The sequence below is a fragment of the Mytilus galloprovincialis genome, chromosome 1 (assembly GCF_965363235.1).
Source record: "Mytilus galloprovincialis chromosome 1, xbMytGall1.hap1.1, whole genome shotgun sequence".
NCBI classification, from domain to species: Eukaryota; Metazoa; Mollusca; class Bivalvia; order Mytilida; family Mytilidae; genus Mytilus; species Mytilus galloprovincialis.
In genome coordinates, this window is record NC_134838.1 from 81,792,132 (window position 1) to 81,914,027 (window position 121,896).

Consider the following 121,896-nt stretch of genomic DNA (forward strand, 5'->3'; position numbering starts at 1 on the left):
TCGAAAGGAATTATAGCGAAATCTGTTTTCTTTTATTGTGCCTGTGTGCATCATTCAAAATTAGAGAATGTAATTTTGAAGTATCAAGTCTCAATTCAAGATTAAAAATAGAATATAGAATTACGAGGGGAGGGAGGGGGTAGGACCTTTATCGGAACTCCAGGATCCGGGAATTCTATTTCCGAATTTCGGGTAGTCGGGATTTGATTTTTTTTTTAATTCGGGACCTCGCCGGATTTCGTGTTTTTAAGCCCGGGATTTCAGGATCTGGATCCCTCTTCCCCTCCTCCCTCTATTATGGTTAAAGAAAAGAGGTCAGGGAAGTTTTGTGATACTTGTAACTGCAATTTAATATTTAGTGGAATGAGCGGTGAAATGTGTTCAGACTATTACATTTCGATTTTTTTAAAAATTTAACCGAGTTTACTGCAAGGGGTGTTTAACGACCTCGATGATTATCCATGAGGATCTCGCACTCGGTCAGCTCTAGGTTTTCACCTAGTTCATTATCATACAAGAATTGAGAAGCCTGTGGTTTACTAGTCTTATAATATGAGATTTTGGACTTCATATAACTTACATTCAACGTTTTTTATCGAATATTTCAAGGCTTTTTGACTATCAATGTTGACCCCCCCCCCCCCCCTTTCCAATTGATTGGATAAAACATAAAATGAATGGATTGCCGCCCCTATTTCAAACTGAAGTCCTATGAACTGACTGGTATTCGAATTTGTTAAAAGAAATAATTGGTATCTCTATTGATTCAATACCGTAATGCCGAAAATTTGTTTCCGCGAATTCCGAACAGCTAGAAATATATTCCCGAGTTTCAATTTGAGTAACTCGAATAATTCAAGCCCTTTCCATGTCCGATTTTCTCCCACACGAGAAATGTAGCATTCGTACATCAGCTGAAAAATACGACTGAATTATTCGGGTTACAATTTGTGTAAATCCCGAATGCACATAAAAGTAAAGGTCCAGCCCGACTTTCAGAAATGGACTGTTGTAGATTTCAGATTGATTTCCAGAAATAAAAATCATACAAAAATGTTTCACCCAAATATTCGTCTTCAGACGTGTAAAGTTATACAACGGTTACTAGCCGGTCTGGATTGTGATAAAAAGAAGCGCATGCGATGCATAAAATATATAATGTCGTGGCTCAGGGATGTGTTGAATTATAGAGATGCTTATGCGGCACAAAGATAAGATTAATTTACCCAAATGTACTAAGAATAACCACACAACTTAAATTTACTTAAATATTGATTTGTTATCCTGTGCCAGACAGATGGCTGATATTCTGAGAAGAGACCTTGATGAAATGAAGTTTTATGAGAACAAAGATTTTGAAAACACGTCACAGTGTTTAGATTTTAACAAAAAATAAGGCACCGAGGTCGAAAATAGTTCTAGTTCATAATGAAGAAAATGTCAACCGTTTTCTAGCTTGGCGATCTCTGCACGCACCCGAATATAATAGACAAATACAATACAATAGTACATAAAACGTAACATAAAGAACTAAAGACCGAGCAACACGAACTCCAACAAAACGGTATATATTTCATACAAGTATAGGACTTTATTAACCAACTAAGTACATTATTGCCAAAAATGACTGGTCATTAAAAATAACATATTTTCTGTAATGGCCCTGTATTTTTCTGTAATGGCACTGTTTTTCTGTAATGGCCCTGTTTTTCTGTAATGGCCGTTTTTTCTGTAATGGCCCTGTTTTTCTGTAATGGCCCTGTATTAATGCCCGGTTTGTCTGTATAAACACAGTTAAGGTTTTTAATAAAGTTAATAAAATTAAGTTATAAAGAGTATAATACCTTTTTGTATTTTATTCAATTTAGTAACCAGCAACCAACATTAAAGAACCATATATAGGGATCACTGTTCCTCCTGTTTTTCAACACATAACTTCTGTCAATTTAATATCTTGAATATTTGGTATAGTAACACATACACTTTTATTCAGTTGGTTAATAAATGTATTAAGAAATGGGTGTTTTTATAATGGCTCTGTTATATGTCCTCGGTCAGTAATAATGGCCTCGGATGTCTGTAATGGTCCTCGGCGTTGCCTCGGGCCATTACAGACTTCCTCGACCATTATAACAGACCTTGGACATATAACAGGGCCATTATAAAAACACCCATTCATTAATACTATAATATGAAGCGTCGTAACTGTTGCGGCGACGTCAATAACGTTGTCGTTGTTTTTTGTTTTTTTTTACACTCAAGATTCAACTTTAACAGGGTATAGCTTGAAAAGTAGCACGGTTGCTAAGGACTTTCTTTGCACCAATCGATTCCTCAGACATTTTAGAATCGTCTCATAAATTTTAAAAAAAATTGATTGTCTAATATAATAGAAAATCTTGGAAATGTAACAATTCCTGCCGAATTTCACGATTTTCCCTATATATCCTTTGTAATTTTGGTGTATGATGCTGTTAACTTCAACAGCTCGTATCTCAAAAACGAAAACGGTTACCCCCTTTTTTTATTTTATTTTCCGATTTATTTTTACAAGAAGAATCTACATGTAAAATTTAAAAAACATCCATTGTGTAGTTTAATTACGTACACTTCGCCTTAAGTGCAAGAAAGACTTACTTTTAATTTCAGTATGAAAATAAAATGAAAAAGCCTGCTTTGTACAGCATGTACATCTTCACTAGACTCGGAATCTTAAATGAAATGCTAGTAATACTTCTTGTATATCAAACCTCGTTTCAAATTTAAATCGCATTGTTTACATGAAATCTTATCTCATATCTTAACACAGCTGGTTTCAACGTTTGACTCTAATTAAAGTAATTACCGTTTACGCAAATATGTAAGGTAAATATAAGCAGCTTGTAATTGCGTGAAATGAAGTATTCAAATGCTCATTAAAGTGGCTTGCGTCATGATAAATTTCGCAGCATGATAGGCTAACATATCTCTAAAGCAACTTTAAGATGTTAATGCTTATTCAACAGGTCAATTAATAAGCTATTGCGTATGTATATGAAAGGTGGCTATAGAAAGAACAGATGTATTCCGAATAATATCCGGTGTTCCGAAAGACTACGGACATCGTCCAATCATATATACTGCGTAAACCCTCAGGGGTTTACGCAATCATACGTGTTTCTGGTTTACGTTTCTGATGGCTATCTATGAACTTGAGAACCAATAAAGCTGTGCGACAGATGATTTCTAAAAATAGTGATTTTATATACAATTTACGGTTGTATATGCCAACAGTATTGCATTGATAATCAAAATCACAATTTAATGTCAGCAGTTGCACTTCTTTTCGGTAAATGGTTTACGTTTCTGATGGCTACCTTTGAACTTGAGAACGAATAAAGCTGTGTAACAGATGATTTCTAACAATCGTGATTTTATATACAATTTACGGTCAACGTAATTGCATTGATAATCAAAACCACAATTTAATGCAACAAATAACGTAGCAGTTTTTTTCGGTAATTGTCGAGCCCTTGAAGAAAATTTGTATTTGGTGAGAAAGTAATTGCATGGAATCATTTCTATCACATCTGAATAACTTCAAAAGATTTTTAAGTAAACAAATCACCAAAACATTATATTAAAATGACAACACTTTTTCTACTCATCGAGTAATTTTATGAGAGCTTTGTTGTTTTGTTATATGCTTTATTCAAATAATGCCTTCGACGGGATTTGCCTGTGACCCAGTTTGTTTTCAGCGTTTGTATTTGATTATCACTTTTGTTTACGGCCGTAGTTGTTTTGTTAATTTTTCATTTTCAAATTTAAAAAGGTACACAATGAAGTCCTAGATGTTTCTACGTTCTCGATGTCCAGCTATGAGACTCAATATGATGTATGATATACCCTTAATAAAAATAGATATCGGGACCTAAGATAACTTGATAAATATTCATATAAAAATAACAGTTGCTTAGCAGTATTAACACAACTTTGGTCTTACAAATACATGATACATGTAATCACTATAAAGTTACTTAGAAAAAGGTCTCAGTAGAGCTTTCTTACAAATTGACGAAAGGTACGTATGCTTGACGAATCATACGTAAGACTCGTTTTACACTGGTGGTAAGCGGATGGTCGTAACTAAAAGTTACGACCATCCGGGGATGGGAGACAACTCTAGGGATAAGTTTTTCTTTTCCGATTTTCGTGCAGTAAAAGGTTCATTTGAGTCAAACCGCTTGTCTCATACATACTATTCGGTGGTTCGGAGATATTGAAACCAAATTTGATGCATTAAAACATTCCAATTTTCGTAAAATAGTCATTCAAAAATTCGAGCATGATGGTCGTAACTACAAAAACAAAAATGTTGAGGATGGTCGTAACGAAAATTTGTGATGGTCGTAACTCTGTTTTAAATAAGACCGAATATGGCAAGTCAAGAGTTTTAAACGTGTCTTTTATTGTATGCATATATTATATGTTGTATTTCTGAAGATTTTTTAAAATTTTTACATACAACGTAAAATAAAGCAATTTCAATCCGTGTAACACTTATCAATGAAAATTAAAAAAAAAGTTTTCAAATATAAGTTTGGGGGAATTTTGATTAAAGTTTCAAATTGGTTTAAAATTCCAAATTTTTAAAATGTTTTGGACCGAACAAGGCAAGTCAAGAGTTTTAAACGTGTCTTTTATTATATGAATATATTATATATTTATATATTGGGAAGTTGTTTTCACCAATGATAAAATCTAAAGGGGGTGAAGAGAGGGGTACCTGTAAAGTGCGAAACGGAAGAACATTGGAACGAATCGAACGAAACAATACAAAATGAAATGACAGTCATATATACTGAAAATATAATGTATAAAACTAACCAGAGGCAAATAGTTGAATTAATGTATAAGCGATTAAATTCATTAACAATGTAAATTTCTAAAAAGTGGAGAATTCATTTTAAAACAAGAAACACAGCCTTGATTATGATAATTCTTAGTTAGAAATAAAAAGCACGAAATGTATCAAATCATTTTTAATTACAAAATAAATGATTTTAAGGAAAGGCATTTTTAGTAAAATGAACATCACATGAAATAACAGTATCCTGGTTTTTTTTTCTTCTTTAGATTTTGCATCTTTATTAAAGATAAACATTGTAAAAACTTTTTGAGGATGTACCTACTAGTTGATTTTTTTAAAATCTACAATTTAAGATTGATACATTAAGTCGAAAGAGCATTAGTAAGGAGTCAAAATAATCTAAAAGTTAATATTGATAGGTTATGAAGGTCGTTATCTAGACTAGACCATTCCCGCGAATTCGCAGGTCCGTACTGAGTTAAAGAACATACGCTTTATTTTTAGCCTGGATTTTTAGAAGTCATATTGTTGTTTGGTGAAATCAAGCTGATAATAAGGTGGACAGTTATGTCCATTACGAAGTCCATGAGTAGCGTGTAGCCATTCATACAATATAAACATATAACATACACATAATGTTCAATCTGCATACCGTGGGGTTTGTATGTGATAGTTGCCGCAGTACATTTAGTTCTACCTAAGTCTCGGACATATTATCCTGGTTACAAGCTTAAGCCTGGCTTCAAACTAGTATTTTATTTTACTCTTAAAGTCAGCGCGTGTAGAAGTGTAAAATATATATATCAACAATATTCCTACTTTCGAGATTAATACAATTTTCATTGCGACACAATGGATTCAGTTTTCATTCCGTACCAATACTTAGAACTAATATCAATGATATACCGCTATATATAATCGTTATGTAATCAATAAACAATAGACAGCACGTTAAAAAATCCTGAGTTGAGTTCAATATCGTAGCGGCTACGTAGCTGCTATCAATATCTATGTAGCAACTAGTCTATAGCTACACGTTCAATAGTCAAAATCTACATAGCACTATACGTAGCTGCTACGATATGGAACTCAACCCAGGACTCCAAAGTGTATTTGTGGATTTAATTTCCGCATGAACCACCAAAAGCCGAATATTTGAAGGCCTATAGTTTATAAGAACTGCAATAGCTGATTAAAAGTTAACGATGATTGTTCAGAATTGTACGTTTAATAATTTCATCTGCCGACATGATTGCAGAAAAAAAGTCGAAAATAAAAAAAAAATATGAGGGAACACACGTGCATTTGATAATTTTATGCCTTAAAGTACAGTAACAAAATATTTTAATACTCAACCCTAACATACTTTTTGGCTTAATGTGAGTTGATAAGTCTTCACTGTTGCTCCTAAATGATGAGCGTTTTGAATACATCAGAACTGTGTGTGTTTAATAATTCTCTAGCTCAATTTCTGCATACCATTATCATGGTAACAAATAATATTGTTTGTAACAAATCATATATGACATCTGAGTTTACTACTTTTACTTTTAAAATACATTAATAAAAGTTTGTCTAAATACTCGAGTTACGGTCATCTTTCAAAGTTACGACCATCATCAAAAATATTATAGTTGAATTTACGACCATCACACATTTAAAGTTACGACCATCATGCTCGAATTTTTGAATGACTATTTTACGAAAATTGGAATGTTTTAATGCATCAAATTTGGTTTCAATATCAACGCACTCACGATAAGTGTATATGAGACAAGCGGTTTGGCTCAAATGAACCTTTTACTGCACGAAAATATTAAAAGAAAAACTTATCCCTAGAGTTGTCTCCCATCTCCGGATGGTCGTAACTTTTAGTTACGACCATCCGCTTACCACCAGTGGTTTTAGGGATCCTTTATTTTGACACATTTATACAATAGTCGTGGAACTTCGGACAATAATCGTGCATGCTACGACACTTATTAAATTGGATTTTTCTTGAGATATATTTAGGATTTCGGGACGTACGATAGGTTAGAATATGATTATTGATACCACCAGGTCGGAGGAGGTAACACTACAAAGTATTCTAAATATAGAGTTGTCAGACGAAAAAAATGTCCCCTAGAAAACTAAAAACCGACCCCTCCCCCACTTTTAATATTACAATGTTGCACTGTTTAACCCAAGAAAATATCAAAGCAAATACAAATGTCTTCTTCCCTAACCGAAATACAAATACGTCCTTGATTCATAATTTGCAACGCTCAAAATAATAAAATGAAAAAAATAGGATGATCTTTATACTATTCCATATACTGGTGCTCATTTCATAACTTTTGAACCATCGCCTTAATGTGATATATGATACACCGGAGCAATGGAACGGTTATTTTAGCTTATAACTGCGTTTTGCCTAAGTCCTGAACATTCATGAAATATTAGCCACTGGACGATAAGTGACAACTTCGTGTCTATCTTCCAAACATGTGTACTGTTAAATCGTCATTATAAAATCCACAATATATATGGTGTAAAACTGTAGATTCATTTCTTGATATACAAAGTCTTTTTTTTTTTTTTTTAGATTTATTCAACATTACTTTTTAAAATAATTGTATCATCATTTTATAGCAAATCTCGATATTTGCTGAAAGTGTACTGTAACAAATAAAAATAAATGTGAATCTTGTCGTTAAATTTAGACTAACGATCTTCAATAATGTCATTGAATTGTTAATCGTGAAACTCGTGCTTAAAAAATTCCCGCGGAAATGTGTGTACTCGTGGTTTACGTAAATAACGTATCGGACGTAAGTGTATTTGACACTTTTTTTCTCTGTTAGATTATGTTATAATCGTGTATTATTTGCGATATTATTTTTTTTTTAAATAAACTTGATTTAGAAAAGAATGCTGTTTTACTGGATAAAACAAAGACTCTTTTAACTGTTTTTGTAAAAATGAAATACGTGCTCCCTTTACGTTCGTTCGTACCTTTCGTCAATTTGTAAGAAAGCTCTAGTATGACGAAGGCCCATTTAGGACCTCCCAAAAATATAATTTGAATTCGCCGAAATCACGGTACTGTATACTATAATGCTCATTGGAATTAAAAGTCGAAGAGCGATGATAAATGTAAAATCTTTTTATTTAAAAAAAAACAGGAGTAGAATGACAAAAGCCATGATTTGGACAATGACTTTCCAATATGTCCCGGGATGACAAGGGGTTACAAGTAGCAATAACCAATCATTGTATAGTATTAAGTGAGTTCATAAGGTAGAATATAAGGTGTTACAATTACATGTGAGACTAATTTTAGAGATCACGTACTGGTAAAGAGGGATCTATGAGATCCATTGGACTTTTAGATCCACATGGAGCCTGTTACACAAGAAATAGAATAAGCTATAAAAGGCCCCGAAATGACACATGTAAAACAATTCCATGACTGTTGAAATGGAAAATTTTGTTCATTTCGCGCAGAATTCAGTTTAGTATAAAGGTTCAGTTCATAGCACTACCCCCCCCCTTTCCACACACACACACACACACACACACACATACCCCTACCCCCCTTTCCCCAATTCCCTTCTTCAAAATTTCTGGACCCATCCCTGAATATAAACAAAAGGGGACACAAAACTGTCAGCGATCTTATAATGAATAAGGCTATTATAGGCTAGGGCACGGGGGAGGGGTGGGGCTCACTTCTGGTGTGCTGCTAGGATTTAAAAAAACAACATCTCCATTCATTAATTGCCGAAGATAAAAAAAATCTGATCCATGTTATGACTTATATATTTATTTTGGAAGTAACCCACTGCCACCCCGTGGTATATGGTATATTGGGATAGGGGCGGTTAATCTGTCCTTTTTTATCAGTGATTATGATGTTGATTGGATATATGCGCTGTTTGAGGCAAAAACATATGTCATATTAAATGTGGTATGTAGGACTTTCATTAGGAGCAATAAATTGAAAGGATTGCACTTTTGGTATATGGGATATTAGTAATACCCTCCCCCTATTCCCCAGCCCTAAACGCGCACACAACATTGAAACTTTGAAAGAAATTGAAATTCGATCTATATACCACAATAACTGACTAGACAGCTGCTTTATTTATCATATCTTTAACAGGTACATGTATATATGTCATATATCAAATGGTTATGCATATTCTGTAGTTGCCGCTATTTATTTTTATTTTGCGTTCAAATGTCATCGTTTAACGGGACATTGCCGTTTTTACACACAAAATACGGCCATATTTTTAATTCATTCAGATGAACCTTAACACCAGTAACTCTACTGTGCTGATAAAGGAAATTAATATAGTCTCACAGTAAGATCAAAGGAAAATTTCGTAAAAATGCGATAATCATTGATATGTTTCTTTCAATTGCTATGGCAACAATCCGTCATCTTTATCTTTAGTATGGCATTATGAAATACGATTTATAAGCAACCAACAACAAATGCCACTGGTTGAATAGTATCTCCTTACTTTTCAGAATAACCTGATATGACTGCCTGGTTGAATAGTATCTCCTTACTCTTCAGAATAACCTGATATGACTGCCTGGTTTTTTTTCCTGGTTGTCGTGTTGCTTATTGTGTTGTCTGTCTCTTTTTTTACTTTGATCATAGTGTTGTCTGTTTTTCTCTGATTTATTTACCTTGTGAGGAAAATGTCGACGAGACAGCAAAAAAAACACACACACAAATTTCAACAGACCAACAAACAGGGAACAACATAAGTCATCAACAATACACAGGTTTCTACGCAATTGTCAGGCTCTAAATTCACGGTTGTATCTATCTTATTTATCAAAAGACTTTATTAACACCAAATTGTCCACAATGACAAAAATCACAAAGTTAAAATATATGAAAAGAAATCCAATGACCAGGTTTCTGACTGAGATTTCCACGATTGTGTTACAACTCCTATGTCTTCTATCGGGTCCCCTCGATCAGCCACTGGACCAAATAAGATGTATTAAAAAACATCTTCGATTATATATAGTAATTAAATTCATTTTCTGATAAATCAGTTCTCTGATGCAAAACGTTGGTGCAATCCTTACAAGCAATGTCAATAGTAATTCGACAATAGGTCTGATGACTGGTATAAATAACTTGCAGGTGACTTCGTGATCATTTATATTAAAAGTTAATCATAAGATATAAGCGTTGGGTAGCTTTATCAATTATAAATTCACATGCGTTTCCAAACTGACGTTCTCATGGAAAATGAACCGTTCACTGACATTTGAGTTGCTCAACCTCATCTGATCCTGACACAAACATTTCTCTGATAGAGGTAAACTGAAATCGATACTACTACAGTTTTACTGTCACCGTCACGAAATGTTTGACAAATGTGAGGTGTACGCACCTCAAACGGATCACTTGGAAAATGTTGTCTGAGGTCCTTAGATATGAGAACACTTGAATACTCGTCTCATCTATAATTTACAAATTAATTGTGTCCAATTTATGAATGTGAAATTAGCTGGGCGGATGATACATGCATTTCAAGAGACATGCACGTCCGGGATGCACGTCCACTTTCGTAGATGCCGGTTTAGATCCTTTCGGAGTTCATACGATTCTCTCAAGTTTCCTTTAACGGTTACCTAGATTTGTATATTCCTTTTTTATGATATTTAAACATCGGTAAACTACTGTCTCTAATAAGATTATGTTGCAGCATACATTTTTTTTTTATTCAAAAACAGTGTTAAAAACTTCAGTTCTATTGAAATTTACTTTTTTACATAAATAAGGCCGTTAGTTTTCTCGTTTGAAATGTTTTACATTGTCTTATCGGGGCCTATTATAGCTGACTATGCGGTATGGACTTTGCTCATTGTTGAAGGCCGTACGGTGACCTATAGTTGTTAATGTCTGTGTCATTTTGGTCTTTTGTGGATAGTTGTCTCATTGGCAATCATACCACATCTTCTTTTTTATATTAATCGTTATAAATGATGAAATACGGCTATTCATGTATGTATTCGAAAAATTGTTTCAAAGAACATGAGACTTAACATTTTTGTTAGTTATCCCGTCTTCCTAGAAATGACAGAGTTAATCATTTATTTTTTTCAGCCAATGTGCGATCATAGTAAGGTTTGAAATAAATATATATACACCCGCCCCTTCTGGTCATATTACTCATAAAGGTGGTACATATCACTAAAGGGAGATCATAGCGATAGCTCTGTAAAAATCAGCAGTTGTCATGAACGTTAAATTTTAAGGAGAAATCAAGGAGATATGCCTTTGTTGACTGGTGATTCCTTATAATTGGGCACTACTCTATGCTAGTGATATGACTTTGTTAACTAATCATTCCCAATAATTGACCACTACCCTAGGCTAGTGATATGACTTTGTTAACTGGTGATCCCTGATAATTCGGCACTACCCTAGGCTAGTGATATGACTTTGTTAACTAATCATTCCAGATAATTGACCACTACCATAGGCTAGTGATATGACTTTGTTAACTGGTGATTCCTGATAATTTGGCGCTACCCTTGGCTAGTGGTATGACTGGTAACTCATGCTTATTCAGTTATTGACCACTACCGTAGGCTATTCATATGACTGATGGCTGATGACTCGTGCTTATTGACCACAAGCCTGTGCTATTGATATGACTGATGTCTGATGACTCATGCTTATTGACCACTACCCTAGGCTATTCATATGACTGATGAATCATGCTTATTGACCACCACCCTAGGCTATTCAAATGACTGATGTCTGATGACTCATCCTTATTGACCATTAGCCCGTGCTATTGATATGACTTTGAAGGCTTATATGACAACCTGAATCTGTGTACCTTCAATTGCAGCTGTCTAAAACCATTACGGATGTCTCCAGTTTCTTTTTTCTATGGATGAATATTATCAACCTATCCAGTTACTCAAAAGTGTTATAGTCAATTGCAAATAAATACACAACACATAATAAGTAACTGGAAAGGTACAGCAATTGCTGAAACAAGATATATAGAAAAATAAATACATGTACTCCTTCATCTTAGTTTTTTGTATTGACATGATTAAGTGGACTAGTGAAATTGATATATTTGACATAAGGTTGATTTTTTATTTTGAAATTGTCTGAATTCCCTTACTCCTAGTTTTTACTTAGAACTAAACAAAAAGTGATCAGCCTTCTTTGAACACAATATATCATTTGGTAAATTTACATTTTAAGAGCATATACAAATATATTTAAATTATTAATAAAGATACTTCCTTTATTCACCAATTTAGAAGGACAGAATAAACTTAAAGCCATAAAGGGGTATATATTGGACCAGGTAAATTTTAACTAACAGGCTTGTGGTGCATTCCCTGTTTAGTTTGCACACCTCTTAGCAGGTTTCTACTTCATTATGTCTTAGTTTTCAGGTAGACTGTTTAAACCTTAAATATTTTTTAATACTGATAAGTTTTGCAGTCACATTTGTAAGGCCACACTTAAAAGATATTTAAGGTAGAGTCAGTGGAAAGGTAGGTACAAATGTATTTTCTTTTTTCTCACAGCAAAGGGAAATTGGAGTGTCAGATGTATTTTCAGTCTTCATGTCTATCAGATTAAAAGAAAAGAAAATCACATCAGAACAATAAAAGTATTTGAGTAGGCAGCTATATATACATATGGATTCTTACATACAAAAAATACATGTAAAATAGATGTATATGTCTGGTTTACAACAGCCAGATGTCTGTACCAAAACATTTAACTGTGCACAAGATGAAACAAACACCCTAGCCCCCATCCCCTTTATTATATGTTTATAATTGGATCATTAGTAGCAGTAGCCTTTCTAGACATCATAATCATTAGTCTAATTAGTTACTGAGTTAGGCTAACTTGCAGTCTTCATGCTGATTGGCAGCCCAGGCTGGTAAAATTGCTCCTTGGGCCTGTAAAAATCATATCTACAGGCCAACAGAATCTAACTAAAAAATTTCAAAAACTGAGCTCCAGGCCTGTATATTTTGCAGTTCATCGTGAAGACTGGCTAAGGTTTAGTTCTAAATTAGTTTATTCTGAGATAAAGATACAATAGTATAAATTATGTGTCTCTAACACTGATTTAGGGGGCGAGCAGGATGCATTGGTCACCCCTCTAGTGGGGAAAATTTTGTGGTCTATAATGGGAATCAACCAAACATGACTGGAGCATAGGGACTGCACTATAGATCAGACAAGTTTTCAAGTTTTTTTTTCAAGTTTTTATTAAATCAGGAAAATCAATACAAGTATAATGATGTCTTCCCCCACATTAACATGATATTACATCACATAAATAAATATATATTATGTATGACAAAATATCAAATCAAGGTTAAATGAATAAAATTACAAAGATTCAAAGCATAATTGTATGTAATGGCATACATTTTTTGTATCATCAATATTTTGTGGGTTAAGTAAACTAATAATGGTTTTCATAACTTTATCAGGGCACAGATGTTGTGAATTAAAATTTAGTTTATTATAAGGAGGATCGAGGGTATAAAAATTTCAGAAAAAAATGAAACATTTGTTTTTCATTACAAATTTTATTTATTACCTTTTGTAGTTGTTATTTTATCATATGGTACAAAAAATATTAAAAACAATTAATTCGTGTTGGCCCCAGATGACTTTTAAAATGTAAACATCATTGAAAAACTTCCAAATTATCTCCCTTTGATGGAAAAATGCCATTTTTTGGCTTTAAAATTGAAATATCTCTTTTAACTCATCGGTAACCTATATTTTTTCGATATATGCTGTCCTTAAACTAAATTATTGTAAAATTTGAGCGATTTCTGTAATAAATTTCTTTTTTTATTTCGATATTACCTTTATTTCTCCTATTAGGTCAACAGAAAAAAAAAACACTTTTACAAAGATGTATGCTTCCTTCGAAGGCACATTGTGAGCGCAAATGAACGGTGACCCCATTTTTTTATTAGATAAAGTTCATTTATAGAAAAATATAGAGAAATCCTATATAAATGATTGGGGTCGCCCCGATATTCCGACACCCCGTTAGTCCGACACCCCATTGGTCCGACACCCTATTGGTCCGACACCCCACTAGTCCGACACCTCGTTAGTCCGACACTTTTAACATAGATTATGACATTATATATAACTATGCAAATGCTTGAAATACTGAAAGACATAATTGCAAACTGAATTCGTCGTACATTAAAAGATATATAAAATTTACACTCAAAAACATGTTAACAAATCTGTTCCTCGTGTCTGTTTCTTTTTGGGATGTACAAGTACCTGGCCACGTCCACTTGTATTTTTGTCCATTTGATGAGTTTTTTCATTTTCAACTGATTTGTATAGTTCGTTCTTATGTTGTACTGTTATACATTTGTACCACTGTCCCAGGTTAGGGGGAGGGTTGGGATTTCGCTAACATGTCTAATCGCGTCACATTATGTATGTATGTGCCTGTCAGGAGCCTGGAATGCAGTGGTTGTCGTTTGTTTGTGTGTTACCTATTGCTTTTATTCATTTTTTAAAGGATAAGGCCGTTAGTTTTCTCGTTTGAATTGTTTTACATTGTCATTTCGGGGCCTTTTTTAAATTAAAAGCTGACTATGCGGTATGAACTTTGCTCATTGTTGAAGACCGTACGATGACCTATAGTTGTAAATTTCTGTGTCATGTTGGTCTCTTGTGGAGATTTGTTTCATTTGCCTCATACCACATCTTCTTTTATATATATATAACTTTCATTTCAGGGATCGCAATTGACTTATAAATTCCTAAAAGGCGTTTCATATATCCACTTGTTGAAGCCTACCTGAAAATTAGCAAAATCATAAAATTTTTAATTGAGGAACGTCGATTTTGTTACAGTACTATCTTCTGATTTCTTAATTTTTACTTCAAATTATTATTTATGTTATCAACTACTCCTTAATTCTATTCAATGATAATCAAGCTGTTCATGTAATATGACTATCATATGCTAATAAATAGGTACAGTTTTAGCTCACCTAACTTGAAATGTCAAGTAAGCTTTTCTCATCACTTGGCGTGTGGCGTCCGTCGTCCGTCTTCGTCGTCGTCTGTTCACTTTAACAAAAATCTTCTTCTCTGAATCTTATGGCCAATTTTTAACCAAACGTGGCCACAATCATCACTAGGGTATCTAGTTTAAAACAGGTGTCCAATCGATGACCGCGCCTGCCAACCAACATGGCCGACATGGCTAAACATAGAACATAGGGATAAAATGCAGTTTTTGGTTTTTATCTATGAAACTAAAGCATTTAGAGCAAATATGACAGGTGTCAAAAATGTTTATTTATTTAGATTTATCTGCCCTGACATTTTCAGAAGAATCCGACAACCCGTTGTTAGGTTGCTGCTCCTGAGTTTGTAATTTTACGGACATTTTGCAGTTTTTTGTTATCATTATAGTATCTAATATTTAATACTATTAATTATGATTTTAACCTTATTTTACATGATTCTCTAAGCATCAGTAAATGCACGTGAGCGACACAGGCTCTTGAGAGCATCTAGTTGAATTATGTACAGTCATGAGATGACAGTATATATTGTCTGTGTATGTTATAAACTACTAGGTATAAACACAACTGGTGATAGTTTTTAAAAGGAAAATGCCTGTATAAGTACGTCCGTAATATTATGTTAATAAGGAGCATGCATACAATTCTTGTAATGCATTCGCGTGCATTATGACCAATAAGACGACCCATGTATCTAGGTACCTGCGAACGCTATTATGCGTTATATTATCATGACTATGATATATGCATGATTTTTACTGATATATATATATATTTCTGAAGAAGTTTGAACATTTTGACAAAGAAATGTTATATGCTCTTTGGTTGGGTGGTTGTCTCTTTGACATATTCCCCATTTCCATTCCCAATTTTATTAAAACAAATATGCTCTTGAAATTTCATTGGTTATATTAATATACCGTATAGCGGGTTATTTTCACGGGTGTAACAATTCACGATTTTCATTGAATAAGGTATACATGCGAAATATTTTGGAAGTTATTATTTTGGTGGATTCATAACTTTTATCATACCTTTGTCTTGTGTGTGATCTTTTATGCAATAATCATAAATAAAAGTTTCATACATATGGGGTGACATGTGAGAACCCTCCTTTTTATAAAAAAAAATCAATAACTCTGAAATAAAGTTTGAATCATCACCAAAAAGTATACAGATCTTTACATTAATATAACTAAGAATTGTATAAAGTTGTAAGCAAAAATCATAAATTGTTTTTGAGATACGGCGCGACATGTGACCCACCCCTTTTTTTTTTTTTTTTACAAAAAACTCAAAAATGAAATTTTAAATCATCACCAAAAAGTATACAGATCTTAAGATTGATATAACGAAGAATTTTGTAAAGTTTTTAGCAATAATCAAAAATCGTTTTTGATATACGGTGCGACATGTGAAAAAAAATAAACCCCTGTTTTAGTTACAAAGTGCCGTAACTCAAAAAGTTTTAATCTTATTTTCACCAAAAAATATACAGATCATTTGACCATCATAAGAAACAACTATAATAAGTTTCATGAAATTTGGATAAGTCGTTCTCAAGTTACGGTGCGACATGTTTACGCCGGACAGACGGACGGACACCGGACATTTGTATAACATAATACGTCCCGTCAAAATTTTGACGGGCGTATAATAACGATCTGCTGATGAGACTTTCTTTGTAGTGTTGTTTATATCTTTTCATATCACCTAGTTACATTTCAGTTTGTGAGTGCGAGTTTTTATTTTGAACAACTTTTATTTATTAGATATAGGAAGATGTGGTGTGAGTGCCAATGAGACAACTCTCCATCCAAATAACAATTTAAAAAAAGTAAACCATTATAGGTCAATGTACGGCCTTCAACACGGAGCCTTGGCTCACACCGAACAAGAAGCTATAAAGGGCCCCAAAATTATTAGACTAAGTGTAAAACCATTCAAACGGGAAAACCAACGGTCTAATCTATATAAAATTAAAAAAACGAGAAAAGAGAAATCCAATTGAGCATAGAAATGGGAAATGTGTCAAAGAGACAAACAACAATCAGACCAAAGAACAAACAACAGCCGAAGGCCACTTATTGGTCTTTGATGCAGCGAGAAACTCCCGCGCCCGGAGTCGTGTTTTAGTTGGCCCCTTAACAATACTGTATAGAGATTGTTTTACTTGAACATTTGTATTGTCCTATTTTCTTATATACTTATAGGTCGATTTTTTTGTTGCCATTGATATAGATACTCTAGGGGTACCCCTTGATCTAAGTCGCAAAATTCCTGAATTTGTGTTCACTTTTATTTCAAATACAATAGATCTATATGATAGGACAAACACTAAACAATCAAATAAATACGGAAAGAACTCACAGTTTTCGGTTTCGGTCAAACTAACCAATGAATGTATATCTTTAATCAACAATATTGAATCAATTCATTTACCAATAAATGAGTTGAAGTTGAAGATTGTTGTTTGCATCTCCCGCAATTGAGGGGTTAGGGGTAAGCAATTCCGTTCTGATAGCGGGTTAATTGATGTGGAAAGTGTGTGTTCACAGTTTCAGTATGCAAGTTATCTTATGTTGTTCCTGGTAAAGATAAATATTTACATAATAGTACTATCGATGTGTCCCTGATTGCTCTCTAAAAACTGGTCTAACACTAGATTCACAATTAGTAAGTTTGTATAAAGCGTTTGTATTTGATTATCCCTTTTGTTTACGACCGTAGTTGTTTTGTTCCTTGTCAAATTTTAAAAGGTACAAATTAAAATCATACGTGTTTCTGAGAGGAAACGTATTAGAAAACTACGTTTCTGATGGCTACCTATGAACTTGAGAACGAATAAAGCTGTGCGACAGATGATTTCTAAAAATCGTGATTTATATACAATTTAAGGTTCTATATATGCCAACAGTATTGCATTAATAATCAAAATCACAATTTAATGTCAACAAATAACGTAGCAGTTGCACTTCTTTTCGGTAATTGTCGAGACCTTGAAGAAAAGTTGTATTTCGTGCGAAAGTAATTGCATGGAATCATTTCTATCACATCTGAATACTTCAAAAGATTTTAAGTAAACAAATCGCCAAAACGTTACATTAAAAGACAACCTTTTTACTCCTCATCGTGTAATTTAACGATAGTTTTCTTGTTTTGTTTTCCTTTATTAATTATTGTCCTTCAACAGAATCGATCTGAGGCCCAATTTGTATAAAGCGTTTGTATTTGATTATCCCTTTTGTTTACGACCGTAGTTGTTTTGTTCCTTGTCAAATTTTAAAAGGTACAAATTAAAATCATACGTGTTTCTGAGAGGAAACGTATTAGAAAACTACGTTTCTGATGGCTACCTATGAACTTGAGAACGAATAAAGCTGTGCGACAGATGATTTCCAAAAATCGTCATTTTATATACAATTTACGGTTCTATATATGCCAACAGTATTGCGTTGATAATCAAAATCACAATTTAATGTCAACAAATAACGTAGCAGTTGCACTTCTTTTCGGTAATTGTCGAGACCTTGAAGAAAAGTTGTATTTCGTAAGAAAGTAAATGCATGGAATCATTTCTATCACATATGAATACTTCAAAAGATTTTTAAGTAAACAAATCGCCAAAACGTTACATTAAAAGGACAACCTTTTTACTCCTCATCGTGTAATTTTACGATAGTTTTCTTGTTTTGTTTTCCTTTATTAAATAATGCCTTCGACAGGATTTGACCCAGTTTGTTTTCAGCGTTTGTATTTTTGATTATCACTTTTGTTTACGGCCGTAGTTGTTTTGTTAATTTTTCATTTTCAAATTTAAAAAGTTACACAATGATGTCCTAGATGTTTCTACGTTCTCGATGTCCAGCTATGAGACTCACTGGCCGAGTTCACTTGAAACTCTCGAGTTAACTTTACTTACTCGGGTTTCAACAATACGATTTTACTTGAACCACTCGATCGAGTTAACTCCTCGTACCCTGGGTCCAACCCTCAGCGAGCCAGGGTTAAACTTGAGAAACCCTTTAATGACGTCAAACCAATGAGAATATCTTATTTTTTATGCTTGGTCAAGGCCTTACTCTAGAGTTGCTTAGAGTTGATCCGAATATCAACTCTAGTGCGTTCACGTGATAATCTATTAACTCTGAAGCCGATTGTAGAGTTTCAAGTGAACTCGGCCTATATCGGATGTATGATATTCGCTTAATAATAATAAAAATAGATATCGGGACCTTAGAGATATATGTATAGATTATAACATGGCCTTTTCCATATTGGCCCTGGTATCATCCCGAGACTCCCATATCGGCCTCGAGGCTTTAGCCGAGGGCCGATATGGGTCGAGGGATGATACCAGGGTCAATATGGAAAAGACATGTTATAATCTATTTATCACATATTTAAATTCTGCAGAATTGAGACAGAAAGTTCAGTTATTACAATTTAATGAAACATAACAGGTAAAATCTGAAATTTTGTATCACAAAAGTGTCGTTAAGGACGCAATGACGTGACGTCATTTGGAATCAGGGCACAATATCAATATGCTCTTTTTTGCCCCGGGCAATTTTGAGGTTATTGCATATGCAAAACCCAACGTATTCGTAACAAATATGTGATAAATATAAATATTCATATAAAAATAATAGTTGCTTAATTAGCAGTATTAACACAACTTTGGTCTTATAAATACATGATACATGTAATCACTATAAAGTTACTTAGAAAAAGGTCTCAGTAGCAGAGAATTTTAGGTTTTGGACGTACTTAAACGTAACACACCTTAACATTACAAAAAAAATTTCATTGTTCTCTCCCTTTGACCATTTAACTTGTAAATTAAACAAAAATCGTATATTTTGACGTACGTAATACACCTGAACTTGGTCGTTGTAAAATTGTGTTTGTCTCCCTTTCTCCATTTAGTTCAAATCTTTTTAAAATAGCGTATTCCACGACCGAGAGTTTACACTTGTCTTATATCTGAACATACGAAAAGGCAAATTTTGTTCCCAGGGGACACAGACATATTTTGAATGATATACAGTTATCATTTTTCCTATTTTCATACAAAAGAGGTTCTTCAAAGAGTATACGGGATAATGAGTTTTTGAATATATTTATTCTAAAAAGGATAAAATTGATAAAAAATTAAGGAACTTATACTAGTTCAGTAATTTAGGTAAATATATACACGAAGAGTGTAATGTTCTTCTAATATTTAAACATATTAAAATACCTGGATTATTTGGGGGTTATTTTATTTGATTGCCTTTAAAATGAATAAGAACTTTTGTAAATATATATATGTGAAAATATTAAACATTTTTTTTGTTTTCTTATTGATAGCTCAGCTTTTTTTTAAATGAATGATCTGTGTCGTGTGTTCCATGATCTATTAAGAAAAGCAGTTTGAGAATTTTTACCTAGAAAGTTCATAATGGCAAATTGAAAAAAAACCAAGATATCGCGGTGTGATGAATTTGCCATGCTTATAATCTCTTGAAGGATGCAGATTCAAGAGTGTTAATAGGGGTGTTACGAACGGACGGACCGACGGACAGGCAGAGGGGTTGACCGTTCCATTGTGTTATTATTACCTTTCGCAGCATCGCTTTTGGGGGGGGGGGGTATAATTACTCTGGAAAAAATGCTGTCGCTGGAAGAGAAAATGTTGGCATGTCGACCAAAAGAAATCCAGACTTTATCTGATTCATGATAATCCAGACTACAACAAACTTAAATATATATAGCAAAACCGTGGTTCTAAAGTGGTAGATTAGTAACATGGGCGGATCCAGATATTTCAAAAAGGGGGGTTCCAGAATGAAAGAAAAAAAACATTGTTGTCTTCTTTTCTGTAATATTCACGTAATTTTCGAATTTACCGAAAAAAGGTAGTATCCAATCACAGACCCCCATCCCTGGTACAGCAACTGAGTAAATTATTTGTAACTTTTTATCTGTATTACATTGTAAGTGTGCATGGTCTACAAGGAAACTACCGAGTATTACCAACGATACTTGAATTTCTGGGTATCAACTGAAATTGATGCGCATAATTTCATAAGTGATAAACCTGACATTTGACATTTTATTTCTTTTATTTTCTGAGTCATACTTTTTCTTTGAATTTATTATAGATAATATATCATTATTGTTCAGTATATCTCTTTTCCTCGTTGTATTTAAGTTACAATCATCAGTGCCGGATCTAGAAATTTTCATAAGTGGGGGCCCATTGACTGCCTAAGAGGGGGCCCTCTCCAGTCATACTTCAGTAATTCCCTATATAAGCTACCAAAGTTTTCCCAGAAAATGTGGTCCCGGGCCCCCTGCTCCCCTAAATCCGCCTCTGAATATTGTGTTTCAAGTCATATAATCATGAGACAAACGTTTAAGTTATTAAACTTGTTTATTCTTAATTAAACTTGATGCACAAACATTTTTCGTAGTGACGACGTAAAACTTGTCACTAGTTACCAATATTCAGACTGAAATGGCCAAATCGAACTGAAAAGTCTTAAACATGTTAAATGAATGAGAAAAAAAAATGTTTAGATTTTTCAGTTTTTACAGTCCATTTTTTAGATCACAGTTGAATCTGTTCAAATCTCACTCACCTACACGACTTGGTATGAAAAAATGAAAAGGACTCCTCCAATTTTAATTTACTGCAAGGACTGTAATTTGAAAAATGGACTGACAAATCTTGACAATTTCATCTTATAAGACCGAGAGAAAAAACCCGAATTTTGCATGGCCTTATTCTGCAATCGGAGGAACATCTTGTTCTTAATCAAGATCAGTTATAAATTCAAGCCTTCTCTTTGAAAGTCCAGCATATAACTCAACTATACTTGAGAGTTAACCTTTACACTTGTCGACCTGTCGACCTACTTTTATCGAATTTTCAACATGTAGACTTGTCAACTTGTTAACCTTTACACTTGTCGACCTATGCATTTATCGACATTTTAACATGTCGACCTGTCAACCTGTCGGTCTTAACACTTGTAGACCTTTTCAAAGTCAACCTGTCAACCTTTCTAGTGTCAAACTGTCGACCTGTTACTTTGCCAACTTATATACATATAAACCGATTTACTTCTTACGTTAAACCGATTTACTCCTCCGTTTTCCCATGGAACTACTGTACCGTTTATCTTACTTGACCTTTCCCATGGAACTACTGTACCGTTTATCTTACTTGACCCCACCTTATGAGGTATAGTCAGGTATTTAAACTCCTTTCTGTCAGTTCGATAGAACGCCGACCATGCAGACCTATTTGCATGTATTCTGGTATAGTGAGGTCGATAAATTCCCTCAGTGTCAAGAAGACGGAAGACAGATAAAAAGGAGCGGAAAATATTAACTTTCAAGTTATACCCAAAACGTTTGTGGTAAATATGATAATCTGTAAATGTGTTATTTTCTAATTGTTTTACACATTTTACCTTCGTTCAGCTAAGAAGTGTGTGTTTTTGACAAGGAAGCAACCCTTTTATTTTTAGGGGAGGGTTGCATGGATAAATTTGTTTTATTTCTAATTTTTTTGGCTAAATTTAATTGAGCCTAATTTGTCCTAGCTTGCCAACATGATTTTTCTATATTCCAATCATCTTGTATTGCGGTTATTTTTTCATTCTGCCTTTTTGATTTTGTAAATATTCTTCCAAAATTTGTTTCACCTGTCTGCCTGTTTATTCAAAATTTTATCTAGGCCCCTACTAAATAGTTATGATTGTATAAAGAATTATGTTTAACGCACACATTTGTCTAATTTGTCTATCAGTCATCGATCATTTACTTTTTCGGGAGGGGGGAGTGGGAGATTTTGATGCGGAATTTTTTATTTGAAAATTTTCAAGTGGGTATAATGTAGATCTTTTTTTTAACTGAAGGTGCTGGACAACTGTGAAATCAATTTCATTCAGTCACAACCAAGGCCAGAAATATCTTCATTTAAAATTCACAGCCCCTCTCCCACCCCCGAAAATCTAATAGATGAAATTTAAAAAAAAAAATTAAAACAATTCTATAACTATCCGGCTAAAATCTGAAGTGTTGAAACCGGCGAAGGGAGACAACCACAATTCATATTATATTTTATAAGGCCGTATAATTGTAAGCCTAAGTTACTTGCGTTAACGTACGTAAGTTTCGTTTGAAACATAAAATTCTCTAGTATGAAGAAGACCCATTTAGGACCTCCCAAAAATATAATTTGAATTCGAAATCACGGTACTGTATACTATAATGCTCATTGGAATTAAAAGTCAAAGAGCGATGATAAATGTAAAATCTTTAAAACAGGAGTAGAATCACAAAAGTCATGATTTGGACAATGACTTTCTAATATGTCCCGGGATGACAAGGAGTTACAAGTAGCAATAACCAATCATTATATAGTATTAAGTGAGTTCATAAGGTAGAATATAAGGTGTTACAATTACATGTGAGACTAATTTTAGAGATCACTGGTAAAGAGGGATCTATGAGATCTATTGGACTTAACAATTTAGATGGAGCCTGTTACACAAGAAATTCTTATCCAGATAGTTAATATTTATAAAGAGTGTACTTTAAATTTGAAAGAGTTTAAAATTCCATGCATGTGTTTTTCGAGTTACTCAGGTTTTCTAAGATATTTAGTCTGCCGGAGTTGTGTAGCATTCAGCATCATGATGATGCATCTTATTTCGTTTTGTGACGCATTACTTTATAGACTAGTCTATCATATTCGAAATTTATCATGAAGGGAGATAAGTTATTTTTTTATAGTTACTATACTATATATAAAAATATTAATTTTCGCGAACCATTTAGGTCACGGAAATTCCAAAATATGGCATCAGTAAGGAGAGTTGTACAAACAATGTAAATACACAGAACCCCATCCAAACTTGCTTTAGCTAATAGTATTCATCTTTTTCTATTTTATATGTACTAACAACATTCCATTTTTCTATAATTTCGATTAAAAAATTCCAAAATCTGAGTTAAAATAGGTCGAATGCCCCAAATAAACGTTGTCTGATTGGTTGAAGTACTGTGGCGTCGATGATAAGCATAGAAAGCCTCGATGTAAAGCACACGCTTCACAGGAATAAGGAGAGTTTTACAAATAATGTGAATGCACAGATCCTCCATCCTATTTATGTTTTGCTGAAAATGTTGCAGTGTTCATCAGTTCTGTTTTGATTCTGCTAACAACATTCCATTTTTTCTATAATTCCGATTTAAAGATGTGGAAACCCGTAATAAAAATAGATGGCCTAAAAAAGCAACGCAAAAAATTCCGTTAATACGACCCTGAGTTCAACCTAACCCGAATAATCCAGTCGTTATATTCCGACTCACTATCGATCGCTATATTAACATCCTCAAGAGGACAGTGACCGATAGAGGGCGCTGAATCATTCGAGTTGAGCAAGTTCAACCGGGGTTAATAAACGATTCACATTCCATTTTTTCTATAATTCCGATTTAAAGATGTGGAAACCCGTAATAAAAATAGATGGCCTAAAAAAGCAACGCAAAAAATTCCGTTAATACGACCCTGAGTTCAACCTAACCCGAATAATCCAGTCGTTATATTCCGACTCACTATCGATCGCTACATTAACATCCTCGAGAGGACAGTGACCGATAGAGGGCGCTGAATCATTCGAGTTGAACAAGTTCAACCGGGGTTAATAAACGATTCACAAATAAAGATCTCCTTGCGCTCAAATGTAATTCTTAGTGAAGTATTACGGGTAAATTCGTTTACGGAAATTTATACACACTTTATCATTAATATATTACCAGGCTTTTGCATATTCACGTTTTTTTTTGTTCAACTTTAGTCAAATTCAATTCTATACATTTTTTTTACGTAAAGCAATAGGAGTAAGAATATTATTTCGCGCCAATTTAACCAGTGCCAGCATCACCACCATCATCAAAATTGTTTACCGTTATCTTTGTGAAATTTCAGTTATATAGTTTATTAATTAGAGAAATTTTGGTAAGTATTACTTATTAATGTTAAGGTTTTACTGATGTGCTTCTCTAGACCTTTTTGACTGTCAGTTTTATCCCATTTATCTCGACACTATCCCCGATGACAGAAATGTCAACCCGACCTATTCGTGTCAAAAGTGAAAATCGATCTATTTGATGAACTAATTTCTTCTTAAACATTACATGCATTATTTCGGTATTATTTGATAGCCAATCACATTCACGTTGCATGTTTGCATGATAATGGGTTATGTATTAGTGGATTGTAAGGGCGACAAAAAAAATCAGAATTAAGCAGTATTTATATTTAGTGTTTTTATAAATTTAGAAACACGTCAGAGGGAAGTCCCCAGTTTTGATAAAAATGCAAGGGTTCTCTGAATTCCGATAAATCTATTTCTGTCATATAAGAACTGAAGTGGAGTTTTTCTTATATATGTCACCGTTATGAAACTGATATTTGATTTTGTACTTCCATAAAGAAATAGAGAACCATCTAGGTCGTTTAATTAAAATTCAATATACGTTCTTGCTCCAGGGTTTGTTTAGGTAATTATGCGCATGCATATAGTTTTCTGGACTTCAAGGAGTATTAGCTATATATAGATTGAATGGTTGCTCTGGATTCCCCACTCAATTGAATAATTTTAAACTCATGGGATCCTTTCTTTGTATGTCTGCTATTGAGGGTTATTGTTGTTGCATAATTTTAAATCATATGCATCATTTAAATTAATATAAATAAATTTTATAACTACAACACCCCTTCAAGCGAAATGGAGTCTTCCATATTATCGTTTCAAGTTGTCTCCCTTCCGGAAGAAACTTTCGTCAATTCTGAATGAAAATAGACTTCGAGAATAATTAACCTGTTCTGTCGATAAACATCGTATTATATTAAAAACGATCGTAATTTAAACCGAGGGATATGTACGGAAAGGAGTCATGACAACTGACCCAAAGGAAATTAAACATTTAAAGAGTTAGGAATGGGGTTCCTCCTAGAATTGACGTAGGAAAATAGGTGATAATTAAGTAGTCTTTTTCTGGGACGCCTTCCTACGACGTGATAATTAAGTAGTCCTTTTCTGACTATTAATGATACATGTAAGTAAGAGAAAAGAGGGGTGAAGGATACTTGAGGGACAATCAAACTCATAGTCCAAAATAAACTCGCAACGCCATGGCTAAAAAAATAAAAAGACAAACAGACAAAAAATAGTTCACAAGACACAACCTAGAAACTTAAGACTAAGCAACACGAATCACTGCCAGAAACTGGAAGTGATCTCAGGTTCTCTACGAAGTCGTAGGAAGGCGTCCCAGAAAAAAATTAAAATAGCCTTGCCAGACGTCATTATTATTTGGACTAATAATTAAGATAGGAAGTGAAATACCTTCTCTCACTCTGAGTCTCAATGACTGCTGTGGAAAATAAACTTGAATTTATTGTACAAAAATAAAACACAATAGGCCTAAGTACATTGTTCATACACTTTTATCCGGGATTGGCTATGTTGTAACTATTCATATTATGTAAATTACATTTTACATGTGCAGTTGAATAAGTTTTGAAAATAATATTATCTAGCTACATGTATACATGTGTCAATAAAAACAATGGCAATCATATTCCTCAGAGCATTCTGCTCTTTGATTGTCTTATATGAAGGTTTTAGGTCATGTTTTCCTAATCACCTTATTGCTATTTGTCTGTCTGGATTGTTAAAACCACAAAATCAAATGTCGATGAATATGCAAGTTTTCAACAATCCAGGAGAATTGACATCCACGAAAAATATAGGAATCCACAGTAAGATAACCCCCCTTTAGGTTTTGATAAATTTTGGAAATGACGTTAGGAAGTTATAAAACTTTATTCTTTGAATATGTTTCAAGCATATTACATGCATGCTCAGCACCACTTTTTATCAGGAATTTTATAATTTAATGTATATGTCTTAAAATTCAGGTTTTTTCCATTCTAATAGGTGGATTTTCAAGTTAATGAGAAAAATGCTTTGTTCACTAATTCAGCAATGCTTTAACTGTTGTGAATGTGAGCTCCATTCCGCTTTTATTAGAATCTAGATTTACATCATTCATTTTCAATGTAAGAGTTCTCCTTTCATTCAAAAGGTAGATTTCCATGTTTGCTGGTCTTTTGACTAGAAACTGCATTCAGTGATATTGTTTGTCTCAATTTACAACTGAATTTCAGATTTTTCCTAATTACCAATCACTAAAATAAATGTCATTTAATACTTAATAAATACATGTAGTATTGTATGTAACTATCATATTCATGTTTTTATTTGACATCAGGGCTTTCCATTGAAGCCGGTATATAGCCGGCGGAAATCCGCCGTTTGCGGTGGCTTCAAGTGCCGGCTACTTCACTGACAAAAATATAAATTCAAAAAGAAAAAAATAACTTTTTCAAATGTTTACGAGAGACGTATTGTCGCAAAGTCGCGGTCACGATAAACAAGGGATGAAAAGTCAGTGTTTACCTTGGGCTAAATATAGTTCACATGAATTCAGGTCACTGATTGGTTGTCTATTTAAAGTAAGAATGCATCGTTTCTTTTCAAAGATAACAAGAGAGACGTTCCGGTGGTCATTGAACGATAACAATAGAGACGTTCCGATGGTTATTAACTCGTTGGCTTATTTTTGGGGTTTAAAACGTGAAGACAATCAGATAGGATGACAATCTTATGTTATGGAATAATATCAGTCAAATTAAAGAAAGTGTAGTAGATCATATTGTTCAGAATCTGGAACACAGTATCTATTGAAGTTCATTTTTCAAAGCCCACGTGGTGTTCAGAGAATCAAGGTCAAAAACGAAAGTAGAATATTGTCGACTCGACCTCAAATGAATAACATTTCCAAACGATTTATGTATCCGACTTATTGAACAGTTTACAAAAAAAAGAGAAAATCAGAGGACATATCAATGCTTGAGAAATAATTGTATGATTTAAATACGCAAAACAGTCTTTAGAGAGAAAAGGGGTCATTTGTTTTCAAATGCATGTAGTTATGCAAAATAAATCGATCAAGTTTTCTGACAAACCGGATTATTTTATAAATAAAACTCCTTTAAAAGTAAATGAATTTTAAGCATAAGGTAATAAAAATAAACAAAACTACAACATTAAAAAAAAATGAAATTTCTTTGAGATTTTTTTTTTCTTTCTTTAATTTCATACATAAAAAATGGTCATTTGAAAGATGAAATAATAGGTGCCAGGAGATTGCGAGAATGCAGGATTTTGCTCTATTTATGGCAGAGCTTCTGGGGGCCTTGAGCGGCCCCCACACCCCCTGCCGTGAGGCACCAAGCTTACAGCTTAGTGGGCGTACGGCTTTGCCGAACGCATGTAACAGCCGCCTTTAATTTCAATTGAGCCTTCTACTTCAATTTCGATGGAAAGCCCTGCTGAAATGTAATGAATCCCCTCCAGGCTTGCCTTCATCTTCCTTTATCTTCATTGGAACAATTTTTTTTTTTGGGGGGGGGGGAGGGTTCCAAACCTGTTTTTTATAAGTTGCAAATCAGGCCATAATTTTTCGTAATTTAATTGTTGCTTACTTAACAGCAGAGCTCCAGATAAGCTGCGTATTTGCGTGATCACGCAATACAAATGATAAAAAACCCAATGCAATTGCCCATTGCAGGGTTCAAGAACCCAATTAGTTCAAAGGAAAACCCAATCATATGCCAAAACCATGAGTGCTCAACCCTTTTATTGGCTACCATTTTCGTTATTTACCCTTATCTGTTTAGTCGTCACGTAAATCTATTTGTATAATATTTATAATTGGAAATGTCCTTTTGTTCTAAAAATAGATCCCTGCATCAAGTAGCTGAAATGGGTCCCTGCTGGAATTTTCCGTTGCCCAAAGGTACACATGTTTTTGAAAACATTTCGATCTTCTCGGCGTTTATCCAATTATCGTGTGTCATTTTGACATATTTTTTTCGAATTGCTCGGGATTTATCATAACATACATTGAATTAAAACGAAATTGAATGTCCGGTAAAAATATTGAATAGAAGCATGTTTTCATGTTTTATGATGATAACAAGACTCAGCCAGTGATTTTAGGAAGCGTCCATCTAACGCACGAGCATGTTTGCGTAACTTAACGAGAACATTGCTAATAAACACGGGGTTTCGTCAAAAACAAACTGAGTTGGAAAAAGTGAAAGGCCAAATCATGATATGTAGTTGGAAAGCATCGGAAACCAAAAGTTCTAATAAGGGATCACTTAACCCAGATTTATGTAAATTGAATAAAACAAAAACATTCAAGTATAGTTAGAGTTTATATACTATTTTTTTTCATTTTACGGTTAATGAGTGATAAAAAATTCTGAGATGAGTGCCTGTGAAAACACATACTGTATCCATTTTTTACAGTTTATATAAGTTGTGAGAAAATACAAAACTAGCAGAAGGTTTGAAACTGGACACAAATTAAACCTACAATTGCTCTTCAGTGAATAAACCAAATAAAATAGCTAGCACGTATACAAAGAAAGAAACATATTTAAGATGGAAAAACATCTGGGGTTGATATTGCCTAAATATTCAATATTGTGTTGATGTAAAAACCCAATACATTAAGGAGCTTGGTGGTGAAAAACCCAATTTGATATTAACTTGAGGGGTGAATTTGAATTGATAATGCAATAAAAAACTTAATCACCCAATAACATAAGAAAATGGTGGGTAAAAACCCCAATTTGTGAATTCTTATCTGGAGCTCTGTCTTAACATGTCTTGACTGTTTTTTTCTCACTTTTTAAGGCTGTATGGTTGCCTATAATTACTTTGTTATTTTAACCTCTGGAAAGCTGTCTCATTGGAAATTATACCACATATATACAGATTTTTATATGAATTGTAGACCTGAAAAAGATGTTCAAAGTTGAATATGCTGCAAACTTCAAACAACCTACTACTTATTTACCATGCCTGTTTATCATGAAACTTTTGATCAGAACTATATATAAGTGATTTCATCATTTCTTCATATGTGTACCACTATCAATCAACAGAACAAATGCGAATAATTTTTTTAATATTTGCATATGGTTTCCTTTAATTTCTCACATCTATTTTATTTGAATTTAGGGAAATAAGTATTATTTATATTAACAAATCTCATGTCGATATATAACATGTACAACAATCAAACATCAACCCACACCAAACTGGCTGTAGTTGAAAAACATCAAAAGGGAAAATACAGTGAAATTTGGAGAATTTACATTATCACATGTACATGCATTTGAAATATTTAAAACATTTTTTTCAAATTTTTTAGTTTTAGGAACCACCTACATGTAGCTACCATATTAGAAAACTGGGATTTAAACGCTAGTCTATTAGAGGGATATTTCCAGTGGCGAATCCAGAAATTTTCATAAGTGGGGGCCCACTGACTGCCTAAGAGAGGGCCCACTCCGGTCATGCTCCAGTGGTTCTCTAAATAATCAACCATTTTTTTCCAGACAAGGGGGGGGGGCCTCTTAATTCGCCTTTGATTTCATTGGTTGTAGTTTTGGAATTTTATTTTATCATGAATCAGATTTGAACAGGACTTGGGGAATGAAGGTAAAGACCGAATGTCAGTTTTAGTCTTATAATTTATATACATGTACTTTAATTTTAGTCTTACATGTATATATGTGTACATATATCACTGATTCAGTGGTGATGGTGAATAGCTATATATAGACACTGACAAGTCTTAACATTTTATAGTTTTGAATGTCTTCATCAGTTGACTAAAATTAGGTGGAGGTATGTTTTTATTTCCAACAGAGGGGCACTCATGCTGAACCTATATCAATTTGTGCATGAAGCGATTGATAGTTGCCAGACACTGAATGATTATACCACAAATTTTTGAAAGTTTTAACCTATGCATATATACTTTAAATACCATAAAAAAAAATCATGTCTTTTTCAGGACTTCTGATCCAACCATGTAGTATGGCATGTTATTGAGATATGGTTCTGGTTGATGGATGTTCATGAAGGACCTGTAGTACAAAGTATATCACTGGATTAAGCTCTCTGTCTAAGTGTATTATTAAAGTGCTTTGCTTTGAGCTCGGTTCATTGTTATGCAATTCATTCTTTGTGAAATAAAGATTTTACAGACAACTCTCATGTACTAGGATGTCTCAAAGTATTATCATTTCTATGTACAATGTTAAAGTAACAGGGAGATAAAATCATTTTATTTTTTGTTTGAACCAAACATTATTTGTCCATTGACCAAATTTGTTTTGCTTTCACCAGCTTTGAAGGAGATATATATTATCAAAGAATTGATAGAAAACAGCACAGAAGCTTACTTTGTAGCTCATCAGGCCCAAGCATCATGTTAGGCATTGTCATTACTAAAAACCAATAAATGTCTTCTTATCTGAGGATCAATTCAACATTTTAAAGTGTTACTAATGATACTGACAAGCCACCACAAAGATATATAAATAGAACCATACAAATAGTTAGCAAATACATATAAAAAAAGATGTGATATGATTGCCAATGATACACTTCTCCACAACAGACCAAAATGACATAGAAATTAACAATTACAGGTCACCGCACAACCTTCAACAATGAACAAAGCTAATACAGCATAGTCAGCTATAAAAGGTCTTTAAATGACAATGTAAAACAATTCAAAGGAGAAAAATAACAGGCTTATTTATGTACAAAAAATAAAGAAAAAACGAATATGTAACACATAAACAAACGACATCCACTGAATTACATGCTCCTTATATCATGTTCTCAGATATCATCTCCCAATTTAAAAAATCATGAAAAATTGAACCTATTATGTGTTGCTCTCCTAGCTAAAAAATGTTTCCAATATCAAAGATGTGGAACATATTCTATCATAATCATTTGGTAACTAATGCAATTAGTGTCTCTTCCATGCCCGTTTTGAACATAAAAACTAAACTAAATATAACATAAACAACACTCCTAATGCTCAGGTTGGTTGTCATCGTGCAACACAGTTAATAACACATATAGGAAAATCATAGAACTACATTTATCATAAAACACTGTCAAACATCCAAACATACTATCCACACTCATCTGTGTCCACACTTGTAATGTAACAATATTTTTTTTTATTATTGTTACATTTCCATGTAAAAGTAGCCAGTACCTTTTTCATATCACTCTAACTGGTGTAATCTTAACTGGAATTACGACGATCCCAATATTGCGACGGTAAAAAAGGTAAAATCTGTTCAGTCATTTTTCTCAAATGTAGCCTGTTGTTGTTAAGAGTTAAGGTTTTTCTATACCATTACCATCATATTTGAATCGTAACGGTGTACTATAATTGTCTGAGCGCTTAGAAAATTGCCGTCGAAAAAATTCGGGATGATAATCGTTATTCAGTCGAAAAAAGGGATAATCGTTAAATGTGGTATAATGGGACTTTCATTAGGAGCAATAAATTGAAAGGATTGCACTTTTGGGATATGGTATATTAGTAATACCCTCCCCCTATTCCCCAGCCCTAAACGCGCACACAACATTGAAACTTTGAAAGAAATTGAAATATCGATCTATTTACCACAATAACTGACTAGACAGCTGCTTTATTTATCATATCTTTAACAGGTACATGTATATATGTCATATATCAAATGGTTATGCATATTCTGTAGTTGCTTCATTTATTTTTATTTTGCGTTCAAATGTCATCGTTTTTACACACAAAATACGGCCTTTTTTAATTCATTCAGATGAACCTTAACACCAGTGACTCTACTGTGCTGATAAAGAAAATTAATAGTCTGACAGTAAGATCAAAGGAAAATTTCGTAAAAATGCGATAATCATTGATATGTTTCTTTCAATTGCTATGGCAACAATCTGTCATCTTTATCTTTAGTATGGCATTATGGAATACGATTTATAAGCAACCGACAACGAATGCCACTGGTTGAATAGTATCTCCTTACTCTTCAGAATAACCTGATATGACTGTCTGGTTTTTTTTCCTGGTTGTCGTGTTGCTTATTGTGTTGTTTGTCTTTTTTTTTTACTTTGACCATGACGAGACAGCAAAAAAAAAAAAAACACTCACAAATTTCAACAGACCAACAAACAGGGAACAACATAAGTCATCAACAATACACAGGTTTCTACGCAATTGTCAGGCTCTAAATTCACGGTTGTATCTATCTTATTTATCAAAAGACTTTATTAACACCAAATTGTCCACAATGACAAAAATCACAAAGTTAAAATATATAAAAAGAAATGCAATGACCAGGTTTCTGACTGAGATTTCCACGATTGTGTTACAACTCCTATGTCTTCTATCGGGTCCCCTCGATCAGCCACTGGACCAAATAAGATGCATTAAAGAACATCTTCGATTATATATAGTAATTAAATTCATTTTCTGATATATCAGTTCTCTGATGCAAAACGTTGGTGCAATCCTTACAAGCAATGTTACTAGTAATTCGACAATAGGTCTGATGACTGGTATAAATAACTTGCAGGTGATTTCGTGATCATTTATATTAAAAGTTAATCATAAGATATAAGCGTTGGGTAGCTTTATCAATTATAAATTCACATGCGTTTCCAAACTGACGTTCTCATGGAAAATGAACCGTTCACTGACATTTGAGTTGTTCAACCTCATCTGATCCTGACACTGTCAAGAAATGTTTGACAAATGTGAGGTGTACGCACCTCAGGGAACCGGCTCACTTGGAAAATGTTGCCTGAGGTCCTTAGATATGAGAACACTTGAATACTCGTCTCATCTATAATTTACAAATTAATTATGTCCAATATATGAATGTGAAATTAGCTGGGCGGATGACACATGCATTTCAAGAGACATGCACGTCCGGGATGCACGTCCACTTTCGTAGATGCCGGTTTAGATCCTTTCGGAGTTCATACGATTCTCTCAAGTTTCCTTTAACGGTTACCTAGATTTGTATATTCCTTTTTTATGAGATTTAAACATCGGTAAACTACTGTCTCTAATAAGATTATGTTGCAGCATACATTTTTTTTATTCAAAAACAGTGTTACAAACTTCAGTTCTATTGAAATTTACTTTTTCACATAAATAAGGCCGTTTATAGTTTTCTCGTTTGAAATGTTTTACATTGTCTTATCGGGGCCTATTATAGCTGACTATGCGGTATGGGCTTTGCTCATTGTTGAAGGCCGTACGGTGACCTATAGTTGTTAATGTCTGTGTCATTTTGGTCTTTTGTGGATAGTTGTCTCATTGGCAATCATACCACATCTTTTTTATATTAATCGTTATAAATGATGAAATACGACTATTCATGTATGTATTCGAAAAATTGTTTCAAAGAACATGAGACTTAACATTTTTGTTAGTTATCCCGTCTTCCAAGAAATGACAGAGTTAATCATTTATTTTTTTCAGCCAATGTGCGATTAAGGTTTGAAATAGATATATACACCCCGGCCTTCTGGTCATATTACTCATAAAGGTGGTACATATCACTTAAGGGAGATAGCGATAGCTCTGTAAAAACCAGCCGTTGTCATGAACGTTCAATTTTAAGGAGAAATCAAGTTTCTCAATGATCCAAATTAGCGTTTCGGTCAAACTGATATCAAACGATTTTTTTTTTCAGATAGAGTGAATAGTTCAAGTTTTTGGTATTCAGTTCTATATTTTTTCAAAGAGTCAGAGTAAATATTTTGTTAAAATTAGAAAAAGAATAAACTAGCCAAATTAATTGTAAATCTAACAATGAGGCGAATTCAAACAAAAACACGTGGTACCTAAAACACCATAAACGTTTCTGTACTCAATCAACTTCAACTCAAATTAGGTTACTTTAACATGTTTAATAGTAACCGGCATCCGCAAGCAGACATATCTCACTAAGGACTATTTACACACGCAAAATAGCCACAGCCTCAATTTCTTTTAAAGAATACAAGTATATACACTGTACGATTTTGTGGAAGTTTACTACTCACGGTCACCTGACTGCCGACTTAAATGGGTGTTTTTCAATAAAAGCGTATTTTCTTGTCCTAGCCACTTTAAAAAAAATGTGTTTGGTCTTTGCAAGTAATTTTTTGTGCAGTCAGTACATTGAATTAGATTTAACATTTTTAAGCAAAGAAACAGTTAATTTTTTAAAGGGATTTCTAATTTATTGTTTATCATCTTAATTACGTGTTCTATTATCCTTTTATTTGTCTTTATTAATATTACTTTTACTGTTGTCTGTTTTTAGAGATATCCTTTTGACGTAACTCTGTGCTTATGTATCCCATCATACTTTGAACGACAAAATTATTTTATGATGTGACTCTGTACCTATGTATCTTGTCATACTTTGAATGACAAAATTATTTTATGATATGACTCTGTACCTATGTATCTTGTCATACTTTGAATGACAAAATTATTTTATTCATTAATATTACTTTTACTGTTAACCAACTTTTTTGTGATATACATTTTACGTGACTCTGTACTTATGTATCACGTCATACTTTGAACCACACTATTATTATTATTACTTTAACTGCTAAGTCAGTGTTTGTTATATCTATTTTGCGTGACTGTATTTATGCATCCCGTCATACTTTGAACGACAAAATTATTTCATGTCTACCTGTGCGAATTTCAAACGCGCAATTTTACACCAGTACCCATACCCTCCTTCCTTGATGGGTGCATTTTACATAGACAAATATAATCGTATAATATAATCAAAATGAGGATGTTAATTTGATGTATGCCTTTTTGTGCTTCTTCGATACATTTGTTGTTTTTATAGTGATTAAGATGATAACACAATGTTGACTGCTGTACGCCTATTTTTGACATTTTTACCTATTATGTCTGTTTGTTTTGTTCACGCATCGGTGACTATATAATGGAATTTGATGCGACTGTCATACAAGTGAGAGGTTTAGCTAGCTATAAAACCAGGTTCAATCCACCATTTTCTACATTTGAAAATGCCTGTACCAAGTCAGGAATATGACAGTTCTTGTCCATTCGTTTTTGATGCGTTTTGTTATTTGATTTTGCCATGTGATTATGGACTTTCCGAATTGATTTTCCTCTGAGTTCAGTATTTTTGTGATTTTACTTTTTATTGATTCCTGAATGGTCCAAAACAACCAAAATGGCATGTCCCTAGACCGCCTGTTCAACATTTCTACTCTAAAATATCGTAAAAAAATGTAGAAATAAATGTTATTTTTACTTAATATAAGTTCTTTAATAATTCAAAAGTATGTTTAAAGCCAACATATTATAATAAACAGCTTTTAACATAGGATTTTTAATTTCAGAAGGTGTGTCCCTAACAAAATGTCCACTACGAAACGAAGTCATTAAAATTTGCTAATAAACCGTTTAATAAAATCAATGTAATTTTTGTTTGCAAGAGATATAAACATTAGGGTCTTACAAAAGAAGTGATGCTTTTATAACGGCAATTAAATTGTTGGTAAAAAAAATTGAGCACATCAAATGAACCAGAGTGATACCGTATTTTTGTAAATGTCCACTACGGAACGGGTCAAATCTCCATCAGTATCTGGTTTAAAATTATGAAAAAAATATCAGTGTACAGCTTAATACATGCTTTGATGAATACAATCAGTCTTGTTACTTTTGCAATAAAGGGATTGTGGGAAAAAAATAAAACATGTGAATACGTCCCCTACGAAACGGTCACCTACGAAACAAGTATGGGAGAAAAACGTTTCGTAGGGGACACTACCACTACCATGCATTCAAGGGTTAGTTTCATGTAATTTTTATTATGTTTTTATTAACATAGAATAGGGTTGATGTCAACTACGAAACTGTTTGTCCACTACGAAACGGATTTGTCACCTACGAAACGCACCAAAATGTCCACTACGTAACACGAGTGTGAAGTACTGTCTAATCTTTATCGATAAAAAATGGTTCTCCAATTCAGAAAAAAAAGTGATTTTCCTAGTATATAAAGTAAACAAACTTGAATGTCTATAGGAAACATTTAAAATTGCAAACATATGTGTGTTTAGAAGCAGTTTCGTAGGGGACAAAAGTCCCCTACGAAACAGTACTCAAATTATGAAAAAAATATCATTTTAAGGAGTATTTAAGATTGCACTTTTTGTTTACAAACAGGTCTATAATAGAGGTATTCAAAATAACTCTTGAAATTAAATTTTAGACAAGTTGATTTTCCATTTTTTTTTAGGTCTGAAATATACGCTTTTTAATTGAAAAACGCCCATATACGTCCCATTCTGGGACGGCTATGGCACAGGAAGTGGTAGTTGGTTCCATGGTATGATTGCTCGTGGGAAGATTGTAAAAGTAAACATTCGCTTATTTTACAATCCTAGTAATACTGTCACGTTGTAATATTTTTCTTTTTTATCCTTTATATTTATTTATGCATTTCCTCCCATAATTAAATGATAAAATAGTGATTTCACTAAAACTTTCTATGTATTTATACATTGCTTTCTTTCATGCCTGCCAGCTTTACAAAATCACCATGGGGTTTTGTGCACAAGATGTTTCCTATTGTCCTACAAAATCTTCAAGGGGGGCTACAAATGTATTTTATAACATTGTTTAATTTTAATTATAATCAGTCATTCCCAAAAAATGGGTACAATTACAAAATTTCAGTGTCGCCGGCAAATAGCCACAAAATGCCAGCTTAACATATGTCACAGATAATCTTTTTTGTGTTCTAAGTGATTAATATGTATACTAAAATAAAATTATATTCTTTTGTGATGTATATCGTAAATATATTTGTGTGATTTTCTATTCAATATACGGAAATCACACGAATTCCGAATGTCGCCAAGAAAAACTCCAAATATCGGTGTGAATTAAAATACTTTATTTCATCTAAATCATGATTAGATTTGCTTTTTTTATTTGACACTATATTGATTTTTATCCACAAAAATATTTTAGAATCAAAAGTTATAATATACACTTTGATTTACCCATTAAACCAATGTCGCCGATAAACGTATAACCTACCGTAACGTATCTTTAGGTACAGTCAAAACATATTTATATGATTGGAAATCATGCCCAATGTGACTTTAAGCAAAGTTGATACATCAAATTTTAAAATCCTGCCTTTAACTTTTATTGCAATGAAACGAAAAATATAAAAAAATCTTCTCCTTCTCTTTTTTTTCGATTGTCGCATATAAGAATCCAACCTACGTAACGCGTATTTTGGAACGCACTAACCAAGAACAAATCAAAATGATGATTATTTCATTGAAAGCACACATAAAGCTTCTCAATAATCAGTTTTGAGAAAGCAACTCAACAATATTGTTACATATTTCCATGTATAATGTAAATAAAACTAACCTCCGTTTAAATAACCTCCGTGACGCAGTTATTTACAGTTAAGTTGTCAGACTTTTTTATCAGTATCAGCGGCTGCCGACACTGCCGAAAGTCATTTTTGTAGCAGACATCATTTATTATAAAGAAAACAGACAAACAAAATACAGATTTTGAGAAAAAAAAATGTTGTTTTGAGAAAGGTAGGTTAACTTGTTTTTTCCCTATTATGTGAGCAACATTATAACGTTTAATAAACGTTATATCAGCCATTTTCTTAGATTTAAAATAGTCTACAACACAACTTGTGTAATTACGACGACAATCATAACTTTAACAGAGGTTTATGGCAAACATTTTCAAGATTATTTAGGACTCATCAATGTAACGGAGGTTATGCAAATAAAAAAAATCTAAAGATGCATGTAAACACGATCATACCAATTGAAATTCTTGTACATTGTTATAGATACCAAATCAGTTCATCAATTATCACTAATAAAAATCAAAAGGTGATGTCAATCATAGACGACATCATTGATTAACGTTACGGAGGATAGAAATTTAAGGAAAAAAAGTTTTTTTTCTCTAACGGGACTTTACTCTTTTTAGATAACGATTTACTAAGAAAAATGTTAAATTCTGTTGTCTTGTTTGTCATTTAATTCCAATATTTACATTCATTTATATGTTTGCTGTTGGTAAGAACTGGAATTGTCCGTTATGGAGGTTTTAAATGTCGTTACGGAGGATAGAAATTTTCGAAATGAAACTATTTTGACTCCAAAACTTCATAGTTGAGTATAATACATACATTATGGTGTGAAGGAAGATGACATTATCTGTATAGAGCTAATGAAATTAAGTTGAACAGTATTCGGTTTAGGTAAAACATATTTTTGAGTGAAAGTCCATAAATCGTTACGGAGATTTTGACAAGAACAAGTCTATTTGACTAAAAGAAACATATAACTTGATAGAAAACAGTTTTTTAGTTTGTAATGTCAATAAATTGTTTAGAAAAGCTAGCATTAAAGAGTTAAGTGTTACTATGTATCAGCATTCAGATACTGGTTTGATATCAACCTCCGTAACAAAGATGGGGGTGGGGATTAATACAAGCATAAAAAATACATACAAGTGATTCAAAACATAAATCATAGGGTTTTTCCTTGAAAGCTGTATTATGAAACTAAAATATTATACAGCATAACATTTCATTAGTTTAAATTTATTACTAAATAAGTTGTGAAAACTACTTATTTGAATTATTTTTTAAACACTATATTAATTCAGACCTTACATTTGGTATTTGCTTTCAATATATACAGAATAATACGTATAAATCAGTTTGCTATGGTGGTAAATGTAACCCATTTCACATGAGCCTGGATTTAAATCTTGTGTTTTTCTCTAATGCAATTTTTAAGATGACTTTATACAACACTAACCTCCGATACGTTCATACTTACCTTGTCTTACAAAAAATGCTAAAACTAGAAAACAACTAAAATGGTGTAAGTAAAAATTAAAAAAATGACAGACTAGATATAGACACAGAAGAAAACAACACTCTCTCTCTGCTCAGTTGAAATTTATTTTTTAACAGTGTCTACATTCGAATTGTACCCATTTTTTGGGAATGACTGTAATGTTATTTTTCTGCTTCTTCATAATTTTACAAACCTATACCTAGCCATCGTAAAATTGATTTCTTTGAATTGTGGACAAAATTGCTCTTTAAAAAAATCCATATGGGAGCTTGCATGGGGAAGATTCCTTGCAAATAGTGACAGTAACTTGGCAGGTGTGTGCTTTTAAAAGTTTGACAAATTGATCGGTTTAATTAACGAATGATATTCGAACGCACAACAAAATTTCAAATTCCCGCGGAATTTTTGTTATCTAAATCTTTAGAGCGTTTTGTATATTGTATTTTCATCAGGAAAACTTGTGAACATTTTTGTCACCGATTCTGGTTGCCGAGTGACTCCGAACGCACTTCAGCTCGCTTGCAAAATATAAACAAACCTGTGAAATGACAGAATAAACAATAACCAGATACTTAACACACAGCTTCAGCATGCTATTTTAATAAAAAGCTGCATAGCAAAGAGACACCAAGCAAGGAAATAACTTGTAGGCATAAAATAATATTATGAAAACCGACTTGCGTGACTATCATAACAAAGCAAAGCAAGTAGATTAGACCTGTCAGGCTTGTTCTTTTGTGTAAATTATATGCGATTTATGAAAACACAAACATGATATGACCTACTGAGCGTTCCATTGCCAATAAAGCTAAATCCTACAAAAAAAGCAGCAAACAAAACAATAGTAATATATTTACTCTATAAACAGGTTGAGACCAGTCACAAATATTGGTTATAAAAATCCAATTGGGGTACTATAATATTCCATAAGGGATATATATATTCTGTGCTAGAACAGAAGGTTATTGTTGCATCCTTTTAAAATGTACATGTATCATGCAGGGCTGCCAAGTCTCACACATTTAGCGTGAGACTCGCACATGTTCATGCTTTTTTGGTGGCATTTTCCTTTGATCTATTGTTTTTCTCTTTGATCTTTTCAATTTTGGCCAAATCTCACGCATTTGCTTCATGAAAAGTTGGTAGAACTGATCATGTGTATTATATTGTTGATGCTTGCAAGTCCTAGTCCGAGATTACTCTGTCCTCCAACGACAGTTTTGCTAGACAAGCTTGGGCCATGGGAAAACAGATGTTGAACGTCAGAGTAATCTGGGACTAGCAAGTTTGTGACATCTCTGGATTTCCAATTTAATGGTGACGTCATGCAAAAATACCAGATATTAATATAATTTGAAGAATATCACATGCTTATTTTGATGTTTTATTAAAACCAGGTAAAAGTTTCAGTCTTGTTGTTGAAGATATTTTTACCATAATAGTTGTACCCTATTGAAGACCAAATTGACCCCTCAATTATTTATGGCTTTCGTGTTGATCAGGCCTCAAGTTTTTTTTTGCTAAAGTCGATCTGGCCCCATATTTAATGTATACAAATATTTATATAAATAAATTTAAGGAACAATTTCAAATTGTAATTATACATATATATAATAAATAAATGCTTATGAATTTTATAATAATATATAAAGGTGAGTGGTAAAAAAGTCTTATATTTAAATATTTTTAATTTTCATTACAAAAATAAAAGTTTTAGCAAAGTTTACTAAATCTATTAAGATAAAGGACAGCCGTATCAACTTCTTAAGTCTGTTCACTTTTTTATATGTTTGATGTATATATAATCTCATACATGTGACAGAGTTGTCAAGCCACAACTGGAGATTTGGACATTTTCAGCTGGAGTTTGGGCCTCATAACTGGAGATATATTTAAGACCTTTTTATCGACATACGCAAGATTTTTTCGTGTGTGTTTAAACTGCATATCTTCCTGTCTTGTTAAAAAAAAACAATGATTCCCTACCTTCAAACACCTGCATAGCCATTTTTACTTAGTAAAATAGAAGATAAGGGGGAGGTTCAAATATTTATTCATCATATATAGTTCAAAGATAAAGTGATCAGCCATCATACATAGTTGGCATAAAGTACCTCTGCTTTAGCCACATTGTCAACTTTAGTACCACTACTGAACATGTTTGTAACAGAAGGTGTTGAATTGATAGAGTTGTGGGCTTTCTGGTGGGTAGCTGTCTCCATATTTTTGGTCAAGTAATTAGGGCCCCATAGTCAGCTTTGCATGAAGTGTAGTAAGCATGGTCTTGACCCTTGGCACTGGACTTGCACCATTTTTAAATTTGGCTAGATACTGTGTCTTCTTTAATATTATGCTGGGGTACATGTATTTGGTGATAACATAAAACAGTTTGTATTTTGTCAAATTATATAAGACAAACACACTTATATAGGTATTCCATTGGCCTAGATAGAAGACAAGCCATAAATATCATATTTGAGTTGATTTTATTGTCTTTGAGGTTCAGTATAAACTAAGTCTGTTCCATGTTTTCAACAGCATCAAAATTTATTAAAGTCGATGTTTATCACAACTGTTCCATTGTCAGTATCACTTTTAATCATCCAGACATGTATATTTAACTAGTTAGTTGATTACTATGTAAATGCCAATCATCTTTTATTGTTGTATATACAGTCTAATCCTTAACACCTTCATTGATTACTCAAGGCTATTTACCTATTTACCTTTTTGACACAAATTCCATTACAGGAAACTTCCGTTTTTCTCAGACTTTTTCCCTGTTCGTATTTATTTTGTAAACAGAAATGTCTACTGAAATTTTTTTCGAGATTGACGTTTTCAAAAAGCGGAAGATTTCAAATTTTAACGGGAAGGACGGAGGAGGGTCTGAAAAGCGGAAGATTTTAACTCCCGCTGGAAGAATCACATGTATGTAATCTTAGGAAAAATGGATACTGTCTAAAAATGTTGTTAACTTATATTTTGTAGATATTAGTCAGTAGTGAATATTCTTATCATGCTTATGTGAGATAAGTGTTTCCCAGACATATATAATGACTTATTTAATATTTGATATGATTTCTAGCTTTAGGTTGCAGTCAGTAAAGATACAAAGATGTATGATCTAGGAGAACTGTACAAGGTGTCAAGTACAGACAAGGTGAAGGATGCTGAACGTCATCTCAAGAAAGAATTGGAGGAGCTCAGAAATGAAATGGAAGAAAATCATATGGCCTTTCAGCTACCAACACGATCTATTAGGTATTAAAATGTCTTAAACAAAAAGTCGTATAATAATAATAACTTTTCATTTTATTGATTATTAGTTTAAACAATATGGCCATGCTTGTTTTTCACAATTTGAGAATGGATTATTTATAAAATATCAGTTAAAAAGTAGATACATGTACTTGGTTATTTAGATGTGATACTTTAAATATGGAAATTTCACACATGAGTTATTTTCCTGATTATGTTAAATACAAGGATGCTTGAAAAATAATGATATGAAGACATGGTATATGTAAATTTTGTACCTGAAAATATGTCTGAAGTAATGCTTTTTTTAGTTATTTTGATATAAAGATTAAGATTTATTTACAAATAACAGTTTATTTACTTTTCTGTATAGTGTTATGTGGTGTATAAAATTAAACATAATTTTTCCCATATGTTTTGTAGTTCTGTGCCAATGCCTAGAGATGTGGAATATTTCAAGCAAGAAAGACAAAGAATCATTACTAGGTCAAAAGAGGTAATGAATTTATTTTAACTTCTAGAATTGGATTTACATATATACATAGGTCTTTTTGTTTGATTGATAGGGTTGAATGCCATTTTCTTTCTGAGTATGAACAGTGGCCTTTGTCAAATTCAAATGTATACTTTACTTACAGAACTTATAGTGCAACCTGACAGCAACCCAAGGAAATTTATAAAAAGAAAAAGACATATATATAGATAAGTCAACATAGGACAACATCAAATAATTTTCATAATCATGATAATAGACAAGATATTTGATGAAAAGTTATGTCATTTTTTACACAGCATTTAATACATGAGTTTAGTACCTAAGCTTTGATTTGTCATAAGAGAAACTTGAATATGAACAATGTAAACATATTAGCAAGTGGCAATTTAATTAAATCCATACAAGTAAGAGAAAAGTATACACTTTGCAATAAAAAAAAGGACTATAGAGCTCAGCTGATAGTAGAACTTATTTCTCAAAATATGTATTGAATGTTTTTTTTTATCTTTATTTTCAACAAGGTGAGCCAAGCCAAACCATTGAAAATGCAGTCAGAATTGATGGTAGAAGAAATGATGAATGCTGAAGAATTTGAATATGCACCAAAAGGTTTACCTATGTTGTTACACCAGGTAATATTTTTAGTACACTAAAAGAATTGTAACTTTAGTAGGGTGTAGGAGCCATGACAAAAGCATGATTAAAGCTTTTAATAACCCTATGAAATCACAAAAAAAAAAATCAACATTCAAGTCAATAGAATTACATTTTTATGCTACAACCAAGTTATATGAAAAGTGTCATTTTTTTATATGCATTTTTGTGACTTTGTCATTGAAAGAATGTGCTGCCTTGAATGTTGCATTTTATTGGGAAATATAAATATAATTTTGGAATGCATTGTAATTGTCTGCCAATTAAGTCACAGATTTTTGTGAAACAAACATGAAATGTTCTTATTAGATTAAAAGAATTACCTATGTCTATACATTGGTGAGATTATTATAATTAATGGTTATGTGTTGTCATAGAAAGTGAAAAGTAATGTCTTTAAAAGTTAACTGTTCTCTGTTTTTCTTCAGCATTTTTTAGAGAGAATGCAGCAGCTGATCCAATGTAAATATTCACACATGTTAAGATGGAAGAGATTCTGTGAACATAGTAGTTCTATAGAGACTTTATATCCTCTTTATACAAAGAGATTATCGTAAGTTATAATCAGAAGGTAAAAAATAATCTAACAATGAGTGTTCCATTTTACTTGATTCCGCAATGTTTTTTTTCTATATCTTTAATTATTTCAGGGGTAATGTTTAACCACTGTCTGTTCTTTCATTTTTCCAACCTTCTTAAGGGATGTGGTTTGCTTGGAAAAAAACTCCCACTGTTTTCAAGCAAGAAATTGCATATTATTGGATGATAATAATTTGGAGATAATCATGATTTTTGTCGAGCCTGCAACTTTTGTTGCAGAAAGCTCGACATAGGGATAGTGATCCGGCGGCGGCGGCGGTGTTAGCTCACTTCTTAAAAGCTTTATATTTCAGAAGGTGGAAGACCTGGATGCTTCATACTTTGTATATAGATGCTTCATGTTACGAAGTTTCCGTCAGTCACATGTCCAATGTCCTTGACCTCATTTTCATGGTTCAGTGACCACTTGAAAAAAAAGTTCAAATTTTTTGTAATGTTGAATTCTCTCTTATTATAAGTAATAGGATAACTATATTTGGTATGTGCGTACCTTGCAAGGTCCTCATGTCTGTCAGACAGTTTTCACTTGACCTCGACCTCATTTCATGGATCAGTGATCAAGGTTAAGTTTTGGTGGTCAAGTCCATATCTCAGATACTATAAGCAATAGGGCTAGTATATTCGGTGTATGGAAGGACTGTAAGGTGTACATGTCCAACTGGCAGGTGTCATCTGACCTTGACCTCATTTTCATGGTTCAGTGGTTATAGTTAAATTTTTGTGTTTTTGTCTGTTTTCTCATACTATATGCATTAGGTCTACTATATTTGTTGTATGGAATGATGGTAAGGTGTACATGTCTAGCGGGCAGATGTCATGTGACCTTGACCTCATTTTCATGGTTCAGTGGTCAAAGTTAAGTTTTTGAGTTTTGGTCTTTTTATCTAATACTGTATGCCATAGGTCAACTATATTTGGTGTATGGAAATATTTTATGATTTTTATGTCAGTCGCGCTGGTTTTATTTGACGGTGACCTCATTTTCACGGTTCATTGCACAGTGTTAAGTTTTTGTGTTTGGTCTATTTTTCTTAAACTATAAGTAATGGGTCAACTATATATGTTGTATAGAAGCATTGTTAGCTGTACATGTCTGCCTGGCATGGTTCATCTGACCTTGACCTCATTTTCAAGGTTCATTGGTCTTTGTTTAGTTATCTTGGTTAATGTTAAGTTTATGAGACAGTTGTAATAAAACTAAGCTTTATACTTAGGACTATCAACATAATATCAATGATTAGTATAGAAGGCGAGACATTTCAGCGTGTGCACTCTTGTTTAAAGTAAAAGAGTCATTATTCAAATACTAATGACACAGCAAAACAACAATAAACTGCATAAAAAGATAAACATTTAAAAGTGACTTACATCTGAAAGCCTTAACAAATATCTAACACATTACATCATTTTGTTTAAATTAAAAAAAAAGGTTATATTTTTATGTTTCAGACAAATTGTGACTGAGTATAACGACTGTGTAGACAGAGCACAAAGACTGAGCGAAGCAAAGGAGTCCATGCTGTGTGGAGGAGATGGGGGAATTATGTGTGTCAAGATGGAAGACATGTTGATCTTTTTACGATGGCTAGTGTGTCATTTACACTCACTTAGAACAGTTCATCATTATCTTAGGGTATGTTAGATCAGTGATATTGTTTGCCTCAAATAACAGCCGAAATTCGGCTTTTTCCCCTAGAGAAAATTCCCAATTACTGAAAAAAATGGCTTAAAATTCCTCCCAAAAAGTTTTATATTTTCCCAATACAGTGATGGCATTGGTAGTAATGTTTGTAAATATCGTATTCATGTTATTATTTTGATATTAGAAAGCATTTTTGAGATCCGGTTTTCTGATCAGAATCATAATGGTGTTTGTAACACATGTAGTTTTCAATGCATTAAGTACCATCATTGCTTCTGTTTCTTTCCCCTCTCCGAAAAGTATCTTTCAGGTTGAAAATGTCTGACAACCAAAATATACATGGAAAAACAGTGCAAAAAGACAGCAAAGGTCAGCAAAAAATCGGAGATGTGTTCAGAATAAAATATACAAATTTCCCAATTTCAATAAAAAATATGCATTTTTCCCAATAAAAAACAGTAGAGGTAGTTTTGAAAAAAGACAACAATATCACTGTAGATTTTATTTGATTTTTGTTGTTTTAACGCCACTTTAAAGCACCGCATTTAGGCTATTTCGTGGGGGCTAGTTTTTATGGTGGAGGAAGGCAGAGTATCTGGAGAAAACCACAGACTCCCGATAGGAAAAGTATCCTAGTCAATTAAGATTGAAGTCTAGTGCAATCGCATTATCCGAGTTCAAACTCACAACCCCAGTGTTGACTGGCTAGTGATTACAGTAGTAACTACTTAGACCACTTGGCCACGGAGGTTCCCGGGTATGTTAGAATAACAAGTTGATCTTTTTATGATGGCTTAGTGTGTCTTTTACACTCACTTAGAACTATTCATCCTTATCTCAGGGTATGTTGTAATTTTGTATGCATTTTAACTGATTCTAACCAGTTGGATATTTAAGATAAACTGCATGTTGATTAAATTTGTTTCATGTAATTTTCCTCCATTTACATTTCTGAGCATTGCAATGGGATATTTATCTAATTGCAACATTTAAAAAAATGATACATGTACAGAAAAAATTTGTTCCAAATTTTTAAATTTGGGTCTTTAAAATAAATACATCTATAAAGTAAGGAAATCTTGAAAAATAAATCACAGCACAGTACGCTAGAAAGGAAGGAAGGTGAAAGATTTTATCTGCTAAAATAAATTTGTTTATGATAATTGTTACTTTTTGATACAGATATTAAAATGGATTGCAGTACAGTATAAAGCTGAAACAGCCCCACCAGAGAAACACAAAGATGATGAGGTATCATAAATATTAAACTTTACAGCTGTCTGAATAACATTTAGTTTCTTACAAAATAGAACTTCCTGGAAGAATTCATTGCTAGAAAAAATATATACCTGCACTGGTACCTCTGATTGCGTGTTTAAGTTAAGGAAATGTCAAAATTACTTTGCAGAAAGAAGCAATTAAAAAAATACCATAAAAAAAGGGTAAAACATCCGAAATTCTATCAAGCAATCATTTCATTTTTTGTCTCGCTTGATGGAGTCAAAAAGCAAGACATAGATATGCTGTTTCTAGCGGCGGCGACGGCGTCAACAAAGTATTAGTTTGTGATTAGGTCTAGTTTATGGTGAACCACTAGTGGTAAGTCAAAGATATTTGGTATGCAGTTGTATAAGTATTGGCACATCTTATTACCATGGAGATTATTTTACCCCGCCCCCTCAGTTATGGTCTATTGACTTTTGCTTAGTTTTCATGTATGAGTTTGTGATTAGGTCAGTTTATGGGGAACCACTAGTGGTAAAGTAATGATAATTGGTATGCAGTTGTATAAGCATCAGCATATCTCATTTTCATGGAGATTATTTGGCCCTGCCCCCTCATTCATGGTCTATTGACTTTGAAATTTTGCTTAGTTTACATGTATAAGTTTTTTTTAGGTTTGTTTAAAGAGAACTACTTATGATACGTCAATGGTATTTGGTATGCAGTTGTATATATATATTAGCATTGTCACATCTCATTTTCATGGAGATTGTTTAGCCATGTACCTCCAGTCATAGTTCATTGACTTTGAATATTTGCTAAACTTACATGTTAAAGTGTTGCTATTTTTTATTTCAACATTTGCATTATCGAGATTACAAAAAAGCGAGACATCTCTGTGATAACAGTTTATTTATGCTTTGTAACTGGTCAATCAAAAAGAAAAAAGGTTAAAAGTATCATTGCTCACTGATGAGTTGCATGATAATTGATTAGTTGATTTTTGAGGTTAACACCACTTCAGCACTATTGACTATTTTGTGGCAGTCCATTTTTATTGGTAGAGGAGCCAGAGGTCCAAGAGAGAATCACTGGCATTCAGCAGGTAAACTAGCAATCAAAGTAATTAAGATTATAATTTTTTGCACTTTCCACATGCCAAGTTTAAACTCACAACATGAGTGTTGACAGGCTGGTGACACAGAAGATGATTTACTTAAATCACAGAGGTTCCTGAAGAAATATAGAACTGATATTTATTTTTAAACAGTGTATGCACTAAATTTTCATCTATTCATATTCTTTTGATTATTTATTTAAGGAGGAAGAAACCCAAGCATCAAAGATGGCTTCATGGTATCAAGATGATTCTATAGGACTTTTTCAGAGGCCTAAGTCAGGTGGTGCCTCTCGTCCTACTTCTGCCACCACTGCACGAACCAATACACCTGTGCCACAGCCACCACCAATCAATGCCAACCTTCTAACAACCACCCCACTTCCTACATCAGCCTTTACTTATGCTGCCGCTGCTTCAGGTATGCATGTCCTTGAATTTAACCTTTGTCATAGATTTACCAACCTATAATTTCTCTTGTACTTATTTGCATTTAGTAACACTAAACCTTTGAATTACAACTGATTAGATATAAAAAAAAAAAAGAAAAGAAGATGTGGTATGATTGCCAATGAGACAACTCTTCACAAGAGACCAAAATGACACAGCAATTAATAACTATAGGTCACTGTCAGGCCTTTAACAATGAGCAAAGCCCATACCGCATACTCAGCTATAAAAGACCCCGAAATGACAATGTAAAACAATTCAAACGAGAAAATTAAGGGCCTTATTATGTACTAAAAATGAACAAAAAACAAATATGTAACACACAAACAAATGACAACCTCTGAATTTCAGGCTCCTGACTTGGGACAGGCACATACATACATAATGTGGTGGGTGTAAACATGTTAGCGGGATCCCAACCCTCCCCCTAACCTGGGACAGCGGTTAAACAGCACAACATAAGAATAAACTATAAAAATCAGTTTAAAAAGGCTTAACTCATCAGATGGACAAAAATACAAATGGATGTGGCATGGTACTTGTACATACCAAGAACCTTAATCTGAAAATATATACCTCTTGATTTTTTTCCCCATTAATGATGTCTTTTGTAAATTTTGGTTGGTATAACAGATAACCTCAACATTTAGGGGGACCTCAAGCAACCGCAATCAATCAAACAACATATAGGTGGGAAACTTGGATACTAAAAGGTTCTTTGAAAAACGAAATATGTTTAAACTTATAAAATCATTTTGATACTTTATTTGCAAACAGTTTAAAATGATTACTATTCTAGGTGGTGGTTTAGCTATGGATGAAACAACTTTAGGTTTACCATTGACAGTAGTAGATTACCAAAACCTCAAACCACATATCAGTTATTTACTCAATTTATATGGAATCAATTATGTAAGTAGAAATGTAATAAACTTATTCTTATACATTTGTATTCTTAAATATCTTTATAGATTGCCTTGTGGTCTTGATTTACAGTGAAACCTGATTAAACCAAACATGTTCTTAATTCCAATGGTTTTAAATATTATGCATTGTGAACTTGATTAAATGGAAAATTCGGCGAAAACCTAAAAGTCCCAGAAAGGTTCAGTTTAGTTTAGTTTCTATGTAATAAGTGAATGAAATCTTATCAAAAAGAAGATAGGATCATGAATATTAAAAAAAAAAATCAATTTGCAGGATTGGTTTTATGGTCATTCATTATGTATTTGTAATCAAGAGCAGGTCTGGTCATATGTCAGTAATTGTTTTAATATAAGTTTAAAAAAAAAAGTATTAATTAATTGACTGATATAGGGGTCCTTGCTTCTCCTCCAAAACGTTCCTTGAACAATTAAGTGCATCATTTGCTTTCAAGTCTTGAGTCCCTAGTGAAATACATAGGCCTCATGGTGACAGAGTAATCAAAAACTATGTAAAGAGTTGTAATTTTCATTTTGAATATACCAATACATGCATCATTAAAAGAAACATAATTTAAGTATTTACGCATTTTGTGTATGATTTTCTAAATATTTTTACAGGATCTAGAGAAAATAGATAACTCAAGTGATGAAATGGAATTATATGCTGCCATTGGTCGAAAGTTTAGGACAGTTTTTATGAGACAAGAACATATGAAGACTTTTAAAGCTTATGACAGACTAGAGGTATTGTCAATAATTTTTTTCCATAAAAGACGAACTGAAATAACACTCATACTTGTACAGTTGTGATCATGCAACTTGTAAGTTCTATTAGAATTTTGACCAGAGCTATTTAAGCATGCATTGGTTTTTGAAATAAATGTTGCTTTCCACCTGAATTGTGTAGACTTTATAAAATATGAAATCAGTAATGCTGGCAGTAGATGAAGGAAGTATATATGCCAATCAATACTTCACTTTGAATAATTGGTTCTATTTTTAACTACATGTATTTGCAAATTGTAAAATATTAAGCAATTCCTATAATATTCTACTTATGCAAAGAAGCTCTGTAAAACATTTTTAACATATATTATCATTGTCAGGTTGGTCAAGAAAATTGGGGTTCAGATTCATCAACTCATGCATTAAGGAAGGACTCAAACTGGTTACCTTATGTAAAACTGAAACCAGAGAATGATCCAACTCAACAGAAAAAATGGACCATTCTTAGGCAGAAGAGAAACATAGACCCCCTTCTGAAAATGCAGGCTCATTTCATACATGTCTCTGATTCTGAGGTAAATAGTGTTGGTTAAAATATTATTTTGAATCATGTAACAGTTATCATGGTTATGTAATGCCTTTATTAGAGCGATTTATTATTTCTTGATGTATTATATTTATAACAACTGATAATTGATACTTTGTGTGTGTTTTGTTTTCATTTTATCTCTTTCAATTTAGGAAAGCTATTAGTAGCATGTGAAGTGATTTTATAGTGTCATTTTGAACATTTTAAAAAAAATCAAAATACTTCCAATTTTATATTCATTGAATGACAATGGCAAATTTTATATTCATTGAATGACAATGGCAAATGACCTATCAATAAATATATTGCAATAAGTGTTTTTTTTTTTACATCTATCTGATTTTAATTTATTTTTATGCCCCACCTACGATAGTAGAGGGGCATTATGTTCTCTGGTCTGTTCGTCCGTTTGTTTGTCCTTCCATCGGTTCGTCCCACTTCAGGTTAAAGTTTTTGGTCAAGGTAGTTTTTGATGAAGTTAAAGTCCAATGAACTTGAAACTCAGCACACATGTGTCCTATGATATGATCTTTCTAATTTTAATCCCAAATTAGTGTTTTGACCCCAATTTCACGGTTCACTGAATATAGAAAATGATAGTGCAAATTTCAGGTTAAAATTTTTGGTCAAGACAGTTTTTGATGAAGTTGAAGTCCAATCAACTTGAAACTTAGTATTCATGTTCCCTGTGATATGATCTTTCTAATTTAATTGCCAAATTAGAGTTTTTACCCCAATTTCACAGTCCACTTAACACAGAAAATGATAGTGCGAGTGGGGCATCCATTGTACTATGGACACATTCTTGTTATAGAATATTATAAGCATATGTAAAGAATACATTTTTTCCTCATATGAAAATTCTTTACACTGTTGATAAAAAAAGTTAGCTATGTTATTCTTTTTTTATATTCATAGCTATATTAAACTCTTATGCTTAAAGATATTTTGTTTATAGAGAGTCCAGGATACTTTACGAGACCATGCTGTAGCAGTGATGAATCCTCCTACCATTAGAGCATCCAGGGTCCAGTCTAATCGTACTAACTATGACACAACAGCTATTTGGAAGAAGATCTATGCCAACCCACAGTTGTATGACTAGTAGGTTGAGGTTTATGTGTTTATCACTCTTACATGTATTAGAATTACTCAAATGTAATTTTGCTGAAATTTAATTCTTATATTACATATTCAAGACTGATTAAACTTAATGAATTTTATTTGAGATTTACTGAATAAAGGAGACATTTTTGCACCGCTATGAAAGCACTTGTACAGCAGAGTGGAGAAAACATTTACTGCAATCAGTTGTTCATATGTTTACAACTTTTTGTACTAAATATATTGTAACAAAAGTAAACATTTGAAATCATCATGTAGAGTATTTTAATCTTGCGTGATTTTGAATCTATTCTACAGTTTTACACTTGACCTTTCAGTGATGACAATGCAGATAACATTTCTCTAGAAGATTATGAGGATGCTGAGATCGAAAAGGTAGATCTAAAGAAAACAAAGAAGAGAAAGGATAGTTATGATTTTGTACAGTCATCACAAATGCATGGTAATTAGAAAAAAATATGTATTTTTTCATAAAATCTTCATATCATTGATAAAAGCATGAAATTGCTTAAGATGCTCATATTGATGAACATTTTTATCTCCCATGAAGTTAATATGATTAATTTATTATTACAGAAAGCAGTTTTATATACAGCTAAATAAATAAATGAAAATTGAGGGTATTACTGGATAATATGATTTTATGATATAGCAAGATAATCCATATACATTTTTGGTCTTTTGTATTTCATGCTTTTCATCATGATATTAAAATGCATGACATTGGACATGGTGCATGTTAATTGCATGTTATTGCATGAATGTATACATATTGTTTTATTTGACTTTGACCCAGTCTATAGATTATTTTTTTATCATTTGATTACTAGTATCGCCTTACCTCTTATTACTATAAAGCTGAAGCATTTAATGTTTGTGCATAAAATTATTTTTTTTCTTAGAAATTTAAAAAATGTATGTTGTGTCTTGTTTCAAGAAACAAGTTTAGACATTTTATTTATTTCTGCAGGAATAACAGTAAACAATTTTAATTGGATTTTTATGATATACCAAACTTTTCATGTTTTCTTGACCCAACATTTTATGCTTTATTGTCCCTACATTATGCTTTATGGATCCAACACTTTGATATTTTCTTTTACCCTCATCATTGCTTAAAAAATATGTGATTTTGATTTCTACAGTGAAGTATAAACTTAAATCCTCCTTTAACTGTCTGAACAGGTTTGACCATTAGCATTAAAATTGGCAAGATAGAGAAATTATTATTTATGTATTGTTGAAGGCCATACAGTGACCTATAATTGCTTACATCCTATTCATTGTAATTCTTTTAGGTAGTTGTCTTATTGGCAATTATACCACTTCTCCTTATTTTATATTCATGTCATGAAGGACCTACCAACCTCCATACTTTGAACTCTAACAATTTAACCTATAATATTTGATGTATATGTTTTTCGTTTGAAGGCGAAGGTGAGTAATATCTATGCACATAAAGGATTAGCAGAAACTTGTCTGAATAGCTAGACTTTTAGTGGGTTATTATAAAGTGCTAAACTATATGAATACTAAAGGGATTATTTATTAACATACACAATATAAAATCATATGCATTCTTATATAAACATATTATATTCTCAAATTTAATTGTCTCGTGGGGAAAACTTTTCTATCATATTTAATGCAATGATATAACTTAATATATATATATATATATATATATATCTAATCCAAACTGACTATATAAACTTAATAAATCTATTCTTAAACAATTAATGCAGAACTACAACTTTACCAAATTTCATCAAAGTTAGTGTAATCGTAATGTACAAATTTCAAAGTCAGAGGACAGAGGTTAAAGGTTGAATTGAGGTTTAGCATCCAGGTAAAAATGTTGTCAGCATGGCAGTTAGGTCTACCTTGTTTATACTTTGAATACCTTATCTTTGAAAGCAGAGAGTGTCTCCTTATTTTAAAGGTCAAAGTCAAGGTCAAGCTGCATTCAAGGATTCTGCTGAACATGATAAGAGATTTAAGGTCATAAAATGTGATGTACAATCAGGTTGAACAAATACTTACAAAAATACTCTTAAATAATGAACATTCAGTAAAAGTATATAATTTTTATTGCAAGATTTTTTGTAAAAGAGCTAGGACATAAAGTTATAGAATAAATTTACTAACACTATGGTTGAGTCATCTGTTAAAACAATTTCTCTCCCATTGCACTCTTTACTTATGATGGTAAACACTTATTCAAAAGCAAATAAGTTTTTGTTGTTTGTTGCTTCTTTTCATGAATTTGATCAAATTCAATGATAGGAGTTTGATTTGTAATACAGCTAGACTGGAATTTTATTTATATTTGTCTGTTGTATCATGATTAATTGGCATTTCAAGTGTGAACTCATTTTAAGTCAGATCTACTTCTCAGGTTAATTCCAAAATCTTAATTTGAAAAATTTTGGGAATTTTTTTTTTTTTAGGTGGACAAGAAAAAGAGGAAAACATTTAAAATATTTAATTGAAAGTTCACATAGATATTTGGCACATGTACTTGATTGGTATCATGATTTAAATGTAAATGTTTTCAACAAAAATTAACACATTTTTTTTTTTTTCATTAATGAACTTATTTAAATTGTTCATGCTATCATTTGTAGGTATATTTGAAGGCTTAAAAAAAAGAGAATAATAGAGTTGATTTTTCATGTATGATACAGAAGAAAAAATGTATATCATACTTTCTATCAAAATGATTAGTGTTAGAGAAAACAGATAAAAGAATATTACATTTGGTTTTATGTACTTTTCAGGTTTGATGGATGATGGTGACAGTGGTCAGGACCCAGCAACAGCTCAAGGGGCATACTTATCATTTCTACATCTTAGACATCTGAGACTAAGAGACTTGCAAAGAACGGTAAGTAGTTGGCTGGAACCATCTTCAGCTCATATTCTTGTATTGTCTGGGACACATGTTGTAGAGTGCAAGACATAGGAAAGCTAATAGGCAGTGGCTGCTTTAGCTGTTTGGATAAGTTAAGATTGTCAGGTTTTCTACACATTGATATGGCAAAATATCAGCTGCTAGCCAAAATGTGAACTTTTTTGGTGAGTGAGCCCAGCGAACAAGCTAAAAATCTTTAAATTGTGTCAAGCAGATGATTTTTTTTAAAGATATCTATAATATATGAAAAAAAAACATTTAACTGTTTATTGTTCTATTACTGGTCTTTTTCCCCTCCTTAAGACAGTGTTACACTTGAAAAAAGAAGGTTGATAACGTCTCCTCACACCTTGTGACCTTGCTGATAACTTGTCCTCAGACATTGTGATAATGCTGGCTCTCTTCTCAAAGCTATTATACAAGAATTACGGAGCGACTGAGCAGGGTGTTATAAGTGAAAGGAAAGGATGATAAGGTATACATGTCAGACCGTCTTAACCTGACCTTATCCTCATTTCATAGATCGGTGTTCAATGTTAAGTTTTCGTGATTATGTCTGTTTCTCAAATGCTATAAGCAGTAGGTCAATTACATTTTGTGTATGAAAAACTAACACTTTAAAAAACTTTTTACAAAATATAATTAATCATGATCAGTAGTGAAGGCATGACATTTCAGCAAGATATTTATAATGAATATTAAGGGGGTTCGCGGGTCTAAATCATTTCTTTATATTTTTCTATAAATGAACTTTATCTTATAGTTAATAGAAAAATAAAATTAAAAAGTGGGGTCACCGTTCATTTGCGCTCACAATCTGCCTTCGAAAGAAGCATACATTTTTGTAAAGGTGTTTTTTTTCTGTTGAAGTAATAGGAGAAATAAAGGTAATATCGAAAAAAAAAAGAAAGAAATTTATTACAGAAATCGCTCAAATTTTACAATAATTTAGTTTAAGTACAGCTTAAATGGAAAATTTATTAAAAAATATAGGTCACCGATGAGTTAAAAAAGATATTTCAATTTTAAAGCAAAAAATTGGCATTTTTTCCACCAAAGGGAGATAATTTGGAACTTTTTCAATGATGTATACATTTTAAAAGTCATCAGGGGCCAACACGAATTGTTTGTTTTGAATGATTTTTGTACCATATGATAAGTAACAACTACAAAAGGTAACAAATAAAATGTGAAATGAAAAACAAATGTTTTTTTTTTTTTCTGAAATTTTTATACCCTCGAGCCTCCTTAAGCTGCATTTGTATTGAACTTGAGAATCTTGAAAATCCAAAATTTGTGTTATAATCCTAAAAAAAACTATAGGTTCTCTTGAAAGTCCGATAATTATTAACTTTAATGTTATAGTTTTTATAAACGTCGTTTTAAAAATATCATCTTCTTTGAAAAATTAAAATACACATGAATTTTATTTTTCAGGTGCTAAGTTTGTTTAATTACTTCAGATCTATGGAGAGAACCTTAACTGTGAGGGATGCAGGATTATCTATGGATTTAGGTCCTGCCAAGCGTGTTAGGTAAGTTTTTTAACCTAATTATTCATAGATTTACACAGGTTTTAAACAGTTAAGAAATTGAACATCATAGTTTTTAACCTTACTTTACATGCTTTTTAACACAATAAGCTGAACTGGTTGTGTTATAAATTTACAGAATCTATTTAATAAATTTTATTTCCAAAATTATCTCCCCTGTCAAAATCTTAGATTCTTTGTTATACAAATAAACTAAAGCACTAGTATATTTCTAAATATATATATTTAATATTATATAATCAGTCGATTAAGGCTTTTTATTTGGCATCCATCTTGCATCTATTTGGAATGCTTGATACTTTTTAGTAAGGTAATGATCAGAACACAGGTGAGCAATACTGGCTCATAGTTCATTTTCATTAGTGGTAATAATTTTTCATTTATAATATGAGTACCAAATTACATGTTGATTTAATTACAGTCCACAGAATCACAGAGCAGAAACAGAGCATGATGGGACAGTAGGAGGTGGTGGAGGAATTGGTGACCATGGCTACCTACACAACACACCAGCTGATTTCAAGTTAGCATATCTTGCAAAATTTAATAGTTTTTTTTATAACTTGTTCAAATTCAATAAACTATTGGCAATCATTGTAAGCTATGGAATAGAGGGTTTTAGATGGGTACCCTTCTGAATCACCAAAGATCCTGCTACGTGTGTGACACACCGTCAGAAATTTGAATAGCTGTAAGACCCATAAAAATGAACAAAACTTGTATAGTAAACAATAAAGGCTGTAGGATGACAAAACTTAAAAGATGTAAACAATTAAAAAGTGAAAAATAATATAAATTACCTGTTAAATTTTACAATATGAAACCATAAAATGATAACGGCAGACAAATCCAATGAAAAATCATGGTATGAACCTTTAAAATAAGTGTTTGATTGGTAATCTGACTCCGATTTACCTATTAACATCAACAAAGAACTATTATACTACTGTGGATTCATTATTTTTTCGAAGGTTCCAACTTTCATGGATTTCATTGGTATAGATAAACCATGAATTAAAAAGTTCAATCAAGTACAAATTTGCTTTTTGGCATATTAGCAGACTTTGGCAAAACCATCAAAACAAATATCCCAGAAATTTTCCCTCAATCCACAAATATTTGTATCCAAAAAAATAAATGAATCCCTAGTATTTTATTTGATAAATTGTACAAGATTCTCTAAATATGATGTAATTGCTTTGAATGAACATTTATTTTATCATTCTAGAAAACATGAGAGTGAATACATTGAATATTCTGAGGTAGACAACCATGATGATTTTTACTCACTAGACGAAGGAAGAGTACATGTTCTAGATCAGAGAGGTTACTATGTAATGTATGAAGCTGCTGAGGACGACCTAAAGTAAGTCAAATGTGCTATGGTAAATATTAAAAGATATACTGTAAACCAACTCATTTTCGCAACTTTCGTGATTAGAAAAATAATGCTAATATGCAAAACTTAAAGTAAATTTTAGAATGACGAAATTGGTTAAAAAGGGCTAAATGCAAAAGAAAGTTTTTTGCGCAAAAAAAATTGAGTCTACAGTAGATAGTTCCTGTCCTCCACTAGCAAATTATTGCTTTTTGAAACAGATGATTATTGTACTTCCCTCTGTCTATTTTACCCTGCTCAGTTGCTCCGTAATACCCATATCATTGCTTTGAGACGAGATGAGATGAGGCATTATCAGTGATGTCACAATGTGTGAGGAGACATTATCAAGCTTTCTTTTGGCAAGTGTTAAACTGTCTTATGGAGGGGAAAAAAGACCAGTAATAGAACAATAAACAGATATTCATCTTCTCTACATAAAGTTTTCGTAAAAATCAGCCTCTCGACACAATGTGAAGTTTTTTTAGCTCGTAAGCTGCCCTCACTCGCCAAAATGGTTCACATTGTGGCTCACAGCTGATATTTTACCATAACAATTAGTAGAAAACCTGAATCTCTATACTTAAATGCATAATCTAAAAAAAAAACTACAAAATATTCATAAGAACAATTTTGACCTATTTTTTTTTTGTACTGATAGGCATAAGTCATCCAGTATAAACATCATAGGTTAAATATGATATAATTCTTTACTTTCCTTATTAAATTTGTTTTTATTTACAGGAATCTTGAGAATGATTTGTTGTTATTAGCAACACATTTCATTGAAAAAGATAAAAGCTTGAGAAATCATTCCAAAGTTGGTAGACCTTCAGGAACAGACAGAAGAAGGACTGTAAGTGTCATTTACTGAAGCCCTCCTCAACTTTTAAAGCAAACACTTATCAAGTTATCCCACTTGATTAATCATGTATAGGTGAAGTTTTTCTGTATTTTTTTTTAAACATCAAGGTTGAAATATACCCCATAAGAAGAATTCCAGTGTCTGGTTATATTCCTTAGATTCACATACCCCCATGATTTATTATTATTTTTACATGGAATAATTGCCTTTGTATTAAAACACATTGGTCAAATTATTTTCCTATAGTAGATTTTGCAATGTGGTTGAGTTATTTTCCCAAGACAAAGCAAGGGAAGAGTCTTAAATTTAAAAACAGTCAAAAGGAAGACTAAAGTTGTAATGTGTACTAATTTTATTTCCCTTAGACATATTAGAATGAACACATTGAGATGAATTATTCATATTGGATTAAGCATACTAAATTTAGAATATTCACCCTACTAGCCTAGATTTGGACTTCCCAGATATAATTCTTATTCTTAGATTTAGCACACCAAGATTGGTTTATTTTCCATAGATATTTCATAAGTTAGAAAGGATATTCAAACCAAATAATTTTGTTTAGACAAAATAATGTTATTCTCAGACATTGTCTTATGTAAAGGAGTACAGTACGGGTAGGGACTTATTTTTATGGATGTCTTAATCCGTCTAGTCGGATATGAATAATCGGACATTTTTATGGTAGGTAGTATGTTCATTAAACAACAGATCCAGGTGTGAATGGTCCTTTCATCTTAATCCGTGTTGCTAAAATTACGGTTCACTGATTTCAGAATCAGATTACCTGTAATTTTAACCTCTCAGTCACTTTATTGATTATATTAGTTCTACATCGTATTTGACATAAAATATTTTTACAGGTGAAGTACTTGAGAAAACTTTGTTTAATAAAAATAGCCTATTTTTGTTAATTATGGTTTTGATATTTCAACTGTTAATATTTATTTTCTTTGTTCCTAAAAATTATTTTTATTTTATGTTCCTTTTTGTTTGGTTTTTTTTTTTGTATCTTTTTGTTATTTGTTTGCATAAATTGTTTAAACATATATATTTTTACATGTATTCTATTTCTTGAAGCTTACGGTTATTTTTATTTTACTGATTTATTTTCCACGTAAATCCATTGATTAGCAGAATGCTATCTCAAGTGCTGCTGCATACATTTTAGTTTGACGCGGTCACATGCAAAATATTTCTAAAATTTGTATTTAATATTCAGTCTGTTGTGCCAGTTCCGAGATAAAAAAAATTACAGTGAGCAACACTTGTATATTATTAGTAGCTTGATGATTCTTTGTAGTTTTTACTTTTTACTGTAAACAAATATTGTCCGAAAGTTGGAGATGTATAACTAAAATAGAACGCAAATAATAACACTAGAAGAAAATATTGATTCTTCCCGGGCATAAGTTTATTTTAAGATTTCTGTGTTTGTTCATTATGCTAAATTAATATAATTGATCTGCATTTGGGGGTTGGGGGTAAAAGGGGTCCGGATCTCGAAATCCCGGGCTTAAAAACACGAAGTCACAAGGTCCCGAATTTAAATAAATTTAAATCCCGACATCGCGAAAAAAGAATTCCCAGATCCCGAAAGGGTTAATCCCGAAATCCCGAACTTATTTGCATAATATTAATTTACGCACAATCCATGTAACAAAGGAAACTTGTATGTTATATTTTTTATAGCAATCTAAAAGAAAAAATTGCCGTGAAAAGACAATTCCATGATACACATTTCAGTGATCAACAGCGTGTGCACGTGGTTGAACTTTAACTTGACTCCACTCACAATAACATTGAATGCTAATAAAAGATATTAAAGATCGATTTTGTCCACTGCACGAGATTTTTATATGGCGGGAAATGTCGTAACAGTAAACACAGGTGACCTTAATGACCGACCGTGGGAAAATTCATTCATGATTAAATTTGATGTGGAATGATTGACAGTATTGTGTTTTAGTTTTGAGGCTCTTGATCGATTTACCAGAATAGAAATTTAATCGATTTACATACATGTATAATAAAAACACGATTTAGTCTTCTTTAACTATTTTTTTGTTTTATTTTTATCAGTCATTTCCCGGATTCCCATTTAAATAATCTATTTGGAGACCTCCTTTAAACTTCGGAAATAATACAACATCGATTTAAAAAATCAAACTGACTGCGCGAGCTTTAAAATGACTAGAAGTACGACGAAAAAGTAAAGACAGCTGATCATGACTAGTAGGACTAGCGTTCAACCCCATTGGGGTATAAATGTGCATTTAGTCAATAAACTATATAAGGTTAAACTTTGATTTTCGTGTATCGATTTGATACAATTTGTAAAATATATTTATAACACCCGCGATTTTCATAAAATATTTTTGACATGAAAATAGAAAGGCATATTATCTCGAGTGTCAACAATTTTAAATAAAATAAAAAAAATAGGAATCGAAATATGATCTCGGCGTTATAAATATTGTATTAAAGGAAACCAATTGTTTGACTTTCAAAGAGATTAACGGGAAATATGTCAAAATAGAAAGCACGAGTGATCTGTCTGACCAAAATGTTTCACTTGCGAGAAATGATTGACAGGTGTGAATAGATGTAGAGGCTCTGACGGGGAAAGTTGTATCAAAAGGAAAATAACTTAATTCACAATGCCTATATATATTTCATAAATACGATATGTTGGCCTTATACTTAAAATTGAGTTTCTTATAATAACATATAAAGGAACAGGACGTTAAAAGCGGGAAATAATATAACCATCAACGAAAACTCGTATAATTTACGGGATTGAAGTCTCAACAATTTGATTTAACTTTTAACAGTCTTGGTTGTTATTAGGCTTATTATTTTGAATTAGATGAAATATTTACGGTTTACAAATACAAATACAGACCTGCCAACTTTTGAAAATCTCCATCGGGGATTTAGCAAGCGACCAGATTTTTAAGGGTTACAATTTTAGCGACTTTTCTGTGTGCATTTTTTTTCTCCTAAAAAAGTCTTAAGTTCTCTTCTTTTTTCTTTTGGTATAATAATGATGAGCTTGTAGGCCTTTATTTCTTTTATTTGCATGATTCTTGTACTATTAAATTATAAAATTGACAAAATAACTGAAGAATAGAGAAAAATGGCATTAAAAATAAAGGATTCAAAGTAGAGACCCACCCCCCTTTTCCCCCCCCTCTGACTGAAAAGACCTAAAACTACATGTCCTAAAGTTAGAAGGATGAAGACAGATTTTGATTTACTCTTACTTATGGTCTTATCAGTATCAATGAGAAAATGGATAAAATTTGAGTTATCTTTCTTTGTATTCAGAGGTGCTCTTACCGGCAGAGGCTTATTCAGTAACACAGTAGAAGAGAATACAAAATGGCGTCGATTTTAAATCAACAGACATTCGTCGTCTGGTTTCAAAAATTAAACGGATTTCAAGATAAACGATGTTTTCTTGAGAGTTCATTACAGTTCTCAACTTTCAATTAATTATGATTTTGTTGTGGAACTACGGCAAATGTTGCAAATTGTGCTGGTATGATATAAAATTGATTAAAATTGAAAGGCTGTTTGACCAAATTTGTGTATACAAATGAATTTTGAGGACTGTTACGACCCATTAGGTAATCTGATTACATACAACCAGTAATTATGACACCTGTTGTGACTGTTAATTAGCGTAGGGTCGTTAACTTGTCATAATATGTCCCCAGGTAAAATTATAGATTTTTTAAATTGATCAGAAAAACTTCAAAATCGGTAAACAACATTTTTTTCGGGTAAAGTTGGTGAAAATCGGGATTTTGACTAATTTTACAATCCCGATATCGGGATTCGGGTTGAGGGATAAAAATCGGGATGATACCGTGAAAATCGGGATAGTTGGCAGGTCTGCAAATACAAAATAGTTTATTGGCACAAAACTATTGAAATAATTGGCAACACAATATATTGTTAAAAATCGTCTTTATTTCATTTTCAAATTATAAAAAAAAAAAAATTATATTTAATTTTAATTTTTATTCTTATATTTGATTTTAATTTTATTTCTTATATTTAATTTTAATTTTAATTCTTTCTCTTTGAATACAAAACAATATTTTACATTTATCTATCCTCCATAAATACTAATATATCTGTACAGGTAAAATTTAATTCTAATCAAGCTGGTACAGATTGATTTACGACCTTCCACTTGGATATTGCACAGCAGGTGTTTATTACACTGGGACAACTGTCCGACCAGTCTGACATCTAGACGGATTAAGGCATCCATAAAAATAAGTCCCTACCTGTACTGTATGTTCAGTAAGACCCCTTTTTGGCCCCAAAATATAGCAGTTTTACAAAATTGTTAAAATGTAAACCTTTAGTTATTTATTGGACATTAGAATGCTTCTGCTACATAAATATGGGCTGTTTTTGACAAAACAATGCACATATATCCGGTACCAGCACCATTAAGTCATGCTAAATTACTGTAATCCTCATAATTCTAGCATTTTAGTTAAATTTTAGACGGTTTTCGTGTAAAACGAAAGTGGCCGCATTCGTGTTCATCCTTAATATTGAAATGTAAGTTGTATTTTATGATAATACATAACATATATAAAGGTTGAGGATGAACACGGATGCGGCCACTTTCATTTTTACCAAAAACCATCTGAAAAGTGACATTTTTCTGCATATTAGGTAGATTTTTCTTATTTGAGCTTGAATTGGATCGTTTTTAATGACTAAATCTGTTAAAATCTTTCACATAAACTAATTAATTCAAATAAAATAGACACTTAAGTGTTTAAAAAGTGGTCAAAATCTTTCGTCAGATGAACCTGAAATTTGAGGCCAAAATCGGTCCTTACCGGACCTACTCCTTTGGAAATAAAACATGAAATAAGGCATGATGTTGCTACTGCTCTTACTATTCAATATTTTATAACGTTTTCAGTCTATGATGAACCAGGGACCAGGTGACTTTGACATTGCCAGCTATGCTCACCAAGAGCTGGACAGATTTGGTGTTTTGTTAGATCTATGGAGTAATGAAGCAGCATTCATGGAGAGTAAAAGGGAGGTTGGTTGATTTATAATTTAAACTTTGTTTTCAAATTAAATCTGTTAAAGCATATGTTATTCAAGGAAATTTGGTGTAAGATTTAATGAGACATCACTCAAATACACAATTTAACCATCAATAGAATCAAACACAAGTGACATTTAGCTTGGGTCTAATAAGTGTGCTTTTGCTGATAGTGCATGTTGTTTCATAAGAATTTTGTCTGGCCTGCTTTTTCACAGAATGAGAGTCATTGGGATACTAATATCACAGTAACAGCATCCATGCCATTATCTAATATCACAGTAGCAGCATCCATGCCATTATCTAATATCACAGTAGCAGCATCGATGCCATTATCAATTTGGATAAAGCTTTTTATTCCAGAAGAAAGAACAAGTAACAAACATCGTACCTAAAAATAGCACTCTTGAGAAACTATTCATAGAAGTATTTTTTTTCCTGAACAGTAACCCATCGGGACAGACTTATAAATTCAATTTCTGAGTACTACCCTGAATTTCATGTATATAAAAGTTAATGAGCTCTGATGAAGAAACTAGTTGTGATGGGTAAAAAACCAAGATCATTGGTATTTACAAAAGTGGAAAGAATTAAGATAAACCTATCAATATTTAAATGCTTTTGCTATTATCTTTCAGTTAATGGACTGCTACATAGAGGCCTACCAGCATGTGTTTGATAGAGACGAGAAAAGAGCACTAGCTCAAGTGATCACAGATATAATGTACCAACGACCTAGGTTTGACTTTGATACAGAATATTTTATCAGGAATTATAGAGCAGAGTGCATCAACCTCAGACTCAAAATGAGTATTGTTAAAAATGTGTTAGATAAACAGGTTAGTGTAATTACTATTTAAAAATTCTACAATATTCTCTCCAGTATTTTCAAAATGCACTGTTTCTCTAAAATTATATTATCACATTTATGAAATATTGTATTTTCAGATAGTACCTTTATCAAATAATATAGCAAAGTCCTGTTTACTCTGTTTACTGATAATTTGAATTATGAGGTATACTTATCATGAAACTGCATGCAGTCTTGTTATTTCAGATATTATATTTTTTTTGAAAATTTGTCAAAAATTAACCTAAAAGTTAAATATGTTGAGTACTTTTGAATTTCTAACATGTACATTTGTAAAATAATATATTTTTTTTTCATAAACACTACTGATTGGTTTTTTTCAGATAGAAGAACAGAGAGAGTATTTACAAAAAGTATGCAGAGAAGGCAATGATAAATTTGGTATACCATTAGGAGTCATACCTAAACAACCTATATCTATCAATCTGAGCAGGTAAATTTGATATATCATTAATACAGGTTGAAAGTCACTTTTTTAAAGGCGATCACCCATACAATTGCATTTTAATTTGCATATTTAACCACACAATTTGAACTTTGTGACCTACCCCCACCTGTACAAAATAATTGCAATTGTTATCCACTGCTTCCATATATTTCTTTCTGAAAAAGCTCTAACTATGATACCTTTCTGATATTAGGAGAAAAAAGGAAACACAAGAAACTATTATGTAATATTTAAATTTTGTAAATAAATATTATAAGTCACTCCCCTTTATCATATATGCACATGCACACTTAAAGTAGGTAAACAAAATTTATAGATGCATGCAAAACTTTTGAATTACTAAAAGTAATAAATTTTGTTTGCATTAAATTAAAAGCTAGCTGCTTAAATTTACATAAAGTAAAATTTCGTTTTTATTTCCAGGCCAGCCTTAAGAAACATTTATATGCTAGAGTTCCATCCATCACTGTGTCTTGCCAGCAGGATTCCAGAAGCTTTAAAATATGTTCTTCAAGTAAGTAAATTTAAAAGTTTGAATTTATAGAAATGATCAAATTAAGCATATCTTTGTGAAATTATTAAAGTCATTATAAGAAGTAAAAATATCTTTTGTAAAGTCATTATCATTGGGGTGTTTTTATTATTGCGAAAAATGTCAATGGGTATGTATAGCAATAATAATAACTGGCATTCTGATGTTTGATAATATCAGTATGCAGCTTTTCCAACATTCGCTATATTTTCTAAATTTACAGTATATATAACATACATGTTGGCTATGTGTTGGTGTTGTGGTAATATTCTTTCAAAACCTTGGTCAACTCATGTTTTACTTATATATATAAAGTAGTTTCCTGGTATATCAGAATTCTTCTTTGAGTACAGGGTTTAAAAATTATTTACTTAAGACTAGAATGACTTTGTAACACATTGATAAGAAACATATTTGTTTATTTCAGGAACTTGTATATTTCCACAGACCAGAAACAGCCCATGATACACTCATGATAGAGAGAAAAATGTTAGAAATAGCAGTTAAAGAATGGGATAAGATGGGCAAACTTGGTGATCAGTTTACAAATAATACACAAAAAGATGTAAGAAAATTTTAAATAGACAAACAACTAATACATCTAAAGATTTAGGCAAAATAAACCAATAAATGAATATCAATGATCTCAATGAAAATCTTACAGATTATTCAATACATAATAGCATTGTAGACTCCTGTATGATTTTTTACAGAATGATAATTGGTGTTTGTTATGTCAAACATATGTCAAACATTGAATTTTCTATTCATCTAAACAGGGTTTGGTGGCTTCAATAGCAAATCCTCCTATACATATACACTTGCATAGAACTGAATATCTCATATGACATTCTGCACATTTTCATATATACTTAATTGGAGGGAAGAAGTTTATTCCCATTGAAGAGCATGGTTTTATGGTTTAGCAAAGGTATGTGATATTGTGATTACATGAGGTGCACTGTTTTCATGTACATTTGGTAGTTGATAAATGGTTTACAACAATTGTTTCTAGTTCTTGTTACATGACTTTTATATATTTTTTCTGATTAAAGTTTCTGAAAATTATAAGTTTAGAATTGTCTCTCTGTTTTAGTTATTCTCTGATGTATTTGTTGATGATCCTTGGTTCATGTCTGAGATAGCACAGTTCCAAGTAGAACAGGTGCAGAATGATACAGCACAGACCAAGAAAATGGGAAAAGAAAAACAAATGCAGATGTTACAAGCTGTTGGTAGATTGCTGGATGTAAGTTTGTCTTCTGGATATTTTATGGCCAATCAAGCCTGTATATAATGGTCACTGTAAGAAAAAATGAAAACTGATCTAATAAAAAAGATGACCTTTGAGTTGAGGTTCAAAATGCTAGGATATCACAACAGCGCGAAAATAAGATGCTGACCTGCCTAGACAGATTTTCACTTAATAGCAACCTTTACAGCAGGTTTGACAGTAGTTCATTTGAATAGTTGCGAAATATCTGCTGCTTTATCTTGGTGAAATTATAGATTATTCCTTCAAAGGTTAAGCAGATGACAAGATATTATATGGCAAACTTTCTTAGAAATTATATCAGAATTGGATGAATATATGTAACACATTTTTATGCCCCACCTACGATAGTAGAGGGGCATTATGTTTTCTGGTCTGTGGCTCCGTTCGTTCGTTCGTTCGTTCGTTCGTTCGTTCGTTCGTTCGTCTGTCCGTTCGTTCGTCCCGCTTCAGGTTAAAGTTTTTGGTCGAGGTAGTTTTTGATGAAGTTGAAGTCCAATCAACTTGAAACTTAGTATATATGTTCCTTATTATATGATATTTCTAATTTTAATGTCAAATTAGAGTTCTGACCCCAATTTCACGGTCCACTGAACATAGAAAATGATAGTGCGAGTGGGGCATCCGTGTACTGGGGACACATTCTTGTTCTATTACTACTTATGACCAATATTGAAAATAGTGTAACCTTTTTGTTTGATTCTGTGTTTTTTTAGGTTAAATCTAATAAGAAGGTATGATGAGAAAATTCAATAACTTTTTTAATTTATAGACCTTGAATATATTATGAAACTATCAGATAATGTTCTCCGGATGTTCATCAGACAGTCTTTTAAATATTAAAATTTAGATTTTGGAATTTATATTTAAATTTAGGTATAGAAATACAAACTTCTTCACTCTAAGGGTCAACTGGGGTATAGTAAATGGGTCATCCCTTAATCTTCACCAGGCAGTAAGTAAACGCCTTGCTAAAATGGGCATATGTTTTGCAGTTTCGGATGCATCTTCTTATATCTCTTCCTTTATAAAACCTTCATATTATGTTTATTTTTTGAAATTTAACATAAGGCCAATTAGATGTAATGGCATTTTGTGCTATCTAGTAATTATCTAACAAATATCTATGTTATAAATATTGGAGATTTAACACATAGCAATTCATTAACAAATACCACAGTCATGAAAATTTACAAACTAGCATTTTTTCACCTGAAATAAGAAGGCTAAAGATTTAACCTTGGAATACATTGTTCTATTTCCTTTAGTTGACCAATGTTATATTATAATTTATTTTTACATTGTAGGCTTTGACATACAGACACAGACTGATGGATGCAGTTCTGGAAACAACAATTTTAGCACAAGTAAATTAATTTCATTTTATAGTTATATGATTATTATAAACAACATCATATAGATTTTACAAATAAAAACTTTAAAAATATAAGTGATCCAACACCTGGAGTGGTGATTGTGCGGTAGGGTAAAAACTTTAAATAAATACTTTGAAAGTTGGAAGTAATTTATTAAATAAAGGATATTGGGTGCATGTTACATAAGCAAAAATCCCAATACTGACAATTATATGTAAGCAAAAATCCCAATACTGACAATTATATGTAAGCAAAAATCCCAATACTGACAATTATATGTAAGCAAAAATCCCAATACTGGCAATTATATGTAAGCAAAAATACCAATACTGACAATTATATGTAAGCAAAAATACCAATACTGACAATTATATGTAAGCAAAAATCCCAATACTGACAATTATATGTAAGCAAAAATTCCAAAACTGACAATTATATGTAAGCAAAAGTCCCAATACTGGCAATTATATGTAAGGAACAATACTTTATTACAGTTCCTCATCTTTATAAGTGCTAAAAGATTTTGGATAATTGAATATAAAATGCATCATGAAGATTAGTGCTCCCCCCTGTATATACTTAGCTCCCCTGTATATACTTAGATGGGAATCTTTGTGTTTCTTTAACTATTGGAACATAATTTAAAATCTAAATACCAGCACTTTCTATGAGTTTCAGATTTTTTTATAACCAACACAAAATTGCATTCATGATGGGACAAAATTAAAAGAGTTTTACACTCACCCCAATTTTTTTCTCTGTATGGAACAGTAAAGAAAAATAGGGTAGGGAAAAACTTTGAAAAATTAGACTGGGAATGTTAAGTGAACCAGGTAGTGTAAGGTGTCATGAAATATAGAAATAAACGCTAAGTCTATATAGTTTTTAAACATTTTTGATTTTTTTCTCATCCCATATTGCTAAGTGATAACTACAATCCAATGCCTTGCTTTTTCAGATATTTAAGAAACAAGCCCAAGAGATGGGATTCAATGAATACCACATGTATATAAGATCCGTACAGATGGAGTCGGCCCCATTTAAAGATGATGCTGGTAAACCTCCTCCTATATTTATGACAGATGTACAAGAAGATGATGGATCAGTATATAAGTAAGTTATTTACATTTGTAAGTATAGGATATTTTTTGGGTTGTGTACATGCCTAATGTAAAGGAATGTTAAGGATTATGTACCCTTGTGTTGATTCAATGGTTAACATATGGAAATTTTATAGAAAATCCACAGCCTTTCCCCTTGTACTCTCATATTTGACAATTCAGTGCCTGGTAGATGGAGTATTATTGCATGCAGTGCTAGCAATGGTTTCCTTTAAATAAGTTTACAAATTTAAATATTGGTAAAATCAAATATAAATGTTGACCAATAGGCTATTTTTGTTGTCTCCCTTTAAGAGGGACATTAATTTTTATTTACAATGGAGAGCTAGCAGAAAGAGCAAATTTACCTGTGCGTAATGTGAGTAATCTATAAGGTTTTCAAATCTTTTAATAACATTAATTTGTTGTTAAGCTGAATACTTTTTACATCTGAAATTATTTTTCATGAACAATTAGTTAAACCGCTGATGCATCACTTTCAATTCATCATGCTTTGCATTGGCAAAAACCAATTTTGTCCGGTATGGAACCAGTCTACGATTGACAAAGGGAAGTAATTTGTTTTAAAAGTGTGTGATAATAGAATCAAATCGGTAATTGGCAAATGGACTATTCAAGTACACATTTTAGGGTGCGCTCGCCTTTGTGACTCAGCACAAGGTATTTTGGAATTTAAAGGTTGTTTAGGACTTTTTGTCAACAATAAACGCTAGCACATCATAGAAAAACAAGTAAGTAATCTATGTTCTGAATTTTATAACAAAATTCTCTTTATTAAAGTCTGTGGGTTTTCTGCAAAAAATTTGGTTTTATTTGCCACAAAATCCCCTTTTCCTATTAAATGCAATGAAACAATGAATAATAATGCTTTGCTCGAAGTTTCCCCTTAGTATATGTACACAATGGCACATCTCTATTATTCATTATCATGACTGTTTTGATACTATTGCATTTTTAAAATTTCGTAATTACATGGCTACAGAAGGGGTCATAAACCTTAAGTATATATGTTTTTTAATTTCTTTGTTTTTAAGGTACACCTATCATTTTTAGCTCACCTGGCCCACAGGGCCAAGTGAGCTTTTCCCATCACTTGGCGTCCGGCGTCGTCCAGCGTCCGGCGTCGTCGTCCGGCGTCGTTAGCTTTTACAAAAATCTTCTCCTCTGAAACTACTGGGCCAAATTAAACCAAACTTGGCCACAATCATCATTGGGGTATCTAGTTTAAAAAATGTGTGGCGTGACCTGGTCAACCAACCAAGATGGCCACCACGGCTAAAAATAGAACATAGGTATAATTGTTTATCAGGTCAAGATCTATCTGCCCTGAAATTTTCAGATGAATCAGACAACCCGTGGTTGGGTTGCTGCCCCTGAATTGGTAATTTTAAAGAAATTTTGCTGTTTTTGGTTATTATTTTGAATATTATTATAGATAGAGATAAACTGTAAACAGCAATAATGTTCAGCAGAGTAAGATTTACAAATAAGTCAACATGACCGAAATGGTCAGTTGACCCCTTTAGGAGTTATTGCCCTTTATAGTCAATTTTTAACAATTTTTCGTAAATCTTAGTTATCTTTTACAGAAATCTTCTCCTCTGAAACTACTGGGACAAATTAATCCAAACTTGGCCACAATCATCTTTGGGGTATCTAGTTTTAAAAATGTGTGGCGTGACCCGTTCAACCAACCAAGATGGCCATGGGCTAAAAATAGAACATAGGGGTAAAATGCAGTTTTTGGCTTATAACTCAAAAACCAAAGCATTTAGAGCAAATCTGACATGGGGTATAATTGTTTATCAGGTCAAGATCTATCTGCCCTGAAATTTTCAGATGAATCGGACAACCCGTTGTTGGGTTGCTGCCCCTGAATTGGTAATTTTAAAGAAATTTTGCTGTTTTTAGCTCACCTGGCCCACAGGCCTTTTATAGTCAATTTTAACCATTTTTCATAAATTAAATTAATCTTTTACAAAAATCTTCTCCTCTGAAACTACTGGGCCAAATTAATCCAAACTTTGCCACAATCATCTTTGGGGTATCTAGTTTAAAAAATGTGTGGCGTGACCTGGTCAACCAACCAAGATGGCCGCCACCGCTAAAAATAGAACATAGGGGTAAAATGCAGTTTTTGGCTTATAACTCAAAAACCAAAGCATTTTGAGGAAATCTGACATGGGGATAAAAATGTTTATCAGGTCAAGATCTATCTGCCCTGAAATTTTCAGATGAATCGGTCAATCAGTTGTTGGGTTGCTGCCCCTGAATTGGTAATTTTGAGGAAATTTTGCTGTTTTAGGTTATTATCTTGAATATTATTATAGATAGAGATAAATTGTAAACAGCAATAATGTTCAGCAAAGTAAGATCTACAAATAAGTCACATGACCAAAATGGTCAGTTGACCCCTTTAGGAGTTATTGCCCTTTATAGTCAATCTTTAACCATTTTTCATAAATCTAAGAAATCTTTTACAAAATCTCCACTGAAACTACTAGGCCACAATCATCTTTGGGGTATCTAGTTTGAAAAATGTGTCTGATGACCTGGCCATTCAACCAAGATGGCAGCCACGGCTAAAAATAGAACATAGGGGTAAAATGCAGTTTTTGGCTTATAACTATGAATTCAAAGCATCTAGAGCAAATCTGACAAGAAGTTAAATTGTTAATCAAGTCAATATCTATCTGCCCTGAATTTTTCAGATGAATTGGACAACTGGTTGTTGGGTTGCTGCCCTCCAATTGGTAATTTTTAAAGAAATTTTGCCGTTTTTGGTTATCTTGAATACTATTATAGATAGCGATAAACTGTAAACAGCAATAATGTTCAGCAAAGTAAGATCTACAAATAAGTCAACATGACCTAAATGGTCAATTGACTCCTTAAGGAGTTATTGCCCTTTATAGTCAATTTTTAACAATTTTCATTAATTTGGTAAATATATGTAAATTTTTACCAAATATAGTTCTCTGTTACTAATGGGCAAAGTTCATTATAGATATAATTGTAAGAAGCAAAATCGTTCAGTAAAGTAAGAACTTCAAACACATCACCATCACCAAAATACAATTTTGTCATGAATCCATTTGTGTCCTTTGTTTAATATGCACATAGACCAAGGTGAGCGACACAGGCTCTTTAGAGCCTCTAGTTTATTCATCTCATCGTGTTTCAATTATCTATATTAATAATTACTCAAAAATTCTGTTTAAAACTCTACCTCTAATCTTTTCGGGCTAATTGTGCAGGGAAATAATATGCAGTTTACAAGTAAATAGCATCTTTGTCTCTAGGAAAATGACATTCCTGTATTTATGTATACCGTTTATCTGTTAACAGGTTAAATGTACCACAGACGTTTTCTTTGGCTATGTCAGAGATTGATGAGGCAGTGACTGGCAGATTTAGTTTTAGAAACAGGGAATCACTTTTAAATGTAAGTTTTTAATCTACGAGAAAATAGTAGGTACGATAAGGCTACCTTTTTTGCCCATTCAGTTAAAAAATCCAAAGGTATTATGAATCTTTCAAATAATATACTTCATATAGACATTTGTCTTTCTTAATCAGTATGTGTTTTAATTTTATCTTGCATATTTGTTTTATACGTCTTGAAAGAAAAATTAAAAGATTGCCTCATTTTCATAATTTGTCATTATTATTTTAAACGTGACTTGCCAATAAAGTTGATGTTGGTAAAATATCTTTGGGTAATACTGTTTGCTAAAATGTATGCCAATTTATACATGTGTATAAATAAAAATAAAGCATACATATATAACATTGTAGTGACAAAGCAACTGACATTTCTGCAATGAAGTGTGCTGATTATACATGTATTTTATTGCTTTGTCGTACTTTTATGGAATTTTATTAACTTGGACAGAATGTTTTTACTGATAATTTGACTTTGTCCTTTGACAATCAACATTAAACCTTTACATTGACAGCTACAGTTGCCAGTGAGACACATGGCCTTTACAAATCTTATTACCTATATGATATAAATATTTATTGTGATGACCTGATAAAAAAATTAAAAAATGTGACATGATTGCACTTTCTATTTTTATTACAGCTTTTGAAGCATGGAAAATTAGAAAATTTCCAGATTGTATTGAAAGTACAGATTGTTCATAAAAATGCCTTGATCAGTGCTGTATTACAACATGATGCCTGTATACCCATCAAAGAGCATGAAACACTGAAGAGGTATAGTTACCCATATGATTTCTACTTAAACCACTCTATACCAGATCATACCACATACCTGTCACAAGCTAAAAACGATTTTTTTTTTTTTTTAAATGTCAATTTTAATCAGCTCTTTATATAATATACAATGCTCAACATGACCGAATAGCATCTGTTGGAAGATTGTTTATTTACTGACTTATACACCAAGATTTATAACAAACTGGTCATGGTAACCATTTCATAGTATTATACCAACTCTTAAATTTTGAGACATACACAATATATTTGCATGGCAGTATGAAGTGAAAGAAAGTACAAGTCTTGTAGTAATGTTGTTTTCATCAAGCTATTTATAAAGAGTACCTGTCTTTTGCAAGCACTGTTTTTTTCCCTTCATTGTTTATAGAGAATTTAAACTGTATTTTATTTTTCATTTCCAATAGTGGTCGAGCTAGTCCTACAGAAACAAAGAGTGAGAAGAGTTCCCAGACACAGTTAACAAACTATTCCAGTAGAACAGATACAGGGATGGGTACAAAGATGAGATCATCAGACGCTGGGGAAAAACTACGCAGATTACCAGAGGCTTTTATCTCTATTCAGATGGAAAAGGTATGGTAGAAGTATTATTTCTTAACAATATGCCTAACCTCAGCTGAACGTATGATGATGGCAAAAATAATATGAATTAGAATTAAGGGGTTTCAAAAACTGCAGATGGTTTTAATATTTTTCAATACAGTGGATTCATTATTTTAATGGACACCAATTTTCATGGATTGAGGGAAGAATGTATTTCGTGTTTTTTAAGCTGATAGAAATTTTGTACTTCATTGAGCATTTGTTGTTCAGTTTTACCAACAAAACACAGGGAAATTGGTATCCAACAAATAATAATGAAACATGGTATGCATAAAAATACATTTTTCAAATTTACAGATGACTTTTTTGCACATGAACAATTTAAATCAATGTTTTATGTTGTAGACTCCAAGTAGAGATCTGATGTTGAATGAGTTCTTCCAGAAACGAAACAGTATGAGTCCTTTGATGAGAAATAATGCAGAAGAAATGGAGAAGTTAAAGAGGTATGTCATTATTAGATTATCTTCCCTGGTTGGTCTATAATATACTGTTGGGAATGTTATATTTATTTGGCAGAGTTTAATGCAAGGTCTATTTCAAGCTTTGGCAACTATGTTTGACTTTGTTTCTGTCTTACTATGTTGTATGAAATTGTACCCTTTGATTATTTATTTTGTAAAGTAGCTGTTATTGTAATTTGTTTGCCTTACTATAACAAGTTTGGAAGTCTTAAATCAAATATAAAGAAATTATGATTTTTTTTTTATCATTTATTTTATATCAATAACATGTAACAATAATTTATACAAATATATAACACAAGACAGTAAATGTAGCACATATTAAACAGATGAAACAATACAGTTAGCACAGTGTTGACAAAACACTTTCATTTTCAAGCATAAGTAAACAATACAAACATATAGCACTTAAATATCAATAAAAGTTTATAGTTCTTCAGTAAGGTCTGTATGAGTGTCTGTGGAGTTGAGTAGACATCTTGCGTGAGGTGTTCTGGTTTCTACTGCGTTTGTTGGCAAACCATTTCTTGACCTGGTCTTCTCTAATGTCACCCTGTAGTGCAAAGGACCTGACTGTGTCCTGGTCTGCATATGGATGGTGGATGTTGAGTTGGTACCAGTTTTCCATCAGTGTGACAGCATGGCGTGTAAGAGTGGGTCGACGTCTTGTTGATGATGGCTTAGTAGTGAAGTTGTTGTTGGTAGTAGATGACTGGGTTTGAGTGGCTTTCTGTAGTACACTAACACTGACCTGGAAAATTAAATGATTTATTAATATATTGTAAATAGAATGAAATGAATTTTTTGAACTATTTTTTATATAGAATATATATGATGTATTTTCTATATTACATGTATTAATTTAAAAATAACAAATCTATAACTTAAAATTCTTTGCATTATGAAAATTGTATCAAATTATGAACTATTATTTTTCAAAACTACAATTATTTTTCAAATCTAAAATTATTTATACAAATGATAAACTATTATTTTACAAATTTATTAAAAAAATTTAACAATTTCTATATGTGTATATATACATACCTCCACTCTATCAATGACTTTGTGTAGTTGCTCATCATAGTGTAAGTTGATGGAGTCTCGTAGACATGGTTTGGTAGCATGTTGGTGGAGTTTCTGGTAGCGTTCAGTCTCAATGATGGCTGACTGGTACTTGAAGAAGCTAGAGAGTTGTTGGACATCAGTTGAGTTGTGTGAATTTAGTTTGTTGAACTGGTGTTGAAGTTGTTGCTCTCGGTTGAATACACTGGTCTTAGGTTGTAGCATTTTCATCAGAGTCTCTGGCATTGTTTGCTGTTTGAGTTCATCTTTGAGTAGTGTTTGGAGCTCACTGAAGCATGTGTTTGGGATGAGTGGTTTCTCTGGTGGTGGTGGCCCTAGGAGACCTGTGAGTGTGTCAGCTAATCTGGAATCAGTAGTAGTTGGTGTTGTGTCAAGATCTTCAGCTGTTGCTTCCGCAAGGATAGCAGCAGCCAGGGCCTCATCATCATCATCTGAGTTAGTGGTCTCATTGGTAGGTGAGTTGGTGATCTTGTCAGTAGATGAGTCAGTAGTAGAAAAGATGGACTCTGGTTGAATGGTGGCAGCAATGATATCCTCTAGTGTGGTAGAAGAAGTGATCTCTGTGGGTTGTGGTGACTTGGTAGGTGATGATAACAGGAAGTCTAGGAAATCAGCCATGATTATTGTGATTAATCAATGATTACTTTATAATAATAGATTGATAGGACTTTGACACTTAATAAGTGAATGCTCAATTTTGGGGCAATTGGGGTATTTATAATGTCATGGGTATCAGATTGGCTTGGTGGACAAACAGTTAGCTCTCATTGGTTGAATCTTTAAAGTGAAAAGTATTCATGAATTTTCATTGGTCGATCTTATGATCAAAGTAAATTTTGGAAGCTGGCTTGGGTTTATCAAAATAATTAACTAATTAGAATTAATCAAAATCATGATTGATTACCAAAAAGTAAATCATTAGAATTGAAAAAATGTTCACAAAAAAAAAATAAGGAAACAAAAAATGGAATGTAATTGTTAATTAAAAATATTAGGGGATATTACTGAGAGAAAAAAATGATATTGCATTGACAGATACTAGACAATCAATCATAAAAGATGGGATTTTTATTTATCTTTGATTAAAACATTTGTTTCTCTATTCAAATTATGAAAAAAATGTATATCTAAATAAAATCCAAATTTATGTTAAAAAAAATCAACATATATCGTTTTGAAGTGAACAACAATTTTTTTTTACTTTTGCTGATGATTAGAAATTCCTTTTATTGGTCTATTGAATACATGGTTTGACTATTGTTTGATATTTAAAATGTAAATGCAAGTTATACTGTGATCTTTTTATGTTTGAAAGATTTTTTTCTTCGATTATTGAAGTGGTTTTTTTTCAACTTTACATTCTTACTGGTTATCTCAAATATTATTCTACATTGGACAATTTTAAAAATGTTAAAAAAATCACAGAAAAGTTAAAATTAAGCCCAAATAAAGCAAACATAATGAATTAACATACAAACATGAAACAAGGAATCAGTATGTGTTATATTTTGGTTTATTTCATTTTAGTCACCTCAAGTGTTGATGCTTTAATACTAGGTTTATAATGTAAATAAATGTAAGGTTTAATTGATAAATATATTTTTTATTTTAAAACACCCATATAAACATAAAAACTTAAATTAAAACAGTTAATTTTGATTAACCTAAATCATTTTTAATCACCTTTAATCATTGATCTTTGATCTATTAATCACCTGTAATTACTCTCTTTGATCTATCATAGATTGGTGAGCTGAAAAGTAATCAATTGGTATTTAATTACATATAATAATTACAGTAATCACACATTGTTTTGATTACCTATTAACTATTTCCTTAAATCTTGAATAGATAAACTAATAACCTATTTTTGTAAAGTGATTACATATTTAATTATATCTTTGAAATGGATTACTTTACTTTAATGGAAAGCCTTCCTTTAAAAAACCCACAGAAGAAGAAGGATTACTTTAATTAATGAACAATTATTTCCCAAAAATATATAAAAAGTGAATATAATGAATTTCCATTCATGGTAAAAAAGAAGATATCCATGCATTCACAGGGACATAACAAAACAGAACTAGAAATACCTAAATGCATTTCCCTTTCCAATGTAGACAATGATGCATCTATAAATTAAAAAAACAACATAAGTGTTGAGTAAAATCTTCAAATAACTGACAACAAAGAACAAAGAAATTCATCAAATTAAAATGATGCAACATGCATTGCCTTACAAATTTCAAGCTTACAAGACGATCCTTGAAATGGTCCAAAAAAATTGTTAGTTTATCAGCCAAAAAGAATTACTTATATTTTCTGGTTGACAATATCACTAGCATACCTAGCTGTAGGTTATTAGGCAGAGAATACCCAGTAGTAGATTGTGCACTAGACTTACAGTAAATTCAAAATTTATTGCATGCATTTATTATTGGAAAGATAACTGTTTTTGAAGAATGGACTAAAATGTTTCATGATTGTGCTTACAGGGAAATCTGCATATAGTTATTTGTATCAGATATAAAATGAAAGTTTTTATCGTTGTGATATTCATTCCGTTGCATTATTAGCATTTGTAAAACCCATGCAATAATTTATGAATTTACAGATCCTAGATTTACTTTTAAAAAAGTACCGGTACTTAGTGTTTCTCCATACCTGTTATATTTTTATCTATTTCTAGGGGACTGATATCAGATTTCTGTTACTCCTTTAACCAACGAATGGCCCAGCATTCATTAAGAGGACAATTGATAGGATATTACAACAGTATGCTTAGGATACTGGAGGACTTTCCTGAAGTTAGGTAAGTTCTATTTATAGAGGACTGATATCTAATTTCTATTACTCCTTTAACCAGAGAATGGCACAGCACAATTGATAGGATATTACAACAACATGATTACTGCGAGATTTTCCTGAAGTTAGGCAAGTTCTACTTTTAAAAGTCAAAAAGATTTTTGTACATTGACTTACATTATTATGTAAAATTAATACATTAGTGAGCAGTAGCTAGCAGTTTCACTTGTTTCAATAGCCATTTTTTGAAAGTACAATCTGTTTTTTAGGAAATACTTTATGATTGGTGATATGACAGACCACAAGAATACGGAAGGACTACTTCCTGATCCAAGGTAAAAAAAAAATAATTGTGCCACATATACAAGGTAGAGAAAATTGTATTATTAAAATTTTGAACCACATATCCAAGGTGAAGAGTTGGATATTAGAGGAAGATATAAAGTGACCTATACAGTCATTTATCTGTAAAAAGGATGCCTCTAAATTAGAGTTAAAAGATGTATTGAAAGGAAAATAAATAATGAATAAAGGCAATTTTTTCCATGATGTTAAATTAATCAGCAAGAATATCAAGCTAGCCTGCTAGGGAAATATACAAATTGCAGATAAAACACAATCTTACATACCAGTAATTTCAATTTGCTATTTTTTTTAACAAGATACATTTTATGCTATTGCATTTTCAACAGAATGGAAAGAGTTCAGAAAATGTATTGTATAAAATTTTAAAAGTTGGTATTGGTAGCACTTCAACAGTTAAATAAAGGACCAGTTTGGATTTTTTTCAAATGTAAAGCCAATGCTTGTTGAGGTCAAGGAACAGTAAACATTACATTATATATTTTACATACTGTAACAGCTATGACATGATGAACCTTAATTTTCTTATGAAAAAAAAGACAGTTTCTTTATTTATATATTTCTAAAAGATTTACTTTAAAAAAAAAAGTAGTAAATACAACTGCTGAACAATATTCATTTTACAGTAAATGCTTGCTGATTTCCCATATAAGATCAAACCATGATTTCTGGAACTACCTTTAGCGATAAAAAGGTTCACCAATTTCTAGTCTTTTATCATATTTTCAATTTGTTAAATCTTTACTTGTAAGAACATGGAAACTGTATAATATGATTTAATAAGATACATCATGGAACTTTAAATTTTTTATTTCCCAAAAATAAATTTGACGATTTGTTACAGTGTTTCATTGTTTTACTGTTCTTAAGCTTGTTCATTTATTTGAATGTCATTACACAGCCAGAAGATCATTACAACACTGTATGTATGTGTGATTAGATTTTTGTTTCAATTTTTGTTTCATTTGTTTTAAATGGATACCCTGAAAAGAATTCCCTCTTGTTCAAATAAAATATATTCTTTAATTTTTATAAAGGTATTGATATGAAACAGACTTCCGTTTCTGTGAGCTACAATTTATTTAAACCGACATTTACATTATAAACTGCAGTAAACATTATAATGGTTTTCTTTTATTGTTGATGGATATATTAAAGATATTCTGATATTCCTTCCTATTTTATTTTGGCAAGATATATTATATTTACAAAAATATTGTTATTATTAATTTGTGTTCTTTATAATAGATAGAATAAGTAATATTCAGATCCCTCTGAATAGAAGATGATTGGAAACGACTTATTTAGAACATTTTTTACCTTTATAACAGTGAAATATGTTCATTATTTGTTATAACCAGAAACTAATTTTATCAGAAGATATTTTTGAAATTTTGTGCATTTTATTTATTTTATAGGAGTTAATGCTTATTTTAGTTCATGAATGCAACGTTTATTTTATTGCTTTTGTAAAAGATCAACTTTTATATTGAGTGTATACAATGTGATGTTTATTGTGGGTTTTTTTCAGGATTTTTTTTTTTTATGTTGGATGTTTAATGGGAAGTTGATTGTGATTGAATTCACCAAAGTAAAAGTCTCTATTTCAATTTGTGAATCATTGCAAAAAGAGAAATAATATTTTAATACATTTACTTAGTCAATGTAAAAAGAATGTTAAAATCTGGTTATTAGATTTGAATTGTGTTTTCTTTTTAGTTATATTTGGATAACAACCTGGCAATGCCAGAACTAGCATAAATGTTGACACAAAAAGACTATTTTCAATGACTCTTGAATTTGTGAACAGCAGAACAAGTCAAGAATTAAAAGGGTTTTCTGTAAAAAAAAAATAGGTTTCGAGATGTAAGCTTTTCAAGTTATATTCTTTGGAAATGGTTTTCATTTAAAAAAATTGAGAGTTGGTGTTTTGATTAAATTGAATTTGATTTAACAAAAGCTAAATGCATCTGTAGGATGATATTCCTTGATATGCATAGAACTTTCTATGAGTTAACAACAATTAACCAGTGAATCGTTTGAAATTCCAGCAATAAGGAGTTAATGTTGCATAAAAAGTTAGATTAAATGAAATTGAAATGAAATAAGTTTATTTATGTTTCTTTTTGGTAGAACTAACAAGAAGCGACCAGCACAGCTGCTCACAACAGATGGAAAACATGTATTGAATGTCTTTTTTATTCCATATCATTTGGAAGCTTTAGTCATGTATAAAAAACTGGACGATTCACAGTGTACCAGAGCTTTGTCACACTCTCTGGTTATTGTGTCAGCCATGCATGACATGTTGCATTATTTATGTGCTCATGCACGACTAGGAAGTTCCCATGCCAGATTAGGATCGAGAAAGATGGAGTTTGTGTCGGCTGATTGGGGAGGAATGGAAGGAGTTGGTAAGGACCAAATAATCCATGTTATACCATCCCCCCTCCCACTTACAAAAAAATAAGTTAATTCAAGAATGTTTTGTGTGTTATTAGAATACTTAAAAATCTTAAATTCTCAATTGGCTTCATTCTTTATGTTTAATTCAAGCAGAAAACTAAGGATAACATTTTACTTCCAGTAGTCTTGTAAGTATTCCTATTTCAAGCACTCTTTGAAGATGCCGATAACAATAGCTCTAAGCTCCACCTACTTACGTGAATAATCATTTGATTGACTGACTGAAAACTAACTATTAAAAACAGCTATGCTAACTATTGTGACAGGCCCTACGTACTCCCAATTAATTGAGAGGCCAATTAATTGAAAGGCTTTTCCCTAATATCTCATTTTAACTCAAAGATAATAATTCAAATAATTTAAAATTTAAGAAAGTATAATTATCTTGAATAATGTTCAAATAATTGTTTTTGTTATCAGGTGCTGATTTAAGGGAATTAAAGGAGCAAATAAGTTTTCTATCCGGTCCTACAGATCCTGTAACAGTAGGAGAATTCCTATCTTTAAGGAGGGATGTTATGTTCCTGGAATTAGATACTGCCATTAGACATTGTATGATCAATACATTCTTGTCTACAGGAAATATTACTGCCATGAAGGTAATTATCTACCCTTACAATATCATATGAAATACACATTCTTTCAAGACTTATTCTATCTTGATGTGGAAAGAAAATAATTCAAATGTTTCAAGGGGTGATAACCCAAATTAATTTTCTGTTAAACATTTGATGACAATTTGTGAGGTTTGTAAACACATGACAATAACACAATTTTAGCCGAGGAATATTTATACCGTATTTGTTTCTCTGTTATGTGATAGAATAAAAAACATAATTAAATCATAACTGTTGGTGAAATTTTTCCTTATTTATGCTGTTTTCTCATAGTCAAAAATTATATGAAGCATTGTATATATTACAAAATGAAAAGGACTATTGTCAGACAAGATCAATTTTTAAGGTTTAATTTGTATGATGAATATCAAGAAATTCTCATCCTTACAAGTTTTGTAGAAAATTAGGATGAATTCCACTAGTATATAGAATTCTGTCTTTTCTGGAGTGAAGCACAGCTTTATCTACATATGTTTAAATAAAAAAAAATACTATTACTTTATGCACTCATTACTTTTTCTATTTCAGTCCATTCAGGATAATGTATACCATGCCCTGCCTCACTTGAGTAATGTTCAAAGACCTTCTATATTCAACTGCCATCTATCTGTCCCAGAACCACTTGAACCTAGAGATATTAAAGCTAAAGCATGGTATCCATGGAGATCTTTTTGTGGAAGGTAAGTTATTTAATTGTATCAGAACCATGGTAACCAACTTTATTTTTGAAATCAGTTTTATGTAGTGCATTATAAAAAGCATGAAATAAAACCAGTTGAATTTGTACGGATCAATTTAATATGAATTCTGGAACTATAACAATGTTTTGCATTTTTTAGCATAATAGCTACTGTAAATGTAACCTCTTTAAGGCTGTTTCAAAAGTTTAAGAATTGTGAAAGTGTCAACACTTAGTTGAGACTCGTAATGTATTATAAAAGCAAGAAATTTTTTTAACACGGAAGCTATATTGTTAGTTCCCTAGCTTTGTCTATCTTTATCAGGAATGAACATTGCTTCACTTGTGTATCTATTACAGTATTGTATATATTGTTAAAATTGCTCCTGTAACCTTGTTTATCTTTTACAGGAATGGTCCTTTTCCCTTGCTGCATTGGCCTTGTTACAAGATAGAATACTATATACAACTATGTCTAGCAGGACTGAATGAAGTTGACCGGTATGATACATTTTAGGTGGCCAATTTTTATGGCCCCGCAACAAAGTTTTAACCTTGTCGGTCATTCTGTGATTCCGTCATTCTGTAATTCCGTCATTCTGTAATTCCGTCATTCCGCAACAAACCATTATACAGACTTTTTCTAAAGGCCTTCAGATATTGGGCTGATATTTGGTATGTGAGTTAACCATGATAAGTCACAGATCAAGTGTAAGTTTTGTTCCGCTCCGCTAATTTTTGGCTAAATTACAGGCTTTGGACTTTGATAAATTGTTAAAAATCACAGTTATACAGAGTTTTTTTCTAAACGCCTTCAGATATTAGGCTGATATTTGGTATGTGAGTTAACCATGATGAGTTACAGATCAAGTTTAAGTTTTGTTACGCTTTGCTAATTTTTGCTGAAATTACGAGCTTTGGACATTGCTAAATTGTTGAAAATCAAAGTTATACACACTTTCTTTCTAAACGCCTTCAGATATTGGGCAGAATTTTGGTATGCGAGTAAACCATGATGAGTTATAGATCAAGATTAAGTTAGGCTCCGCTCTGCTGATTTTTGTCAAAATTAAGCGATTACGACTTTGAAAATAGTTGAAAATCACAATTTTACAGACTTTTTTCTACACGCCTTCAAATTTTGAGTTAATTGTTGAAATGTGAGACTACCATCATGTTTGTGTCCACATGTGTTGTTGAAATTGCAGCTTTTAAATTTTTTGAGACGGGGGCCATTCGTGTTGTTTTGAAACATCTAGTCTTTAAAAGATTTGTTCCTTTTGATATTTACAAACATTAATTTTCACTTTGTAACTCTTTAAGGGATAATTCTCAGAGATAGGAATTTGCATCTTGCCCTTTAAGAAAACCAGATGAAACAAATTATCATCTGGTCCATCCCTGGTTTTCTGATTTTCTGATGTCATCTATTAAAAACAGTTGTATTGTGTGCATGAAGCCTTGTTGAAGTTTTTGGTTCTGTTTTTATTTTTCTATCGCTTATTTTCAGACATGTAGCTAATGGAGAAATTCTTGGTGTTACCTTGTTGATGGAAGATGTTCTTCAGACGGGACACCAGGAGATTTCTTTGACTGGGGACCAGGATGAACCAGAATCAGTAAAGGGATCCAGAGGCCCCTCTAGGGCAGCTAGTCGTGTAGATGTTCATACTCCAGCTAGTAACTTAGCTAGAATAAGTAGGTTTTACATTATTCAGATACTATTTAGTCTGGGAATCATTATTTGTTAGTTGTAACATACATAAAAACTAGAAGAGGATAATGAGAAATTTATACTAAACTAAAGTATGAACATTTTTACAACTTTCCAAGCTTTTACAGTGAAATGCCCAATGGTTACTGTCCTCCTCTCTTAAAATATTCGTTCATTCCTAATCTTAAAATATGTGTATACATTTTCCTTTGCAATCCTCATTGAGGTTTAAATATGTCAATTAAACTGATAATAATAAAGAAAAAAAAATCATAGATACATATATGTAGTATGCACATTTTCGGTACATGTACCAACACTATTATTAAAGCATTTATGATTGGGGTAGTAAATTTTATGAAGTATTCCTTGATAAAAATGTTCCTCAATAGGATAGTGCATGTTGTATCCTAAGTCTACCTATGTATTGTAAATAAAACAAAAATAGAAATGGAGTAACATGGTTTTGTCAAGTAAATTAAATCGCTCATATTAGATTATAACTTAACTGGTTGCTGAGAAATACTTACAGGAGAACAATAAAGAATATCTTTTTCAAAGGATATGACATTTTATTTAAAATTAAATATTCATATGACATAAATATAATTGAAGAAATCAATACACCTATTCAATTTGAGACTAAATGTTTAAAAAAAAACAGTCAATTAAAGAAAATTAGGAGAAATAAAATGAAATACACACTGATTACCTTAAAAGAAGCTCTGAATCTATTATACAGTGGTGTACGATCATATCCATTTGTTTTATACCAAATGGCACATGTCAGTACCACAATGTTGTACTAAGTCTTGTAATTTTTTATTTATAATTTTTATAAAGGTGTTCCACTGAGTTTGTCCAGAACACAAGAACCTGTAGAATCATACAGATTATTAAAGTTTTTCCTGATTCTCTGGAAATGGTTGGAGTATATCAAAACCGACTGGGCTAAGAGGAAGTTCCAGAAAGAACAAATAGACAACACAATGTTACACAGAGAAGTCTGGTAAGGTTATAATATAGAATGATAGCCTTTTCATTCAGGTGTTTTAGTTCTTGATATAATATTTTAGGTTGACAAATGTATAATATTTATTTTTCTTGATGACTACAAAAAGAGAGAAGTAATCTTTTTCAATAATTATGGTTAAGGTAGATTCATGGTATACCGCCATCTTGGATTGTACAAGTTTTTTTTTACCAAAACTATAAATTTGGAGACAGATTTGCAAATTATGGGTTAGACTGTTTAATTATATAAAAAAAAAATTGGTGATATTAATGAAAAACTCGAAATATCTGAACAAATATCAAATTTTGTGTTTTTAGAATCATTTTTTTTTCTCAAATAAGCCATTTAAGGGTAGATAACTCTTTAGTAAATAATATATACTTAAATGATAGGGAAATTTTTATTTTTTACTTGTAGCAAGAAAACAAGTATGGTGACACCATTTTTTCTTTTTATTTTCTTTAAACATATTATTAAACCTATCTTCTCACAATTTATTTCAAAATTCTATCTCAGGTTTCTCTTTATGCATACAGATGTATTTTTTCATGAACAATCTAACCAAATTTAGGCAATTTTCAAGGATTCATAGCTTGGAAAAAAGAAAGGTGACCCATACTTTTGGTTATATTTTTGAAAATAGCATAGTTAAATCTTTATTTTGTCAAAGTATAAGAAAATTCCATCTCAAGAAAAATATACCTATGATCTACCTTAAGGAATTATATATCTATATAATATATTTTTAAAGTTAACCCAGACAATTTATTGGTTCATCAACCCCTAAACTGTGTAATAATTTAATCCAAAAAGATATTCTACACACTTGATGTGTTTGATGAATACACTATGCAGCAAAACATCCTTTTGGGGCCAGCCTTTGTTTATATTTAAATATTAATGACAAGATCTCAAACTGAGGCTATTACTTCCATGTTGCAGTTATGCACTAAATGCAAAATGAATGAAGCCTTTCTGCAAATATGTGAGACAAAATCCATGACTGTAAACATTGATATCTAGTAAACGACATCATATGTTAAACTAAGGTTGTTGAAAATATGAAGGATGGTATTTGGTCTATCTGTATCGTAATTATGTCTTTTTCCAGAATAGGCAAGTAATATTTTCAACTGGATATTAAGAAGTTATCAATCAATATTGGCAGTAAGAAAAATCAAAGTATTAGGGTTATGTATCAACTTGTAGATAAAAAGTACATGAAATTGTCATATGATGGTAATAATTGAAGGCTAGCTGAACTCTATTGTTGTGACTATAGGCTGAAAATTACATTGCTTATCTTTTCAGTAAACTGTACAAGACTGATATCTTATTACCAGTTCTACAGAATGTTGCTAGACGTTTGGGTCAGGGTGAGCTGTATGAGGGTATAGCTTTAGACACAGAACCCCTTGTCATGCCTAGAGGGGCATCGGAAATAGAAGTCAGATCTAAGCAGGTAGGTATACCTGTGAATATTGTAAATGTTGTCCTCTCCTATAGGTAGTTATAAGACATTTAGTATAAGACAAACTAACAATGCAAATGGGACACTTTATCAAAAAAAACATATATAAAAAAAAAGAATCACTATCCTTTTTATTAATTTGTATGTAGTTCAAAATCATCACTAAAAACAGTTTTTCTTTAAAAATAAAAAAATCTATGATGATTGTTTTCTGAATAAAGGAAATATGCAGACAGCAAATTACACTTGGTAAAATGGAAACATAATGACAGCCAAGTTCAGTATGAAATATACTTTATATGTATACACCTATTTCTGTATGTATATGTTGCTTTAAGGCCAATTGAAATTAATTGAAAGATTTTCATCCCTGCCCGCCCCTCTGAAATCGTCCCGCCCCGATTTTTTTTTATTTTTAAAAATTTACGATTTCCGGAATTTGTTCATTTCCGTTCCCGGTAACTGTTAAAAATTTCGTTTCCTTCAAAACTTCCTGTTTCAAATTTCGGTTTTCGTATTTCTTCGAATAATTTAAATGATTCTGCAGCTCTATGATGACAAAATCATCTACCAAGAATAGAGATTGATTATGAGAAGAGCATGAAATAATCGGGTTACAAGTAATACGCTGTGTCCAAGAGCGCATATCGCGGCATGACACAAATTTCTGTGATAAGAAAACCGCTGACTTTTTATTGATAAAATTACTTTGAGGCAGGAATTTTGGACTGTGAATTATATCCAAAGAGCAAGAATCATGGAACACATTGGTACAAAAACATAACTGGATTAAACAAATTAACATATGCACGAACTTGTTAGATTTATGACAGTATATTGGGTTCAAAAAGTAGGCAAACATACACTTAGATTTACCCATGGCTATTGTTTTTTTGTTGACAAACAGAAAACGCCTTCTGTCCCATTACTCTCAATAGTTATTTTACAACTTCTTCTTTTTTGTTAAGTTCATGTGTTACATATTAATTATATTTGCATCCATAAGAAGAATCATATAAGCACCAACTCTATTATTTTCAAAACTGTTTGAGTTTTCAGTTTATTCTGTACTCATAATTCTTTTGTTGCATACCAATGCATATTTGTTTTATTTTATGGAGACAAAAAAAAAACATTGCTTAGAAAGACAAATAAATTTGGTGAAGGTAGCCCAACTGAAGAAATTAAAAATAGGATCCTAAAGCAGCAATTACATGTAGAACAGTGGTTGCCAATCAGAGATTTCTATTTTAGATTTGAAAAAATTATGTATGATTTCTTATACATGTATATACATGATATAAGCTTATTATTACACTTGCATGTATGAAGAACAGGTCACAAGAGGGTTTCATAAGAAATGAAAATTATAATATAAAATCCTCCCACCCGCCCCATTTTTTTTTATAATTTGGATGAAAATCTACTAATTAATTTTAGTTGGCCTAACTAGGAATGATGTATAATAATATTTATAAAATTGAGAAAGGAAATGGTGAATATGTCAAAGCGACAACCACCCGACCATAGAGCAAACAACAGCCGAAGGCAACCAATGGGTCTTCAATGTAGCAAGAATTCCCGCACCCGTAGGTGTCCTTCAGCTGGCCCCTAAAATATGCATAATAGTACAGTGATAATGGACGTCATACTAAACTCCGAATTATACACAAGAAACTAAAATTTAAAATCATACAAGACTAACAAAGGCCAGAGGCTCCTGACTTGGGACAGGCGCAAAATTGCGGCGGGGTTAAACATGTTTATGAGATCTCAACCCTCCCCCTATACCTCTAGCCAATGTAGAAAAGTAAAAGAATAACAATACGCACATTAAAATTCAGTTCAAGAGAAGTCCGAGTCTGATGTCAAAAGATGTAACAAAAGAAAATAAATAAAATGACAATAATACATAAATAACAACAGACTACTAGCAGTTAACTGACATGCCAGCTCCAGACCTCAATTAAACTGATTGAAAGATTATGTCTTCATCATATGAATATCAGGTACAATCCCTCCCGTTAGGGGTTTAGTATCATACTATCATAAAATATATGAGAAGAACATAACCCGTGTCATATGAATTTTTACAGCTTGTACGACTAATGGAATTACTTGAGGTGAACATGATTACAGAATTAAGGAAGAAGCTGGCTAAGGAATTAAGTTTGACAATTGCTGAGAGAGTTAGGGAAGAGTCTGTTAATGCTACAGATCTTTGGAAGAAGCCTGTAAGTGAAAGATTAAATGATTTATAATAAATGGCATGACATTTAAAACTTGAAAACAAATTCAGAACATTTCCGTCTAGAACACTCAGATTCAACCTATGGGTTAATATGAAAATGAGTCATTCTAGATACCAGTTTAATTGTCATTTTCTATTATTATAAAACTAATTGTTGTTTATATATTCAATGTATGACTGATAAAATTTTATACTTCATTGGATATTAAATTGTTGGTTAGTAAATGAACTATGGGGTCGACAGATGGCATGGTGAAATGACATACCGGTAGCTACCTTAAGGTGGTATGGGAGTCTAAAATAAAAATGATAGAATTTGTTCATACTTTGCCAAAACGTTGTATCTATTGATACATGTTGAAAAATATAATAAAAATGATAGGTCACCGCGCATTTTCTCAAGCTACAGGACGGGACAAAATGACACATTTTGTATGGATTATACAGGAAAAAACACCATATTGGGATTAGAAACTAAACAAAATGATAGAATTGTTAAATACTTCAGGAAAAGATAGCTTTCAGACACTGCTTTGAGAATATCAAAAGAAAAGATAGGGTCATCGTACGTTTTTTTCGGCTAAAATACAAAATAGGAAAATTCCATACAGAATCCTTCAGAAAATGCACTTTTTTAGAGTTACCTCCCCTTAAAATGCCAATTTTTAAAAAAGATAAAAACAACCAAAAATAATTAACATTTGCAAAAATATCAATATTTAGAAGTTATATTCTTATAAATTGGTACTTTTAAATGAAAATGTACATTAAACATCTGCATTCCTGCATCAAATTTTGCTAACTTGATGGAAAATCTGGACCTTTGATTCTCTGTTTTTTACAATCCAAGATGGAGGAAGACACCCATACCACCTTAAAAGCAAAACAAATACATATTACTTGGATAATGTGTCTGTATGCTCACATTGAGTGAAGGAGCTTGTGGGCTTTCATTCCCAATTGGTTAAAAACAAAGACTTCAGAATTAGTATTTGCTGCATCTCTGCCAAACACAGCATAAATTTCTAAGAGCAAGACTGGCCAGCTTTGAAACATGATATTGTTTGCAAAGTGGTACCATCTTTATGTCGACTGATACCTTGTGAACTAGAATGTCAGTCTAGTATAAGACAGGAACCAGTTGCATAAAATAACATATTTCAGTCCTGCATTTGTATAATTTTGCCACTGGACATTAAGCAACCATCCATCATCATCATCATCATCACCACCATCATCATCATCACCATCACCATCATCATCATCATCATCACCATCATCATCATCATATAACTTGATCACTTACAAAAGTAACTTTGAATAAAATTTTAAGACATAAGTTTTTGTATTTTCATGATTTTGTAGGTAATGAAGGAAAGCTTTACATTGACCAAACCACATATTGCCGATACTTTTGTCACTCAGCTGATGGCAAACTGCCAAGAAAATGATGATGAAATCACATTCTCTAAAGAACATTTAAACAACTGTTTCAGTGAACTAGCGAGGAATGTCATGACTAGAGAGCGACATAATTATGAAAGGTAGACAACTCTTCAACTCTGTACCTTTTTGACCTCACATGGTCATTGATGAGTCTGTTTTAGATGAAACATGCTTCTGGTGTAGATATTTTTAATCCTGGTATCTATGATATATTGTTGTTGGATTCCGTACATAAAATTGCTAAACTGAATCAATATAAAGAAATTTAGGATAATAAAATTATACAGCAACCCAACATCAAGGCTTCTTCAAAATTTTAAATCACCATACAGGTATTCACAATATAGCAAAAAAGATTTATGTATTCAGGTTTACTGTAAACTCTAAAAAAAGATATATTTTTCTGTAAATGTCAAGTTCCTTTACAATTACGAGTATAAAGTTTTCATGTAGTAAGGGTATTGTTTAACATGGAAATGAATGAAAGACAAGCTTAATAAAGTTCGCTACTCAGATTCAAAATAACAAGCCTTGCATAACATTAGTATATATTGATAAGGGATAAATAAAGAAAACAAAAAAGCAAAAAAAATATATAGGTCAATATGCTTGTTTTCAAGATATAAGCCATTGAAATTTTTGCAGGAAAATGCTCTCTCTTGATTTTTCATAGCTTTATCAGTGACAAGTTTATGTTCTAAAAAACTATTAAAAAATAACAAAGATTTTAAAGGACTTTTACAGATGGCTTATTATTATAAATGTAAAAGATTTATAAAAAGAAAAATGGGGGTCAGTGGGCAATTTTTACTAAGGCATTCAAATTGATAAAACTAGAGGATTCCAAAATCTGACAAAAACATGACAAGTGAACATCCTTAAGGTCTTAGTAAGATTATATAGGTAAGTAGCACTATGGGCCTATAAGGTCCTCATTTCAATTTGCTAGCTTTAAATATAAGGAAGGAGGATGTAGTCTTATTTTTTTTTTATTAAATTGTAGAAGACCATTATTCCTGTATTATGATGTTTCATGAAATGTTAATCACTTTTTGTTGTACACTTTGCATATGATTAATTTATACTTTGAAAGCTTTCATTATTATTTCAGTGGTGTTGATAGATAAAATTTCTTTTAAATTTTTAGTTACTCCATGTATTATGAGAACCTTTTGAGAGTTCATCATCAGCTTTTGTACCAAAGAGAACAGGTAGTTATATTATCTTTATTCAAACAAATTGCTGACAGATATTTTTTATAAGGTTCCAGTCATTTTATAAAGTACCAGTAATTTGCTCTGATAAACAACTAAATAAGTCAATGAAGTCTCATTGTATTCCAAGTTTAGCTCTTTTGTGTGTAGTTGATATATATTATCATATACCAGACTACAAAGGGAAAAATTTACACCAACATTTTTTTTAGCTCACCTGGCCTAAAAGGCCATGTGAGCTTTTCTCATCACTTGGCGTCCGTCGTCGTCGTCTGTCGTCGTTAACAATTTTTCAAACATCTTCTCCTCTGAAACTACCGAATGGATTTGAATGAAACTTAAAACGATTGTTCCTTAGATTATCCTGCACAAAGTGTGTGCTTCGATTTTTGATCCGTCAAAAAACATGGCAGCCGTTACTTAAAATAGAACATAGGGGTCAAATGCAGTTTTTGGCTTATATCTCAAAAACAGAAGCATTTAGAGCAAATCTGACATGGGGTAAAAATGTTCATTAGGTCAAGATTTATCAGCTCAGAAATTTTCAGATGAATCAAACAAACCATTGTTGGGTTGCTGCCACTTAATTGGTAATTTTAAGGAAATTTTGCAGTTTTTGGTCATTATCTTGAATATTATTATAGATGAAGATAAACTGTAAACAGCAAAAATGATCAGCAAAGTAAGATCTACAAATAGGTTAATATGACCAAAATTGTCAATTGACCCCTTAAGGGTCTTTAATGACAATTTTTCACAATTTGTTCATCATATTTGCTAACTTTAAAAAATCTTCTTCTCTGAAACTACTGAATGGATTTGGATGAAACTAAGCATGATAGTTCCTTAGATTATCCTGCACAAAGTGTGTGCTTCGATTTTTGATCCATCAAAAAACATGGCCGCCCTTACTTTAAATAGAACATAGGGGTCAAATGCAGTTTTTGGCTTATATCTCAAAAACGAAAGCATTTAGAGCAAATCTGACATGGGGTAAAAATGTTCATTAGGTCAAGATCTATCAGCCCTGAAATTTTCAGACGAATCAAACAAACCATTGTTGGGTTGCTGCCACTTAATTGGTAATTTTAAGGAAATTTTGCAGTTTTTGGTCTTTATCTTGAATATCATTATAGATAAAGATAAACTGTAAACAGCAAAAATGATCAGCAAAGTAAGATCTACAAATAGGTTTATATGACCAAAATTGTCAATTGACCCCTTAAGGGGTAAGTGTCCTTTAATGACAATTTTCACAATTTGTTCATCATATTTGCTAACTTTAAAAAATCTTCTCCTTCTGAAACTACTGAATGGATTTGGAAGTGTTTGTGTTTTGGTCTCATTTTCTTTATTTATAAACAGTAAGTCATATATATTTGTAATATTGAAGAATTGTTAGCTGTACATGTTTGCCTGGCATGGTTCAATATGTTCAATAAGGCATTGTTTACCAGGTGAGCGATTCAGGCTCTTGAGAGCCTCTTGTTTATGAAAATTGCCCTATTCCATAAAAAAAATAGAATTGAAAAACAAACAAATAACAATAAAAAAAAACATTGATTTACTAAAATCTAGTATCATCAAAAATAAAAACCTTTCTCAAACTAAAAAATGTGTACCATCAAAATTTAATAAGACCTAAGCAGTTGAAAGCAGTCACAAGGTATCTGCAATGTTAATTATGTGCTTTGACGGTTTTCATGAAAGATTAATTATGGCTGGGGTTCATCAGTAAATGTTACATGCATATTCACAATGAATGATTTCTTACAGGAAGTAAAACAGTTGAGAGGTCAGTTAAATAGTGCACAGCGAGACATTATGGTAGAAGTTCAGACACACCTTGCAGAAAATGTTTATGATTTGTTGATGGGTAGGTTTTTATATACTAGAGTAAGGCATACATGTCAACCTCTGACAATGGGAAATCATGTCATGACATGACATGATATGTCAAAAAGGGTGTGAAAACGCGTGACGTAGATGCGGACATATGAATGTGGTAATGTTCCTAATTTCATACAAATTTGTGAATATAAAAAAACAATATTATATTCTACCATGAACTTTTATTGTATTAAACAGTGGTCTGTTATGTTGCTTTTAAAGCACCACCACTAGGCACATATTCAAAACAACTGCCAGTTTCAAGTTTAGTTACATTTATTTGAAACAGCACACAATACAAATGTAACATAGTCAAGTTCTGATCAGAATTCAGTGTCAATTTCTTTATAATTGAAAAGGCTCTCCAACAGTAGGAATTGATATTTGACTGAATTAACTTCATCAAGATTTGAAAGAATGTCATAATGTTGGTTTTTTTGGCAATGTAAAATGTCATCTATTATCTTTGTCATTGCTGTGGCCCATTGCTATTGTCTGGTTAAAACTGGGTAGTTCATCAGAAGAAAGCTGGTACTATGAGAGCTGATCCAACAGTTCTGTGATATTTTTATCCCCATGGCCTGTAGATTTCTGTTGCCGTGTTGGCTAGATTTGAAACTGAAATTGAAAAAGAAAAATGTTTTATAAATTTGATTTCCATTTATAGATAAACATGTTAAATGTTTATTCAATTAGCTACATTGTATTTCTCCTCTCACATGTATTGTTTTTTATCATTGCAACATAGAATGCACAAATTATGTGTTACTCGTCACTCGATCATTTAAACTCGAACTCCAAAATATAATTTATAAATCTTGAATCTTGACGTACACATCGTTTTGGCTTAACAATCGGCACTTTAGACGACGGTACAGGCCCTGAAAGTGACCTCTTTCTGTGCACATTTCCCCTATAAAGTGAATTTGAAAAAAAGTCACAAAATCGTTAAAACTAATCACAAACTACTTACCTTTTACTGTTTGTCCATATAGAAAAATAAACGGCAGCCAAACAACATCGAATTTTTCGGTATTTATCGCCGAATAAGGAAAAAACCCGAAAATAGCGATATCACTAACGACCAAAAAATGAAAAGAACGAAAAAGCGTGTAATTGCGTGTAAAGTTGTGAAAAGCGTGTACACGCCATGTGACAAAATCCTTGCGTGTAAACCGTTGAAAAAGCGTGTATTACACGCGAATATCATGTCACTTGACATGTATGGAGTAAGGAATGGAAAAAGGGATTGTGTCTAAGAGATAACAACTTGACCAAAGAGCAGTAAACAGGCCCAAATGGTCTTTAACACAATGAGAAAATTCAACACCAAGAAACGGGTTTCAGCTAGCCCCTTGAAAATGAACTCTGTTGCATAACTTTTCAGATGTTTTTGGATTAAATATATTTTGTTGTATGACAAAATCAAATTTTAGAAACTTACTTTTTCAGAAAAAATCTCAAAAAACATGCTTTTTCAAGTAACGTCAAAAAAACGAACAGTGACAAATCATGGTATTCGTATGGGAAATGTACTTCATCAGTTAACTTAACTCTAGAACTCAAATATATTCATTATATGCCACAATTTTATAACAATGCTGTATAAAATTTGATTAAAAATATAATTATTTTTTCTCAAAGTTGTATTTCTCTTTCAATCTAAATTATCTCAAAAAACATACCAGGGTGGTGAAATATTTTGCTTGTTGCTTTATTTCATCACCTTGCACTTTGAAGACTTGACTAGTTTTTTACAGCAGTTTTGTCACATTTCTGACCAGTTAAACAGTTTGGTTTGATAAATCAAATAGCAATTTGGTCAGAATGTTAATTGATCTGCAACAGGTGGCAAGTACACTTACAGTCAAGTCACAGTAATAACTTGGAAGAACTTATACTTGTGTGACAAATGTCTGATCTCAAAAACAGTTTGAGGATGTAGAACACAGTTTGTTAGATTGCAATTTTTCATGTTACATTGTAGAAGTGACAGCACTGAGAGCTAAGGTACATGAGATGAGAGAAATGAGTCTGACTCAAGAGGCTGATATTACTGATAGAGTCAGAAAACAGTATGAAGATGTGGTACACAGCTTGTTTGATAGCACTGCCAAACTCAAACTGAGACTGGATGAATTCAGGTAGAATAGAAAGAAATTTCATACATATTACCAATGTCATTTCAACTGATCGGGTGGAGCTTACATTTTAATTTGCATAAGGACAGTCTATTTGAAGATGTGTGTGATTGGGATGATTGCCGTTATAATTATTACTGATTTATTATCACCTATCAGTGCCATCAAAGGAATTTACAAAAGAATAACTGGACACTTCATTGATGAGTTTATCCTAAAACACCTATCTATAGATGGAATGGTTTATTATGAGCAAAACGGTTAAACTCCGCCCAGTCAAGTGAAATAAATTGAGTAATACATACATGTCATTTTTACACTTTGTATAATTTCCTGTTTTTAAGACTGTGCCATCGCCCATTTTAAATCCATTAATATATAAAGGATAAGTTGCATAAGTACATGAAACAATTGCTGCCAAATGTCATAAGGAAACCCAAACAATGTATACTGAAGTTGTATAAGTAGGTGAGAAAAATGCAGCATACATAACCATGGTTCTCCTAAGTATTTTACAGTATGAATTGACCAATATGTAAATTCAGTCAAACCAGATTGGTTCCCCAATTGGTCAATGCAATTTGTCATTTGTGCTCGAACTCCAATACTTTTTTATCGAGCCTTCAACTTTTGTCGAAAAAGCAAGACATATTGATCCTACATTCTGTTGGCGGCAGCATCCACAAATACTCTCTCTGTGGTTAAAGTTTTTGAAATTTTAATAACTTTCTTTAACTGTCCTGGATTTCTACCAAACTATGACAGAAGCTTGTTTATAATCAAATGCTAGATTCTAGAAGGAAATTTTGTAAAAATATATTTCCTGTTGTTCCGTGTGTTACTTATAAATGGACTTAATTTTTCTTCCAGTTAACATTACATACAGTCTGCAGTTAAAGTTCTTTAAACATGTATTAGATTCATAAAGGAGGCGAGACACTGGGTTCTGCAGAACCCTTACAAATTTTTCTATGGATGAGTTGATTCAAATCTTGGTTTGCCAGTATAAATTTCATAGTCACCTCAAAGAAAATGAATAAACAACTATTTTCAAATTTTAATGTTGGATTTTTCAAATCTGATGTTTTTCATGCAATCTAATTAGTTTTAATACATAATAGTTGAAATATTTTCTGTTTGCAGACATGAAATTCATGAAGATGTGAATACAGAAATTAACGATACCCGTAAAGAAGCATTAAATGAAATGGATGAAGTCAGGAACAAAAGTGAACAGGAAGCAGGCAAGTAGATTATTTAAAACTGGATTTATTTGTGTATTGGGGATGGTTTATCATCCTAATCATTCTAACAAATTAATTACATCATTTTACATGTGTTAGAATTGAGCTGTCAGGTTTAATATTATTGAGGCATGATGTTTTTATCTAATTTCAATACCCTGATAAATCAATTTTCATTTGTTTGTAAAAAGAAATCGGAGAGTGATCAACACCTGGAATCCTTTATCTTCTATTTAAATAAAGCTAACACTACATTATTTTAAAACTTTGAAAACCTGTTTTTTTTCCTTAATTTTCATTAATTTCTCAAGAAATTATGTTTTCCAAGTCACAACTGCCAGTTCGAACTTACTTGAGATTTGTACCAGTAATTTTATAAACCAGGATTTCATTATGTGATCCCTTTTACTAAAATTCTATTCATTGTAAATGTAATTCAAAGAAATATTTAAACTATTTAGAAATTGTGAGAAGTATATAGATAACAGCACATTCAGAGTTCTCTTTGGTATTGAAGCGAAATTCTAAAATATAGAATTAAACAAGCAGCAACATTTCACTGATACTGTGAGTATCTGACAACCATATTTTAATATTACACGTAGTCTTAAAATTTGTATGCCAGATTTTAGATGATATATTAATTTTTACAGAGGATGAATTAATGAAGAGATATCTGGAGAAATCTGATGATTTACGAAATCTTCAGTCAAATAATCATCAGTTAAACATGGGATTTATGAAAATGAAGGCAATGAATGGATGGAAACAACAACATTTCCAAGTTAAATTCTTAAAGAAGGTTTGTATATCAAATGAAGCTTTTAGTTTGCTAACTAAATTTTGCCGTGGAATTTTGAAAAATTATATGAAAATCATACTTTTTCCGCACTTATTTTTGCCAAAAAAATGTTTTTTGAAAATGTTGAGTTGAATTTTTGATACATAAACATGGACCAAATTAATTATTTTTGCAAACAGATCAATTTTTACTAATATACTGTCTAAATCTTTTTGAACAGACATAAACAATTTACAAGCAAACTATTTCAATATTAGTTAGGCAGCTTACCACACAAATCATGCAAATGGTGATACAAGCATGAAACTTTGTAAGAACATGCCTTTAGGTGTTTGTAATCATATTAGGGGGGTAGCCACGAAAAAAAATCATCCGATCATGGCGGCCATCTTGGATTTTTGAAATGACGTCTTCACAGCAAAAAGACATTATATTTATGGTCAGTTTTAGTTGTATTGTATCCAAAATGTTTCAAAATGGAGTAAATCATTGTTTTATAAGATAAGGTATCACTTTCGGTAAATTATCGGTCGATAACCCACTTCTGGTTTTATGAATATCCCGAATGTGACTGTTTTATAACCAGAAAAATGTCAGTTGTTATATTCCACAAATCTTTGACTAATCTTCGATTGCTACATTAGGTTCGATAGGTTATAGGCCAATAGAGGGCTCAATTTTATTCTAGTAAACCTTTTTGAGAGTGTGAGTTCTCATTGTTATAAGACGTGGCTCGGTACTTGTCTATCCGAAGTTGATATTTTTAGTTACGAAGTTTTTTTTTGCAATTCTGATCGGAAACTGATTTCAAGGAGTTCTGTCCTTATTATAAACACAATTCTATAATGATAATGTTGTTAATACATAAAATAACATAGTTAGAAATGTAATCTTGAATTTTATACAATTTCTAGAATTTTACCTGTGAGGTTTCTCTATGAAGCGTCTTTTTTTCAGACACACCCTCCTCGTGCACTTCTCTAAATGTTGATTAGTTTCACTCGGTTCTTGTTTACTGTTGCGTTTATTTATTGCTCAGATAATATTTGCGTTATAGTTCTATAAGTTCATTGTTGATTACTTTTGTTAACATAATAGTTACTAAGTCTTTGAAATGGCGAAAAGAGTTCGCTTATCAGCTTCTTCAGCAGATAGTTGGGAAACTGATTGGACTAAATGTTGTTTGTGCCAGGAGGTCACAACAGACCTACTAAAATCGTCAGACGAAGGATATACAATGTTAGGCAAAAATATTCCTCTCTTTCATGAATTAAATGCCCTCCCTATCCCTCTTGATATTCGGCGATTAAACCACGGAGAGGGTATTGAAAGCACAATGAAGAAAGAAAATGCCAAGTACCATAATTTGTGTAGGATAAAGTTCAATAACACTAAACTTGAGAGAGCCCAGAAACGCAATATGTCACCGATACCATCTGGAAGTTCTAGTGATTGTACGTCTCCTAAACTTTTTAGGTGTACTCCTCGTTCTAAAGATCAATAAACAACTGTTGGCAAAGCTGAGTAGTGGTGATGTTATAGCACAAGAGATGAAGTATCACCCGTCTTGTCTCGCAGCTGTATATAATAGAGAGAGATCAAAGAAGAGACAAACAGAGATCGAAAGCAGTTGCACACAGGAGGAAACTATAATGAAAGAAACTGCATTAGCTGAGCTGGTCACATACATTTTTGAAACTCAAAGAAACTCTGAAGAGTCGGTTGTGTTTCGATTAGCAGACCTGGCAAACCTGTACGAGGAAAGATTGGCACAGCTTGGTTCTTCTTCTGAACAGGTACATTCTACTCGACTCAAGGACAAACTATTGCAAAAGATGCCAGAATTAGAAGCACACACAAAGGGCAGAGATGTACTTTTGATGTTTGAAAAAGATATAGGACCAGCTATAGCCTTTGCTTGTGATTATAATGACACCATGCATATGGCAAAGACGGCCGAAATGATTCGCTGTCAATTAGCTACAACGAAGACAACTTTTTCTGGATCATTGGTCTCTGAAGATATCGATGATAGCATACCACCTCCATTGTTACAGTTGGTGAAAATGATAGAACATGGACCTGATATCAAATCACAGTTAGACAACGTTTCTACAAAGTCTGACTTAGCCTTGGCCCAACTTTTAATGTTCAATTATCACCCAAACAGCCAAAAGGTAACAGTACAACAAAGACATTCAGCTGATCGTGAGACACCATTTTGTGTGTATCTTGGACTGTTACTCTTTGCAAAAACCAGGAAAAGACAGCTAATAGACACATTATTTCAACATGGGTTATGTATCTCTTACGATCGGGTACTAGAAATATCAACGCATTTAGGTGAGGCTGTTGTTGAACGTTATTTGAATGAAGGTGTGGTATGCCCGCCTTTATTAAAGGGCAAAGTGTTTACCACAGCTGCAGTCGACAACATAGATCACAATCCAAGCTCAACAACATCAAAATCATCATTTCATGGGACCGGAATCTCTATTTTTCAACATCCAATGAAAGATAATATCGGCGTTAGAAGGGATGAGTTAATATTACCTACACATAAACTAAAATCTAAAAAGGTACCTGAACTTCCTGCTGCTTATATGAATATGAAACCGGCATATCTTAAAACAAAACCAGAACCTCTCATTTTGCCTGACGATATTACTAATATACTTAACCAGGATTATCTGTTCATGAGTTTGCAAAATGAGTATGAGTGGTTAAATACGGTGAGATTAACAGGTGAAGATCTTACGTCCGAAAATATTTCATGGTCATCATTTCATTCCTCAGAGAGACGTGGACCAACTGTTGAAGTGAGTCTAAGCTGCTTAATGCCATTATTTCAAGAACAAGCTCACTCAGTTGCTACCATAAAACATTCGATGGATAAGGTCAGGGATGTTGTGTCGTTTTTGAATCCTGGCCAAACTCCAGTGATTACAGCAGACCAACCGCTATTTGTTTTGGCAAAGCAAATTCAATGGGAATGGCCAAATGAATACGGTGAAAACAAATTCGTTGTTATGTTCGGTGGATTACATATTGAGATGGCATGTTTTAAGGTTTTGGGTGATCTATTGCGAGAGAGTGGTTGGATAGAGGCTTTATCAGAAGCAGATGTTGCATCCTCTGGGACTGCAGAATCGTTCTTGTCAAGTTCTAATACTCCTAAAACTAGACTAGCACATCAAGTTACCGCATGTGTATTGTTTGATTTACTTATGTCTGCTTATGAATCTTCTATTAACGAAGATCCTAATGAATCAATAGAATTTGATAATTTTATACATGGTGTGAAGAAAGAAAAGAAGGTAGACCCCATTTTGAGTTTTGGTATTCGGTTCTTGAATTTCAGTTGTTGGTTTTTTCGTACATTCGATCATTACGAGAAGCGGATTTTGAGCTTTATAAACAAACGTTGTCTTCCTTGATTCCATACTTTTTTGGACTTGATCATATCAACTATGCTAGATGGCTCCCTATTCATCTTCGCGATATGGCATCATTAGAAACAAAAACCCCAGACATATACAGAGAATTTATAAAAGGGCATTTCACTGTTAAAAAATCAAATCGTGTTTTCTCAAACATGGCGATAGACCAGGCTCATGAACAGAACAACGCTATTGTTAAAGGTGATGGTGGTGCTGTAGGGCTGACCGAGGATCCCGCTGCTTTGAGACGGTGGATGGTGGCCGGGCCAGAAATCAGTAGACTGATAAGCCAGTTCGAGGAATATTCGTCTAGAAGAAAGAACACAGATGATAGACATCATGACAATTCTATGTCTATGCAAAAAGATTTCATTGACAAAGTGAGAAGTCTTAAGACTGTCATGAATGATTATGGAAATCCATTTCTTGAGGATTCTGAAGATATTTACAGGATAGACAGTAAAGATATTGTACAAGCAGGCACAGGGAAACTGTCACAAATTAAACAAACTGGATGCAATCAGTACGCTGACTTCAGAAACAGAATGCAGAACACGGCAAGCATCTATGAGCCTATTAAGAAAAATAAGTTTCTGTTGTTCAGTCGCCAACCAAAGAAAAGTTCTTGTGAAACAAAAAGCAAACTTGACCTCGCCCGAGAAGACTGCAGTTTGTTTTCAAGGCTTTTCATATCCTGTCAAAGCAGACAATGTGATTTGGAAGAGTTTTTCAGCCACGAAAATCAGAAATTTCCGCCATCTTTGTCTCAAAGTGGAAAAATCAATATTGGCGTCAAATCACAGCTAATGGAAATCCTAGAAGCTAAAGGAAATTTACCAAGAGAAGAACCTGTAACAGACATGGTAGTTGTTGATGGTGCGGCTATGGTCAATTCAAGACCACCGCGTGGAACATACACTTTTGATGAATACGCAAAAGATGTGATTTTGCCGTACATTATCCACCTTGCTTCAAAACATGCCAGAGTAGATGTTATCTATGATATTTACATAGAAAACAGTCTTAAAGCACAAACACGTAAAGCGAGGGGTGCTGGATCCAGGAGGAAAGTTGTCGGCACCAGTAAGACTCCGAAAGCTTGGTCAAGCTTCCTTCGAGTGGACGAAAACAAAACGGAATTGTTTTATTTCCTTGCCGACAAAATTTGTTTGATTCAATCTGACAAAATTATTTTTGTGACTAAAGGCGAAATTGTTATGACAAATTCTAATGATGACCATGATGATCTGAGTCCGTGTAATCACGAGGAAGCAGACACAAGGATATTTGTTCATATCAAAAGTGCAGCTGAAAAAGGATGTAAGTCATCACTGATAATCAGCTCAGACACTGATGTAGTGGTTTTGGCGGTGTCTATTTTCAAAACACTACAAATAGAAAAACTTTGGGTTGCCTTTGGAAAAGGAAAAGACCTGAGATGGCTTCCAATTCACGAAATAAATCATGCCCTTGGTCCTAAATCAGAAGCTTTGCCATTTTTTCATGCTTTTACTGGATGTGACACAGTCTCCGCTTTTCGTGGAAAGGGGAAGAAATCAGCATGGCAGACGTGGGAAATATTTGATGATGTAACCGAGGTTTTCGAAAGATTAAGTAAGAAACCTGAATTGGTCAGTGACGCTGATATGGAGTTGATAGAGGCATTAGTTGTGGTTATGTACGATAGGACTACAACAACATTTGACATCAACGAATCCAGACTTGAACTGTTTGCACGCAAACAAAGACAGTATGACACCATTCCACCAACTAAAGCTGCACTGCTTGAACATACCAAACGAGCTACATACCAAGGTGGCCATGTATGGGGACAGGCAGTCATACATGATCAACATCTACCTAGTCCTGGTGATTGGGGATGGGTTAAGGAGAACGCAGATGGAATGTGGATACTTCATTGGACACAATTAGCAGCAATTGCTGCATCTTGTCAGGAGTTACACAAATGTGGCTGCAAAAAAACTTGTTCTGGTAGATGTAAGTGTTACAAAGCTGGCTTGACCTGTACAACTTTGTGTTCATGTAGTTGTTAAAACTAAACAGAATACATTGGAAAATATCGTAGAATATTACACTGATCAATCCTCCACATGTCTAACATATTTATCGATAGACCAAACGGAAATTTTTATCATATATCTATACCACTATTATTTCACTTGAGTGTACGAACTTTTTGACCAAAACCGGAAGTGGTGCTTTTTTTTTTACAATTGTTGTCTGTTTGACATATTTTCATATCATTTTATTGTATTTTAAATAGTTTTCATGACATATATAGCGTTTATAATGGTTAGGACAGTTTTTCAATGTCAAAGATTGAGCAAAATGATCTCAATTTTGAATTCAAGATGGCCGCCGTGAAAAAAATCGAAAACATGTTACTATATGGATTGGTGCTTCCTTTCAGAGATCAAACAAGAACCTGTTGAAAATCTTTGAACTTAAAATTCTTCTTAATATTTTTGCAACCCACTTGATGGTTATATGAATTATTACTCTGATAGGTCCTGAATAATTTGTTACATGAACGATAACAAATTCAATTTATTTCATGTTCTAGGTTGGTGAGTTGTCAAAAGATGCTGAAAGTTCTAAAAAGCAAAATATTCAATTAGAAATGAAAGCAAAAGAGGAGATTATCTCCCTTAGAAAACAGCTAATGGCTATCAAGACAGCATTAAACAGAGCTGAGAGGGAATACAGTGACATTAAAAAGAAATTGGAGAAGGAGGTATGAAAATAATAAAAGCAATGTTTATAAAACAATTATATTTAGCCCATAGACATTATTTTTCAGTAGAAATCAAAAGTAGATACAATATTACGTCTATTTAAAACTTAAAATATATAAATCATATAAAGGTAAGGTACAGTACATGGACTAAGTTCTGCATTCAGCTTTGACTCGTTGAGCTATAATTAAAAATGGAAAAAATATTGTATTTATTTGTATTATTTTCTGAAAGATCACTGACTGAATTCTATTTGTATAAAACGCATATAATATTTGTAATTAATAATTTATAAAGTTTTTGATAGTTTATACACATATTATTAATTTTTCCATTCAGGAAATTTATTATTAAAATTAATTTTTATCTTCAGCTCAAAGAAAAACAAAAGAGATTACATGAAGAACAACAACAAGCCTATAACAGGAGACACCTTGAACAGACTACGAAAGAAAACATGAATATATTGGTAATATCTTTATATAGATGATTGTAATAATGATTATATTGATGATATTGGCCAAGTGAGGTTTTGCCATCAATTTGCATCCATTGTCTGTCTGTCTGTTGTCATCTTTAAAGTTTTCCTTAAGACTCTCAACCTAAAACTACTCAATGGGGTGAAACCAAAACATATCTGCTATGAAGATTCTGATTTTTGGCCAGGTTGATAAAAAATAGAAATAAAACATAGAGTTGAACTTCAGTTTTTGGCTGATATCTCAAAAACTATAATAATTATAGAAACACTAGAAGGGAGAAATTGTTTGTACAACAAGCTCTATATCTATTGTTGCTGAAATGTTGATTTTTATTATGCCCCATTTATGGGCATTATGTTTTCTTGTCTGTGCCTATGTTCATCCGTTGTTCATCTATCCCGCTTCAGGTTAAAGTTTTTGGTCAAGGTTGTTTATGATGAAGTTCAAGTCCAATCAATTTGATACTTAGTACACATGTTCCCTATCATATGATCTTTCTAATTTAAATGCCAATTTACAGTTTTTACCCCATTATCATGGGTCCACGGAACATAGAAAATGATAGTGTGGAATGGGAATATCCATGTCCTATGGACACGTTCTTGTTTTTTACTGGTTTTTTTTAATTTATTTTGCAGTTTGGACTTTTGTCTCAAAACTATAGGAGCTAGGTTACACATGTTAATAAAAAAATATCAAGACAAAGAATAAATAGTATGTGATTGTAAAGGTCCTAGTTGATAGACCTCTTGCTGTACATATTACTGTAAGTTAATCAGAAATATGTTGGTCATCCTTATAGGGAGGGTTGGAGTTTCCATGGCACTATGAGAAATACATTTGTTGTTAATATATATTAGTCTTATTGAAAATTCAAAACAATTTGGTCACATGGAAAAATGGATGAGATCTTTATTGAAACTTTTTTCGTTATTGATACCCTTTTAACCTAGAGTACATTTCTTATTTTGAATTGTTTTACAATCCATTTCTTCATATTTTTCTTTTTTAATTTTAGGTCAGAGAACTTGATGATAGGGAAACAAGACTCAAGCTTATTACAGATGAGAAGGATAAGCATGAACGTCTTCGTCATATCAAGGAAGAAAAAATATCTAAAGATATAGATGTTATCAAAAAACAATTAACTCATGAAAGGCATTTAAAATTAGATGCATTTAACAGAGTTGATGATTTACAAACACAGGTATACTACTATCTATAATAAGCCACACTAGCCAGTGGTCTTTGACTGTTGCTTATAATTCCTTCTGCCCAAGGTCCTCAACTTGCCTGAAGTTCATGCACTCCAGACTTTCTTGGTAGAAACTATTAAAGTCAAACATATTACTATGTTTAAAGTAAGAAATATTGGACAAAATTATCCATATTTTAAAAAGTTACGTTTTGTTTTCAAATTTTGAGTTGTATGTTTTGTTTTAAAGTCAATAGTATTTAAAATATACAAAGATTAAACTCCAGCGATTAAACTATGTAAAATACTTGTAAGGATTACCTTGTTAAGTATACAACAAAACATGCAAATTTTAATGAAGTTTTTTTGGTACATATGAAAAACATTAAATACAGTAAAGAATCGAAGAAAATACGATTTTAACTAATCTTTTTATAGGAAGTATCACTTCAAAAAGTTGTGAATATTTTAAAAATAATTTTGCAACCCTGACAACAGATGATATATTTTATCATACTTTCTTGAGAGATTCTGAACTGTCTTCTGGAAGTATGTTACTCTTCTTGAACATTACAGAATCAATTGTTGCCTTCATGTCTCATTGGCACTCACACCACATCTTCCTTTATCTACATAACTGAATTAATTTTATTTAAGGTATATGACTTGGAGAGTGTTATGATAAACAGAACACAGTCAGCTATATCTTATTCTCCAGCTCCTACTAGTAAGTATCTTTAACTTGGATTTTGCCCTGTCCAAAGGGAGGAACTTTTTTATTTTTTTCAAACTTTTTATATACAGTCAACCTGTATATACCATGACATTTTGGTTGCATTTTTCTATAAAAAATACATATCAAAGCTTTCTGAATTTTCTATCAATTTTCATCTGAGCATGCTTTATTGTATAATGCATTTTCACATTCATTACTTATCCACTTTCTGTTTACTGAACATGTATACATTCTTACAGATATGGCCACATATGAAATTTTCATTTCATTTTTCTCAGGATCTACAACAACAACTAAAACGAGAGAGAAGATACCACTAGAACAGTCTGAAATTTGAATTCTTTCAGATATTGCCAAATATGATAATTTTTTTTCACATTTCATTCAAAATGGAAAATTTATAATCTGATGCTTTGTGTAGATGCTCGCTGCACATTAAGAATTGATTATATTAAACTTCAGGAATTTGTACAATATTTTTTGTTCCAATCATTAAACTAGTATGCTGGACCTTTTTACCCTGTGAATGAAAGCAAATATTACCAAAATTATTTGTTGAGTTTGGTTAAGCTTTTTGGGAAAGCTTATACTTATGTGGTATTATCTTTTTCAGCCAAAACTCGCTCAAGCAGGATCCATTCAGCTACCCAGAGACAGAGTGAGTCCAGTAGGACCTCCACATCAATGTGGCCTCCACCAGTTACCTGGCCAGCCAATCGTAGTCTGACACCAGGGCCTGTTAGTGCTATGGACCAGATGAATAACTTGGATGGCAAAAAGATTCAAAGGCCTAAAACTGTATGTATAAATTCCTTTGTTTTTGCTCATTCCAAAATCAATTATTTATATTATTTATTGAATATAAGTCAGATTCTTCATTTATGGATGGAATATTCTAATGAGCTCAATGTGGTGCCACATGTACAGTTAGGTCTAAAATTCAATTCAATACTTTAGTAAGTATATTTTTTACATTTACTTGTTCTATGGGATGCAAGGATCTTCAATTAAAATATACCTGGTTTACATATATTTATAAATATGTTTGCTATAAATAATTGAAATTTTGCATTTTAAGCCATAACATTTGCAAATAAGTAATGCACTTTGTACAGTATAGATCGACCCTCAGTCAAGATGTTATTATATTTTAAAGTATTTTCTTTAGGCGTATGGTGTCAGAACAGAGTGTAAGCAATTTTGACTTTGAGTTGATTATATGTTGGCCTTAACGAAGTTAAGCAGGACAAATGGAATACTCCCTGCATAGGTGGATCCAGGGGAGCACTGAAGCATGACTGTTGTGAGCCCCCTCTTATGGCTGTCGTTGGACCACCCTAATATAAAGTTTTGGATCCAACACTGCCCTGGCATCCATATCCATAATTAGTTATTAAAAACATACATAAAACTCTACAAAAAATGCACATGATTCTGACCCTGTACAATAAGATTAAGGTCACATACACCATATTTGTCACTCACTGGCTTTGATTCAGATTTACATCCAAGTTAACTAAGAAAATTTAGTATCATCTGGATGTATAACAGCCTCCCTCAAAAAATATGTCATAAATACATTTAATGATTAAGTTCTGCATGTTTTCCTCAACTAGTTGGGAGACTTGTTGTTAGAATGCATCTGGGATCAGTCTACCACTAAACATAAGTCGCATGAAGGCAGAGGCGAATTTAGAGGGTTTTTAAAATCAGTACTGAAACAATACCAACAAAATCAGTTATTTTGTACTGAAACAATACCAACAAAATCAGTGTTGAAAGAGTACTGAAAAAAACAGTATTGAATTTATAGAATAAGTAATTGTACTGTTTTTGTATAAGAATAAACAGTGCTGAATTAATAGAAAGTATAACATTACAAGTTTTCAGTCTTGCCGAACAGTACTGATATGTACAAGGGTAGAATGTACCAAAAGAATGTGGGTAAATTCTTGGTAGTGTAGGCTCCACCCTTTTTGTGGGAAAAATTTGGTTTATTATTTAGAGAATCACTGAAGCATGACTGGAGCGGGCCATTAGGGCTGCTGGAATCAGTTCATTAGATCCTGATGGTTTAGGATACTAGTATGTTTGTATAACAACACATCTCATTTTTGTTGTAAAGCCTTCCTCCCTTCCAGTATAAGAAATATTGGCTTTACATTTATTAAATAGTTGGAAATTTAGTAACAAAACTGATTTTCTGCAGATTGTCTAACTTTGACACCATACTCCTTGTACAGTATGGTTGAGTCCTCTTTAAAACTATGGGGAAAATATGACACACATTCAGGCTGATGTTCAATTGATTTTTTATTTGAAATTTATATTAACATGTCCTTTAATGTTGTAAAAATATATAAAATAGATATTTGGAGTGGAAAAAATGTGGAACCTGGGGTATTTGTCCTGCTCTACTGACAGTTCTAGTTTATTCTGCTTTTATTGAACCTTGTTGATGTTATTGTCTTTATTTTATAAAAGGCAAGATTTACCCAGTTTATCTTTTCGCAATGGATCTATGTTACAGATGATTTCGAATTTGTTAATTCAGAAATTTTTGCAGTGTTATTATTGTCAAGTAAATTGAAATGTGATAGGTTTCACCATAGCCAAAATTTTGATAGCTTAATTTATATGCAGAATTTTTCATAAATGGCAATGCTTTATCTTGCATATTTGGTTTTGGTTTTTTTTGTTCAACAATTTTCCTATTCAAAAATTTCTGAATTTACCGTATTTTAATTTTTTGATTACTGCATGAAGGCCAATCATTGTTCTGTAGAGGGTTTTTACAGATCAATTAAAAATTTGTCTCTGTTATTAATTATTTGTTACTTCTTGATAAAGGTTGAGTTTTAATTGAAGTTAGAATAATATCCATATTGTAAATTATACAGATTCCCTGAAACAAAAATAAAGCAAATTTGTATATATATAATTACATAAATATTCAATATTAATACACTCATTTGGTGTATATTTATTTAGATTACTTAAATGGAAGTTTTTAATTATATTTTGAGTTAAAGAATAGTATAAGATAATGCTGTAGAAGATAAATATACCCTAACATATGATCATAGTCATCTATCCAGGCATATCCATGGACAACAATACAAACAATAAAACAAACAGTGCAATGAATGGAATATTTATGAGTTAATAATTGTCATTTACATATTTTAGGTTGGAGGTAGACTGAGAAGTAGAATAGCTGACCAGCTGTTGAATGAATTGGATTTAGATAAACATCGAATAATAGTACAGTTAGAAGAGCTGCAATTTGAAAGTGGAAAATAGTTTATTCATATTGAACATTAATTTTCTTAATGCATGAATAGAATTTATAGAAAACTTTGCTATGCATTTTTATATTACTGTGTAATGCATTTTACTGCTTTGTAAATCATTTAGTCTGGAAGGATTTTAAGAATGTTTTTAAAATAACCTTGTTGATGGCTATGTAAAAAGTAACCAAATTTATGTCTCACACTCTAGAAAAAAAATCAAACATTGTCAGCATCTTGTAGTTGGCATTTGATTATATCACTGTAAGCACTAAGGGCCTGGTTTTATTCCTGTTCACATTTTGGATGAAAAACATCACCTGACATTCAAAACTCTTTTTTTTCTAGTGGCCGTTGAATATTCTTGACTATTATTTTTATCAAATAACGATATCTGGCATATAAATGAAAATCCCAAACATGTTTTGGCTTAGAGGTCCATGATGACCATTGCATTAATCAAATGTCATTAGTCTTCTTGTTGATCATATTACCTTGGAAGAGAGACACACATTTTAGTGTAACAGAACATATTCAGGTTTTATCTTGGGAACATACATGTAGAATAAGTTATAATATCATGACCTGCAGTTCATCAGCTGGAATATGATACAACAATATTTGTTTTGTTTTATAAGCTTAGTAGTTGAAAAGTTTCCAATCTTTTCCAAGAAATAGGTTATGAAAAGGTCTTAATATAAATTGAAGAGGAAGATGTGCCAAGAAAATAATTTGAAGCCTTTTAGGTAAAATCTTGTTTAATATTTCTGGGGGACTTATCCACTAACATAATATTTCATCAGAATTAGCAATTAGAATTACACACAAAATTTTTAAAAAATGCAATATTTTCCCTATCAAGTCAGTAATTATATCAAATTTAATTTATTTTTTAAGATACTATACAGCCTTTTCAGTGAACAATTTCAAAGCAATTACTTTGTTATATAGACAGAATGAACAACCCCAATAATGAGTCGGTTCATCACTTCTCTTGGGTGATATCCCAATAACCAAGAAAGGTGGCTTGTCGGATTATGAATCTTTAAATGCTGTAAGAAGGTTAGTGTTGCATTTATAAATGGAATCATTCCGTCCAAAATATTCTGTGATATATTTGCTATTTAAATTATATACACATTTATCCTTTATTTTTTTGTTATCTTAAAAACTATTTTATATTGTTAATATCCATTTTCAGTTTTTTTATAACTTGTATTGTTAGTCTATTTTGTGTGTTTTTTAATGTCCATAAAAGTCTTAAACCATATATTGTACAGTGTTTATTTATTATATAATGTGTTAGCTATACAACAGTTCCTACAACAGTTTGAATCAGGGTTTCCAAAAAATTCAATAGTATTTAAAATAAACAAATTATTATCAAGGCAAATCGGATCTTTTCCAGAATATAAAGAGATTGTTTCCACTTTTAGGATACAAATTCTTCTTGAATTAATAAGAACCTTTGTTAAAGACTTTCAATGCTACTTTAAAGATTTTCGCTTTGATTTGTATTTTTCTTAACTACAGATATTGGTATGATTGACAATCAGACATTTATCCACAAAAGTCCCTTTGGCATAGTTTTCTCTTTTATATTTCTTCAGTCTATACAAGATGACCATTTTGAGGTAAAAATGGCATTGGGGTATTCAATCCAATTTCTAGTCTCTACCGATGTAAATAACATATAGACAGGTGATCACAGGTTTTCTCTCTTGCAACATACAAGTATTCAAGTCATATCTGTAAGAGCCAAAAAGATAAAGGATAGGGGACCAATCTAAATTACAAATTGCAATAACTCTTCGAAATTCTGGAGATGAGTAATTGCCCAAAGACATTCTGTAGGTAAGAGCCAAAAAGATAAAGGATAGGGGACCTATCTAAATTACAAATTGCAATAACTCTTCAAAATTCTGTTGATGAGTAATTGCCCAAAGACATTCTGTAGGTAAGAGCCAAAAAGATAAAGGATAGGGCACCAATTTAAATTACAAATTGCAATAACTCTTCAAAATTCTTGAGATGAGTAATTGCCCAAAGACATTCTGTAGGTAAGAGCAAAACCGATACTTGAAGGACAGGGGACTAATCTAAATTACAAATTGCAATAACTCTTTGAGATTCTGTTGATGAGTAATTGCCCGAAGAGATTCTGTAGGTGAGATTTTGCAAAAAGAGATCATGTAGGTGAGATATTGCCAAAAGAGATTCTGTATGTGAGATTTTGCCAAAAGATATTATGTAGGTGAGATATTGCCAAAAGAGATTCTGTAGGTGAGTAGTTGTGCAAAGAGATTCTGCAGATAAGTAGTTGTGCCAAGCGATTCTGCAGATAAGTAGTTGCCCAAAGATATTCTGTAGGTAGGTAGTTGCCCAAAGAGATTCTGTAGGCGAGTAGTTGTGCTAAAATATTCTGCAGATAAGTAGTTGTCCAAAGAGATTCTGTATGGGAGATGTGCAAAGTGATTCTGTAGGTGGGAAGTTGCCAAAAGAGATTCTGTAGGTGAGTAGTTGTGCAAAGAGATTCTGCAGATGAGTAGGTGCACAAAGAGATTCTGTATGTGGGAAGTTGCCAAAAGAGATTCTGTAGGTGAGTAATCGCCAAAACAGATTCTGCAGATGAGTAGTTGCCAAAAGAGATTCTGTAGGTGAGTAGTTGTGCTAAGAGATTCTGCAGATAAGTTGTTGCCCAAAGAAATTTTGTAGGTGAGATGATGTGCAAAGAGATTTTGTAGGTGAGATATTGCCCAAAGAGATTCTGTAGGTGAGAGATTGCCCAAAGAGATTCTGTAGGTGAGAAGTTGTGCAAAGAGATTTTGTAGGTGAGATATTGCCCAAAGAGATTCTGTAGGTGAGATATTGCCCAAAGAGATTCTGTAGGTGAGAAGTTGTGCAAAGATATTTTGTAGTTGAGATATTGCCCAAAGAGATTCTGTACTTGAAAGTTGCCAAAAGAGGTTCTGTAGGTGAGTATTTGTCCAAAGAGATTCTGCAGATAAGTTGTTGCCCAAAGAGATTATGTATGTGATATATTGCCCAAAGAGATTCTGTAGGTGAGAAGTTGCCCAAAGAGATTATGTAGGTGAGTAGTTGTGCTAATAGATTCTGCAGATAAGTAGTTTCCCAAAGAGATTCTGTAGGTGATTATTTGTGCAAAGAGATTCTGTAGGTGAGTTGTTGCCCAAAGAGATTCTGTAGGTGAGTAGTTGTGCTAAGAGATTCTGCAGATAAGTTGTTGCCCAAAGATATTCTGTATGTGAGAAAATGCCCAAAGAGATTCTGTAGGTTAGAAGTTGTATTAAGAGATTCTGCAGATAAGTAGTTGCCCAAAGAAATTCTGTAGGTAAGAAGTTATGCACAGAGAATCTGCCGATGAGTAGGTGTCCAAAGACATTCTGCAGGTGTGTAGTTGTGCAAAGAGAATCTGCAGATGCGTAGTTACCCAAAGAGATTCTGTAGGTTAGTAGTTGCCCAAAGATATTCTGTAGATGAATAGGTGTGCAAAAAGATTCTGCAGATGCGTAGTTGCCCAAAGAAATTCTGCAGGTGTGTAGTTGTGCAAAAAGATTCTGCAGATAAGTAGTTGCCAAAAGAGATTCTGTAGATGCGTAGTTGTGCTAAGAGATACTGCAGATATGTAGTTGCCAAAGAGATCATGCAGATAAGTAGTTGCCCAAAGAGATTCTGTAGGTGAGTAGTTGTGCAAAGAGATTTTGTAGGTGAGTTGTTACCCAAAGAGATTCTGAAGGTAATTAATTGTGCTAAGAGATTCTGCAGATAAGTTGTTGCCCAAAAGAGATTATGTAGGTGAGATGTTGTGCAAAAAGATTTTGTAGGTGAGAAGTTGCCCAAAAGAGATTCTGTAGGTGAGAAGTTGCCCAAAAGAGATTCTGCAGATAAGTAGTTTCCCAAAGAAGTTATGCAAGTGAGCCGTGGAGTAGTGGTTAGTGCATCGGACTACTAACACAAGGTTTCCTGGTTCGATTCCTGTGCCAGGATTAAAATTTCAGTGACTAAATGTTCAGCTCTCCCTTGAAACCATTTGCGAGTATGGTGTTGAGGAAACGATGATAGTCCATCGGAAGGGGACGAAAAATTACTGACCCGTGTTAAGAGAGAGCCATATTTCTTGCACGTAAAATACACCCTTGTAGATTTCGAAAAAGAGTAGGCTAATGCCGCTAAAAGGCAGCACTCGCACCCGCAAGTGGAAAGGGATTAATATAAGTTGCAAAACTTGTTTCCCAATCCACTATAAACAAATATGTTTAAACTAAAAGATTATGTAGGTGAATAGTTGTGCAAAGAGATTCTGCAGATGCGTAGTTACCCAAAGAAATTCTGCGGGTGTGTAGTTGTGCAAAGAGATTTTGCAGATAAGTAGTTGCTAAAAGAGATTCTGTAGATGAGTAGTTGTGCTAAGAGATTCTGTAGATGAGTAGTTGCCCAAAGAGATTCTGTAGGTGAGTAGTTGTGCTAAGAGATTCTGTAAGTAAGTAGTCGTGCAAAGAGATTCTTCAGATATGTAGTTGCCCAAAGAGATTCTGTAGGTGAGTAGTTGTGCAAAGAGATTCTGCAGATAAGTAGTTGCCCAAAGAGATTCTGTAGGTGAGTAGTTGTGCTAAGATATTTTGTAGGTGAGTTGTTGCCCAAAGAGATTCTGCAGATAAGTAGTTGCCAAAAGAGATTCTGTAGGTGAGTAGTTGTGCAAAGAGATTTTGTAGGGGAGTAGTTGTGCAAAGAGATTCTGCAGATAAGTAGTTGCCCAAAGAGATTCTGTATGTGAGAAGTTGTGCAAAGATTCTGTAGATGAGTAGTTGTGCAAAGAGATTATGCAGATGAGTAGTTGTGCTAAGAGATTCTGCAGATAAGTAGTTGTGCAAAGAGGATCTGCAGATAAGTAGTTGCCCAAAGAGATTCTGTAGGTGAGTAGTTGTGCTAAGAAATTATGTAGGTGAGTAGTTGTGCAAAGAGATTCTGCAGATAAGTAGTTGCCCAAATAGATTATGTATGTGAGTAGTTGTGCTAAGAGATTCTGTATTTGAGATGTGCAAAGAGAATCTGCAGATGATTAGGTGCCCAAAGAGATTCTGTAGGTGAGTAGTTGCCCATAGAGATTCTATAGGTGATTATTTGTGCAAAGAGATTCTGCAGATGCGTAGTTACCCAAAGAGATTCTGTAGGTAAGAAGTTATGAAAAAAGATTCTGCAGATGAGTAGTTGCACAAAGAGATTTTGTAGGTAAGTAGTTCCCAATAGAATGTAGACCTGTAGGTGTGTTATTTTGCAGATATTCTGTTGGTGAGTAATGCCAAGTATTTTTATATTCTTTGTTCTGCTCAGTTTATAGCTGACTTTTGTCCGTTGAATTGATGGCTAGTTGACGTATATACCATATTTCAATGTACTCATAAAAACAAACTGACACAAATAGGAAAGAAATGAACACCATTATACTGGGTTGGCTTTGTTCGTCTAAATCTATTAAGAAACATACAGAAATTAAGTGTTTTCAATACTTTTATTAAGTTATCAATACATATTTCTTATGTCATATATACATTCTATTTTACAAATATGAAATACAGCATGTATTGGCACTATTTTGCTTTAAGTAGTTTAATTCAACATCCTCAGCAATGAAATGGCGGGCACATTCCATATGGATAAGACAACGGCATGTATTGCTTCAAGTGTAGCATATTGGGATGCATGTGTGATATATGCCCTATTGTGTCGGGACTTTCTCCAGCAGACGAATTCGGCGATGATATCGATGAATTTGGAGATAAAGTAGATGAAGTTGGTGAACTTGTAAAGCGATTATCTAGTCGAATGCCTGGCAACTGTTGACTATATGTTGCTGGAGAAGCAGGAGTGTGAGGGTTCATTCCAAATGGATATCCCGAATAGAAAAACGGATGTGGCATAGCATTAGCCGGTGATCCGTGCAACATAGGGTGATAAGGTGGCAACATTCCATACGGTCCCATTGGTGGCATCATCGAAGACATGTGTGGCAATGCATGCTGCTGGGGCTTCTCCTGGGCGCGTTTACGACATCTGGCTCTTTTATTCTGAAACCAAATCTGGAACAAAAAGAAAATATCCATGAGAAACATTTTAAAGAAGCAAAAAATCATGTGAAATCTTTTCGCGCAAAATTATATAACACACTGGTTTTATGTTGCTGAGTAATTGATGATAACTAACATGTCAATCTCAGTTATAAATATGATTATTTGAATTAATATGATCTTTTTACCAACTGTATCCCAACAAGAGTCCAATTTAAAGATTTTTAAAAACTAATATTTTTAAAATCAATCAATCAATCAAGGAATGAACCAAAAAGAAATAATGATATATAAATCTTACTTTGACATTATGTTCTTCTATGTTTAAATCTATTGCTAAAGTTTCAATTTTAGCAGAATCTGGGTACGGATTTTCTTGGAAAGCCCTCTCAAACACTTGTATTTGGCTTGGTGAGTAAGTTGTTCTATTCTTCTTCTGTTTTCTAATGTTTGTAGATTGGCCAACACGATTAATTGTAGATGAAGTGTTGGTAGGAGATATATTTAGGCAATTGGACGATGATGCAAGTTTAACTTCGTTTCTGCTTTCTAGTGGCACTTGTCTGTTTACTTCATTATGGGCTGAAAATAAAGAGAAATATATAGAATCATTCAATACTAGTAATAAACATCTAAATTCTATAGCCATAGAAGGCTGTAGCTTTTTCAAGCATATCTTAATCTTGTAAAAGCTTATATTATAAACAAAAACGTACAAATATAAGCCTGATATAATGTGACGGAAAGCGTTAACACAAGTTTTTAACTTGAATGAGATTTTTTATTTTGAACACAAAATATTTATCCTTAGTCACATTCAGTTGTGAGAGTTTTAGAGCTGTCCGAGAAATGACAACACCAACAACATAGTGTTGATCACTCACCTTGTTTTTCAACTGGCTGAATTATATTACTTTACCTATTATATTTTTTAGTACAATGTACCAGTGGCGAAGAGACATGATTTGATATTCTCATTAAAGGTTCAAACCCGATATCATGTATAGAATGTAACCTTACCACTTTCATACGATCTGTCAGAGTCTTCCTCAGAAGAACTAGTATGTCTTTCTATTTCTTGAATACTGTACATCTGATGTGTTGGAGAAATGTTTTGCGATCTTTCGTCGGTTGTTGTCTGCACCATTGCTTGTATCAGGTTTTGGTTCATCAAATGCCCTGTCAAGGCCGTAACTAGGCCTTTTATATTAGTGAGGCAGAGTAATTGGCAGGGTATGGAATGAATGGTGCAAAATCCTGCATTCTGAACATTTCCAGAGAGCTTGAAAATGTTTAGAATTTTGACACTTTTTATATAAATTGTTCATGTTTATAAAGACATTTTCTGACACCAAATTTTTAACATCTCTATTTGATTTTATATGTCAGATAAACTTCCAAATAAAAAATTGAGTCTGCTGCCAGAACATAAAACAAACATCGACTCTGTAGAAATTGTTATTTAAATGGCCAGTTACGTGAAATCGTTTCAGAATTTTTGGTCTGATGACATCCTTATCGCGATGAACATGGACTGATGGAGCATGGCAAGACCACAAAATCCATCGCTTCTCGTGCAAACCCTTTCCTAAGTTCGCAGTCGTCTCAGGGCAGAAAAAAAGAATGTTCACAGCAGAGGATTGTCAATGGGAGAGTTAATAAAAGCACAAGAACACGTTGTACATTTGTGTAAAATTCCTGAAAAAAGGAATTATGCATTCCTATACCATCATACAATTGCTGTTACAAAATATTAAACTCGCTTTTATGCTGACAAAGAGTAAACAAACTAGGGATATAATGAGATAAGATACATGTATATGATTCTATATATATAGAGTTAGTTTACTAGTTTGATATGGGTATACAGGGGAACTGGACTGGAGTTTTTTCACCGTTTACATGTAGGTCTGTGATTTCAAATTATTTCTGGTAGCATATTTAAGATCGAGAATCAATAAATTAGGGGTTGGGGTCCGATCCTGAAATCCCGAATATAAAAGGAACGAAATTCCGTAGTGCAGAATTAGAAAAAGACAAATTCTCGTTTTAAAGGTCCTCAATAACGTCAAATTGGAACACAACATTTTCTTAAAAATTTTAAGGTTGAAGAAACATGGATAAAAACTAATCTATGCAGGTTTCATGTGATTTATATTTTGTTAATCTGTTAAGAGCACAAATAAAGTTGGAGAATCAGAGAAATGAATAGGCAGACACGAGTCGGAGGACTGCTCTCGTAGAAGTCTATTTATAGTTATTGAATTAGTTCTAGAGATAATTTTCAATACTCAAACTCTTAAGTTCTGTTGTGATCACAAGCAACATCAGTAAGTTTACTAGAATTATTCCCTCCTCATGCACATTCAGTATCGCTTTTCGTTTTTTTGCAACCAGAGAACCATGATTATTACTGTAACTACGGTTAATGTAATCGAGAAACATCACCCATTGAGATGCTGAGCTATACTCAAGGAAGGATAGTTTAAAAGGAATGATGCCAAGTTATAGAAATTAAGGTTGACACAAACTAACAGAAGACATATGTTTCGTATTTAAATACCATAAACAAATAAACTCATAAAAAAATATTAAGTGTCGAAATTTTAGTGAGGCAACTGCCTCACTTGCCTCAAGGGTAGTTACGGCCTTGCCTGTGTACTGATTTGTTGAAGGTATGGTCGGGAGTAGGTTTCCAAAGTTTCCATATAACCCGTCGTTGGGTATATCGATAGTAAGCTGTTTGGAATTAGTGTTACTTGAAGGTACCATTGTAGTTTCTTCTATTTCTTCACTTTGAAAATTCACTGGAAGAATCTAAGGATATAAAAAAAGGCTGTTTATATAAATGCTGTTAGGAATCGCAAAAGTCAAAATTTTATTAATCGGAGAACGTGTTTAACAACATAAAGACGGCATGTAAAGACAATGATGTAACTATATAAGGATCGTGTGTATTATTTAACCGGTTATTATTTACTACATTCCAAACATAATTACAAGTACTTTTTGCATTGTCGGTTTATTTTTTATCTTTGTAGAGTTTGAATGTTCCTCTGGTATCTTTCGCCTCTCTTTTAATGCATGTTGAAAACGTGAGTCTCTCTTTTAATGCATGTTGAAAACGTGAGTCTCTCTTTTAATGCATGTTGAAAACGTGAGTCTCTCTTTCAAAAACATCAATGGAATTGTGTATTATGTCTGTTCACTGAATGTCATTGTTTGTTGAAATAAGATACTATCAAAAAAGACTATACGGAAATAAATAAAATAAAAAAATTCGTAACTTTAATATTCCAATAATAAAAACAACTGCTGCACTTCCCTTTTCTTGCATCTTTTATTTCTTTGTCAATTCGAAATTAATTACCTTAAATTCTAAATTTAGATATTGTTCTATCAGATTGTATTTAAATCAGAATTAAAGAATGATAACTTACCCTTAAAAAGCAGATTAATATACATATTTTTAGTTTTGAGGTATGGCTTTGAGTTAATCAAATGATCAGTTGAGATGAACACTTCTGCTCAGTTGATTAATTAAATGACTAGTGATTACTGTTCAAGTGATCATTCAACTTTTTAACCAAAGAGCTTTTGTTTCACAATTAATTAATCAGGTTTTTACTTTCCAGGCTTTGTTATTTGATTATTAGCCTATTAAAATATTGACTAATTAATGGTTTACGGGAAATTAATACACCAGGACTTTTGACTTATATTTTGGGGTTTTATTTTTTACAATATCTTCCAAAAGAGAAATCAGAAATCGGGATAGAGAGAAAATTGATAAACTAAACGAAAGACAAATAAGAAAACAGACGAAAAAGAACCGATAATTGACGTTTATGAACAAAAGAGTTCTAGTCGTTGCAATATTGCTGTGTTGGTCGCACTTTATATGTTTAATGTGATAATGTACGTACATTGAACATTTGATAGTGATATAGATTTCATCTCTGCAACCACAGGCACCTGTTTCTATCCATGGATAGTCGACCTTCCCATGGATTAAAAACAAGTGCCTGTGAATGCAACTTATCTGGTGTTTTTTTTAGGGGGATTTGATCCAACTATTCAATTGGAAAACTTTTATCTCAATGAAATTTTTAAAAAAAATGAATATAAAACGTTAAAAAAATCACAGCTAAAATGAACTTAATGTCAATCAATAAAACATCAAGATACTTGTATAAGGTGTTACTTCATGAAACAATACAATGCATAGCAAAATCAAATCCTAAAAATGAAGCGATGTCCATACTCCGCTTGTAATAAATGACCCTGTTCATTTAATAATAAAATCGGAAATAAACTCTTATTTGGCGTCTGATTTGAAAATTTTATATAATTATATGAACATGTGCACTAACTACGTTTCAAGTTGATGTAATCATCACTTTTTATGTTCCACCTACGATAGTAGAGGGGCATTATGTTTTCTGATCTGTGCGTCCGTCCGTCCGTTCGTCCGTCTGTCCCGCTTCAGGTTAAAGTTTTTGGTCAATGTAGTTTTTGATGAAGCTGAAGTCCAATCAACTTGAAACTTAGTACACATGTTCCTTATGATATGATCTTTCTAATTTTAGAGCCAAATTAGAATTTTGACCCCAATTTCACTGTCCACTGAACATAGAAGATGAAAGTGCGAGTTTTTGGTCAAGGTAGTTTTTGATGAAGTTGAAGTCCAATCAACTTGAAACACATGTTCCCTATGGTATGATCTTTCTACTTTTAATGCCAAATTGGATTTTACCCAATTTTACGGTCCATTGATCATGGAAAATGATAGTGCGAGTGGGACATCCGTGTACTTTGGACACATTCTTGTGTCATTTTTAACATTGCCATAAAAGCGGGAGGTTTGGCTAGCCATACAACCAGGGTCAACCACCATCTTTTCTTAAAATGTCCTATACCAAGTCAGGAACATGGCAGTTCTTATCAACTAGTCCGTTTCCATGTATGTCGGCGTTTGCTTTTGTAGAAGTTCAGTGTTACTGTAAATCAATTTCGTTTTTTTTTCTCTTGTAGTTGATGTGTTACCCTTTGTTTGGGTTTGTGACCCGGATTTTGTGACCCGTATTTATTTCAGTTAAGGTAGCACAATACAAAGATTTTTTCACTCCCAATCAGACAACTTCAAACGGAAGTAATTCATTTCATCCTTCTTTAACTTTTATAAATGAGGTACCAATAGAAAAAAGAAAGATTAATCTTTCAAATTGTGATAATTTCATTATGATATAATTATTACATAATTAGTTGTTATGTTATTAGTTGCTATATTGTGATGTC

The 121,896-nt window shown here is 32.4% G+C and overlaps 2 protein-coding genes and 1 long non-coding RNA gene across 6 annotated transcripts; 1 reads left to right on the forward strand and 2 right to left on the reverse strand.

Annotated features, from left to right (window-relative positions):
* The first annotated feature begins 40,341 nt into the window (after positions 1 to 40,341).
* LOC143085614 (uncharacterized) lies at positions 40,342 to 111,782 on the forward strand. 3 transcript variants are annotated; one of them, XM_076262084.1, is made up of 53 exons: positions 40,342 to 40,570; positions 42,956 to 43,131; positions 43,552 to 43,624; positions 44,146 to 44,256; positions 44,707 to 44,831; positions 46,328 to 46,511; positions 47,703 to 47,771; positions 49,066 to 49,282; positions 50,111 to 50,223; positions 50,856 to 50,981; positions 51,344 to 51,538; positions 52,511 to 52,656; positions 52,995 to 53,119; positions 55,458 to 55,564; positions 57,029 to 57,126; positions 57,566 to 57,667; positions 58,373 to 58,510; positions 59,267 to 59,378; positions 64,345 to 64,470; positions 65,115 to 65,315; positions 65,671 to 65,780; positions 66,219 to 66,309; positions 66,755 to 66,892; positions 67,424 to 67,576; positions 68,908 to 68,967; positions 69,935 to 70,089; positions 73,446 to 73,542; positions 74,185 to 74,318; positions 74,747 to 74,915; positions 75,291 to 75,391; positions 79,185 to 79,307; positions 79,570 to 79,635; positions 80,565 to 80,585; positions 81,797 to 82,077; positions 82,550 to 82,728; positions 83,275 to 83,426; positions 83,837 to 83,926; positions 84,936 to 85,123; positions 85,983 to 86,148; positions 87,466 to 87,616; positions 89,722 to 89,859; positions 91,242 to 91,420; positions 92,470 to 92,533; positions 94,313 to 94,412; positions 96,414 to 96,570; positions 97,711 to 97,811; positions 98,465 to 98,613; positions 104,638 to 104,808; positions 105,183 to 105,278; positions 106,310 to 106,498; positions 107,144 to 107,213; positions 107,836 to 108,020; positions 110,412 to 111,782. In XM_076262084.1, exons 2-53 carry the CDS (start codon positions 42,986 to 42,988, stop codon positions 110,523 to 110,525), a joined length of 6,852 nt encoding a protein of 2,283 aa, XP_076118199.1. In that variant the 5' UTR covers positions 40,342 to 40,570; positions 42,956 to 42,985; the 3' UTR covers positions 110,526 to 111,782. The 3 variants fall into 3 exon arrangements, with proteins under 3 accessions (XP_076118199.1, XP_076118193.1, XP_076118208.1); XM_076262078.1 differs by having other exon boundaries at positions 40,342 to 40,513; XM_076262093.1 differs by lacking the exon at positions 80,565 to 80,585 and having other exon boundaries at positions 40,342 to 40,513.
* Positions 75,706 to 77,190, reverse strand: LOC143047138 (uncharacterized). Its single transcript, XM_076220126.1, has 2 exons — positions 76,457 to 77,190; positions 75,706 to 76,160 (listed from the first exon to the last, which is right to left on the reverse strand). The coding sequence occupies exons 1-2, from the start codon at positions 77,111 to 77,113 to the stop codon at positions 75,846 to 75,848; spliced, it is 972 nt and encodes a 323-aa protein (XP_076076241.1). The 5' UTR covers positions 77,114 to 77,190; the 3' UTR covers positions 75,706 to 75,845.
* A 4,249-nt stretch (positions 111,783 to 116,031) lies between the features above and the next one.
* On the reverse strand, positions 116,032 to 120,109 carry LOC143047203 (uncharacterized). Of its 2 annotated transcripts, none has more exons than XR_012969455.1 (5): positions 120,039 to 120,109; positions 119,253 to 119,415; positions 117,619 to 117,777; positions 116,900 to 117,180; positions 116,032 to 116,610 (listed from the first exon to the last, which is right to left on the reverse strand). It is a non-coding gene; the product is annotated as an uncharacterized LOC143047203 (long non-coding RNA). The 2 variants fall into 2 exon arrangements; XR_012969468.1 differs by lacking the exon at positions 120,039 to 120,109 and adding an exon at positions 119,969 to 119,992.
* Between the last annotated feature and the right edge of the window lie 1,787 nt (positions 120,110 to 121,896).

Coding starts and splice junctions, on each gene's coding strand:
- LOC143085614 (XM_076262084.1), top strand. CDS start 42,986: ATGTATGATCTAGGAGAACTGTACAAGGTGTCAAGTACAGACAAGGTG. Junction 82,729..83,274: donor GAAATATTACTGCCATGAAG/GTAATTATCTAC, acceptor TTTCTATTTCAG/TCCATTCAGGATAATGTATA. Junction 96,571..97,710: donor CTGAGACTGGATGAATTCAG/GTAGAATAGAAA, acceptor TTCTGTTTGCAG/ACATGAAATTCATGAAGATG.
- LOC143047138 (XM_076220126.1), bottom strand. CDS start 77,113: ATGGCTGATTTCCTAGACTTCCTGTTATCATCACCTACCAAGTCACCA. Junction 76,161..76,456: donor AAGTCATTGATAGAGTGGAG/GTATGTATATAT, acceptor TTAATTTTCCAG/GTCAGTGTTAGTGTACTACA.